The 125,554-nt window shown below is 44.0% G+C and overlaps 5 protein-coding genes across 6 annotated transcripts; 2 read left to right on the top strand and 3 right to left on the bottom strand.

Annotated features, from left to right (window-relative positions):
• Positions 1–15,514: 15,514 nt before the first annotated feature.
• Lrrn4 (leucine rich repeat neuronal 4) lies at positions 15,515–26,020 on the top strand. Its single transcript, XM_032902360.1, has 5 exons — positions 15,515–15,603; positions 16,565–17,245; positions 18,204–18,408; positions 23,410–23,547; positions 24,649–26,020. The coding sequence occupies exons 2-5, from the start codon at positions 16,585–16,587 to the stop codon at positions 25,850–25,852; spliced, it is 2,208 nt and encodes a 735-aa protein (XP_032758251.1). The 5' UTR covers positions 15,515–15,603; positions 16,565–16,584; the 3' UTR covers positions 25,853–26,020.
• Positions 26,021–27,460: 1,440 nt separating this feature from the next.
• On the bottom strand, positions 27,461–46,613 carry Crls1 (cardiolipin synthase 1). The gene is given in 8 exon segments (XM_032904276.1): positions 27,461–28,398; positions 30,143–30,234; positions 31,964–32,032; positions 33,000–33,085; positions 38,470–38,599; positions 43,267–43,404; positions 46,136–46,354; positions 46,356–46,613. Coding segments are annotated over 8 exon segments (909 nt in total). The 5' UTR covers positions 46,443–46,613; the 3' UTR covers positions 27,461–28,310.
• A 3,101-nt stretch (positions 46,614–49,714) lies between these two features.
• Mcm8 (minichromosome maintenance 8 homologous recombination repair factor) lies at positions 49,715–80,143 on the bottom strand. The gene is made up of 19 exons (XM_032904275.1): positions 79,973–80,143; positions 79,159–79,330; positions 78,552–78,635; positions 76,819–76,901; positions 76,185–76,334; positions 74,889–74,992; positions 72,895–73,093; positions 71,477–71,562; positions 69,383–69,534; positions 68,966–69,161; positions 66,652–66,682; positions 65,678–65,818; positions 60,003–60,144; positions 56,601–56,796; positions 55,977–56,196; positions 55,249–55,458; positions 54,062–54,138; positions 50,800–50,989; positions 49,715–50,129 (listed from the first exon to the last, which is right to left on the bottom strand). Exons 2-19 carry the CDS (start codon positions 79,304–79,306, stop codon positions 50,037–50,039), a joined length of 2,502 nt encoding a protein of 833 aa, XP_032760166.1. The 5' UTR covers positions 79,307–79,330; positions 79,973–80,143; the 3' UTR covers positions 49,715–50,036.
• A 134-nt stretch (positions 80,144–80,277) lies between these two features.
• On the top strand, positions 80,278–92,008 carry Trmt6 (tRNA methyltransferase 6). 2 transcript variants are annotated; one of them, XM_032904272.1, is made up of 11 exons: positions 80,278–80,524; positions 84,065–84,192; positions 85,130–85,239; positions 85,712–85,803; positions 85,931–86,014; positions 86,266–86,390; positions 87,047–87,396; positions 87,768–87,853; positions 88,990–89,092; positions 89,192–89,278; positions 90,531–92,008. In XM_032904272.1, the coding sequence occupies exons 1-11, from the start codon at positions 80,394–80,396 to the stop codon at positions 90,720–90,722; spliced, it is 1,488 nt and encodes a 495-aa protein (XP_032760163.1). In that variant the 5' UTR covers positions 80,278–80,393; the 3' UTR covers positions 90,723–92,008. The 2 variants fall into 2 exon arrangements, with proteins under 2 accessions (XP_032760163.1, XP_032760165.1); XM_032904274.1 differs by lacking the exons at positions 80,278–80,524; positions 84,065–84,192; positions 85,130–85,239 and having other exon boundaries at positions 85,750–85,803; positions 85,931–86,133.
• A 10,454-nt stretch (positions 92,009–102,462) lies between these two features.
• Positions 102,463–115,811, bottom strand: Chgb (chromogranin B). The gene is made up of 5 exons (XM_032904271.1): positions 115,505–115,811; positions 111,123–111,169; positions 110,614–110,707; positions 103,473–105,223; positions 102,463–102,789 (listed from the first exon to the last, which is right to left on the bottom strand). The coding sequence occupies exons 1-5, from the start codon at positions 115,572–115,574 to the stop codon at positions 102,712–102,714; spliced, it is 2,040 nt and encodes a 679-aa protein (XP_032760162.1). The 5' UTR covers positions 115,575–115,811; the 3' UTR covers positions 102,463–102,711.
• Between the last annotated feature and the right edge of the window lie 9,743 nt (positions 115,812–125,554).

Below are 125,554 nucleotides of genomic sequence, written 5' to 3'. Positions count from 1 at the left end.
TTTGTCCTCTTCCCGGTCCCTCTGTACAGTCTGCCTTCTGGTGATGAGACTCAAGACAGATCTCTGGATGTTAATCCGCCATCTTCTCAGATTGCCAGCTCTCTGAGTGAATGCAGCTTTGAAGACTTGATTCCCGTCTCTGCGCTTTGGCATCTGCAGGTGACAGGCAGCAGCGAGGGCAGTTGCTCTGATTTCAGTGTTCCCACATGACACAGCTAGCCACCTGACCCAGTGGCAAAGAGTGCATAATGCTCTTGCAGAGGATCCAAGTTCTGTCCCCAGCACCTACATCGGATAACTCACAGCTGCTTGGGACTCCAGCCCCAGGGTAACCCAAAGCCTCGCATCCGAGCTCGCACGTGCACACCCACATATAGAGACACCCACAAATACATAATTAAAAAATTAAAAGTAAATAAATATATTTTTAAAATACCACATGGCATAATACGTGTCAGAACCTACTAGACCTAACCACCAATCGTTTTCAACCTGTAGTGAGGCTACTGTAATTCAACCAAATCCATTTTTGCCCCTTGCAGTGCAAGAGATAGAATTCTGGGCTTTGCGTGTGGAGGCAAACTCTCATCGCTGAGCTGTATCCCCATCCTCAGCCTCCCTGACTGTTTTACTCCTGCTCTTTAACCCAAGCTGGCTTTAAATTCAAGATTCTTCCACCTTAGCCTCCTGAATATCTGAGTAACTAACGTGGGACACTGTGTCTGGTCTAAATCAATTTCCTTTAAAGCACACAACACACACACACACACACACACACACACACACACACACACACACACACATATTGCTACCAGAAATTTTCCCTGTTGAGTTGCTACTTGGGGAAATTTTCTCTTCTTCCACCTAATCCTCCCCGGTAGGCAATGCTAGACTACAGCTCAGGACACACGCCAACAAGCCACACACTTTCATCAGCTCTCCACCATGTACAGCTCGTACTCCCAAAGCCATCCCTTGGTCCCACAAGGTAGCTATGGTTCCAGATGTGTCATATGGCATTAACTTTCCTCAAGGGCATTAAAGTATTTGCTCTTTAGTCAAAGGAGTCACAGACTCAGCTAGAAGTCAGGGTTATTTTACTGATGAAAAGGAGGAGAATGGGTATCAGGAGACAAATGACCGCCTCTTCCACAGGCTGTGCGATGTGCCAGGAACAACGTGCATGAACAAGTGGAAGGCAGGGTTGGGGTTAGGATCAGGGTCAGGGTTAGAGGATTAAAAAGGTTAGAGTTGCGGTTAAGGTTAGGGGTTAGGGTTTGTGTGAGACGGTTAGGGGGTTAGGCTTAGGGTTAAGGTTAGAGGGTTAGTGTTAGAAGGTTAGGATTAGGGTTAAGGTTAGGGTTAAGGTAGAACAAAGACAGGAAACCAAGATGTTGAGGCTAGTTTATGATAGTAGAGTTAAGAGCACATCAGGGAAGTTTTCTCCTGGGGAATATTTTGACTCAACCTTTGCAGGTCAACAACAGATTCGCCAAGTAGAGAGAAGGGCAAGGAATTCAGTGAAGCTTGGCAGACATCATCCGTGGAGAAACCCTGGTGCTTCTCTTCTCCATCATGGTCTACAGACAGCAGAAACACAAGTGTGGTGACAGATAGTGGAGTGCAGGAAGACAGGCCACACTGGAAGCTTCAGGGACAATTTAAAGGCTGTTGTAATCTATGGATGGCCAGAGACCCAGCCAGAGGCAGTAGATGGGGTAGGAGAGCATTGGCAAGCCATCTCAGAGCCAAAAATAGTTTGCTGCTGTGGTCAAGACTATTTATATACGTGTGAAAATATTTTCCTTTATTTCTCCATAACAGAACTTGATTTTTGATGGGGTCAGTGTATCTAGCCCCACTTCTGGGTGCCTACTGTTCTACCCCAATCATGAGAATCCTATTTCCCAAGCTTTCATCGTCTTCTGTGGGTAAGGGTGGACATATGACCTAGTTCTGGCCAGCGGGGCCTGCGGTATGCTGTAGAGATTCCTGTGACCACCTGTCGTCCTGACGAAAAGGCAATGCCACTCGTTTAGACTTCGTTTTTCTAGTCCACCCTGTGCCTGAATGGGAACGCAATACTTGGAGGCACTGCAATCCTCTTGCAGCCAGAAGGCAACACAGACAAGAACGGGAGCACCCCAGGATAGCGCACCGCTCGCACAGAACACTGGCGTGCCGACATGGGCCAGCTGAAGGGCAAGTGATAGCCTATACCTGCTTGTACGCTGGTGGTACTTTTCATTTCTGTCCGTTTTGGCTGATAAGGGACAGAGGGTGTCTCTGGGTGTGTCACTAAGCATCAGTGCACGCACACCATTATTAAGTAGGTTTTCCAGAACCTACAGCTGAGCGTATCCCTCGTTGTCCCAACACTGAACAAATGAATTTGCACAATGAGGGAATGAATGGAGACCAGCTAGAATCTAGAATCTCTAGCTCAGCCTAGTATAGAGTCATGAAGTAGACATATACAGTAAGAAGGGCAGAGAGGGGAGTGTCAGGGGGCTCCAACATGTACCTGGGGAGAGACCAGCCGTGCTGAATATGTTCTGACTTTAATTTTTTCCAAATCCTATTTTTAATGATGGTTCTTAAATACTTTACCCTTCCTTGTAGCCCACCACCCACCAGAAGTAGTGGGAAAGAAAGGATACAGGGGAAATGGACCTGTTTAGAAAGATTCTTTGGAGCAACTCCAGTCTGTGTTGTCTGGAAATCGGCAGTTCAGTTCACAGGTCAGCAGGCGGCGGCAGCTTGATCCACTCGCAAACACCTCACAGATACACCAGCCGTCCAGCTCTGCAACAGCGGTGACGCGACCTAGCAGAGCAACTAGGCCTTAGCCTAGGCTTGAGTCAGCAGGAAGGACCAAGAGGAACTCCAGGAAAGTTCTCAGCTGTAAAGTGAAGATCAGTGAAGACAAGAGACCCACAAGCTTGTATAGCAAGCCAAGCTCTGTCTTTGTCACTCTGTGGAATCCTGTTTACACCCTCCAAACATCATGTGTCCTCCATGTGCCTTGCCTCAGCACTGCTCTTGCCTCAGCACAGCTCTTGTCGACATGTGTCTTACCTCAGTATGAGCATCCAATCAGCCCAAGCCCTTGGAAGCAGCAACAAACTACAGCGCACCACCAGAAGGTTTTTTTCTTAATTTTTTTAAAAAGATTTATTTATTTATTTATTTATTTATTTATTTATTTATTTATTTATTATAGGTTCACTGTAGCTGTCTTCAGACACACCAGAAGAGGGCATCAGATCTCATTACAGACGGTTGTGAGCCACCACGTGGTTGCTGGGATTTGAACTCGGGACCTCTGGAAGAGCAGTCAGTGCTCTTAATCACTGAGCCATCTCTCCACCAGAAGAGGTTGTTTTGTTTTGTTTTTGTTTGTTTGATTGATTTTTGGGTGTTTTTCTCTTTATGGCATCCCTACAAATACAGCCCAATGTAAGGTGGACCAATACATGTGTGTCGTTAGCAAAGAATCCTTCGTCACGTGTCCTTTCACATGCTTGCTTTAGCAGAACATCCTTCCTCCTGTGTCTGCTTCAGTGAAATGTTCCTTCACGACTCTGCCTTAGCCTTTCATACCCATGTCCACTTCAGCTAAGCACTCCTTCACATGTTTGTTCCAGCAAAACCCTACCCAACCGACTTTCCAAAGGACCCTTAAGTTTCTACTTCATATCCCCCTTTCTGTTTAAGAATTGTCTTTTTTTCAAACACTAACTATATATAAATGATTATAAGAATCATCACATTTTTAATAATTGGCTTATGTATAATACGGTCAAACAATAGTCTAACAAACAACCTTAAATTTCTATCAATATATAATGAACAAAACCCCCTAAATATCTGTCAGTACACAATAATTTAAACAAAACATTTATACTTTTATTAATACATAATAATTAAACAAAAACTTAAATGTCTATTAATATATAATAATTAAAGAAAAACATTAAACATCTATTAATATAGAATAATTAATATAATAATCAAAACCTTAAATTTTTATCAATAAACAATAATTAAGCAGAACAACCCAAAACCCTAGATAATGACAACTATAACATATATTTGTTATTTGATGAATTAGGGTGATTCTGCTTTGGGTCCCAAGGGGGAAAAGTGATTAGCCTGAAAAAAGCTAGCTGTAGCATTTATTACCCAGTCTCTGTATCGTCGTCTAGTCTATGTATTGTCCGTCTCTTTATCAATGACTTAGCCTAGCCCATTTGAGGTTGATTTGTGTGTGTGTGTGTGTGTGTGTGTGTGTGTGTTGTGTGTTATGTGTGTGTGTGTGTGTGTTGTGTGTGTGTGTGTGACATCCATGTCTCAAGTGATAAGGTTTTTCTTGGTTAGATCTGATTTTTAGAAGTTTTGTTGGTCCGATCTAATCTTTATAAGTTTTTTTGGTATCTATGTTTTTCATTTCCTGTTGATATATAAGCATAACCATGTACCCATCTTAAAACTATTATAGGTTTTCATTCTAATGTCAATACACCTTTATAGTATATTGGTTGACCTAGTTTCTCAGTTTCTCTGATAACCCAGTGTCTCTCAGCTGCTGTTGTTCCTTTTTTACCAACATTAAGAAAACTGAGAGCTAATAATGTATTATTTAGTCTTTCCCTGGGGGTTTTCATTTTCCTGTTTTGTTTAATAAGTATTTTAAAGGAACAATTGACCCTCTCTATAATTGTTTGTCTTGTGGGATTTATCAATAACAAGTAAAGAATTGTTTTATGTTATTGGATATATATGTGGGAGCATTGTCAGCTTTAATCTGTGTGGATATCTCCATAATTGCCATCATTTCTAATAAATGTGTAATTACACAATCAGCCTTTTAGGATTTGAAGCAGTTGTCCATTGAAATCCGGAGAATGTGTCAATGGTATGGTGTATATACCTTTGCTTCCCAAATTTTGTAAAATGGAAAACATCTCTCTGCCAGGTGTCATTCTTTTTGGTACTCCTAGGGTAACTACCAGCAGGTACATTAAACAACATTGCTAACCCCTCATAATCTGCTGTTTCCTCTGCATTAGAAACAATTACCCGTTATGCCTAAGCCACCTGTCACTTTAATTTTTTCAAATCTGACTTTTAATGACACTTTAACCTTCCTTGTAGCCCACCAGAGGTAGTGGGAAAGAAAAGATATAGGGGAATGGACCTGTTTAGAAAGCTTCTTTGGAGCATCTGTTGTCCGTGTTGTCTGGAAATCAGCAGTTCAGTTCACAAGCTAATAGCCAGCAGCAGCTCGATCTACTCACACACACCTTTCAGCTACACCAGCACTCCAGTTCGGTAGAGTCTGGTTAGTAACGGGCGACAGGACCTAGCAGAGACAGCTAGCCCTCAGCCTCGGCTCGAGACAGCAGGGGGGACCAACAGGAACACCAGAAGTTCTCAGCTGTGCTTCTCTCAGGGAAACAAGATCAGAGAAGGCTTGAGGCCCACAAGTGTTGCACAGCTAGCTGTACCAGCAAGCCACGCTCTGTCTCTTTCACTCCTATTGGTATCCTCCAGACATCACATGTCTTCCACATGCACACCTTGCCTCAGCACGGTTCTCACCTCGGCACATGCATCCAATCAGACCCTGTCCTTGGAAGCAGCAATAAAATGCAGCACGTCACCAGAAGGCTTTTGGTACATTTCTCTCCATAACCTCTCAACAAATGCAGCCCAACTACACAGTGTAAGGAGAACTAATACATGCGTGTCATTAGCAAAGAATCCTTCGTCACGTGTCCTTTCACGTGCTTGCTTCAACAGAACATCCCCTCTCCTGTGTCTGCTTCAGTGAAACGGTCCTTCATGTATTTGCTCCAGCAAAAACACCATCTGACAGACTTTCCAAAGAACCCTTAAGTTTCCACTTCAGATGTAACTCTATGAACCCTGCAACTTTTATACCGGTGTTGCCCAAAACATTCTTGTAATTCCCCCCTTGGAAGTCCCCAGCAAGATCTCAGCTACATTAGAATGTCCTCACCATCAGCAAAACTGCATTATCCCCACGATGGGAAATATCCAAGACTACGGTGAGATTATGATAAAGAATTTTTTAATTTTTTTCCCTTTTATTTATTTGCATTTCAAATGTTATCCCCTTTCCTGGTTTCCCCTCCAGAAACCCACTATCCCATTCCCCCTCCCCCTGCTTCTATAAGGGTGCTTCCCCACCCACTCACCCATTCCCTCCCACTTCCCCACCCTGACATTCCCCAACACTGGGGCATCAAGCCTTGAAGGGACCAAGGACTTCTCCTCCCATTGATGCCTGATGAGGTCATTCTCTGCTACATATGCAGCTGTTTCTCCTGAGAGGCTCTGCCAGAGCCTGACAAATACAGAGGCGGATGCTCGCAGCCAACCATTGAACTGAGAATGTGGTCCACAATGGAGGAGTTGGAGAAAGGACTGAAGGAGCTGAAGGGGTTTGCAACTCCATAAGAAGAACAACAATGTCAACCAACCAGACCCCCCCCCCAGAGCTCCCAGGGACTAAACCATCATCCCAAGAGTACACACGGATGGACCTATGATAAAGTAATTTTAGTGAGTGATTTTAAAAAACAAAACTCTGCCTGACGATGATGATGATGACTATGATGAAAATGAAGAGGACAGCAAAGGAAACTTAATGATGATGATGACCTGTGTGTGTGTGTGTGTGTGTGTGTGTGTCTGTATGTGTGTGTGTCTGTGTGTGTGTATGTGTGTGTGTGTGTGTGTGTGTGTGTGTGTGTGTGCCACATGCCAATCTAATGGAGTCATTCCTCAGTTGAGGTTCTCTAGTTTGTGACTAGATTGTGTCAAGTTAACAAAACTAACCAGCTTTGCCAGCAACTCCTGAATTATGGACTATTTCCTTAGAGAGTCCATAAAAATTTTCAGAAAACTGATAATCAGCAGTAAAGTTACAGGATTACTAATACATTAGTAGGAATTAGTAATCACATATTTCTAATTAATGTTATTTTCAATAATGGCCAAATGCCATTCCTTTTAAAGTCTGCTTTAAAGCAAGCAAACAAGCAAGCAAAACAAAACAAAAGACCCCTAGTGTCCCAGTCCTGAGGCTGTCATGGCTGCCTTCCTCTCAGCTCTCATCATTGACCCTGGCCAGTGTGTTCATTCGGGCGTTGTTGAGCTATGACATCATCCTGCCACTGGGTCTGTGACTTCCTTCTCTCCCATCTCAGTAAGAAGAGTACCCACCCCCAGCCCTCTGGGTGTCCCCTGGAGGCTTCTGAAGGGCGTCACTCCTGCAAATGCTCATCTCTTAAGTATGACTGATTTTCCCAGCTTCCCAGCCAGCCTGTGAATGCATTCTGCCTTGGGAGGGGTGACAATCCTGGCTATACATCATTTAACAGTGCTGCAATGAAGCGGTGGGATCTAGACCGTCTCCTACTATATCTGGGTGGCCTCAGTTGACCCGACCGTAGAACACAGCAGAAGCGACACTATGCAGCTTCCAGGCATAGGTAACGACATGTGTGCCATGTCTAACCGGCCGATCATTCTCCTTAGGAGCCCTTGCCAACTGAACTGTCCCAATAAAGCAGACCTTCTAGCCATCCTCAGAACAGTACCAGCCATTGAGTGAAATCATCCGCGTTCTCAAATCCAACCCAAACAAAGCTGACTCTTACCTACGACTTCATCCAATGCTACTGGAAGTTAACGAGCCACAAAGCCAAGCTCTGACAAATTCCTAACCAGAAAATCACGGGAAAGACTACAGGGACTTGGCTAAAGCCCCTAAGGCTTGGGTTCTGTTAGAACTATCCATAGGATCTTTCATTTCAAATGGTTCTAAAACTGTCTGTTGTCCCCTCTTCTTTTGAACCTAACAGCAAAACTTGCCCTGGGGCTGGGGAGTGGGCTCAGTGGTTTATTAAGGACACTGACTGTTCTTCTAAAGGACCTGGGTTTGAGTACAGCACTCACATTGTGGCTAACATCCATAGGTTACTCCAGTCCCAAAATAACCAACGCCTCTTCTGGCCTCTGAGGACACTAGGCACACATGTGGTGCATAGACATACATGTAGGCAAAATACATGTACACATACAATTTGGAAACTATTTAAAACTTGTCCCAGTGTTTTACCTCCCTGGCACTAGGAAGAAGCACTAAAAAAGCTAACACACATTGTCTCCTGTTTTTGGCCCACACCTCTCTTGCTTATGTCCACACAGCCCACCCCTCTTATTCAAATCACAAGTAGCTCTCCCTTGCCTGTTTGCTCAGAACCCGACTGGCTGTGCTTGTCTAGGGAAAACCATTCTCAATCTCCTGAGTCAAGTTTCCCTGAGTTTTCTCTAACCCTCCGCCTGTTCCTGCCCAGCTGCCTTGGCTTCCTCTGCTTCACCTCTCAATGCTGGTTTGACCTGCCCTTGTCTTCCTTGGTGTACACACATTCCTTGGATGAGTACAACCCATCAATTTCCCTTAGGGATCGTCTATGTGCAGATGCCTTCCAAAGGTTGCTACTCCCCAGCACTTGGGGGGAATTCCAGAGAAACACAGTCAATTCACTCCTCAGCATGTCCTCTGCAGGCAGAAGAGCCATCTCCAATTGAACATGACCCAGAACAGAGCCTACACCTAATCGGTTGCATTTGTAGATTCCTGTCTTGGTCCACCCAGCTCTCAGCCAAACACCTAGGAGTCACCTTGACATCTCTTTCCCTCTCATCACATAAATTAGTTTCCCATGGCAACTGTTAACAAATTACACAAATCTGGTTGCTTAAAATAACAAGCAATGCTATCCACTCATAAAAAGAGAATGAAATTTAATACATAATATAATGTGGGTGGGTCCTGAAAATATGTTTAATGAAATAACTCAGGAACAAAGGACAAATGTATTTGATTCCATTTACATGAAGTACTTTAAGTAGACAAATGAAGGGGGAAAAAATACAGTAGACGTTACCAGAAGCTAAGGAGGCAGGCTGAGGGAGCTGTCATTTAATGGGTACAGTTTGTTGGAATTGATGAAAGTCCTTTGGGTGTTTGTTTATGTCCGCTAAACACAATCTAGAGTTATTTGGGAAGAAGGAGTCTTAGTTGAGAAAATGCCTCCATAACACCTCCTAGTAGACCAGTAGGGCACTGTCTTGAGTAGCAATTGGTGTGAGTAGGCCCAGCTAACTGAGGGTGGTACCACTCCTAGGCTGGTGGTGCCATGTTCTCTTTGCTAAACAAGGTAACATTTACCCCCTCTGGAAACTAAATGAGCATCTTACAGGCTATTATTCATCCTACCATACTCATTTCTGACCTATTAATAGCTTATGTTACTTCTAATTACCAACCTCTTGAAGATTGAGTATTTGTCTTTGCCCTTCCTCTTGGGCCAGCAACAGCACTTTTGTCCGGGACATCTACAACTTGTCCTCAATGGAAAATAATTCAACTTCTGCTTTTTCCTTCAACCACCACAGCAACCTTTCACCTCCGGCACCTGATACATGTCCTGTCCGTCTCACTCACGTGATAGCGCCGCTGCCTACCTCCCTCCCCACTCACTAGCTGCTGCGTACAAAGACCTGCTTCTGTGACTCAGACACAGAAGGATCTTTCACACCAGCCCATGGAACACACTGCCTGCGACCCTGTACTTGACACAGCTCTTCCTCCTCCAGGGTCCAAAGAAACAATGCCTTCTGATGACCATTTCCACTCTCTTTCCTCATCCCTTCATAATGCTCACAGCAATTGGTAAGCACCGTTTATCTGCTTACTGTCAGGAGAGAAAGGACTATGTTGGCTCCAGATTTAGAACAGCCGCTGAGTACAGAATAGGCATTCCCTGACTTAAATGGATGAACCTAACACCATACCCAAAGCCCGTAATTGTCTAAATATCAGGTTCGGGATAAGTCATTTATGTCTCATACTTCTTATCCAAGTGTTCAGAACAGAGAGTTCCGAGAGACCCAGGCAGATGGTGCAGCCATCATCACAAATAGGTAGGAGATAGATAGATAGGTAGGTAGATAGATAGATAGATAGATAGATAGATAGATAGATAGATAGATACATACATACATACATACATACACACATACATACATACATACACACACACATACATACATACACCAACAGTTATGTGAAAGAGAAGACACCCACTTACCCACCCAAGGATCTCATAGCAACAGTTGAATATAATTCCTGGAAGTGACACATGCCACTTTCTATAATCATTGATGAAGCAAAGTTTGGAAACATGTCCTTACCCAACTATATGTGGGTTAGGAGGCACTGTCCTACCACACGGCCAGAAAAGGGGGAATATGAGATGCAAAACTGCACCTCATACCTATAGACTTCGGCACATACTGAATCCTCTACCTCAGAGGCTCTCCAGAGCTAACTACCTCTCTAATCATCACTTACTTTTTTTAAATTGATTTAGAGTCTCACTATGTAACCCTAGCTTGTCTGAAGCTCACTTTATAGGCCAGGCTGACATTGAATATTGAGACTCCCCTGTCTTTGTCTCTGAGTGCTAGGAGTGGAGGCATGAACCACTATGCACAGTTATCATTTACCCGAACTTCATATAAATGGGAACAATATGTACTCCGTGTGCCTGACTTCTGTCAAACGAAACAACCATGGAGACTCAGCTGTGGTTTTGGATGTGGCATTTTTTCTCTTTTGTGACAGTGCAGTAGCTCATTGTATGCCTACACGATATTTTATGAATTAATTTTCTTATTTAAAAATCTTCCGGGTTGTTTCCAGTTGCAGTTGTTGTTTTCAACATTCCTTCTCTTGAGTATAAGCTTGGGGTATTGGATGATAGGGTACATGTATGTTATCCTATGACATTCCTATGAACTGTTCTTTAGGATTCTTCTTGCTCCATATCCTTGGCAGTATTTGGCATTGGTTTTCTCTGGTCTTTGTTTTACCTCCCCCCCCCATTTTTGGCCATTGCGATGGTACATAGGAGTGTCTCATCATGGCATAAATGTGTATTTCCATGGTGTGTAACGATTTTCAGCACATACTTACCTGCCTACTGGACAATACACATGTCCTTATTGTGAGGAGCAGATGAAGTCCTGAGTGAATGTGTATTATTGACATGGGTACAGCCATGTCAAGGACCCCGATGTCTAAGACCCATTGATGGCAAAGCCTTCTCCTATCCAAGTGCAAATGTTGAGGAAAACTAACTGACCTTTAGCTGAAACCAGTGTGTGCAGAGACGACCAGCTGCAGCATCCTCATCAGGACACACAGCCCAGCCCAGCCCAGCTTTTCTGAATGTATGTCCCTCCTTCATTTCCTGTCACCCCAGTGAGGCCAATTCCTAAACCACGCAGGTTACTGCCCCTTCTTCAACAAAACACGGTTTAACATACACATTGTACATGTAAGTTGCTGTAGAAAAATGGTAAGAAATACTACCCAAGGTTCTTAAGATTACAAATCATTGTTAGGGTTGTGGGACTTGAGCATTTTTATTTTGTAAGGATTTTCCTAAACACATTAGAAATCTAAATACACTTAAACCTGATTGTTCATGTCCAAAACGTTCCAAATAAACATAGCTAATCAGAAATAGAAAGGCACAGAATAATTAACGTGCATCCAGCAAATATTAAACAAGTGCATTGTTAGTTTTCTGCTACTGTAAAACCAAGGTAGTCAACCACCTTACAAGGAGGAAAGAACACAGGTTCAGAGGTTTCAGTCTATAGTGGAGTGCCCATTATTTGGGGTCTATGCAAGGCAGTGCAATATGGCGGTAGAAGGTAGTGGGACAACCCTGCTCACTTCCTGCTGGGCAGGAAGGAAGGAAAGATGAGGAGCTGGATCTTAAGAGCTCCTTCAAGAGCACATTTCTGATAAGACAGCTTCCTACCAGTAATCTCTACCTCTTAAAGTTTCCAAATACCTCCCAGCAATGCCAGGGACAAGAAACCAAGAATTTGGGGAGCCTTTGAGGCCATTTCATGTCCAACACCCAACACATGTATCATGGAGGAGTTCTGCCAGATACAGGGATGAACAAAGAGTACACTGAAAACAGCTCCTGGCTCAGCTCCTTGTGATCTGGTAGTGCGCTCACACTGTGATGTGAGTGGTGTCTTCTGCTGGAGGCCAGGGTCCAAGTCTTATTCAGCTTTGGACTTCGTTTTAAACGTGAGCACCCAACACATACGCCAGCATGTGCACAGAGTTGCTAATGCAGCTGATCGACTAGACAAGTGCCATATGCACTGGGTAGGATTTACAGCCATTGTCCTCAGAAAGGTAAAGCAGCTCTAAGATGACAATCCACATCCCGTGTCCCTCTCTAAGGTTCTTTGCTCTCTGGTGCCCTCCGTAGCTGTGGAGAACTCCAGAATCAGTGTGTGAGCACAGCCTGTGCCAGCTTCATATCACCCCCTACATCTACAAGCAAAAGGAAGGGACAAATTTGTGCCTGGCCCCTCAGTTCAGTTTGAATCTTTTCAATGATGGATTTGGTTTTTTTAACATGGTGCACTCTTACATTCTAAACACCCCACAAGTCCCTATGTTACACATTCCACAGATACCTATGTGGAAGTCTTACTGATGCCAAGAGGTACAGCCCCGGTCTCAGCTGTCACCATCTTACTCCTTAAGACCCCTTCCTCACTGGCAGGTTGTTAGTGAGCTCTTGAAGCCTTTGTGCCGCGTACCACTCCAGAGAGCAGGCCCTTTTCGGAGACTTTACAACCTGGCACCACGTCCTCCCACAATCGCCCTCCCATTTCACCAGCTTATCTCAAGTGTCAGAGAAGAATGAAGCTTTACTCATCACATTCCAACTCCAGCAACTGGAGGGGAGCCTTTCCCAGAACCAGCTGGCATCTGCAAGGCCAGGCTGATGACGCCTTGGCTGGGCAGTCACCTGGCCAGCCCCTGTCACCCTACTGCAGGCTGCCAGCTATGAAAACACAGCCAGACAAGACCCCCTTGGAAGATCTCCGGGGCAACCAATATCTGGGGTATATATTCTGACAGTCCTTGGGGCAGGGCAGAATAGCACAGGTCAAAAGTCCTAGAGTTCTTACCAATGTTTAGCATTCAGGAAGCGAGTGACTTAATTCATGTAGGTCAGGCTCCCACTCCTCCACCAGGGCAGGAGAGACCCGGGCTATGAAGAAATGACCCGGAAGGAGATTTATGAGAGTGAGGTCAGCCTTTTCCTCGCTAGCTAGAAACTCACAACTATGTGACTTCAGGCAAACCGTGATCCTCTCTGGAACTCAGTTTTCTGTCTCCAAAATGGAGAGGGTGGGGACAGAACACATTTTTCAGAATACCCAGATGGCTCACCCATCATCTGCTCCAGAGCACGGTCAACCTTGGGGACTTGAGTTTCCTTATTGAGGGAGAGTAGGCAGTACCTTGAGAAGACTCAGTGAGAGAACGCACACGAACCTGGGACCTAGCAGCAGCAAGTACTTTAATTGTAAAGTGGGAGGAGATGATGGACAGCAGAAAATACTGTACAAATGCAAGGCTAACCCAATGCTTAAAAAATGAATCCTAAATGAACCCACACAGGGACTGACATCCGTTTCCCCAGCATAGGGGCCCAGTTGGATAGCACCAGGAATCTATCTGTTGAAGCAGCCCAGCAACCCAGAGGACCCTGCTTAGACAGCATATAGAATAGATGGGCCAGCTCTCGCTAGCACCCACACAGCAGGCAGCAAGCAACACAACAGGAAGCTGATTAATAGCATGCGAGCTCCAGGTGAGTACAAGGTGATGCTCTCAGGGCCAGGGGCTGTCCCTATCCACTCCCTGCTAGTACACAGAGGAGTGTCCCCAACATGGTTTCTTAAGGTCCTATTTTTTTTTAAAGATTTATTTACTTTATTTATATGAGTACACTGTAGCTATCTCAGACACACCAGAGGGAGCATCAGATCCCACTAGAGATGGTTGTGAGCCACTATGTAGTTACTGGGAATTGAATTAGGACCTCTGGAAGAGCAGTCAGTACTCTTAACTGAGTCATTTCTCCAGCCCCCTCAAGGTCCTATTTTATAGATCTTCCAGATCTATGAAGGTCTTTCCTCCTTGTGTCTATATGAACTGGGTATTTATATTTCAATGGGTTCTGGTCCTTCTTTCCTGTTGTCTCCAACTGAACTCAGCAAACCCCTGCTGGCTTCAGAGGAGGTAATGGCTTGACCAGGGTGGAGAGAGGGGCTTTGATATTGAGAGAAGTCTGAGGCTTCGATTCTTGGGTATGCAACTTTGTCCAAAGCATTAAGGATTTCATGGTTGGGCAACAGTAGCCAACCTCTGTTCCCCTCTCTGTCCCATCTTTCCCTGGACTTCTACAACTCCCTTCCACTCACCCCTCCCTCCCCATCAACCAGTGGTGTAGTGTTTCTACCACCAGGGCTAGGACTCAGACTAAGAAAACCCTGAGCACTGAGCAGACTTCTCTTAACCTAGCTCAAGCAAAGGCGGAATGCTTCTGAACAAGGCCTCAGCAGGCCCAGTCTGAAACACTTATCTTTGAGACATTGCATGAAGATGACTTCAAAGTAAGCCGCCAGGGACTAGTAATCTCCTCAGACCAGTGTGCAAGGTTCCTGGGACTTCTCAGAGATGTCCAGATAAGTGCTGACAGGAGGGAAAACAGGAGGCTCTGGTCACACCGGCTATAAACAAAGACCTGGGGCTAATAGCCCAGCCTGCTCTCAGTCTTCCCGGTGGGCCTGGAAGAAGAAGCAGGATAGGGCCCAGGAGCTCTGAGGGAGAAAAGCATTGTCTGCTCCAAACAGATGCTGCAGACAAAGCTGTGTCGCCATGTCCTCAAGGGGACCTGCAGGTTTTGATAATCGGGACCCATCCTCTCAGCCTCCGGACAGAAATGTCCTCTCTGCATTCCTGGTCTCGTTTTATTCTCACCACATTTCAGAAGCAAACACCGAGTCGTCACTGAACTGGGTCTCAGAGCAATCACTCTTCTTGGGGACTCTTGCATGGGTTTTGAGCTAGACCCAGCTGGAAGACTCCCCTGTAGGTGTGTGGTCACAAACTCTGCAAGCCTCCGGGAAACCACCCCTCCCTCAGGAAAGGCAGGCTCTTTCTCTCCCAGTTCATCACCTCCGCCCATCCCAGGATGATTGGAATCACCTAGAAGAGAGAATAGGATTCCCGTGAGGTGACCGTGCTCCCTTACTGGGCACCAGCCCCCGCTGCTGGCTTCTTTTCTCCAGCTTGGGAAAAGTTTAGTAAGGAAAGAAGAGGATGGCGAGGAGTGGGGGTGGGGCGAGGGCCGGGAATGCCAGGTCTAAGGAAAGAAAGGCCTGAGGCGGGAGAGAAGGAGAGGGATGAAAAACAACAAAAGTCTTGGTGGAGAAGGAGGGGCTTCAGGGCTGAAGTGTCTCAAGCTCCTCCTGGAGGGAGCTGGAGGAGGGGCAGCCGGGACCCAGGCTTCTTCCCTCTGACCTTCAGAGCTGACCCGGGAAGTCACTGGTTCCTGCAAAAGATTGAGGACCTAAGGGGGTGCTACATCCCAGTGGGACAGTTTCCAGGTAAGTAAGGCATACTACAGGATACTGTAGCGCCTGGCTCCAATTCCCAGCAACTTTCTCACCACTTTAACTCCCTCGGGAGGGGAGTCTTTCCCTTAATGGTGGCTTAATCGAGCCTTAATGGTGGCTCAGAGATTGGTGTTCAGCAAGGAGCAGGGCGAGAATCTAAAGTAACATGGACTCTCAGGCAGGACTTCATGCCCTGCTTAGAAGCCACTTTGCCATTCCCAAGTCAGTCCATAGCCAGCAGAGCTACTCTCCTCACTGTTGCAGAAGCACTGCTAACAGGGCTGGCCAATCCCTCCTACAGAGGACTGACACCCAGGCTGGCTTCTGTTAGAACCTATGGGGGACCAGGAAATGCTTGATTTGAGGATCCCAAGTCTTGTGAGTGTCTAGGGCTAAGGCAACCTAAGCGTCCTCTTAAGAAAGGGACCCCAGAACTTATTTTATGCAAACTAGGAAGTGGCAGGGCCCTTGTCTTATGAAAAAGTTAGCCAGGCGAGTGCTTCTAGGGCTTTTAATCTGGAGGTGTTCACGAAGTTGCTTAACCCGGGGTTGGGGAAGCGGGGGTTTACAGAAAAACAGAAAACAAACAACCTTCTCTCAAAAACTCATAAAAGGGGGACCCGGGAGCATGAGGGCGGGGGTCCTGGAAGAGTCAGATCAGGCATGGAAAAGATGAGGGAAGGGTCCTGCTAGAAAAGCAAAGAAAAGCAGGTGTGGTGGATCCTGCACCAGAGATGAGGAAAAAGCTAGTCTCCACCTGCTCGCTCACAGGCACGAGGTGGGGATGAGGGTGAGGGTGGGGGTGCCACACCACACACACACACACACACACACACACACACACACACACACACACACAAACACACACTCTCACACACACACACAGAGCAGGAACTTTGTGTTCCCCTGCCTTTTGTTCCGGGCTTTCTCTGAAATCGTGGACCCTCGGTAGTCTTTCCCTAGAGATTTAAGATGTGGTGGACGCTGATGCTGCAACTGCTGCAGCTCCTGCTTCAACTGCAAATGGTGCAGAGTCACAGCCTGGAGGGACTTTCCCAGGGCCAGATCCCTCTCTTCCGACTCACTCAGCTGGGAGTCTGGGACAGCCACGACCGCCGCCCCAACGACTCTTCCTGCGAGGGGCTCCCCGCCGCGGGAGCCACCACCCTGAACCTAGCGAACCGCAGCCTGGAGCGCCTGCCTAGCTGCCTGCCGCGCACGCTGCGCATCCTCGACGGTAGCCACAACCTGCTGCACGCTCTTAGCGAACCTGTGCTCCGCCGCCTACCCGAGCTGAGCGTGCTCACGCTGCACCACAACCGCATCTCCGTTCTGCACTGGGACGGCAGCACACCGGCCGGGCTGCTTGAGCTCGACCTCAGCCACAACCTGCTGGCCGAGCTGCCGCCCTGCGCCGGGCTTTCGAGGAGCAGCCTGAGCTCGCTGTCGCTAGCCGGGAACCCACTGCAGGCGCTGCAGCCACGGACCTTCGCATGCTTCCCAGAGCTGCAGTTTCTCAACCTCTCCTGCAGCAAGCTGGGCCACATCGCCCAGGAGGCGTTCGCGGGGGTGGACGGTGGGCCCCTGGCGGCGCTAGAGCTCTTGGACCTGAGTGGCACGAACCTGGAAAGAGGTGAATGCGGTGTAAGGGCTACACATGTATCTGTGGGGAGGTTGGAGGTTAGGGTTGCGTTCTTCCAGAGGTGGTCCCAGAAATTAGCCTCGTGTGCCCAAACTGCCCCACGATCACAGAACTGCTGACAGTCTCCGGATTACATATGAGGAAACTAAGGCACAGGATGGTGGTGTGACTTTTACCAAAGTCCCCAGATCCAAGCCGAAGCATTTCATAGGCAGCCACTGCGTTCTGGCTAGATGAACGCTATGAAATGGCGGGGTGAAGTTATCGTTTGAGGCCGATGACAGATAAACTTAGCCTCAAGCATGCTGATGGGAAATTCATTGATAGCCCCCTCCCCCATTGTTTCTATGGATGCTGGGTCCTTTCAACAGAATGTAGGAGGGCGGTGCCTTTGAGTCTAGAGCATGATTGTATTGTTCTTCAAAGGTACTTCATGTGTCTATAACTACTGTTCACCACACCCACAGCCGTGTGAGGAAAGGTAGCAGGGGGCTAGAGAGAACAAGGAAATATTCTTCATAATTAGGAGATTGCAAAATTGAGTTCCTGGAGCCTCTTCCAACCGTGTTCCCTCTTGTCCTTTCTTACATTCCTTGAAAGCTCTCCACTCTTGGGAGGCAACGGGGCTAAGTCTGGGTATTTTGTATGTGGAGTTTAACCAGAGGCTGTAACAGCAGCAGGCTTGGAGACAATATCATTGTTACATACTCACACCTGTTTGGCCGCGGGGTGTCCATTGCTTCTCTGTGGTCCGAACCAGCTTGGGCTGTAGGGAGGATTAGGTATAGCTGAGAACGAGCCTTTCCTGATGCTGTACCAGTGACCTCGCACAGCCACTTGTTTCTTTATTGCTAGTTCTGGTCCCCTGGGTCACTCCTTTCTTTATTGCTGGTTCTGGTCCCCTGGGGTTTTGTTCCTTGCTGTAATGGATAATTCCCTTTGACTTCAGTTGAGTCTGAGTGGATCAGAAACCTGCCAAAGCTCAAATCCCTCTACCTGAGAAAGATGCCCAGGCTGAAGACACTGGAGGGAGACATTTTCAAGATGACTCCCAACCTGAGGCTGCTGGATTGTCAAGAATCCCCAGCGCTTACTTCTGTCCACACGGAGATCTTTCAAGACACACCCAACCTGCAGGTCCTTCAGCTCCAGAAGTAAGTGATTTTGAGCCCATTAAACTATATATTGAATTTTATATGACACACTAGACCTTACTGTTTCTGCCCCTGCTCTTCCAAATCCTCTTGGGTTTGTGTTCTCCCTCGTCTTCCTCATGGTGACTTACGAAGGCCCCAGACAGTCTCCACAGCCTAATAACTAGCAATGAGGAGCCAAGGACTGCAGGCCTCCTCTCCACTGGAACCCCCTCCTTTCCCCAGATGATGCCTCTTCAGTCCATCCCAGGGTAAGAGTAAGGTTAGGAGGGAAGGAGAGGGGGTAGGAAGTTTTACCATGCGGTAGGATCTGGAGTTGGCCCTTTTATTCTAGTAGCAGCCTCTGGCCTGACTTCTCAGAGTAGTAGGATACTAAGGATGACCCCAGGCTACCTTCTGTGAGTGGGGCCTACATCTGGGACTTGTCATTAGACATAGAAGCATCCTCTTTTCTCCCTTGTGTTTTGGTATGGATGGGAATTAGAGGAACTTCCAAGCCACTGTCCAGTCTTGTCTCCCCACTTGGAGTTTATAGATGGGTAACTGGTCAATAAACCCCATCTCTCAGTCTTCCCTTGTCTTGAACAGTGTGTGGAGAAATTCTCTTTGGGATCTGAGTACCTCCGCCAGCCCGTTTACTCGATGCTCTCAGCCCTTATGGTTTCTGTTGAATTTAAGCCTAGAACAGCTCTGTTTGAACTATCCAGTTATTTAACAATCTGCTCTGGGTCACTGACCATTTGTAAAGATTGAAAGCGGGGGCGCTGAACCTTACCTCTGCCGTGAGGTGTTATGTCCCCTGACCCACTTGGGCCTAGTACTTTTCAGGGGTGGAAGGCCTGACTCCCAGAGTCCTGTGAGAGGGTCTCTCAGAGGCACTAAAGGGCTTACCATATTGTGGCTAAGGGTGGTGTCATGGCTAAAAATCCCAGAGAAGCCTAGGAGTGGGTCTTCTTAGCTCTCTTTTGCCCAATGCGGGTGCCAAAGATGGAACTCTGTTTCCTAAACAGTAACCACTTGCCCCTCATCCAGTAACCATCTACTGAGCACACATGGTAGGAGGGAAAATACTTTGTGGCTCTGACTCCTTTGAGCCTGACAAAAATACAAAGATTCAAAAGAAAAGGAATTAAACATTGGAAAATGATACAGAGCAAAACAGAAATGTAACAGTGGTGTTCTCTCTGGAGCTTTTCACATGGGAAAAGCAAATGGGAATCCTTGAGTCGGTTTCTGGTTAGTGGGTGTCTATAGAATTGGTAAAAGTGGGACTAGAGCAGAGGCTTAGAAAGGGGCAAGCATGAGGACCTGAGTTCCAGTCTCTGGGCACTGCAGGCATGGTGGTGCACATCTACGACACCATCAGATGGATGCCGAGACAGGTAGAGTCCTGGAATTTGCTGACCGGCCAGCCTTGGCTAAATGCCGAGCTTCCGGTGCAGTGCAGAGTCCCTGCTTCAAAAAATAAGGTGGAAGGTGATGAAGAGGAGAACATCCCGATGTCAACCTCTGACCTCCACAGGCACATGCATGGATACATATTCCCACATATACATTGGCATGTCTATCTCTCCCCCACCCCCGACCCCTGCCACACACACACTAATGATAATACTAACTGGTGGTGATGATGGTGGTGGTGGTGGTGGTGGTGAAAGTGGTGGCCATGACAGAAATGATAATATGGTTCTGACTCCCAAGAAGACCACAGTTTAGTATAAAAAGCAGATGTCTGCCAACTAGCACAAGCCATCAGAACCCCCAGCAGAGGTCCACACCCTGTGCTACATTATAAAGCAGGTGGTGGTAATGGGACATCAGGCTGAGTAAGAAAGATGTGTGAGAGCCATAGCTCTTTGCAGTCCATGTTGCCCGTGATGAGTTATAACTGGATGTGAAGGGCGGGGAATTAAAATCTAAGAGAGTCAAGGAGCTCAGGGGGTGTGAGGAGCCCAGGTCACAACTTCTGTTAGACTCCGGGGAAGGAACAGGAGAAAGCCCGGAGTGGATCTGCCATTGTTAGGTGTGAGAAACTGTAAATATGCCCAGATTTCTGTAGGCTTGGCCACCTCCTTGTGATTGAGACAGAAAGTAGGGGTTTGTTGCTCCTAATCCTGGACCCCAAGTGCCGAGCTATTGCGGGGTGGTAGACTGTGACAAGAAACTTGGTAAGGTTACGTGGGTTCAGAAACCCTGGCCCTCAGACTTGACAAGGTCCCTGTCACATGACCATGGCATCCCATGGAGAGGACTTTGACAATCAGTCATGTAAGGCCAGCACCCTGAAACCCCTCCACATGCAGATGAGGCATCCCTAACATCTCAGACAAAGCCAATAGAAAGCATCTGGTTTTAGATCCCAACCCATCCCAAAACATGCATAAGACCCTGTCAACAAGGAATAAAGGCTTGAGAGTTGTTTCACCAAGGACTGGCTGGGAGCATCTGTCATATAAGAGCTGTAACACTCTTGGGAAGAGAGTTTTCTCCTGAAGCTTTTGCTGCTGGGAGCTGCTGGAATCTCACTTCCTGAACTCAGCTCCTAGCCAGCTCCATGTAGTGCTCCGCCATGCCAGAGCAATGGTGGCTACAGAAGAGACCTGGCAGCTCGCCCCAATCCAACCTCTGACCCCCACCTCCTTGCTCACCCTACCCACCATGTAGCACCTCACTGCTCTACAGCCACAGTGGCTGCCTTAATCCAATTCCCCTCTCCCCTTCGGAAGGTCAACTCCTTGGTCACTCCCCCCAGGCCAGAGCCCCGCAAATCTCCACAGAGAGTGTTCGGTACACAGACCAGCATGTGATAGTCTAGGCTGATCTCCCAGGTAGTAAGAGGTGCATGGAAGATCCGACCCAGATCCCAAGTGACCAGGGATGACACCGCCCTCCATGGGTTGGTCCTTCCCCCATTGATCAGTGAGAAAATGCTTTACAGCTGATCTCGTGGAGGCATTTCCTCAACCGAGGCTCCTTCTCTCATAACTCTCTAGCTTGTGTCAAATTGACACACAAAACCAACCAATACAGTCTTAGAGCCCTACATCATCCGCCCCCTATAAGACTGCCCAGACCACAGGAACTACCAAGAATCATGTGAATGAAAAAAGGGCATTGTGTAGGTTTCCAAATTTAGGTGACATCCTCTACTTAACAAGGGCTAACTGCAACTTAGAAACTATTTCCTGGATGAGCCTTTTGCAGATGACTCTTACCTGTCAATTCTTTACTTGTTCCTTTTAAAATACATTTAAAGCCAGGTACAGTGGAATATGCCTTTAATCCCAGCAGATGCAGATATATCTTTGTGAGTTCAAGGTCAGCCTGGTCTATTACATAGCAACTTCAGGCCAGCCTGGGCTACATAGTAATACCCTGTCTCAAAATAGATAGATAGAAAGATAGATAGACAGACAGACAGACAGATATTGAGCTGTGTATTTTAGAGTTCCGAATGGCAGCTCATATCAGTCAGTGGAGAGGGCCATGGTTTCAGTTGTTCTTGATACACTCAAGAACGCTGCTGCCATCTGTGGTGTCCGTCTTTGCTCTTCACGTTGTGTCAGTGCCGTCTGTGAGGGCTAACAGTAAAGAGGCTGGGCCCCTGACGCCGACAGGGCTGCAGGGCACTTCGCTGTAGAGCCAGTGGGCAGAGTGGCTTCCTGTTGGCTCTCAGCTTTCTCACAGTTTCCTGTGAGTGAGCTGACATGCGGGACTCGTTCAGCTGTGTCTCCCTACAGTGCACGGGAAAGCCTTGACTGGTGTGGTGCAGCAGACGCCCGTGCCTAACTCACAGGAGGCAGTCAGGGAAGATGAGGGAGTAAGAGGTAGCCGTACACTAATCAAGGCGTTGTAAAAGTACTGGCACCGTGACGTCAACTATGGCCCAACTCCACTGCGTCTCATTTCTGTCTACATCACATTTGCCAATACCCTGCTGGCCTGAGTATGTCACCACGTTTCCAGGGGTCTAGAAATCCATGCTAGCTTTTGATGTGGAGAGGTGCCATCACACTGTGTGTGCTTACAGAGGAAAGAGGACCCAGGGCCATTTTTACAAACAGCCCACCATACCCAGCAATGGCAGACCCACTTCAGGCGCTCTCCTCTTTCTTCCATGGAGTCCAATGGAATCTTTGTCCTCGACCTATCTCTCCTCTCTGGCTCTCATGGCTTATCCAGTGGTGTTTTCACTAAGAGTTTTGGATTGAGGGTGTGCATAGCTCAGTGGTAATATATTTCCCTAGTATGTGTGGGGCTTTGGGTTCCATCTCCAGCACTGGTCTATAACAATAGTATCTACTATCTGCTTTTTGTATAGATATTTGTATTTACTCACGCATTCATCATCACAGACCCTGGATAGAAAGCACTTGGCATGGGGGTATTTTCTTTATACCATATGAAATAATGATGACAGAGTTTGGTTGGCAATATAGGAGGCCTAAGGTCATTTTGGGTTCTATTCAAAGTTCTATCGCTAACATAATTGTTTCTTCCATAATACATACATAATGCCTCTTAGAAACATTTTTTTCTTTTTTAAGATTTAATTATTTGGGAGCTAGAGAGATGGCTCAGTGGTTAAGAGCATTGACTGCCCTTCAGAGGTCCTAAGTTCAATTCCCAGCAGCCACATGGTGGTTCACAACCATCTGTAATGGGATCTAATGCCCTCTTCTCTCATGCAGGCATGCGTGCAAATATAGCACTCACATACATTAAATATGTAAATATATATTCTTTAAAGATTTAATTCTTTGTTTTTATGTCTGTGCACCACAGAATCCAGAAGATGTGAGATCCTCTGGAGCTGGAGTTACAGCTCCATGGTTGGTAGACACCATGTAGGTGCTGAGAACTGAGCCCAGGTCCTCTAGAAAAGCAGCCAGTACTCTCAACCACGGGGCCACCTCTTCAGCCCTCATGGGACCTAATTGTTCAAATTGAACCTTAAAAGCATGGCCTAACTGACCAGTGTACCTGTTTGTGTCATTTCAGTTGCAGCTTGAGCTCCTTTGGTCCTTGGACTGTGAATTCCTCCCAGGTCTTGTTGGTCAGCCTCTTTGGCAACCCTCTCATTTGCAGCTGTGGGCTGGCTTGGCTTCTCGTGGATGCAAGCAAAATTGTCTTGCACAGGTAACACCTTTACCAAGTAGATGGCTGTGAGGTGAGAGTCAACCTTCCAGAGCTGGGGCTGCCCCAGCTTCTGTCTCGTCCATCTGACCGTGTGAGCACTCACCCCATGTAGTCACGCTGGGGGGATGGAGGCCCTGCTTCTATTGCAGCTAGCCAGAAAGGGCAAAGAACACGGGAAAATGGACTTAGAAGTTTGTAAAAGGAACGGGCTGCCAGAGGGTGCTCACCATTTCCACTCATTCATTGGCCAACAGTTTACTAATTAAACTAACTGCAAAGGAGGCTGGGAAATGTAGTCTACAAGCCCTGTGGGCAAAGCAAGAACGGTTGTACAGTTTTCCATTTTACAGACAAGGGATGGAATCAAAACAAGTGAAGGACTTGATATATCAGCTCATGGAGCTGTTGGATGTGGGAGGAAGTAGTCATCTTCGTCCACATCTGTGCTCTTAACTACTAGGCCCTTTGACCACCCAAGAGAGGGCCTAGCTCTCTTGGCCATTCAGCCTAAGGCCAGTACTTACAGAGCTTTCTTCTGGCAGGAAACAAATTCTAATGGTATCTCTTGGCTCAGAAGAGCTTTTCTCTAAGACATACCAGGGGAACCATACCCAGCAGGCGAGGGAGACGGGTGCTAAGGATCTAGGGATGTCACCAATCGTGAGCACTCCTAGACCCCCCCCCCACCAGCTAATTGCTCCATTTTGGAATCAACCATCCTCAAAAGCCCAGCCGTTCCATTCACTACTTTGATTCCAGTGGCTATCACCAAATCCCTTAAAAGTTGGGCACACCATGATGTTAAAAACGATGTTGAGAGTACAGGCTACAGCCAGAAACTCTGGGGTCATTCTACTTCCCGCTGTAGATACGTCTGTGCTCTGCCATTTGCTTGCTATAGCATCTTGGGCAGTTAGCACCTCCTATTTCCTTCTCTGCCCAGAAGGGATGACAGGACTTCCTTCAAAAGTTTCCTGAGCCAATAAAATGGTGTTACTAGATGATGTCTGGTAGAGATGTGTTGGCAGAGGAGACGCCCCACATTGAGGATTAAAAAATCTTGAAATCCAAGTATCTCCTAATGATTGGTTTCCCTTACAGGGCAGCGGATACCACATGTGAGCCTGCTTTAGGATCCAAGGGCCCCTTCTCAGGACCTCTCCCCCTCTCCCACCTGACTAATGTGTGCAGGTCAGACCAAAACACCACCCTCCTGGCTTCAAACCCACCCCACGTCCATCACTCAGTTTCTGCACCACGGACACAGGAGCCTTCCATTGGACAGAGCAGGGCCCTGTCTGCTCAGCCCGAAGGACGCCAACAAAATATCACCAAAGTCCCCTCCCTCACCAGGGCTCCACCCACACAAGGATCAGGGACCTACAGAGATACTTCAGAGGAAACCGCCCAGTCTACCACTAACTCTGAGGTAGTTTACAGTCCCTCCAGGCCTCTGCCTGGCACGGCCAGTTCAGGGGCAGAGCAGACTGACACATATATCCTTGAGCCCAGTATCTCATCTGCCTCTACCCCATTGGTCAGCAAATACCTTGAACCCTTGCCTACTTCACCGAATCCCAGGAGCATATCTCAGATCAACCAGAGGACCCAAGCTAACCCCAAGGCTTTCCACACAGATCCTCCACAGGATGAGATTCCAGTTTTGCTCTTAGACGATGACAGCGAGGAGACGACGACTCAGGACCAGGTGGCAGCACCTCGCCAGGACGTCTCTTGCGATTACCACCCCTGCAGGCATCTGCAGACCCCATGTGCAGAGCTGCAGAGGCGCCTCAGATGCCGCTGCCCTGGTCTCAGTGGACAGGATACCATTCCAGACCCTCCCAAGCTGCAGGGGGTGTCGGAGATGACTGACACGTCAGTGCTCGTCCACTGGTGTGCCCCCAACTCAGTGGTGCTCTGGTATCAGATCCATTACTTGGCAGAAGGAGGGCCTGGGAACCAATCAGTAACGGACATCTATGCTACTGCCCGACAGTACCCCCTGTACCAGCTGTCACCAGGCACCACCTACCATGTGTGTGTACTGGCAGCCAACAGGGCCGGCCTGAGCCAGCTGCAGACCTCGGGCTGGAGTAGGTCATGTGCCACCTTCACAACCAAGCCCAGCTCCGTGGTCATCTTCTGGGGACTGTGCACTGCCAGTGGTCTGTTACTGGTTAGCACCCTGGTGCTGTCTGTGTGTCTCTGGAGGCAGCGCTGGAAGCCACACAGGCAGTTCCATGGCACGCACCTGGTGGCCTTCAAGAACCCAGCCAGGTCTGAAGAAGTAACTCAGTGGTAGTGACTTCCTGGCCTGTACAAGGCCTTGGGTTTATCAGCAGCGTTCGTTGGAGGCCTTGCGTTTATTTCCAGCAATCAGAGTAAACAAACCATCAGCCTTTGACCACCTGTGGAGGCTCCAGAACTTAAATTATCCCAGCGTGTCTCACTCAAAGCACATCTGCCTGCAGGAATGTTATGCTGCCTAAGGATAACATGAGTTCCACCACGTCTCAAGCCCACACGGAACTACACTGCTTCCTCCTCTTGAAGGAACAAGTGTCACTGTTGCATGTAGTTTTAAGAGACCATGCTTGCTCCTTGCCTAGTCTTCTTGCCAGTGCTCCGACTTAGCTCCCAGCTCCGAGATCACACTGCTGCTGGCTCCACTTCCACCCTGCCTGTTCCAAGGCCAGGGTGGCTACAGGGTGTGACAAAACACCGTGACCGAAGCAACTTAAGGGTTATTTACTTGTGGTTCCCGAGGGTAAGAAGCTGGCAGCAGGCAGGAACAGCAGTTGGGGCTAAAAGTTGACAGTTCAAATCTTGAATCACAAGCAAAAGCTTTTGGCAAACTGGGAATGGCATGTGACCTTGAAAGCTCAGAGCCGTTGGGGATTTAGCTCAGTGGCAGAGCGCTTGCCTAGGAAGCGCAAGGCCCTGGGTTCGGTCCCCAGCTCTGGAAAAAAAAAAAAAAAAAAAAAAAAAGAAAGCTCAGAGCCTGTCCCCAGTGACGCACTTTTTTCCTAAACCAAAAATTCAAAACACCTGAGACTGGGGACATTCTCATCCAAACCACCACTGTGGCTAAGCTGATGTTCTGGGATGCAAAGACAGGACCAGCAACAGTTGCACAATGCAATAAAGCCTATGTTTCTGTCTCTAACTTCTCTTTCAACAGTTCAACAAATGACTAAGGTCTTCCTGTATAGTTCCACATGTTGGGGAATGTTTTTATGCAGTGTATTGGAATGCTGATTTCTGTACCTGGAGATCATCTGGGTGCAGTCCAGACCCTAGTCATCATTACAAAGCATTTTCTGACTCAGTATTTTGTAAGACATTGTTCTCCTTTATGTCTGGTTAGAGCTGACCAGCCTATAGCTGGGGAGGAGAGTTAAGGCTAGACTTCTAATCCCAGTGAGGGGGTCCTGGGTGGAGAGTGTTGAGTGGCCATGAGGACACAGATGGGTAGGAGCAACCAGGGAGAGACTAGGAAGGCAGGTAATGGGGCACATGGCTGGGTACTAGGCAGCACAGCAGGGCTAGACTAAATCAGAACCCTACCTAGCTGTAGAGCAAGAAGCTCATCAATAAATATACCAGGTCTCCTTGTCATCATTTCAAAGCAAGGGCAGGCCCAGAAAAGCCCTGAACTTTTACATCCACATTATACTTAGGTCAAGCGAAGGAGAAAGGGAAACCAAGGGTTTCTAGTATGTGGAGGAGCCCCCTGGCTCCTGACCCTACCTGTACCCCACTACTCTAAACACAAGGGTAGAGCAGGTCCTTAAGGTCACGTGTCTGGAACCAGTAAGTTTTACAACGTAGGGGGAAGTGCTGCATCTAAGTGCACTTCATAGATGAGGAAACGTATGCAGTCACATAAACACACACCACAACAACCCACGGGAAGACGCAGATTTTTCCAGCTCTTTTATTTTCTTATCATGTTAACAATAGAAGATTCCCCAAAGTTAAAAAAAAAAACTTTGAAAAATAGAAACTTTCATACTATTTACATGACATATGAGTACAGGTTCCAGTATCATACAGACATCCCATGAGAAACAGTGAGAAGGCATGATGTAATTCTCTGCCTTTTAGATGCGATGCCTAATACTCGTGGTCTCCCTTCTGACTCCTGTGTTGTCTGCTATCCTGATACAGAAACTGTTTGGTAACTGAGAGGCTGGAAGACTATGGTGAACTTCAATGCCTTCTATTTTGTTTGCTCTTTTTTATTTTCAAAACTTACTGCATTTTAATGCTCTGTATGCCTTTACACTTCCCACAGCTAGGTCTACTCTCACTTTTCAAATGACCAAGCATTAGTCACACGAACTGTTATGTGTTTATAGATTTAAAATTTAAGCATAACAATATATAGCCATGCCGTGTGTGGTATGCATTTAATCTCGGGGATTCCCTCCTGCTTTCCTTTGTTTATATGTTACCAACTGTTTTTTTAAAAACATTAAAAAAAAAAAAAAACTAGAATAATCTCACCAATTAATCAAAAACCTAAGATTAAAAATTCTACATTATATTTTTATTTGTATTTAAAAATACACTGGAAATTCTGTATAGGCCCATGATCGAGCTTATTTTGGACGTACATTTCTTCGGTTTTGAAGACATGGTTTGTCTGACAAGACCTTTCGCAAGCTGAACACCAAGATCGGGAAAGTCCTGTAGCTTTCGCTGGCGCTGCTGCCGATGACGCGAGTCGCTCCCTTGCTGCTGGATCTGGGTGCCTGTCATTTGCCCTTTATCACCTGAACAGTTTTCCGACCATAGTGATAATAACTGTATGCGGACGCAGCTGTAGTGAATGCTGTACAACACCTTCAAAGGAGAGAAATGCACTGCTTCAGCCTTCCAATCCCAAAACACCACCAGCAGGAATCATGAAGTACACAAGTAAAAGTGAGCTAAGAAAATAGGACTCTGTGATGAAATTTAACTACAAAATCTAAAGTCACGGCTTCCTTCAAGACTGCATTTAAACTGGCAATGCCAAATAAAAGCCATCTAATTACGGAGGCCTAAAGACTAGTAGTACAGCAACTGTCCTAGGTGTTGATGTCCTCACTTTTCTCCCACAAAAACATACTCAGACAGACATGAATGGAGACAACTGTAAAAGACTGGAGAGATATGGCTCAAACTAGACAGCTCCTACTTAAGACTGCTTGGTGCCTACCTAAAGTCATGCAATACCCTGAAGTAAAAACAGGAGATCAGGCTATATCCGGATGCAGTTTGTTTTTGAGAAAAAGATCCTCCATTGATAACCCAAAATATAAAAGGGGGGGGGGACCCTTTATTTTATGTAAGAAAATAAAGTTTAGGCTATCATTTAAAAAAGTGTTTAGTATAATTCACTTTGATTAACCAATCAACTTTGTTTAGAGCTCTAAAGCAAGTTTTAATTATAATTAAACGTAATAAGTGTCAACATGGCAGCCTATTTAGAACACTTGAAAGTTTGAGTCTGACACATTTCAAGATATTTACACTGAGGAATTAGCACACTAAAACAAAATTCAAAGTGCTTGCACTGGGTGTCCTTCCTACTGCACCCCTCTATTAGGCTGGGTCTGCTGGGCATCCAGGTCACCTATCATTATGGCTCAGATGAAATTTCCTTCCCACAGTTACCCCTCTTCTTTCTCTTCCTCCAAAATTCTCACACATTAGCAATCCTTCTCATCCCTCTAAGTCGTGACTGCTAATTTCTGTGCCCCATGCCTTACAGTAAGACTAAGGCTGACAGTGCACGCTGGTTAGTTGTGTTGGTCACTATCTACTGTAAAAGGAAGCTGCTCTGAGGGGTGTTGGGAGCTGCACTGACGTATGGGTATACAGACAGGAACTACGTCCACTTAGCAGAAGGTTAGGTTCTCTCCTAGGGCCAATGGTTTGGGGGTCCTGTTAATGGAACCTGGTTTTAGGTCCGTTTTGTGGATAGGTTCTAAATGCAATCAGAAAGTGGTTGGTTATCCCCATAACATTTATGCCACTACTGCAAACATGGGTACATCTTCCACTTGCTATTCTAGCTCAGGGTTTACAGCTGGGTGATAACTTGCTTATGAGACACTATGGAATGCACACATATCACACTCCCTACTTGCAAGGCTCAGAGATTAACATGCAAGAAGCAGAGGAAAATGTTAAGAGTTAGAGGTAGTGGGCATTTGCCACAAACGGTATTTATTGGACATGACAAAGACTGCACACATGAAACTATACAGTAGCTGACTGTATGCATGCACAGACCAGCTAAAACCTCTGCTCGGATACTGCAGGGACTCATAAAGGTCAACTCCCTTCTGAGGAACTGTTAGCAGCTGATGGCTGCTGGGGCAGAAAAAACTTGCTTTAGGGCTATGACTCCTGAAGCTACCCATGCTCCAGTGTACAAAGTCAGGAAAAGGAGTGGAGGAGAGAACAGGAAGAGAGGGAAAGAAGGTGGCCACAGCTTGTCTACCTCATGTTCATTATACACTTCAAGAGCAAAGTCATTCTAGACATCACAATAAGCCACTGTACTAATATTCTCAGAGTAACTCTAAATTTAACTTACCATAGTATCTGAAGATAAATGCTGTCAGCATAATTGAAAACTGGAGCTGCCAGAGAAGCTGCCACCAAAATTAACTGGACTGCTGTATTGACCTTAAAAATAAAGGCATTATAGAGCAATGGTGTTAAATGGACCTGGTTATGCTTCTGAGACAAAGGTATTCTGGCATTATATGGACAACTGCATCAGCCACGCCAAGTTGGCATTCCCAGGTGAGAATAAGTGCCAGATCAGTCACTAACAGATCCACCTGCCCACATAGGTGCCCTTCATTTATTACAAGGGCAGCGACAACTATCAGAAAGTACCACCCCTTGAATCCCACAGCAATTCAATGATGCTATACAATTCTTTGCTCTTTTCCCTAGTTGTCCTCACGCAGTTCTGCAAACATGAAACAATGAAGTGGCCTCTCCTTGGGTGAAAAAACACAGTAAGCACTAGAGTAAAACCTAGAACCCAGACTTCCAAGACCACTTGACTTGCTGCCTGCGTACCCTGTGAAGTCAGAAAACTGAAATGTATTTATTGCCGTGAAATCTTCTAGGGAAGTAAGCACTGTTTATCCTCAACAGCACAAAACAGAACCAGAAACATCAGAAGACGACATTCTATAAAACAACCTGAGCATGAGGGAGTTAAGGAAGGTGTGCAGGGACACTCACTATTTATTCTGCAGTCACATGACAGTGACCATCACCACATTGTGACTTTAAAACAAATAATGGGTTTTCAGAACAAGTGCATACTGGTGCATCTGTCCCAGCACTTCAAGTGACTTTCTATGGAAGGCTACATTCGAATTGCTGCACTTGACACAAAGTCACAAGCAGCCAAAGCTCTTATAGTGCTAACATTCTGTGCCAGGGATCCTAACACAAAACAATGGTCATTCTGTCTCAAATAGACCTAATCTGTTACCCCTCTGCCAAAGAGTGTTAATGGGGGGATGGCTTCAGTGAGCTTATCAGGGCATTGGTACCTTTGCTATGCAAAGGTTGATGGACATTTAGGATCCTGAAAAAGACAATCTAGACTGTAAGTGAGTGGGATTGTCTATTCTCTTTTCATCTAACACTCTTTAAAAATAGAAAGAGTTGGGGCTAGATATGGCTCAGCAGGGTAAAGAGACAGGAAATCCCTAGGCTAAGGCAAGCTCAAGATTCAACTAGGAGACTTTGCCTCAATCAATAATTGTGGAAAAGGAGAGGAAGATTACAAACATCAGCCTACACACACACACACACACACACACACACACACACACACACAATACTATACAACACTCAAGCATCTGCAATTAAAATGAATAAATGGATAATAGGAAAAGCACAAGAAACTCTTCATAATTTTGCATCTCAATTAAAGAGTACTTACACCTCACTTTTAACCTACCCCATGATCTCATTCAAGGTATAATTCTTAAGACCATCAACAAAGATAAACTGCACATACTAACAAGATAAAAACATTCAGAAGAAAGACATGACCCATTTCCTAGCCCCTCTAATCAATGCATTTAAATTTATCTCATTCTCAAGTTGGTGAGATGGCTTAGCAATCAAAAGTGCTGTGGCCAAGCCTAACAACCTGAGTTCAATTCCCAGGACCCACAAGATGGGAGAGAGAACTGACCCCCACAAGATGGAAGAGAGAACTGACCTCCACAAGATGTCTCTGCTTTCCACCCAAGTGCACACTTACAAACAAACTTGTAAGAATGTTTTCATTCTAAGCTGCTCCTGCCTGGCTTACATTCATTTCATTATTATACAAGTTCACAAAGGACTGATCTCTTTAAAAGGCTGCTATGAGTCTTACCTTGCTGATGAATGTTGGTTTTAACCTAGCAGTGGCATAGCAAGGATTGAAGTACTTAGCTAGTGTTCGCTGGCAAAAGAAAAAAAAAAGTTAAAATTTATCCTTCAGGTTTCTAACAAAAGTTACTAGTGCTTACCCTATGCCCAGCCCCAGTGTACCTATCTTGCTTATTGGGTAAATTGAGCACTATTACTTTGTTACATTATAATGAGACTATTAAAAGTAAGATTCTTCAAAATGCAAGTGATACAAAATTGTACAGTCACTCCCACAGTTTGCTTCATCACAAAGTCACTAAAGAAACTTACGTTACTATCTTTTACAGGTTAAAAAGCAAAATAAATAAAAATATATCTCTATTTTCCCTTAGAACAAAAAAGGTAATGTTATACTTATGTGCTCAAATATTTACAGAGCCAGGGTTGGGGATTTAGCTCAGTGGTAGAGCGCTTGCCTAGGAAGCGCAAGGCCCTGGGTTCGGTCCCCAGCTCCGAAAAAAAGAACCAAAGGAAAAAAAAAATATTTACAGAGCCATGAACAGTATGTAAGCAAGCTATTCCATTCTTCTATGATTGATTTTAAAAGCCACTTCTAGACCATATACGGTGAATAAGTGAAGTATTAGACAGCTTGGAGACAGGAAACACCTTTAACAGTCTGCTGCGGCCTGGCTGGCTGCCCTGGGCTTCATACAACATCAACTGAAGAGCTGGACTTAAAATAGAAATTAGGCTTTTGTTGGTTTGTGTTTAATTAGGATCTCACTGTAGCCTTGTAGCCCCTAGAGTAGTCTCAGACTCACAGTGATCCACCTGCTTCTGCCTCTGGAGTGCTGAGATTAAGGGCATGTGTCAGCACACCCAGTGACAAATCCAGCTTTTAAAATGAACTAGTCATGCATTCAAATTGCAAGGTGATTTTTTTTCTAATTCCTGGTAAATAAATTAATAACTGCCATAAACAAGTATCCTAAAGTGAAACTGCATTCAATATTTATGTTAGAAGTCATGCTAAAGGAGTGTGTCCTGAACCTTACCGGTGTTGGCAGAGTTCGGTATCTGACATAAAACACAGCAGCGATCAACATTACATCTCTTGAAATTATCATGTAAGTGAGTGGGACTGAAAATCAAATATAAAATAGTTTTAATGAATTTAAAATTAGTAGTAGATATTATGACTTTAGTAAAGACTCATTCAGCCTCGCACTATTCGACGTTTCCCTTAAGTAAGATTTTATAGTAAATATTTACTGATGATTCGGGCCCCTACAGTGAAGCCCTTCCTTCCTGTAATCAGAATGAACTGCAGACTCTGGCTGTAACTCACCTACCTCTAGACTTTCACTCACAATGTGTTCTCGTGCATCTGTCTATAAACTGCAAGTCTGTATGTATGTAACAGTGTGAGCTACACCCAGCCTCCCCACACCCGACTCTTCTCAGCTTTGCGTTTCTGGGGAAAAGACCTCATGCTCACTAAAATCCAATGACAATAACAGTAAGGCAGTTGGCATGTCAGAGAAGCTGAAATATCCTGCAAGTTTCAGGATTTCTTATCTCTGAATTTTAGCCTATTCTCTAGAGTTTTATATACAGTTTCCTGAAATACACTCCAGCTGAGATAGCCCCTACCCAGACATCTGGTTCTTCCTTTTCCTGCCCAACCTGTCAATCAATCGTCTCATAGGCTGAGGCTCCCTTATCCAATGTGCTTGGACAAGAGACATTTCAGATTTCAGTTTCTTGAGTTCTGGAATATTTGCATATTGTCAGCTGGGCACCACTAATTCCCAAACGATCCAAAACCCGAAACTGTTTGTCATTGGGGATACTCAACTTCCCACCATGGTCCCAGAGCCATAGCCAACAGGAGGGTATTTTGGATGGGAGGTCAGAGAACATACTTACTTAAGAGCCTTCTGTACCATACAAAGTTACAACCACAATCCTCTATCTTTTTCAAAATAAATTTAATTGGAAAAATCAAAATTCAAATCACAGTTCACAAATATCCCTTTCATGGTATCTTCAAACAGCTCAGAGGTAATCAATCCAAGGCTGTGTTTAGGACCCTCTCCAGTCTGACATTCTATTGGCTCTGCACCCGCACCTGCACATCAAACTGAATTCGCCCTAGCTTCATCCTCTATTACAGTGCTGTTTCAAAGAGAAAATGTGCCAGGCCACTGTAAACCATGTAAACTATGATTTATAGATGCACTTTTTAAAAATCATTAAACAAACATTTCTACAGTAAGCACTGGCTGATACATTAACAACAATCACAATTTAAAATGCAGCCAACCTCTGCAAATCAAAATCTGTGACTGTGAGGAAGCTGTGCAGGGATGACGGTCTATGGAATGCAGACGTGGACAGTGAGGTTCTCTTGCAGTCAACCCAGCACTAGGACAGATATGACAGTGTCTTTTAGAGTCATTTTACTATCTGCAACCATCTGGTGAACAGTGTCCAAATAAAATACTCCATTTGTCATAAATACTCGATTTCAACTTGTGTTGTTACTAGCATGATTTAAAAAATAACAAGGCAAAATTAGAATTGTGGAAATGGTGGGGGTGGCGTTGAGTAAAACATGACACAAAGAAGGAAACTTCAGCCTAATCTCCCAGTAACTGACAAATGTACCAAAAGGGAGGAAATGTCAAGACATGAAAGATTTCGACAAGACTGAAAAGGACACTTACTGAGCTTACACAGAGCACTGCAACACAGTACTGCAGAATATCCACTCACTGAAGCACAGGTTTGTAAAGCCTGACTGCATACAGGCTGGAAGACTACAGTCACAGAGAATAGTCGCTGACGACACAGGTAAGCCTGAAATCATTAACAAAAGCCACCCACAGAGCTTTGTGCATGCTAGGGTTCTGATGCTCAGCCACATTCCCAACCTAAGAAACAATTATTAGCCAGAGAGACAAAACATGTCATGAAAGCAGGAAGATATTCTGCACGGACAATGACAAGAGCACTAACTAACACACGCAATAGGGGATGATGACACGGCAGCCGGAAATGCAGCCCAAACCAACGTCAGGAAAGCTAGACAGCCACCAGACCAGCCAGGGGCCCATCTATAAGGCTGTGCTGTCAATTCACACAGCCATGAGTACTGTCAAAACCTAAGAGGTGGCTCGTCAGAATGAAAGATATGGTACATGCAAATCAACTGTGACATTTTAAACTTCAATGTGGCCATTTTTTGTTAATTATATACTAGAATCACATTCTAAACTTTTTGAATTACATTTAAAAGTTTTATTTTGTGTGTAAGCCTGTGTGTTGGGGCCGTGCCACAGCAGCTGAACTGGTATATAAAAAAGGAAACAAGGAAAACCCAGAGAATGAAGGGGGTGGGGACAGCTGAAGAGGTAAACCCACGACTCCTCAAACCCATATTTGGTCATTAGAAGTCACAGAACTGGCAAATGTGGCAAAACCAGTCAAGAGAAAGAGAAGGACATAGGACTCAAGATGAAAATTAGGGCACTACTACATACCATATGTCTTATGGTAGCAACAAAAAGTCGCTACAAATAAACTTCTTATAATATAAATAATATAATATTTCTTAATAATATAAATAAAATGGGTAAGTACCTAGGAAAAAAGATTCGTAACTTGCAAAATATACACTGGATAAGTTATTAAACTAAATTACCCTGGAACAATTAAAGAAAAAATAATCACATTTCAAAACTCTCTTCAATGACTTCAACAAATTCTATCAAACATCAAAATAAAAAACTGTAATGTCACATGAACACCATCCAAGAATTGAAGAAAAAGTCATTAACCTGTTTGATGAAGTTATTAGAAACAGGGACCCAGAGGAACAGCTATCACCAAGAAAAATCTCAATACATTCTGGTAGTGGGAATGTAATCAGTATAGAAATTTGTGGGAGCTTCCTTACGAGAGAACAGAATGACCGCATAACCCAGCTATGTCACTCTTGACTACACATCAGAAGGACTCTAGTCAGCACACAGACATGCATGCTTACTGCTCCACTATTCACAAAACAGAACCAGCCTAGATGCTCATGAATGAACGAACAAAAACTTCTGACATTTACAGCAACATATTAGGCTAAAAATAGCCAAACTCAAAACATGGGTTTTTTCTCTTTCGTCAAACTTAAATTTAAGATTTTGCATGTCTGTGAGCATTTACAGTTTTCTGGGTCATAAAGCTAGAAAGGGGCTCCTTGAAAGAACAAGATCTTAAGCAAGGTGGGTCACAGAGCAGGTCATAGCATGCAGGTGTAACAAGAAGTAGAGGGGAGCTACCCTGAAAGTGAGAAGAGTTTACGGGAGGCAACAGGACAGAAATGACTGAGAACAATGTGTAATGAAGACGCCATGATGAAACCCATTACATTATAACTTAAAACATTAATTTAAAAACCAACAAACATTTTTTTAAGAAAAAAAATCTCAGGCCAGTATTTGGAGATTTAGCTCAGTGTCAGAACAAGTACAAGGCTGCTGGTGAGGCAAAAATCACAAATACCACCTCCCCACACACACACACACACACACACACAAAACAGGCCAGGCTAATCTCATGAATTCAATGAGAAATCTTAACAAAATACAATCCATCCAAATTCACCAGTATCTCCAGAATGCATCCTGACCAAGCTAGATTTCCACCAGGAAACACAGATTGTTTTAACCCTAAAAACAAAACAAACAACAACAACAAAACAGCCATGCATTTCACCTCATTAAAAGCAGCTCAAAGGATGTGTGTGGGGGATGCTAGACCAATAATATGCCAAGAAAGAGTTTGCAGTGTCCTATCATAATAGACACTTGGCAGACATTTCTAAGAAAAACTATTAAGCTTGAAAAAGAGGATCTCTATGACTTGATCCCTACAGAAATCACCCCACAAAGTGGCTGTGAGCCTTGTCTGAGCTGGGGTGAGTCAGCATGAGAAACATAGGGCAGTGAGGAAGTCAGACAGATAAAAGAAAGTCTTTAACTATGGACAGTGTATACTGGGCTGGAGACAAGGCAGAAGAATTGAACATAGTCAGAGGGAGAAAACTGCACTGGAGCCCGGCTAACATTAGGAAAGGGCCGATCATCAATATATTCACTGATACACAGCAGAGCTTAAAAGCTTCCACTGGTAAGAACATTAAAACTATCAAATACTTGAGAATAAATCTATCAAAAATGTATTACTGTCTTGGAGAAAATTATAAAACTATGAAAGACATCAAAGAAAGCCTAAATACAGTAGATACATGGCATTTGTGACCCAGAAGACACTTGTAAAAAATGTCAAAAGTTCCAAAGAGAGCTATAAATTCCATGTAACCAAATCAATCAAAACCCCAATAGGCTTTTCTTTACCATTGGGAAATAATTTTGGAAAAGGCCAGTTCTAATATCATAACACTGGAAATAGATAGGAATATCTAACCAATACGTCTGGAGCACTTAGACTGGAGCACTTAGAAAACCAAAGACTGAAAACAACGTCAAGCTGGGCGAGCATCAAACACTACACTGTCTACCACTCTTCAGTGATGGACACTGAGACCACGTGTAGAACCAGAATGTGACATCATTACGCTCTACCTACCAGACACCAACAATGGACAAAGAAGACCAGAATAAAACTCCATTACACTTCTACCAGACACCAGCAATGGACCAGCCTCTGTTCTCAAACCCCACTTCTAACTCTTGGGGTGGGGTGGGGGGGAGTATGAGGAAGAAAAACTGCTTGAGAAATACATACAGCCTAAGCACAAAACGAAGAACCAGAGAAGCATATACAATGCATGCTCAGGGCAAGAGACCATGAAGTTCAGAGTACTCAGATAATGCATTATGTAATCTGTATATGATTTGAAACTGCACAATAAGAATGCACATTTTTACAGACATCTTCATACTATCAGAGTACCCATCATGCATAAACTGTACTTAATAAAGATAACCATGGAGGCTGGAGAGATGGCTCAGTGGTTAAGAACACTGGCTGCTCTTCCAGAGGCCCTGAGTTTGATTTCAGGACCCACATGGCAGCTCACAACTGTCTCTAATTACTCTAGAAGAGGGGATCGGATACCCTCCTCTACCTTCCATAAGCACCAGACATCAAGTGGGCACAGACATACATGCAAAGCACTCACACATACCATATACACTAAATAAAAACTGAAAAAAAAGTCAATGACTTACAAAGATTTTAAATCACTTCCAAATATCTGGGCACTAAAACACAATGTAACTGTGAACTACTATCTCAATTAATTTTAAACAAAGTTATCCAGTGTAACAAGGACACAAATTCTATAATAGTGTGGCTGTGATAAGCAAAACAGTTTACTTAAAATCAAGGCAACAGTTTAAAGTTGAAAATATATTTTGGAAGAAAACCATTTGGAAGAAAAGACCTAAGCTCACTACCATTGCCCTTCCTTGTTATTTAAAGCACACAGGACAGTGTTCTTACCTGGAATAAGATCTGCATAGGTCAAGCTAATATATAAGATGCTGATAAGAACCTTATCAGCAAGTGGATCAAGAGCACTTCCCAAAGCTGATTTTTGATTGGCCCAGTTTCGAGCAATAAATCCATCCAACTGAAAATAGAAGTGTTTTTTAAACAAATGTCATAATTCAAACAGAATAGATAATTTGAAGCTTAAGAGATACCAGAAAAACAACTATACTTTCAGAAAATGTCAGTAAAATCTCATTTATTATCCCCAAACATTCTTACTCCTTTAGTTTTTAAAATGGCAATTGTCTATAATGAATTTCACATTCATATTATTGTTCTTTCTCCTTCATGGTGTCCTACTGGCTTCTCACTATTTTTACAATGTACTCATGTGGGATGAACCCAAACATAAATATAGAAATAAAGAACCCCCACAGAACTCACAGAAAGCAGACTGACAGAGAAGGACTAGAAGCCTACTCTTTTGAGCCAAAGTGGACACCTTTCAGGACTACTTAATTGTGACACTCAACCCTCACATCCCTATCCGTTTTATTGTAGTATCTGACTCTTGTGGGTTCTTTATTTCAACGTATGTGTGTGTCTCTAAGCCATCCATGTGTGTGCGGTGTCCACAGAGGCCACAGGAGACTGTCAGATCCTCTGCATGAGAGGAGGTACAGGCAGCTGGCAGCTGTCTGATGTGGTACTGAAATTCACTCTCGGGTCCGCTGAACTGGTTCAGGTCCTGCCAGAACCATCTCTCTTATCTAACTCATTGTATGATTACTTCTCAATTTTAAATTTTATTGTGTTCAAAGGATTAGGCTAGAGTTCAGTGACAAGTGTTGACTAGCTCTGGGTTTGATAACCTGCAAAACACACACACACAATTTTAGTACCACTATTAATTCAATGTTCTGATTATGATGTTTGTATTACCTATATTTGAGTGAAAAACTTAATCCTGTGTACCTACCCTAGTTAAAATGCTAATACTTAAATATCTTTTGCTGCTCTGTTTTGTTTTGTGTCTTAAGATAGGGTTTTTCTGTGTAGTCCTGCCAGTCCTGGAATATGTTCACCTGCCTCTGCCTCCCAAGTACTGTGATTAAAGGTGTGTTCCACCATTGCCTGGCTTTTTCCTCTTTTTCTTTCCTCCCTCCCTCCCTCCCTCCCTTCCTTCCTTCTTTTGAAACCAGATTTCACTACTACATACACCAGGGTGGCCTTTTTTTTTTTCCTTCTCTTTTTTTTTCCGGAGCTGGGGACCGAACCCAGGGCCTTGCACGTGATAGGCAAGCGCTCTAACCACTGAGCTAAATCCCCAACCCCCAGGGTGGCCTTTGAACTCCCAGAAATTCTGCTTCTGTCTTCCAAGAGATGGTATTAAAAACATCACCATCAAATTACTGGCAAATTGCTTTTTAAATTACTTATTTTGATTAAAAACAATAATTTAAAGCACCAATCACACTTGGTTGACAAGCTTTTTACCATAACAACTGAACCTCCGGCCTAATTTGATAAAGGGTCAGACTTTGGTCATTGGGGCCACAAAAAGAACCAAAACCAGGTATTGCCTAGTTACATGGCACAGACAGAAATGTCCTGGTTAGCCAAGGCTCTGATGTATGGTGCTCACATTAACTTCATACCTCAACAAAGGCTTGAAATTCCTACGAAAACGATAAAAACGGATTTGTTTGCCATTAGGCACGACACCCTTCAAAGACAGTATGTCCTCCTTGTTACGAGTATTGCACTGAGTTCAGGGAGACAGGAGTACAGGAGGAGTTCAGAAACTGGTCTAGGCCTGGGATGATCCCTAGCCTAGCATGGCAAAAGAAATCCCATCCGCAACAACACAAACAGAACAGCAGAGAGAACTAACTGGTTCAAGGCCTGGTTTTGCATTCCCTTCTTGCATTGACCTTGACCTGGCTTTCCTCCTGTTTAAAACAGATAATACCCATCTGCACAAGCCTTGCCTACCTTCAGCAAATAGTATGATTAATACTTCTTCAGTCTCTTAGCAAATTCTCAGATAGGCAGTTACTAACTACTCCAATTGCAATGAGAACAATCTATCAGCTTTCTTCCTCTTCCCTGCCCCCTTCCCCATCCCCTTGCCCTCCAGGTGCTTGTTTTGTTTTGTTTTTTTGAGACAGGTTCTCTTACTCTGCAGCCCAGAACACACTAATGTAGACTTCACTGGTTCAAAACTTGCAACTATCAGTCTGCCTTTGCTGTTGGGATCACAGGCCTGTAGCACCATGCTCAGCTATTAAGTGGATTAGACATACAATGTCTGCATGGGGGAGCTAAGGCCTTCGAGACCCGGCTTTCTGTAGCTTGTTCTCACAGCCCAATTTCCGCATTCTCTTCCATACTCACTGCTCCTCTAACTCTCATCGTTCCTCTGCAAACATGTACAACGACTTCACTGCACCTCACTCCTCCCACAACACCACTGCCATGCACTTCAAGCCTGTATGCAAATGGATAAACACTGCTCATGCAAAATACATAAATGGGCCGACCTCACAAATTCATAACCAGAAACCTGTGCACACTCAATTCCTGGCTATCCTACATCTACTGTCAGCATCTATCTTTTCTTATCATGCTTAGATAGTAGGTTACCCATGACCTAGGCCATTCCTACTAAACGCTCTCATTCTAGCCCGTGGCCATGTCTGTTCTCACCTAGAAGGAAACAGTAAAAGATAACCAGTTCTCCCCGATGTTGCACCTAATACACGGCCTTCTTTCTTTCCTTGGCCCTCCTTCTCTATTCCCCTACAGAGCAAACTTTCCTTAAAAGCAGGGCCAGTCATTACCACCTCTCATTTGCTTATTAGCTTAGGCCAATCTTCCTCATGCCTCTAGAAAATTCTCCTGCAGATCACCCATGTGCTATCAAGTGACCACAGCACAAGAGCAGCACTCTGGTCACCATCTCCGGGTCATCTCCTGCCCAAGCTTCCCTTTCCACTCTCTCCTAATACCCTGCTGTGCCAGGCTTCTGTCTCCTTCCTACTGCCCCCTCTCCCTTCCCTCTCCCTCACTGCGCTTTACCTCACTCAGACACTGCCAGCTCCCGATCGCATGTCCTCTGCCCTACATTACTGTCTCAGTTCCAACAACCAGCATTAGAAGCTCGGTGCTTTCCCCTAAACTGTCCTGTCTCCTGCCCCCATCCCCCAAAGTGTTCCATGTACCTTGGTACCCCTGTTCCACTCCCCCACCCGTCCTGTAGATCAACATATCAGCACTTAGCCCACTGGCCACACAGTCAGATCCTGCCATTCCCGTTTACAGCTGGTGAGTGCAGAAGAATCAAATTCTCCACAGAAAAAGCACGCAATATGGTGCCAGTTAATTCTGGTTTCCATACACATCATGTCATACTTGCTAATGGGGCTCTTCCTTCATTCAATGAGGCCATTTCATGTGGCAGTTGATTCCCTACCCGACAAAACCCTTACCGATTAACATAAAAAGTAAACCAAATATCTGAAAACAAGAAACAAAGAACTTTACAACCTAAAACATTTTTATCATTTAGAATTTTACAATTCTAGGACAGCCTTTCAGCCCACACCAATAATGAGTGGCTTGAGACCTTCAGGCTTCAGTGGGAAAGCAGGCACTCAAGAAGCAGGGAGAGTTGGTGAGAATGGGACAGATGGTGATAAAGGAAAACTAACATCTGTCAGGAAAGGACAAGAGCTCATGTGAAAGGCTGTACCTGGTGCACACTTGGAAATGCCATGAGACACTGCAAATGCTCACCTCGGTCCACTTTCAAAACCATCAGTTAATTCTACATTCATTGCTACTGCTACTAGGCCAAGTACTGTCTCTATGAACCACAAAAGGGAATCAAACATTTTAAAGTGCTATACAACTTTTGCTTTTGGAAAATGAATTTTCCCGTATCATTAAATAAATAAATACTGAGCAAAATGTTAAAAAAAAAAAGTAGGGTTGAAGACATATAAACTGTCCCCTACCCAGGTGCCCCTGTAAGAGAAGATACTGTTTCCTTTTCCACAGCTCACACTGCCCTGATCTAGAGAGCTGTTCTTCTCCACCTCTCCCACATGTATTCATAGGCTTGGGATTTTATAAATCATTTCAAATCGTTTGTGAAAAGGTAGATGATAATATAGCCATATATGATGGTAGTGGTCAGTCAGCAAAAGTAACAGAACCTTCTATCACAAATTATTTTCCTAGTTCTATTTTGATATCACACTCTCCAATGGACAAGAGTGGTATCAAAGAGCCCCTCTCCTCGTGCACATGAGAAGTAGAAGAAAGCATGTCCAGTGTCATCTCAAACCAAGGCCTTTGCTGCACAGCAGTCACAGGTGAGCAGCTGGAGGATGGCCTCCACACGAGCCTGCCCCAGCTTGCAGGGCAGTGGTCCCCTGGGACAGTAATGAGCACCCACTGTGTACCCCAAGCTACCTCTTTCACAGCGCACAAAGGCGTTCCAGCTCTGCTCTGTATTTACTCTACAGCAAGCGCTCAGCCTTGAACATTTCTTTTCTGAAGAAGTTAAACACCAAAGGTAAAGATTACCTCCTCCTAGAGCTCTCTCCGATCTTTATACTCTCCCTTAAATCCTATAAAAGCAGTCCCACACGAATGCTAAAGACAAGTCCTTACACAAGCACTCGATCACACTCATGCTGAGGACATCTGTCCAGAAGAAGCTAAGGCTAGGCTACAACGGGAGTTACAGGCAGTGTGGAGTTTGAAAGGGAGTAAAAAGCAAATATACTCAGTGCTTACCAAATCCGTTAGCCCAGCTAAAGCAAAAACACCCAGTGCAACATTAAAGTCTTCTTCAAGAATCAGATAGCCCAACACCGGGGCCAGGCCAATTCTTGTCATTGACAACAAATTTGGGATTGTCCATGGATTTTCATACTGAAAGACAAAGACAGCACAATTTGAATAAAATACTATAAATTCATACTTTTAAATATATACTTCAGTAACTCAAGAGTAAGATAAACTTTAATATTTGTAAGCACATACATAAGTATAGACATATACAGAGAAATTTTTAATATAAAAGAACATGCCGTATCCACCATATACACTAGCTTTTAATGACTTCATTAAAGCAGAAGAGCTGAAAGATCGTCTAAGTGGCCAAATAGACTAGAATTCTGTCAGGAAAAACCCCCACAAATGATCAATTCCAAGTACTCTCGTCAAAGCTGCTAAATCCAAGATAGAGATACATGGAAATGGAGAGTTCTATAAATCTGTCAAAAGCAGCTATGGAGATGTTCAGACACCTTCTCCTCCCTCAAGTAAAAACCTGAAGGTAATCACAGCTCCCATTTGGGGCTTTTGATTCCCTGAAACTTCATGTGGAGCAAAGCTGTTAGAAGCTGGCACTGCCAAAAGGGCTCCTTGGCACCTGCGCCGAAGGACAGCACTGCTTTGCCAAAGAGAAAAGTCATGAGTGCACTCCAACTTTCAAACTCTTCAGCCTAGCAAAGCTGAAATACTCTGCATGGCACAGAAATAAGAAAATGCCTTTCCCTGGAGCCAGAAATCTTTTCTCCCTTAGTCAAGACAGCTGATCCCACCACCCCGAATGCTGTCTTCAAAGAACCATTCTAACATCCCTTTAAATCGGCAAACCAATAACCAACTTGCCTAAACCTTAACCTTTTTGGGAAAAAAAAGGAACAGACTGGTAAGCTCATTGGGTGTAGGTTCTTGCTGCCCACTCTGACAACCTCAGTTCCCAAGAAAACACGTGGAGAGTGAGAAGACAATCCGGGGAAGCTGCTGGGATCACTATGTGTGTTTGGTAGCAAGTGTGTGTGCATGAACCAAAGGAAAAAGGTGGCAGTGCTCATTTCTCAAGATTACCTTCTAAAATCTCATGACCTGCCTACCTCGTAAGAAAAGGCATTTTATAATAACCCAACAGAAAGCTTATCGGTGTAGTGGGACAGTATGGTGAAGAATATCACTGAAAATTACAGAACGTCAAATTCTACAGGGACACTGGCCAAATCAGAAGCAATAGAACCGTCTACTCTGGAAATCTGTTCCAGTAGGACCACACAGTGGTTGTATGAAAACATGTTCACTTGCACGGGCTCAAAGGTTAGAATGTTACTGAAATTTAGAAGTATCAAGCTAGCGAGGCAGCTCTAGGAATTTGCCCTGACCTTTGTATGTATGAAGAAAAGAGCGAGGCTAATGATCACACTGTGGGTCAAAGTCAAATACCGATCCTGTAGCACAGTAACTCACAAAGGCTGGGAAGACAGAAAGGTAGCTAGCTCAGGGTTGTGCTAAAAAGCAAAATCCATCAGACTCTGGTGGCACACCCTTTTAATTTCGTGTTCAAGAGGCAGAAGCAGGCGGATTTCTGAGTTAGAGGCCAGCCTAGTCTACAGATCTGAGTTCCAGGACAGCCAGGGTTACACACAGAAACCCTGTCTCAAAACTAAAACAAGCAAAACGAGGAGCTCCAGTTGGTCTAACATACCCATGAGCAAGACTAAACCAAAAACTGCAAGCTGCCCCATCACTTCCTTGGTAAAGACAGCACACGCTATTGACCAGTGAGTGCGCCTGTGCCCCACAAAAAAATGTTCACCCTCCCGGGTGTAGTGGTGGTACAGATCTTTGATCTCAGCACTCGGGAGGCTGGGGCAGGTGGAGCTCGTGAGTTCGAGGCTAGCCGATCAAGTTCCAGGACAGCGGGGGCTGTTACACTGAGAAGAGCTGTCTCGGAAAAAAAACAAAAACAAAACCAAAAACCCACAAAAAGTTCATTAACATCTAGTCATTACATTTGTACATTTGTAAAAGTCGACAAAGCTTAATCTCAAATTACCCAACCAGATAACCTGTGGCATACTCGGCCAACTGTGCTGGGAAAGGCTTCAGCCAGGTTGAGGGCAACTTCAAAGCATCCAGCGTTCAAGCTCCAAGAGTTTTAAAGCTATTCCTGAAGTTGTAACCCCTACCGGGGTGTGGCCACCTCAGCCCATGCTGTGTAACTGATGAAAGCGGAGCAGTTACAGTGGCCCCTGAAGACCGAACAATTGAAGATGTAATAATTGCATGAGCTTGCTAACATGACATCAAAAGCTGTGCCACACTCATGCTCTGGTGTCACCTGACTGGGAAGTTATCTTATCAGGTAAATCCTGTTACGTCAAGAATAGTCTTAAGTTTTCTATAATACAAAGTTGAAAGATCTTTTCATTACAACCCAAGCCAAATAATTATCCTCCGTGCTACTGTATAAGATTACTGAAGGCCAAAGGATGATGTAAATCTGCACAAACGAACAGAAGGGTCGCTCTTAGGATTCCGCCGAACTTAACCAATACACTGAGGATTCACTTCAAAACATTAAAAACAGATGTTTAACTAGACGAGCGAGATTTGTTTTTACCAATGCAACGTGCAGACACACCTCCCAGCAACCGGTGTGGACAGAAGGGGATTACAGTGGGTTCTAACTTGGCCAGAAACTGTACCTGGCTGGGGCCCCTGAAGTTTACCGGAGATCGAACGCCCTGGCTGCTCGTAACTTCCCAGAACACGGGCTGAGTGTCGCGACAGAGCGCCGAGCCCGTCACCTGCGTCCGGGCGCTCCGCCGACCCTCGTACTTACCGAGCTGGTTGCGCTCGCCCGGACCCACCGGGCACTAGGGGCCTGCGCAGCGGCATCTCCTCCGGCTGCGGGCTCCGGGGCTGCCTTCCCGGCGCCGGAGCAGTGGGTCCGCGGGCTGGCGCCTGGCAGCCGCAAGGCGAACGCGGCCGGACGCAGCCGCCAGCGCTCCGCCAGGCAGCCCAGGCAGCAGGCCGCGGGTGGCAGCAGGGCCCTGCGGGAGCCGCCCCTGCCGAGCCCGCGCCCCCGGAGGCCGGACGGCCACGCGAAGGGGCCCCCACGCGCCGCGTGCCACGCGCCAAGCCAGCATGGCCTTGCAGCCTTTTCGGAGTCCAAGAATCGAGAACTCAGAAGCCCCTGGCACCAGCCGCCAGCTTCTCTATAGAAATCGAGCGGTTCCAAGGCCGTACGGATAGCTCCATACTAATTTCCACACACTGGCACTTTCCGCTTATACAGGTGGCCTGAACCGCCAAGGAAGGCCGTTTTCACGACGTTTTCACGACACCTAGCAGCTCGGCTCACTCGCGCCCCCGAGCGGCAACGGCAAGCACTTGCAGCTAAGGCCTGCGGGCTAAAAAGCTAGTGCAGTTCTTGTGCCTGCAGGCTAAAAATGACAAGGTAGGGAAAACCAGGAGGGGGTGCCACGTGGCCAAAGGAAGCCAGATTTGTCAGTCCCTGCCTAATGCCAAGTGGCCCGCTGGCGTGCGCGGCTTTGTATTACCACTGGAGGAGATTTAAAGCATTAGTTTTGCCATCAAAGTAGTAAGTATCTACTCTGCTTTTTGAGCACTAGATGCATATGAATAGGCCCGCATATGAATAGGTGACCTCCAAAGTAGCAAAGGGAACTGCCAATAATAGCAATCACTAATTGTTTACTTGGGAAACGTGCTTACTGTATACGTTATAGTACCATTATTTATCCTCTCGACAACTCTAGCATACGTTCTGTATTTGCCTTTACTTTTATAGAAACCCGTGTACAGAAGAAACTTGCTTATTCTAAGTCTGAACTAGTTACAAATCAGTTCACTGTTCGAACAATGAACCTGTTATTATAAATTACACATTACTGGTGCGTTGTCTTCCTAACCTTACAAATGTTCCTACCATTTGTTATAGCACTGGGCTTGAACCCAGCGCCTTCCTAGGTTGGGCCAGAACCATACCCATGGAAGAACACCGCATGGCAATGTAGAGTCTTGAAGTCTTTCCACTATTCTTCAGCCCAGTCTGTGATGGCATACAAAAACCTGAAAGTTGTTCATAAAGCCCAAACTACACTTGACGATTGTAGATTTAAGGAGCATTTCATCAGGTTCATCTTTGTTTTTGTTTTGTTTTTGAGAGGAGATCTTTGTGTGGCTCTGACTGTCCTGGACCTTGATTTGTAGAGCAAGTTGGGCTGCATTGGGAGATCTGCCTAACTGCCTCCCAAGTGCTGGGAGGTCCAACTGTCTTTAATTTCTTGTACACCAGTTCCTGGGAATCTGATGCCCTCTTCTGCCTTCCAGGCACAGAGAGGGAACCAGGCACACATGTGGCACACAGATACACATTCAGGCAAAACATTAAAAAATAAGGAAATTTTTAAAAATCCATATATATTAAAATTTTTGAGTGGTAACAAATGTTTTTAATCCCAGCACTTAGGAGGCCAAAGCAGGTGGATCTCTGTGAGTTTGAGTCCAGCCAGCCTGGTCTACAGAGAGTTCCAGGACAACCAAAGGCTGCCCAGAGAACCCTGTCTGCAAAAACAAAAAAATAAAATAAAATAAAAAATTTAAAAATCTATATATATTAAAAGAAAATGTAGAACACTTTTTTAAATTTTAAAATAACCATTCGAACTACTCATGTGTTTCTCAGACATAGGCAAACTTTGGATCATCCTGTGAGAAGTGGGAAGAAGGAAGAAAAAGCAAGCCAGAGGCCAGAGCCTTTATGGGGAGATGCTGGTGCGCTGAGCGGATGAGACACAGACGAGGTCTGAGCTGGAGAGTGTGTAACTCTTTGGAGTTAAAAACGCTGGCTCTGAGGAAAGGGAACAGCTTCAGCTGTCAGTTTGGCCCTGCGACAGCAGACACCACAGCAAACAGATACAGACTCTAAGGGAACACTCAGCTGGGGTGTGGCTCAGCTGGCAGAGCTCTTTTCTGGCATACAGGAAATCCTGCGTTCAGATCCCTACCACAAGGTGTGACAACACGTGCCTGTAACTCCAGAACTCCGGAGGCGGAGGGCTCGGCTATATGGGAAGTTAAGGCCAGCCTGGGATTGTTTCAATTTAAAAAAAGAAAAGAAAAAAGAGAAAAAGAAAAATCCAGGCAATGGCATGAAAGAAAGAGAAAAGGAAGAAAGGAAAATTCGGGCGGTGGTGGTGCACACCTTTAATCCCAGCACTTGGGAGGCAGAGGCAGACGGATCTCTGAGTTCCACAACAGCCAGAGCTACATAGAGGGAAACTGTCTCAAAAACAAAAACAAAGTCAGTTTCTGTTCATAATTAGGGTTAGATTCCCTTGTGTGTAGTCTTAGCCTTTAATACAGTGGTGTGATAGGCCCATCTTTCTCTCATCATGGACTGACGGGACAGACTGAATATCAGTTACACATTCGTAAAATAATTAGCATTTGTTTTATTTTGGTTACTCTGTGCACACTGCTTTTGTACATGTGTAAGTGTTGGGGGCAGAGGCTGATGCTGCGTGACTTCCCCAGTTCAGTCAGGCTGGCCAGTGAGCCTCAGGGAACTACCTTTCTCCTACCCCCACCCAGCATTACGTTACAAATGAAGCATCCTTAGCTTTTTATAAGAGAATCTGAGTTTAGATCCTCAGACTTCACCAAATGAGCCATCTCTCCAACTCGGCTTTTGGGTATTTTGTTTTTTAGCTTTTCACCTACCAGTTTCCTGGAAGTTAAGTGACTAATTTCCAATCCGTGGATCTTAAATGCTAAAGTGTTTGTTGGCTATATATACAAGGAATGCTTTGGCAAGAGGTCCAGTCCCATTTGAAGACTCACAAAAATATGTTGAATTCTGATTTCATGGAAACTCCCCAGCCTGTAATCCAGCGTTTCAAACCCATGCTTCTTCATGTGCTTTCTCTTTTGAACTCGCAGCAGGAGGAGGCCGGATGAAGAGTGCGTCTTGCAGCTGCTCTGGTGCAGGCGACATTCCTTCACCTTCTGCAGAGACTTCCAGGTACAGGAATGGCATCCATGAGGCGCAGAGGCAGGAACGCCTTAAACACCATGGCAGTAGGCTAGTTTTATTTTACAAACTACTCCTGGAAGGTTGTGTGCTCCCCCCGCCCCGCCCCCATCTGAGGAACCCAGGGCCTTGTGCTTGCTAGGCAAGTGCCCTTCCACTGAGCTAAATCCTCAACCCCGGGAAGGTTTTTTTTTTTTTTTTTTTGAAATCACCAGCATTCAAACAATTCTGCAAACAATACTTCTCAGAAAAGACTTCTAATTAAGTCAATAAGTTTCCACCACTTTCAAATAAGAAGCCAAGTCAGACCCACTGCCCATAACCATAAAGTTAAAAACAAATGAAGAATTTTTGTGACCTTAATTTGTGAGATTCAAAGTTTAATGTTTTAAATAAAACTTAAACACATACTAATTTATATATTATCTGAATGCCTGCTAGACATCTGATATACAAAACTAAAAGGCACTAATAAAAATATAAGCCAAAAGCATAAATAATGCTTATGTTATTTAGATAAAATAGTGGAAATAATTTACTCTTCGTATTCTTCTGGTAAATTATGGATATACCTTTTTTTCTGTTATGAGTTGTGTCATTTTTCAGAACTTTTATTTTCAGTTTTGTAATTAAGATGATTCTGAAATTTTTTGAACCACAGGAGGCCCTGACATAGGAAAGTCTTTCACATAGTTTGAAGTTGATAAATCTTTGGGCCTTTTTTCAGGAGATAACCCTGGTCATTCAGTGATCCAATGAAGTTTTCAAAGTCAGCAACCTAAAAGCAAACGTTAAGAGTCAGCACACTCAGTACATGCCAAGTATGACTTCCACATCAACCTCTGCAGAGACAGCTACCCAGCAAGCTTCTCGGGTAAGTAAACATAAAACAGCGTGTGCTTCCTGTAGCACACCATTAAATAAAGAACCCTTTGTCTTTACTAAGAGCCCAACCTCAGCTAAGACTAGCTTTGGACTAGCGTCTGAAAGTGCGTGATCTTACACCTCAACTACTTGCCACATTAACGTGCAGCTCTGTGGAACTCCATTAACATGCTGCTCCAAAGTAGGAGCAGCAGGGATCACGTCCATTCACCAAATGAGACACGAGCCATCACGATGAGCAGCCACAGGACGCTCCAGAATAGAGAGTCCAAGTACTGCTTTAAAAAAAAGTCCTCAACTGAAATGCCAAAACCTTTGGGAAGAGGTAACAAAATCTCAAAACTAAAATGCGATTTTGTTCTCAGGCTTGGATATGCTTGCCTTTATTCCTAGCGCTCAAGAGACAGAGGCAGACAGATCTCTGAGTTCAAGGCCAGCCTGGTATGCAGAGTTCCAGGACAGCCAGGGCTACACAGAGAAAATGGCTAGAAAAGCAAAACAAGCAGTTGTGTTGTATTAAGGAGAACCTTCTGACACTGACCTCAGTATTTAGGTCATCCTACCTGAATGTTTAGCTCTTTAGCTATCTGACGAAGTTGGTGAAATTGAAATATGTTGTTATACGTTCTTTCAGCAATGCTGTTGAGAGCAGAAATAAATCTTTTAGCTGTTGACCTGTTGCTCATTCCAGAGCCATGCTGGGATCGCTCAAAGTCCAGGTTTCCAAATTCATCTGAGTAAGTTCCTAGCATGCTTAAAGATGGAAAAGAAAGGATTAGCTGATTATCTCACGTGGCAGGGCTACAGAAATTTTTGGGCTGGGTTTCCAATTCATAACAGAAGTCTGGGAGTGGCTGTGAGACTTGGCTACTTTAAATCCATTATTATATAGATTGACATGAAAGTAGTTTGAACACAATTACTAATTTTTTTAAAAGAACAAAACCACAACCAAAAACTTTTGCCAGGAGTGGCAGTAAATGCCTGTAATCTCAGTACTCCGGAGGTAAAGCGTAAGAACTCCCTTGAGTTTAAGGATAGCCTGAAATATATCAACAAGTACCAGGCCAGTTAGGGATGTGGAGGGAAGGATCCTATTTCAGAACACCAAAACAAATTTGTAAATATGAAATGTAAACTGTAGAGTTGAAAAGCAGTGTTATAATTTAACCAAAAACATCGTTTCTGATTTATAAAACTAAAATTTCTGAACATAATATTTTGAAGTTTCCTAGGTAAGGGTGTGTTATTATTTCCTACCACAGCATCTGCAAAGAAAAGATGTTTAAAACACTAGGGGGGCTGGAGAAACAGCTCCATAGTTTAGATCACAGACTGCTCTTGCAGTGGACTGGGGTTTAGAAGCACCCACAACTCCATGGGATTTCATTCTCTATTCTGGCCTCTTGAGGGCACTGTGCAGGCAAAATGCCCACACCCATAAAGAAATCTTAAAAATAAACACTTTTTTTTCCTAATCTTTTTTTCGGAGCTGGGGACCGAACCCAGGGCCTTGTGCTTGCTAGGCAAGCACTCTACCAACCAAATCCCCAACCCCAAAAATAAACACTTCAACACCCATTACAGATGGGATTGCCTGCCCTGTAATCCAGCTCGACTGCTGATTCCCATCTGTACAATGGGACATAAGATCCCATGCGCAGCTTAGCAGGCAGTGTTTACTCAGGAACTATCAAATATGTACTGGTCACCCACTAGGACAGATCAGCACTGTCCTCAAGGAGTCCTCAGGATCTTGACAGTGACTAGCATTATGCTTAAGGAGTCCTTAGGTGCCAAGCAACCAGAGCTTCCAGGGACTAAGCCACTACCTAAAGACTATACATGGACTGACCCTGGACTCTGACCTCATAGGTAGCAATGAATATCCTAGTAAGAGCACCAGTGGAAGGGGAAGCCCTGGGTCCTGCTAAGACTGAACCCCAAGTGAACTAGACTGTCGGGGGGAGGGCGGCAATGGGGGGAGGGTGGGGAGGGGAACACCCATAAGGAAGGGGGGGAGGGAAGGGGATGGTTGCCCGGAAACCGGGAAAGGGAATAATACTCGAAATGTATATAAGAAATACTCAAGTTAATAAAAAAAAAAAGGAGTCCTTAGGGATGACCTTGATAGTCACGATCTGTTCCTTAGTAGATGAGAAACTCTAAAACAGAAATGTGCATAAAGTACGATGAAGACCAAATGTTACACTAATAACTGACACCTGGGAATTTAATCCACGCTACCTTGCTTCCACTTGAAAACCAAATTGTACACTATCTGGCAGACTTACCCGAAGTAGAAAAGCTCTCAGCAACCTAATCTCAGGAAGTAGCGCTATTCTTCTTCCTACAATATTTTCACGATTGTAAACGTTATTTAGTAAACAAACTATTTACTAAATAAAAACATTTACTTTCCAAAAATGTTAACTCTGCTAACTCAGATGAACTACGTTACGGTTTAGACTTTGCTTGCTCCGTCTTCTGCTTCCCAGTTGCAAACGTAATTTTATAGGTATAACACATTAACCATGGTTTCAATGAAGCAGAAGAGATAGGAACTGCAAAAGGGCAAACATTTTTGAGTAATGAAGGACATTTAATACCATGTGTCAGTCATGATTCTGGCCGTGGAAGACACTGGTAAAAGAGATGAGGTCCTCGTTCTCATAGACTGAGAAAGCATGGTAAGTCTAACAGATCTCAATGTGATGTTTAGCTGGCTCTCGATCTCTGAGAATGCCAGATAATCCAGGCACTTAGATCAAACCATTCTCTCCCCTTGTTGCTGACATACTGAATTAAAGAGAAAAGTCTCCTTCCACAGACTGCCTATGAAGTCAGGAAACAAGCAGCAGGTGTTGCTCAGGCCTTAGGGGCAGTGGTGTGCCCTTCTGCCCATAAGCAGAGGAAAGGAGCCACGGCCACAGAACCAGGGTGAGCACAAGCAAAGTGAGGTGAAGTCTCCCTACGGGGGAAGGGAGAAAATGATCATGAGCTCCACCCCCTACTGATCAGGACAGCAATAAGTGCCAGACCCTAAGACTTTTTTGTAACTTCTGACCAGACCTCGGTTTATGGCCTTGAGTCGGAGGAGGAGGACCTATGCAGTCTCACCTTCACAGGGTCAAATCTGGCAGACAGGAGTGCCCACTAACATGCACTGCACTAGCCCTGGAGAACACTATAATTGTGTGTACACATGCCCCAACACAAGTGTGAGATCGGAGAGCAGCTCTGTGCAGTTATTTCTCTCCTTCCACATTTACTTTGTTTCCAGGCATCAAGTCATCTGATTTGTATGCCAGGCACTGTTACTGCGCTGAGCCACCTTGTGACCCCCGTGGTAAAACCTGCCATGGCGGCCTCAAGTTGGACTGCAAAATCCTTGTTATTCAACTGTATAAAACTGTTATTCAGGAGCAGAGAGGAACTAGCAAAGCACCCTGATTCTGACATGAAGCAAACTCTTATCTATACATCTGCCTTTGAAGAAACAGGTATTACCTAACAAAAACACCAAACGGAAGGAAGAAAGGACAGAGAAAAGAGGAGATAGAGAGAAAGGAGAAGGGGAGGGGAGGAAGGGTAAAGGATTGGGAAGAGAGGTGAAAAAGAGAAGGGGAAAAAACAGATTCCTAAAAAAATTAAGCAAGGGGCAGCAAGATGACTGCGTAGGTAAAGGTGTTGCCAAGACTGTGAGTTCAATCCCTGGGATCCATGTAGAGGAAGGAAGAACTGACTTCCAGAAGTTGTCCTTGGATGTCCGCACGTGCAGATGCACTGCCCCCCACCACATAAAAACATTAGTGCTGATCTTACCTATGCTTCATAATTTCAATTATATCTTCAGCGTCTTCTTTAGTTGCTTCCTCTCTCAATTCTAACCTTGCTCGTGCCTGTGAAAGGAAACAACTATTGTACAATAAAAGACAAAGACTTCCACCATTTATGCAGAGGCTTGTACCAAAGCTTAATCAGCCATTGCATAAGGAGGTCTAGGTACTGAAGATGTTAAAATACACTGTATGCATGCAGGCAGTTCAAAGACTAAAAAGAGTTTTTAAAAAGTAGAAAAGTATACAAATGGCTTAAAATATAGCCAAAATTTACTTTCACCTACTAATATGTTTTGTGAGTGTTTATTTCAGGAGATTTTGTTATGAAAATGTGTTTTCTCTTGCCTTTTACTATCAGGAAATCAGTTTATATGAACTAAAATAACAGAGGCGTCAGCCATATTTTAGGATCAAAAGAACCTTAACATCCGACACAGCTAGCTCTAACTGCAGCAGTGCTCAGAGCACCCTGACAACAGTCCTGCTCTTAGAAGGGTTGCCCATGCCTACAGACCTGTCACATAAGCAAACGGTCAAGACACTCGGCAGAGTCCACATTCCCATATGCTCAAACTGGGAGCCCAGGATTCTAGGTAATCCAACCACTTTTCAGACACTTTAGAAATCTACAGTGCCATTTAAAAAAAATAAATAAACGCTGCTTGGAATAACTGGTCCTTTGCCTAGAAAGAAATCTGTAGCTTTACTATGTTAAAAAAGTGACTCAATTTTCTAAAAGAACTTTTTTTTTCTTTTTTTCCGGAGCTGGGGACCGAACCCAGGGCCTTGCGCTTGCTAGGCAAACGCTCTACCACTGAGCTAAATCCCCAACCCCCTAAAAGAAGTTTTTATTCACCCACTTTTGATGTCTCCTAGGATAATAGTGAAGAAAACTAATCAAAGGAGAAATCATAATGTAACACACACACACACACACACACACACACACACACACGCATACCCTCAGTCTCCCTTACAGGGCTGGAGACTGAACCTAGGGCCTGGCACAGGCTGAGCGAGCACTCAAGACCACTGAACGACACCACATCTTTTCTCTCCTTTTACTTTGAGATAGGTCCTGAACAACTGAGCTTATAGGTTTGTGTCGTTAGGCTGAGCTCCTCCCCTTTTCCTCTAGCCACAAAAGGCACGAATGCAAAAAACGCAGACCTCCGTCAGACGGATCAAAGATTCCAGCTGCCGAGTGGTGATGGGCGAGCTGCCCACGCGCTGGCTCTGCTTGCGCAGCTCCAGGTAGAAATCCTGAAGAGCCTGAGCAGCTTCTGTGGATAACCTTGGGTGGACATACTGCCGTGCATAGCCTATGTACTTCCTCAGCAGCTGATGTGGAATCGGATCTGTCTTTTCTCCAGGAGCCACCTAGGTTAGGATGAAAAAAAATGGCTGAAAATCCTAGCTTGTTTAGGTAAATAAAGCTTCTCCAAATAAACCAAGCACTACGGTTATAGCTCCAATCACCATAGCTAGATCAGTGGTTCTCAACCTCACTAATGCCATGACCCGCTAACACAGTTCCTCATGTTGTGGTGACCCTTTTCCCCATAAATTCTGCTGTTACTTCATAACCTTAATTTTGCTACTGCTGTGAGTTGTAATGTACGTATCTGAGATGCAGGCTCTCTTATGTGTGTCTCCCAAAGGGGTCGCGACCCACAGGTGAGGGAAGCGCTGCCTCAGAAGGTCCCAAAGCTGTAAATGTCCAGGCACGAGGACAAAGGAGAGTGCTAGTGGGTGGTGGTAGATGCTCAGGTCTAAATCCAGAGCGAGCCCTGTGCGAGATGAACACTATACCACTAAGACATACCTGCAGCCCCATCGCACACTGCATTTGCACATTTAAGCTAGAATGAAACAAAATATTGAGCAAACATGTATACCTTTAGTCTTTCTGATAACGGTTTCTCGGAAACCACTTCAAGTACAGAAGTATTTGAGTCTTGACTGAGCACACGAGAGACTGTGGCACTGCTAACCGCTCTCTGCTTCCCAGCTCTGATTGCGATCACATGTTCAGAAAGTAAGTGGTCGTGCTGTTCATTTGGTGTATCTAACAAGATAAAGACCAAATCGAACCTGGACAGCAGGGCACTCCCCATCCTAGGAAGCAGGGAAAGAAGCAGTATCTGCAATGAGCCTTACTGAGGCTTTAAACAATTTCTGGTTTTGATGATAAGCAATGCAATACACATTCACAAGCATGTCTATGGGGTTGTTGACTACACCGAGGGTTTCCTAAGCAAAGGGGCTAAACAGCATGTACACAATAATCCAAGGTGGTTTTCAACACGCTGATGTGTAGATTCTTTCCCACTCCCTTAACACTGACAACTGAACTAAAACCTTGGCCAGTTCCGTGTAGGCTATCAGGGCAACCTCACTGTCTTCAGGATTTAAGCACATTTCTGTACATTATTGGAGACCTCTGACTTCTATGCGCTATCTACTGATACTCAATTATCCTTTCCTTACTGACTCACAGATATACACTTGAAGAAACTTACTTTAAATTCTCAGAAACTGTCCTCGCTTTATTGTAGTGTCCTCCGACTGGATTTGCCGCAGCAATAATGGAGGTTCTTGCAGGGAGGCTGCAAACCACACCGGCCTTAGCAAGGCTAATGCTCTGCTGTTCCATGGCTTCTAACAAGGCTTGATGCTGATTCCCCATTTTATCAAATTCATCTATTCCACAAATGCCTACAAGCACAGTAGAAAAACAGACAAAACACCTTTCTCTGGTCAGCTTCCAAATTTGTAAGAAGTTCTTTCCATTTAATTTTAGAATTTAAAATTATCAAATGTCATTCATGACTGCCATATTTTACAGCAAATGATGCATCGGTCTCATTACTAAACTTTGTGCCATGACTTGTTCTCCACCCTCCATGGGTAGCACATGTGGCAGCCCCAAACATGAAGATATACAAGTCTTAAAAGGATCAAGAGAACCAGTTAGGTAAGAGACAAACATCTAAGAAATATACTCTCCAAACTAGGTAGGGGAAAAGACAGATGAACCTCTTGAGTTTGAGGCCAGCCTGGACTACAGAGAGTTCCAGGACAGTCAGCACTACACAGTGAAGCCCTGTCCTGGGGAGCGGGGTGTGTGTGTGTGTGTGTGTGTGTGTGTGTGTGTGTGTGTGTGAGTGCGCACACAGGACTGTGTAGCAGCTTTCTGAAACAATATAGTTAGAATAGGGGAATGAAAGGGCTCATGAAAAAGGTGCTCCTTGAACTGAGCCTTAGGCAGGCTGTGTGCAGCAGTTTGGGCAGAAGAGCACACAGAGCTCCACACTCAGAAGACTCAACATGGCCCAGTAACAGGAGGTACTGATGGCACATGTGGAACACGTAACAGCACCACTGTTGAAGGATTTTGAGTACCGGGGATGGGACTTCCAAAGCACAAGTCCCTGGGGATCCTCACCACTCTTGTAAGCTTTCTCCCACTTCTTCACACCAGTTAGGGGCTCTCTGGTTAACTCACCTGTATTCTATGGCCACCAAATCCTAACCAGCTAAGCACATAGGAGTGACTGCTCATTAGCTTGTCTACATTTCAAGATCTATACATCTATTTTGTGGTGCTGGCCTTGAACCTAAGGCACCTTAGAGTCAGGGCTCTCTCACGCCCTTGAGGTTAATCCTGGTGCTACTTCGAGGTTCCTACTTCATGGAGCCAGTGTGTTGTTTCCTTTGTTACCTCTGCAACTGTGCTTTTTTCTCTGTAGTCGCTGGAGTTACTGTGAGCCTCTCCTCTATATCTCTCCTCTCATTTGGCAGGGTCAGTTTTGTGTATTGATCAATTTTTGTTTGTGTTTTTAAAACAGTTTGTGTGTAGCCCTGGCGGTCCTGGAACTAGTTCTGCGGAGCAGGCCATGTGCTGCAGTAAAGGGTTACTGCTCCACCACCTGGAGATCATCGTACCTCACTCTAATCTCATGAAACTCACGTGCTCATCAACACTTCCTGGGTAATCTTCATTTCTTGTTGGATTTCTTGTTGTTTGCTTAGACAGGAAACTTCTACTGCACTTTTTTTTTTTAAGATTTAATTTTGTGTTTTACCTGTATGTATATTTATGAATGACGTGTGACCAGTGGGTACTGAGGCCAGAAGAGAGTCTCAGACCTCCTGGGCCTGTTAGAGATAGTTTACGTTGCCATGTGGGTGCTGGGAAGTGAACCTGAGTCATCTGAAAGACCAGCAAGTGTTCTCGGCTGCTAAGCCATCTCTCCAGCACCTGGCCCATGGATATAAAGCACAAACAACCACCACAATCCTCAACTCTGTTGCCTGTCTGAATACAAATGTAAGTCACAAAACTTAACACTTAAACTTTTTCTGATCATTTCATCAGATGCTAAAGGAAAATACTATTTTTTTTTCTTTTTTTCGGAGCTGGGGACCGAACCCAGGGCCTTGTGCTTGCTAGGCAAGCGCTCTACCACTGAGCTAAATCCCCAACTCCGAAAATACTATTCTTTAAAGTAATAATTATTTATTTTACTTTGTATGCATTGATGTTTTGCCTGCATGTATGTCTGAGGGGTGTTGGATCTCCTAGAACTGGAGTTGCATGGGCTGCCATGTGGATGCTGGGCATGAACCCAGGTCTTTTGGAAGAGTAGACAGTACTCTTTTTTTAATTTATTTATTATTTATTTATTTATTTATTTATTTATTTTTTATTTATTTATTTATTTTTGCAGCAAGTACTCTTAACTGCTGAGCCATCTCTCCAGCCTCTGAAAATACCATTTTTAAAAGCTTTATATTTTGTTTTTTCCTCACAATCTTTGTAAAGAGTCTAACAAGACCCTGTTTGCTTCTAGAACTCATTCTGTTGACCTTTCCTTTGTATCTCTCTCTTATACTTGTAAAATCCTTTTCTACTTGTCTAACAGTGTTGTTTAGCCTCATAATGTTTATTATTTAAATATATGTGAGACATGGCACTGACTTAACATTTCACATCTTAAATCCGACTTGTAATGAATAAAATCTGGCAGATTGACAGTTAGGTATCCGTTCAGCACTATTGCCTCTACCTGACATCTCAGCAGAAGCACTGCTGCTTCTGAGGAACACCAGATGAGTGTTTGCCTCAGGACGTATTTGCTGATTATTATTTGTACACCAGTATATTCTAGGCATGCAGAACAGCACCAAAAATTAAAATTTTTTAGCCCTTGTGAAGCTTACATTACATGTGTCCCACAAGAGGCAGACTATTGAAACATGGTGATACTTGCTATGAAAAGAAAGGTAGCCAAGGTAAGGAGAAGGTAAACTCATGGGGCAATCCTTCTAGAACAAAAGACAGCATCCATCTTCTTTCCTGCTTCAAGGTAACTAGAATTATTTTGAGCTAAGTCATAGTAATGCTCTCAATGAGCACTTACTGTACACATACAGGAGGCAGGAGGAACGAGAGTCCACAGGACAGTCCAATCCTCCTCCATCCAGACTTACATAAACTCCAAGCAAACAGTCACAAATGTAACAGGTTATGGAGCTGGAGTTGTGGAAACTATCCATATTTTTTCTGATTATTGGATTTTGACATATTTGCTACAAGATTCTGAAAATAAATAACACCAGTTTCAACTGTATAATAGAAATAAGATGATACTTAAAATGATGTATTTTCAATTATTATTTGATACTCATTGTCAATTCACTGGTTGAGACAGTTCTGTCGAGATGACTCTCAAACTATAAGTAAACTCATTGAAATAAAGAGACTGACCCAGAGGTGGTGACACATGCCTCTAATTCCAGCACTTAGCTGGCAGAGGCTGGAGGATGCTGCTGGGCAATCTGACCTTTAAAGCAAGACAACTGTTTCAAGAAGAAAAAGGTGGTAAGCCTCAGAATCTTTAGTCCCTTTGGTCTCTCACCTTGGTCACCAAGTACCAGGGCACCAGCTTCCAAAGCGAAGTCTCCTGAGGAACTGTCTTTTGAAAGAGTAACCGTCAGACCAGAGCTGGTGGCAGTATTTCCACAAACATACACACCACGTGGTGCCACGTTGCACGCTGCCTATTTAAAACAAAGGTTTAAAAAATCATTCAGAGGGCCGGAGAAGATGGCTTGGGGACAAAGCCTTTGCCATGCAGCATGATAACCTGAGTTTGGATCCCCAGCTCCCTTGTAAAAGCTGGGCACAGCAGTGTAACGTTCATAAGTTCATAATCCCAGCACTTCAGGAATGGAAACAAGCAGATGCCAAGGACTTGCTTGCCAGAGAGTCTACCCAAAACAATAAGCTCCAAAGTTTAGTGAGAGGCCCCCTCTCACAAAATAAGGTGCAGTCACAGAGGAAGAAACCTGACATTGTGACTTCTTCCATTCAGTCAGTCTCTCTCCCCCCTCTCTCTCTCTCTCTCTCTCTCTCTCACTCTCACACCACACCCACACCACACCACACCACCACACCACACACCACACCACACCACACCACACCACACCACACCACACCACACCACACCAGTAGAGAATCACTGACCATCATAGGCAATGGATCAATCCCTGAACCTACATCCCATTTCCTTGTTAAGTCTTTTTAGGTTTTGATGTGCATTTATGTGTGTATCACAAATGTGCTGATGCCCATAAAAAGCCAGAAGAGGCACTGGATCTCCTGGGGCTGGAATTAAAGTGACTCTGAGTCACCTGACATGGGTACTAGGAACCAAACTTGGGTCTTCCAGAAAAACAGCCAATACTCTTAATTGCTGGGCCACTTTAATTCCCCGAGACGGTCTCATGTAGCTGAGACTGTCCTCACACTCACTATGCGGTGCAGAGGCTGACCTTGAAGTGCTGGTTTTACTGAGGTGGAGTATACCACCACAGTAGTCATTCTGTGTGTGCCAGGCAAGCATTCTATCCGCTGTGCCATATACTCAGCTCTCTCTTAGTCTTTTTAGAGAATCCTAACAATGCTGATACTGAGGTGGTTTCCTAAGTAGTCAGAAGAAAGTAGGAATGTAAATGTTAAGTGGTTCTGTTAGTAGTGCTCTATTTCTTTAAAAATCTGGCCTCTAATGTTACAGCTCTTTGAAATTGTTTTTTGATTTTGTAAGTGAGTGTGCCTGCATGTGTGCCTGTGCAGTCAATGATGGCCTTCCTCTATCACTCTCCACTTTTGTTGTTGTTGGTGGTGGTGGTATTGGTGGGTGTGTGTGTGTGTGTGTGTGTGTGTGTGTGTGTGTGTGTGTGTGTGTGCGCGCGTGCATGTACAGTCGATGGCTGCCTTCCTCCATCACTCTCCACTTTACTGCTGTGAGCCGGTGCTGCGCACTGAACCAGAGGTTTGTCACTGTCAGCCAGGCTGGGATCAGTAAGCTGCTGAGGTTGACCCCAGCAGCACTGGGGATGCTGGCATGTGCAGCCATGCCCAGCTACTTACATGGGTGCTCTTAACCAGAGTCAATGCCCTAGCCTGACCAAGACTTTCAATGTTTAAAATAAAATTAACAATGTCCTTTCTTGGTATTAACATTTTCTCAGGACCAATAAATATATTCTGGAACCACTCACTTACCAAAAGTGAGTACACTAAAAAAAAAAAGTGCCAAAATAAAAATATTTTACACTATAAACAAAACATATAAATAAAATTCGAGGCTACAATCAGTTACTGTGAAAGTAAACGCAGGCTTCCACATGTATAACACTAATTCAAAAATCACACACACAATTCCACAAACCATAGAAGAAAGCTTCAATAACTCAGATCCCTGGATGCACCTTTTCCTGCATAACCATTTCCCCTTTAAAAATATTTATTTATTCAATCTGGCTAACCATTTCACCTTTACAAACATTTATTATTATTTCTTTTTTTAAATTGGATATTTTCTTTACTTATATTTCAAATGTTATCCCCTTTCCTGATTTCCCCTCTGGAAACCCCCTATCCCATCCCCCTCCCATTGCTTCTATGAGAGTGTTCCCCCACCCACCCACCAATTCCCTACCAACTCCCTCCCATCTTCCCACCCTAGCATTCCCCTGCATGGGGCATTCAGCCTTCACAGGGCCAAGGGCCTCTCCTCTCACTGATGTCCGATAGGGCCATCATACATACGTGGCTGGAGTCATGGGTCCCTCCAATGTGTACTCTTTGGTTGGTGGTTTAGTTCCTGGGAGTTCTGGGGGGTCTGATTGGTTGATATTGTTTTCTTCCTATGGGGTTGAAAACCACTCCAGTTCCTTTTTTTAACTCCTCCACTGGGGGCCCCATTTTCAGTCCAATGGTTGGTTGAGAGCATCTGACTCAGTATTTCTCAGGCTCTGGCGGAGCCTCTCAGGAGACAGATATATCAGGCTCCAGTCAGCATGCACTTCTTGGCACCCACAATATTGTCTGGGTTTGGTGGCTGTATGTATATGGGATGGATCCCCAGGGAGGGTTGTCTCTGGAGGACCTTTCCCTTAGTCTCTGCTCCACACTTTGTCTCTGTATTTCCTCCTGTGAGTATTTTGTTCTCCCTTCTAAGAAGGACTGAAGCATCACTCTTGGTCTTCCAACTTATTGAGCTTCATGAGGTCTGTGGATTGTATCTTGGGTATTCTGAGCTCTTGGGCTAATATCCACTTATCAGTGAGTTCATAACATGTATGTGTGCTCTTTTGTGATTGGGTTACCTCACTCAGGATGATATGTTCTAGTTACATCCATTTGCCCAAGAATTTCATGAAGTCGTTTTTAATAGCTGAGTAGTACTCCATTATGTAAATGTACCACAATTTCTGTATCCATTCCTCTGTTGAAGGACATCTGGGTTCTTTCCAGCTTCTGGCTATTATAAATAAGGCTGCTATGAACATAGTGGAGCATGTGTCTTTGTTATATGTTGGAGCATCTTTTGGGTACATGCCCAGGAGTGGTATAACTGGGTCCTCAGGTAGTACTATGTCCAATTTTCTGAGGAACTGCCAGACTGATTTCCACAGTGGTTGTACCAGCTTGCAATCCCACCAACAATGAAGGAGTGTTCATTCTCCACATCCTCACCAGCATCTGTTGTCACCTGAGTTTTTGATCTTAGCCATTCTGACCGGTGTAAGGTGGAATCTCAAGAGTTGTTTTGATTTACATTTTCCTGATGACTAAGGATGTTGAACATTTCTTTAGGTGTTTCTTGGCCATTTAATATTCTTCAATTGAGAATTCTTTGTTTAGCTCTGTCCCCCATTTAATAGGGTTATTTGATTCTCTGGAGTCTAACTTCTTGAGCTCTTTGTATATATGGATATTAGCCTTCTATCGGATATAGGATTGATAAAGATCTTTTCCGAATCTGTTGGTTGCTGTTTTGTCCTATTGACAATGTCCTTTGCTTTACAGAAGCTTTGCAATTTTTTCAAGTCCCATTTGTTGATTCTTGATCTTAGAGCATAAGCCATTGGTGTTTTGTTCAGGAAAATTTCCCCTATACCTATGTATTGGAGGCTCTTCCCCACCTTGTCTTCTATTAGATTCAGCATAGGGAATTTGATGTGCAGGTCCTTAATCCACTTGAACTTGAGCTTTATACCGGGTGATAAGAATGGATTGACTTGCATTCTTCTACATATTGACCGCCAGTTAAACCAGCACCATAAGTTGAAAATGCTATCTTTTTTCCACTGGATGGTTTTAGCTCCTTTGTCAAAGATCAAGTGACCATAGGTGTGTGGGTTCATTTCTGGGTCTTCAATTCTATTCCTTTGATCTACCTGCCTGCCTCTGTACCAATACCATACAGTTTTTATCACTATTGCTCTGTAATACTGCTTGAGGTTAGAGATGATGAATCCCCCAGAAGTTCTTTTATTGTTGAGAACAGTTTTCGCTATCCTGAACTTTTGTTATTCCAAATGAATTTGCAAATTGCTCTAACTCTGTGAAGAATTGAGTTGGAATGCTGATGGGGACTGCATTGAATCTGTAGACTGCTTTTGGCAAAATGGCCATTTTTACTATGTTAATCCTGCCAATCCATGAGGATGGGAGGTCTTTCCATCTTCTGAGATCTTTTTCGATTTCATTCTTCAGAAACTTAAAGTTCTTGTCATACAAATCTTTCACTTGCTTGGTTAGAGTCACACCGAGGTATTTTATATTGTTTGTGACTATTGTGAAGGGTGTTGTTTCCCTAATTTCCTTCTCAGCCTGTTTATCCTTTGAGGAGAGGAAGGCTACTGATTTATTTGAGTTAATTTTATACCCAGTCACTTTGCTGAAGTTGTTTATCAGCTGTAGGAGTTCTCTGGTGGAATTCTTGAGGTCACTTAAGTATACTCTGATATCATCTGCAAATAGTGATATTTTGACTTCTTCCTTTCCAATTTGTATCCCCTTGACCTCTTTTTATTGTCTAATGCTCGGGCTATTCATTTATTTCTATGTCGATGAGTATTTTGCCTGCATTTATTAAGTGCAGCACATGTGTGTAGTGCCCATGGAGGCCAGAGGAGGGCATTAAATCCACCAAAACTAGAAACACAGATAGTTGTGATCTGCTATGTAGATGCTGGAACCTGATCCAAGTTCTCTTAACCAATGAGCCATCCCTTCAGCTCTGCTTTCAGATTTATTATAAACTTTGTTTCACTTACAACTAGGCTACCCTGCCTCAGCTATCAGGCTGTTCCAAGGGCTCGGAACAGAGTAAAGAGACCCAAACAGGATGCAATATTAATTAAAATGACTGGTTTAATACTTAGCCAAGGGGTCTAAAGAAGACACATGGTTAGGAAGAATGGCAGGCTGCCAATGCAATGGGAAGATCGCAGCCATCCTGTCTAAATATCAGGACCACCTTCAGGGAACTTCAAATATACAAGTATAGCTCCAGGCTGCCTATACCATGGTCAAATAGTTTCAAACATAACTGTGAGACACAGCCAGAGTGCTCAACTGCTGGATGACTGACTTCAACTCACCAAAGCACCAGGGAGTCCTTTGTAAGGGGGAGGAGCATCCTTCCGGAGGATACTGCAGCAGCCTACTAGTTTTCACTCTGAAAAAACCTCGAGCTTTCCAACAAACAGGCCATTGTGAACCTAAGAGGGGAACAGCAGCAGGCTCTGACCAGCAGAGACTGGTGGCTAAAAACTGACTGGTCAGAGAAGCTGCATTGGTTTGGATTCAGAGACACAGTGGAGATGTATACAGATGGCTCCCCTACCTTTCACCAGAATATTCTGAAGAGTAGTAAGAAGCTTATCTACTTATATGGACAGAATGCATAATCCACCTTTACTTCCTTCACTATCTGGTCATTGTAGTCACAGCACAATAGACTAGCACTATTAGGTGTAATAATGGTGTTGTCAGAAAAACAGCGTTTCATCATAGTTAATACCTCCACAGACCAAGATGCCTATGTAGTCTATGTGGCAGGAGGCCAGCTTGAAGTGAAAATAAGGCCAGATACATTGTATTACTCATGTGAACACCAGTACCTCAATACCCCTAGACAAAGTAGATCCTCTACAACCCAAACATGTCATGCTTTGAGAAACATCACCTGCTGATTATGTAAACAAAAAGCAAAGTGCCAAATAACTGATTTTCTACCTGCAGCATCTGACTCTTCCCCAAGCCTGGATCTCCAACAATCAGGACGTGTGGGTCTCCTCGAATGGGAATCCTGTTTTTGTCATCTGCGTACTTCTGGCTACCGCCAAATAGCGCTAACATCAGTCCTGCTTTAACAAGCTCAAGAGTGGAAAGAGAGAACAGAAAGAGAAATGTAAAGATGACTAGCAGGAGACACTCCTCATGACTACAGCACTAGTTTATCTGGAGACTATCCCCTCTGCAGTGCTGATGGAGCCCAAGGCTTAGTGCCTGATTAGTCAGGTGCTCAGCCCTAAGCTACACCACCAGCCAGGATATTTTTACCATAACTTTACTGTTTGATTATGAAGTTTAGAAGCAAAGCTAAGCATGTCTGCAATCCCAACACTTGAGATAGAGACACAGGAAGAGTACGAGGTTCAATGCTATCTGGGGCAACAAAAGAAAACCTGTTCTTAAAAAGAAAAAAAGCATGTCTAGAAACAACCTGCTATAACACAAATAGTAAGGCTGGAAGTATTTAAATCAAAAGGATCTTAGAAATTGCTAAGAACAACTTTGTAAGACAACAATCTACTCCCAAGTGACAAAGCCAAACACCTGTTGGTGCTGACTTGGTGTCTCGTCACTTTGAAAAGTGTCCCTTCCCATAACTGTCGACAGGTTCAGGGATGTTATTTGCCTTCTACATTAACTTACAGATCAGTGCTTCTCAACCTCCCTAATACTGTGATCCTTTAATCCACTTCCTCATGTTGTGGTGACCCCACCAAAAAATGATTTCAGTGTACAGTACTTCACAACCGTAATTTTGCTACTGTTATGAATTGCAACCCACAGGTTGAAAACTGCTGTTATAGAATGCTGATTCATATTAAAATATTAATGACTGGTAAGAGAATCTTACTACTTTAAAGTATTAATATTGACAACGATGTACTTTTTGAATGAAACTGAAGTAATATACTTACTTCATGACCAAAAATGACAGGACAAAGTGAGCTGAAAAACAGAATACAACTTTAAATTATAACTTAAATTGCATAGGTCCATTGGAAGAACTACTTTACAATTTGCTTAATTTCCTTTATTTAGTATCAAAGGGGAGGCAAATTTTTATCTCCTCAACCCCATAATTTTATTTTTATAGTAAATCCTTTAAAATCTTATTTATTCTATAAAGGGAAGAATGCTTTAAAATCCATGCTTCAAGAGAGTGCTTTCAAACCATCTTAAAGTAACTCAATATACAGCTGATCTGACAGAACTAACACTTAAAATGCACCATCATCAGGTCTTCTGCATTCTTAGTTATTTGTTTTATTTGAACAGACATCTTGAGAGCTGTACAGTAAAGTCCCTGAAAGAGAACACTAATACATGAGCTCACCACAAACATTGTTATTTGAAGGTGGTATACGATTTCATTCCACTTCAGTTCAATTCAAGAGTCACATTAAGAATGTGAATAAATCTACAAGGGCTGGAGAGACAGCTCGGCCTTGAAATCAAAAGGATCTCAGACTCCTAGCACCCATGTAAAAAGCCAGGGAGAGTGGTAAACTGGAATTCTAGCACTGGAAGGTGAAGACAGAAGGAGACCTGGGGCTCATGGCCTGGCCCAGTCAACCTCTACACTCCAGGTTCACTGAGACAGGCCCAAAACATAAGATGCTAACCAACAGAATCACAAGGAACATACTTGGTTGTCAACATAATGCATGCACACATTTTCATGTACACGTGTGTGTACACACAAATTTGATTTATGAATACATACATTTTGTAAACAAGGGACAAATAAAAAATGGATAGGGTAGAAACAAGGAGTAAACTATGAATCTTTCTCCCTTTTTAATAAATATAAACAGAGACTGGTGCCCCTTGGAACTCATCTTAACGATGTTCTAGGCTAATGGCCAGTCACACCCTGCCAATCACCTCAAAGTCTATCACAGACTCTTTCATGGCTACAAAAGCATTGTCAGTAGACAAAACAGGAGTGCTGGGCTAATCCTCCAATCTAGGCCCAGGAGGCAGCTAATGGTAACCACCTGCTCATTAGAGCACTGCAGCCTGCTATCCCTTCTCTGTAATACTCCTGCCTTCCTGCTATTTCTAAGCTCTTCTCCCAAATAAAAGGCACTGAACCAATTCACTGCATCTAAACAAATCTAAACTGAAACATGTCATATAACATGTCTAAACTTGTCATATATTGGTAATTCTAATACTTCTCTGTTTTCTCATCTAGTATTGGTCAATGAACTTTTTTAAAGGTCCAGGATATAAATAATTTCAGCCTTGTAGACTATATAGACTCAGGCTTAAGTAATCAACTTGTAGTGTAGAGGGCAGCTACTAACAACAGGCAAACGAATCAGGTGGGGGTGTTTCACCAAACATTAAAAAAAAAGTCTGCCTCATTTGCCAATCTTCTAGATAAAGTGAAGGACCCTGAAAAACTACTTTGGATGATGAAATCACAAACAAGAAGACAGAAGGGAGAAAGGCAAACTGGTGACCAGGGCCAAAGGGCTGCTAGAGGTAACTTCACTTATAAGCGGTAAGAAGGACGAGGTGTCATGGCTGCTCCTTGGGCACCCGTTCAGACAACAGACAATTCCTATGTAGCTTACATATGCTTACCCGATCACAGTACTAGCTATCACAGAGTAAGTCGGGATGGCTATTTGGGGGGAAGTCTGAAGAGTTTAAGGACAAGAATGCAAGTAACTCAAAGGCCTTGGAAAAAGGGAGCATGGCAAGACCAACTTCCCCACAAAACACATTCCAAGTCTTCTTTCTTCACCGCTGCAGGTGTGTTAAATTCAGTCTCGTGATTTTCCCCATTATTTCAAAATTACCCCCAAACTGTCAGGATGCCAAAGCATACTATATTATGACAAACTTGTCTTCTTTCACACCAGGTACCGCTTTTTTCTGAAAAGGCGTCAGTATAAATACCCGTTGCCACGTGTATGGTTTTGTTGCTGCTACTCACTGTCACTACAGTGAAAGTGACTGAAGGTGGTTCTGTCCCTCAAAGCTTACTCAGACACCAAATGTCATATAACAGCATTTTGTATGATTTTATGTTATGAAGTACTCTTCATTTTTTTTTAACCATTCATAAACATAAACCTTTACAGGTCCTAAAACAAGACAGCAAGCTAGATTTGGCTTACAGACTCGTTAGCCAACCATTCTGTCTAGATTTTTTGACCAGTACCAGGGCAAGCTGACAAGCATATCCCTAGGAAGCTCCCAAGGACTAATGCATACTTGACAATGAGCTTGAGCAGGTTCTCTTCAGCCTGGATCTCTTGGATGGCATACAGGTCTTTAAGGGAGAACTCCATCAGTGTTCCATGCTTGCAACCATCCTCTGTAGTCTGGGCTTTCTGTCCTTTGCTGTTGCTAACAGAGTTTGCTTCAATGTACAAAAGGAACATGCACTTATCATTCTTAGATCGAGAACCTGTAAATTCAAAAGATTAAGTATTGTTTTCATTTCACGTACAACAATTGACTAGGAATGGAAATTCAAGCTTGAGCCACCAAATACTTTATCATACATAAGGAACAGGGCATTCCCTAAATTATTTGAGATGCGGAAGTATCTTATTCAAAGAAAAAAGCTAACACATCACTGTTGAGAGATAGCAGTTGAGAAAGGGCATGAGAAGAGTTACAGCATACCTTCTTCACTATTTGAAACTTTGACAATTCCAGTAACAGTCACTGTATCTCCTGGGACACAGCTATCTACAAGATCATGAACAAGTTCACATTCTATGGTTCGAGGGATCCGACCAGCTTCTCTCTGTGCATCAGACATCAGCTCCTGGATTCTAAGGCATACCAAAGTTTTCAGTTAGAATATATCTTACATACAGTTGTTTCTTCAACTCAGGATCTGTATAATGCTGTTCTAGATGAAGGCAGGCGGGTTTGTAAGGAATTCAATGAAATATAAAAAAATCACATTAGCAGTTTCCAATTCAGGATGGCAGAATAAATGTGTGTATTCATTTACCCAGCACTCCTCAAAAACTAACGAATAGGACTCACTCTTTCTAAAAACAAATAGTGGCAAGAAAAGCAAAATAAAGTCCAGAGCGGGCAGACAAAACTCACAAGCAATTTCTTTAATTACTCAGATAAATACATATCTTACACAGAGAAAAAAGCTAACACACTACTGTTGAGAGACAGCCATTGAGAAAGGGCATAGAGAAGTAGCAACCCAGGTTCTCAGCGGAGTCTCAAGAGGCTCTCAAAAAATGGGGGTGGGGGGTGGGGGTGGGTGGAGGGTGTGTTAGGGAAGGATGGGGATGGCTGGAAGCAATGGACAGTACAGAAATAAGTGTTTAGAATTTCTTTGGCGTGGACAGTCCAGTAGGGAAAGAATAAAATTTACCAATGGGCAGTAAGAGCACTGTCCTATAGAAATGGACAAATCCCTTCTGAGAGAAGAGCTAAAATATCCATGAGGCTATTTCAACTCCAGAATAGAGCTGCCTCATTCCAGCCTTTGAGAAGCCCAAACCAATTCAAGAACAATCAGAATAACCAAAACTCGCCATCTACTCAGGAAGGCCTGAGGAGGGGAACTTCCAACTCACGGAGAGCAGCAGAGATGATCCCACCTCTCCAAACAACTCACCCCATTTTTGAAATGGCAATTTTGAAAAGGCTAAGGAAGAGTTGGGGCAAGGTCACATAGACATACATTGTTACAAAATCACTATCTCAATACCGTAACCACGAAGCAGGCATCTGTAGAAATGACATAACAAAAAGCCACTCTAATTTAGAAAGCATGCAGAAAAATGAAAGTATGGCAAACAAAAGGCAACGGATAATCTAGGGGCTGCATCTGACAGGAAGGCTAAGGAGAATCGTGGACAGTATACAGGACAGCTAAAGACAACTCCGGACAGAAAGTGTCGTGGGCCATGAGGATAACAGTACTCTTTCAACACTCCATAACTGCACAAATGAAGAGATTATAAGGTGGGGCAGAAGCGTCCAGCACCATAAAAGGAATGAGCGACAGAATAAATCAGACCTCCCACTAAGACTAAGAGCAGGGAAAATGACACAAACCTGACTCGAGAGCTGTAAAAGTTTTTTTTTCTTTTTTAAAAGGGATGGTTTATGGACATAGACATATTATCAAGAAAACCTAGAATTACTGGATGAAAAAATCTAAATGATAAGGCTGGAAGCCTCAATGGTTAAAAGCACTCACTGTTCTACTAGAGGACCCAAGTTTGCTTCCCGGAACTGGTGAACTGCCTGTAACACAGCTCCAGGCTGATGTGCTTCTTCTGCCCTTAGATGCCCCTCTTCTGACCTCCATGGGCACTCACACTGACTGCATACATTCACATAGACATCTATACATAAATAAATCTTCTTTAAAAAATACAAAAATAATACCTGACCTTTAAAACAAATAAGTCAAACAAGCCAATAAATGGTGTAACACGCTGGACAGAAAACGAGAGCCTGTCATCAAACAGTCCACTTCTAAGTGGTCCTTTATCTAAAACCTCAATACTACCAGTGCATCATGGGATGGGCACTGAATGACATCATTTAGATAGAAAACGAACACTTCTCAGCAGCAACAAGAGGGGATAGCTGCACTCTTTCTAGAATCCAGTAACCAATCAACCTCAAAGAGGCAATTACCGTTTGAAAGCACAGACTCATCAGTAATCACTGCCATCACAGATTTACTCAGCAGAATGAGAGCCTCTCTCTTATTTCAGTCCGAGTGCTTACTTGATCAACTGCCAGTCCATTGTGACGGTGAGAGGAGAGCTGCGCAATGGCGTAAATGACCTCCCTCGACAAGCAGGCACAGGACACTGCAACAGAAGACATTTACGTTCAGCTTCTGGCAAGCCATGATCATATGTTAAGAAAACTCAGTTATAACCTCTCCCACTTCTTGCTACACTCTTTGGCTGTCATTCTTGGGCCTGTTGTAGCTGACCCCTCTCATCCTCTGTATTTCCCTTGCTATGAGTAGCCAAAGATCCCCGCTTACCTCCGTATCATGCACTCATTGCTTCCTCTGTCCCAAGCAGTCTCCCAGTTCTTGGCTCCTTGACTGTACCACCTCCTTCCAGACATAGGCTTTGACCCAAGCTTCTACTTCTGAAAAGCCTTTCCCTAAGGATCTTCATTAACCCTCAGCTCCCCTCTAGCTCCCTGTGGTGTTATAAATAGGAAGATCCCCACGGATTCCTGTGTTTGAGTGCTTGGCCAGGGAGAGAGGCACTACTAGGAGGTATAGCCTTGTTGGAGGAAGAATGTCATTGTGGAGGCGGGCTTTGAGGTCTCTTACGCTCAAGATATGCCCAGTGTGGCTCGGGTTTCCTTCTGCTGCATACAGATCAAGACGTAGAATTCTTAGCAGCTTCTCTAGCACCGTGTCTGCCTGGATGCCGTGTTTCTCACCATGATGATAATGGACTAAACCTCTCAAACTGTAAGCTACTCCCAACTAAATGTTTTCATTTAAAAGAGTTGCCATGGTTGTGGTGTCTCTTCACAGCAACAAACCTTAACTAAGATACACATACACGCCCCTTCACTGTTTGTGTGGTATAGTCACTTGACAAGTACTTCTCACCTCTCACCATGTATGTTCAAGTTTTCCTATGTCAGTTTGGTTTTTTTGTGTGTTTTGGTTTTTTTGTTTGTTTGTTTGTTTGTTTTTGGTGTTTGAACATCAAGATGCATTTATAAGCTTAATGTACTGTTATCATATATGCAACAGTCTAACTCCCTATCAGGAGCAGGAGTCAGTTGACAGATAGCATTCTGCCTACCAACTGATCTCTTTCCACAACAGCTGTCAATAGCCATGAATAGACTAGAAACTCTGAACTTTGATAATGTGTATGAAAAGCCAAAACCAACCATGAGAAAGGTGGGACACCTCACTCTACCAGATCCATTTTGTAATGGTAACTCCACAGAGACACAGAGGAAGAATGACCCGGGTGAGGGTTCTTCCAGCCTTCTATACCAGGCAATCATGAGACATAATGAAGTCTGGTGGTGTTGAGTTCATGTGTATGGCCGTTTGCTCTGCTACAGCTCTGTTCAAAAGCACTGGTAAATTTTCTGTAAGCTGATGCGCCTTCTCGGTAAAGAAGACAAAAGATATGGTCAATTAAAGAACATATCACCTTTGTTGGAAGATTGTATTTTCCATCCGGAAGAGGAAAGCTCTGAATCTCTCCACATGCAGCACACTGAAAAGCCATTTTGGTGCACAGAGGCTTTATGTTACTGACTCGAACCACCGTCCCTCTTATAGAGATGTACTTCCCATAGCAAGTTGCTCGGATGTTCTTGAGGTGTGTTAAGGGCTCATAGTTGTATACTCTAAAAATAAAACAAGAATGTGTCTCTCCATAAGCCTACAATGTACAGAGAATCATATTTTCACAAGTTCCTTGTAGGCGCAGCTACGGAATTCATCCCTCTGTATATCAGAAACCTCACAAGTTAAATTTTATTAAAAATGAAAAATGCTAACTCCCATATATTGCTGTCTAGGGGAAAGGTGAGAGAACTTCTCTTTAAAGAAAAGGAAGACTGGTGGTGCTCACCTGTAATCACATGGGAGTAAGAGGCGGGCAGTTTTCTGAGGTTGAGGCCAGGTTGGTCTACAGAGCAAGTTCCAGGACAGCCAGGCCTACAGAGAAGCTCGTCTCAAAAACCAAAAATAAAAAAAATATTCCAAAAGGAAAATGCTACGGGTTTCCAATTTTTGAACTCAGAAATCCACCTATCTGTGCTTTCTGGAACTAATGGTGTGCACTGTCACAAAATATCTTCTAAAATGTTGGTAGAGAAAAATGAAACTCTGAAGTTTAAAGTGTTTTAAAAAACTGAATATACTACAAAGATAAACTGGAGAATACTTATTCTCTGTGTCAATGTAAATCTAAGAATTTAACAAAGCACACCCCACGAATTATTACATCTACACAGTAGCTTTGACAAGTTCAAATCTTCACAAAAGTTTTCAGGTCAGGAAATCAGCTTGAGTAGAAAAACGTTAATTGTATGAATCCCAGGCAGGCTGATTTGATTATGGTATCAAATCAGCAAGGAACTCTGGCTTCCTTGTATATATAAACTGACATCCTCATATATATAATCCGGCTTTGCTTTTTTTTGGTGGTGGTGGTTTTGGCATTTACTGTCTTGTGGGTGTACCACAGCAGACACGTGGCGGTCAGAAGACAACTCCACCATATGGGTTCTGGAGACTGAGCCCAGGTCATCAGGCTCGATGGCAGCACCTCCAACCATGGACTGTCTCAGTAACCCGAGATTCTTGTCCTTAAACACTTCCCACTCCTCTAAATAATGCGAGCAAGAACGAACACAGTGAATATAGTTCACGAGGGAAGCGACACAATGACCAAAAGATACTTGGAAAGATTTTGATGTCATTCGACATCAAAGAAAAGCAAATTAAAACTGCTTTGAGATTTCATCTCAGTCTGAACGATTATCTGTCAGGATTCCTTATACATTGCTGAAGGATTGTGAACTGGTAATCAATACGGAGATCCCAATTATCAAATGACTCAGCTATAGCACTACTGAGGATACCTGACGGATTCTGAGTGCGTACACCAGAAACTCGTACACTTACATTTATTGCACACTATTCACAACAGCCAAGGTAAGGAACTAGCCTAGATATCTCTAACAGGTAAGGTACATAGTGGAATCTTAACAAACTGTAAACGAGAATAAAATTATGACACATGAAAATGGATAGAGTTGGAGATCATTTCATTAAGCAAAATATGTGAGACAGAAATACACACACTGCATGCTTGCTCACTGATATGAAATTCAGACACACAGAGGACAGGAACTTAGAAAGTCTTGAGAGTTGCAGACAAGTCTCAAGGAAGATAAAAGAAAAAACAAGAGAGGGTAATAGTCTCTGTGCTATGAAAAGAGATGTGGGGATTGTCTAAGGGGAGGAAGGGGTCCTCCCAAATGCTGAGAGGGAAGAAAGAAAAGCCAGTGTGGGATTTGAGGAAAATTAAAACAAAGTAACATTTTATATACATATATAAATTTCACAATGAAGTCCATTTGTTTGCACAATAATCAAAAGGTTATTGAGAAAACTTAGTATCGCATTTCTCACCTCGCATAAATATGTGGCACATTTACCATGGTTTCTCCACCATTAGACAATCCCTCTTGAGCTTGTAATTCAGCTGCATGCCTTTCAAGGTCCTTAGTTAATACCTTAGTTGAAAATTGAAAAATATTCTTTAAGCAAAATTCTTATAGAACCCAAAGTTTATGAACAGCCCAGAAACAAATAAATAGTACCCTGATAGTCATTTAAAAGGCTAATCTTTGATTATGACTATTTATTTTGCAGTAGACTGTTTTACTTGGGATTTTCTGTACCAGAAACTTCAGCATCCCCACTTACTTACTACTTTTGTCCCAAATAAACTTAGCATTAAAAAACCTTACAGTAGGGGCTGGGGAGACAACTAAGCAGTTAAGAATACTTGCTGTTCTTGTAAAGGACCAAGGTTCAGTTCCCAGCATGGTGACCAAAAACCATGCATAAGTCCAGTTCTAGAGGAACTAATGACCCTTTCTAGTCACACACGGTATATACATACATATGAACAAAACACTCATACACATAAAATAATAGCCCCCTAAGTCATTACACACAGGATTCCACTAGAAAAATTCTGTAGGGCATATCTTAGCCTAAGCCCGGGCAAGAAGGATGGAAAGGAATTGTGCACGTTAGATAAAGAGATGATGTGGTTGTCTGACTAGAGAAATAATAGCCTGGATGAATCTGGAGACAAGAAGCAAGAGTGTCGGTGCAGGGCTCCAGCAGTACACATGACTGTGTTATGATCTGCTGGCCGCACTCAGATATCCTAACTTCCCCACTGTGCCCAGATTCTAATATCCCCTTAAGACCTATCATAAGCCCCATCTTCCTCTGCAGCAGCCAAGGTGCCTGCCCTAGGATCTGCTTCCCTTTACCTTGAAGCACTTATGTGGGTGCTTTCACAAGCTGTGTCGTTTATCCCTGAGAACAACTGACGAAGCACAGAACATACTGTCACTTCCAGTTTACATATGGGACTCTGGGGGAAATAAGTGATTTTCCCAATGCCAAAGAAACTATCTCTCTCAAAAGTCCTTTTGCTCCAAGTTCCTAACTCCATGCCTGTTTTATATTTTCTATGAAATCAGATACTTCCTCAAAGAGGAAGTATGACTTCTCTATCTTTAATGAAATGAAACTAATTGGGGTAAATTGTACATAGACTGAGCTTGCTACCTCTTAAGGGGAAAATGCAACCTTAAACTCTAACCGTCATCTGTTAGCAAAGGCTAAGTACCTTTCAAGAAGTACAAACAGTATGATATCTCCTTTCAACACTTTGGCCAAATTTACCTGATGTATTGCCAGTCCCATACACGCCAGTGTTTTCTCAGGGGCATCTCTTAGTGCACTTTCTATATCTGGTATCAAGTTAGTTATTTCATCGTCTTTTGTCAGTTCTTTAAAATCCACCAAGATGCTTCCCTTTCTTTCTATTTCATCCTATAAAAGATTAAAATTAATACATAACAACTGCTTTCTTGAGTCAACTATCATTAGTATTACTTCAGAAAATATGCACTAGTCACACAGTAATAACTGTCTTATTACATAGCTGTAATGTTATGAATATCTTTACACACAGTTAACCAACTTCTGACGTTGGTATCTATAACCCTTCCCCAACTGCACTGCTCGTGCTCACTAGCTCCTCACGCATCCTGCCCAGTTAGCTGTCACATACAGGCAGACTGCCACAGTCATTATAGAAAGCACTTACCTGGGCTGGAGAGATGGCTCAGCGGTTAAGAGCACCGACTGCTCTTCCAGAGGTCCTGAGTTCAATTCCCAGCAACCACATGGTGGCTCACAACCATCTGTAATGGGATCTGATGCCCTCTTCTGGTGTGTCTGAAGACAGCTACAGTGTACTTATATATAATAAATGAATAAAATCTTAAAAAAAAAAAAAAAAGAAAGCACTTACCTTATCATATAAGTCGATATGCCTTGTGAAAAATTTCTCAAATGCTTGGATCTTCTCAGTAAGAGGAGAGTTATTACTGTAAACTAACCCAACAAACTGAGCATTAGCACCAAGAATCATGGATGGAACTATTTTATTTTCTGAGACAGAGCCCTAGAGACCCCATTAATTTTTCCTCCTTACTTATTTCATAGTGTGCTTGCATTTGGAGAAATACCGGTAAGAATACTTGAGATTCTTAAAAAAAAAAAAAACAAACCAAAAAACAAACAACCTAGTGTCTGAACAACCTAAAGATATATAAAAGTCCAAATATCTGAGAAACCTTCTGAGTCTCAGACTCCTCAAAGGGTATAGCGATTGAAGTATCTTATTCAAGTGCAAGGAATGTGAAGCCACGTTCACGAACGGAGCTAAAGACAATCACTGTCTCTGTAAAGTAGAGTCTACCAGGGCATTTACTTCGAAGATCTGCAGACAGGCCAAAGCTTAACTGCGATTTTAAAATTATAATGCTACTTTTTAATACTTTTACAAAGTTGTATAGTATCTTTAAATTTCTCTCTCATAGAAACCCTCTAATGAAATGCAGCTGGGTCAATTTTAAGCAAGGTATCCCTTGAATTCCACCTTTAGTAATCTAAAAAAATCACTCTACAGTGGTCTGAGCTAGCTACTAAAGGGGATGATGAAAATGTTGGTGGCTAATGTATCCCAAAGGAACAAAGGATCTTCTATGAAACACAGCTATCAAATTAATAGTGAGTGAAAAGAATTAATTCACAGAATGAACACTGAAAGTCTATCACAAGACAGGACCCTTGACTACAAGCACTGCAGTATACTGGAGAGAAACCCACAGCTACAAATAAAAGCAAGAACAAAACCACACCTCATAAGAGATATGATAAACATGTAGAGACCATAAGACAACATCTCCATACTTTACAAACATCAAGAGCCTTTTAATTCTTGGTAAGAAGCCTATTACTCTATTTCCTGCTGTCTGAATGCTGTCTTTGTCCAAGTTCGTAGGTTCAGTCAATTGGAGACACTGGAAGGTCTGGAAGGTGGCAAGAAACTACCCTTATTTTCATTCTTTTTTAATTTAATTTTAAGTGTGTATGGAGAGAGAGGTGTGGGGGGAGGCCATGCATACAGAGGTCAAAACCAGTTTCACAGTGAGCTTCCTTTTGGAAGCAAGCTCAGGCTCTCCAGAACAGCAAGCATGCTTAACTTCTGAGCCATTCCTCCAGCCCCTTGTTCTGCAGCATCTCTGCTACTGCACAGAACAGCTATAGTTCTAGCCTCCAGAACATCTGATCCATCCTCAGTTACTAGGGTCAACCAGCTTCATTCATCCATGGTCTCACCACAAAGTAGGATGCCTTCAGAGCGATAAAACACAGCTTTGGAAGGCACCCAGCAATGAAATGACACTGTTGCTGGGCCTCCACCTTTGAGGTCCCAACCTCTGATAACTTTGGCATTTATGATTTGTTCTCCCTCAGTCACAGGAATCAGATTGCTCTATTACGTCATCCATATAAATGTGTCTAATTCCTTGTATAACATTCATCAGTTCCTGTTTTCCTGATACATTATATAGTACCAACATCCAAACAAATGTTTGGAAGAGCGAAAGGCATGTAGCAGAAAGTCAAGAGAACCAAGGGAACATGAATTGTAGTATCCAAAGAGGAATAGACAACTCGTGGTTCTTTAACTCTTACCTTCAGAGAAGTAAAGCTTCCAGCCCTTATACGGTATAAACTGATCCAACGTTGACTGTTGAAGTAAAGGTTGTGAGGCTTGTTCTGAGGAAGTAAACTACGATGTTAGTAAAAGACAAAGCATCATTCTGTCTTCCCGACAACTAGTTTCTCCTTTTACAAGAGTCTATTAATAGACTCTAAGTTAGATGTTTCAACAAGAATTATAAATATTAACTTTCAAACTTTAAGTTTGAGTTAAACTGTCCTGCTGTCTACTAGGCATGATTAGTAGTAGGGGTGTGTGTGTGTGTGTGTGTGTGTGTGTGTGTGTATGTATATGTGTGTGTGTATATATATATATATATATATATATATATTTTTTTTTTTTTTTTTACATTGTGTTGCCTGTGCCCACTTGTGGGACCAAACATGCCATAGTGCCTATGTGGAAGGAAGAGGGCAGCTTGTGGAGTCAGTTCTCCCCTTCCATCATATGGGTTCTAGGGACCTAACTGAGGGTCCTCAGGCTTCATTCACAGCAGGCCCCCTTACCTACTCAGCCATCTACGGCTCTTGAGTAGTTTCTTTCCTGACAGAAAACAAATTGATCCCTGACTGCATTTACCAGAAGCATGATTTCCTGCAGCTTTACTCAGGTCAGCTCTGTGTTCTCTGTCTCTCCACCTTCCTGAGAAGTTCCCACCACCTCTTCCTCTTTTCCAGTTTTGGAATCGTCCTCGTCCAAAACCTCTGCCTCTGTATGCACCACTCATGTCTTCTGAGAGTCAACAGCACTCCTAAGAAATGTATTAACAGTGTAAAGAGAGGGAAATTACTGTACTGTGCTTAAGACTAGCACATAAGTCTGCAAAGTTCCATGTACAGTATAAACCATATGTGTTGTGCTCTTAATTCTTTTAAATGCCATCGCAACTAAGGTACACCACAGACGTTTATTCAGCACCAGTTTTCAATGAACCACCAAGAGAGTAATCAAGGTAACTTGAACCTGTTTGCAGTACGAGTTACTAGGGAAACATCATAGCTCAATCTTCGTTGTATTATTTTCTGTGGCAAGCTGTCCTAAAACTGTTCTAAAGAAAATAATTCCACTTAGAAATTCCTATCCCATAGTTACAAACTACTGATATTCATACACTGGTGCAATTCGTTAGGAGAGCCTGTTCTAACCTTACGATGATTCAATTAATAAAAAGGTCCGCAAGTATGCAAGCTAATAAAAATTAAGGTTGCTTGCAATAGCACTGAGATACGTCTTCAGGATGAGACATTCTATCGCAACACTACGTTCCACATCGATCCAATAGGATAACATACTGAGAACGGAGGCACTTCCAACAACTACATAGGGAAGCAGCCTGAGAAAAGCCACCCGCAATCCCTGACTTCATTCTCGCCGCGTTTTTCTCGCGTCCTACTTTCAGGAGTCCCCGAGTCTCCCAGCCAGCCACAGAGCCATAGGCGGTACGCAGTCCCACGCAGGGTTACGCAAACATTCGGTCTTCGGAGTCGCCCGAGGCGAGCGCAGGGCGGCGAAGGCCGGGCACAACACCACAAGGTAAACTCCGACCTCCCTCAAAGTTCTTTTTTAGCGCGCCTACGACGCGCTTCTGTTTAAGGAAGCCACGCGCCTGGGAGGCGGGACAAAGTGTAGCCAATCAAAGAGTCAGATAGACGGAAGTCGCCAGGCTCCCGGAAGCCGTCCCGAGGTCGGAACCGGAAAGCGGAAGCGGCGTGCAGCACGTGGAGGCGGTTCCGGAGGAGGCGCAGGTCCCTCCTGGTTGTGCCGGGCTCCTAGCGGCTGGAGCAAGAACGGAGGTTGAAGACTGCCTGGCGTCCATGGAGTTGTCAGCAGCGGAGCAGCCGAGCCCACAGCCCCCGCATCTCAGGGACCACTGCATCCATGATGGCGACTTCGTGGTACTGAAACGAGAAGATGTGTTCAAAGCAGTGCAAGTCCAGCGGAGAAAGTGAGTCTGGTTGCTGGCCTTGGGCAGCGCGCACCACCACCCAGCTAATCACTCCCTCCGGTGTCCCATTCTTGGCTCTTTGAATCCCGCTCCCCAGCCTTTATTGCTACCACTCAGGTCTTCCTATCACAGAGGCCTTCCCGCTGGGATCCTTTCGCATCCTTGATTGACTACGGGATCTCCTTTGCACCGTTCTCATCCTACGGCACTCACTTCTACTTTTCATTCCCCAACTTTCTACCCTCTGCACCAGATTCTCTTCCCAAGAATTCCATTCTTGATACTCCCACCTTGGAGGGTGCTTTCCCGAAGGTTCTTGGGAGTCCTCACTATTCTTTCAGAACTTATCCAACCTTTCACATTCAGATCTCTTCATTATGTCTGACTCCTCCCAGCTCCCCATTTTCCCCATAAATTCAACTTCCTCCGTAAGAGAGAAAGGAAATGAGAGAGAAAGATTTCTTACACCTAGTCTGGCTTGCAGGTAGGCAATCTTCTGTCTACTGTAAGAAAAGAAAACTTTCTACAGTGTGCACGGCCACCGGGAGCCCAGAGTACATATCTGTGCTTGCTGATGGTCAGCTGAAGCAAACACTCTGCCTCCCAAGTCACCGGTGAGATTACAGGTCTGCGACACAACCCCCAGCTTGCTTCATGTCCTGATACAGCTATTTGAATGTCCTTCTTATAACGTGCTTTATTAGATGATCCTTTTTATTACCAATGAGACATATTTTGTTATTTGGTTTGTTTGACTGCACAGAGAAATCCTGATTCACAAAAAACAAAAAAACTAATATTGTTTTAAATTGTGTGCATGCATGCATAAGTACATGAATTCCGGTGCCCTCAGAGGCCAAATGCTTTGAATTTCCTGGAATTAGAGTTAAAACCAATTGGGGAACATACGACGTGGGTGCTGGGAACCAAAGTCAGATCCTCTGGAAGAGCAGTAAGTGCTCTCAAGTGCTGAATCATTTCTCCAGCTCCCTAAAAAGTACTCTTTAGAAGTTATTTGGAAGCTCTTTTTACTACTCCTGTTCTTAGGAAAGCCATGATAGTCATTTTTGTTTTATTTCGAAATGACCTGCTGTACCCAGCTGCATCCCAAGCCAGACTCTCTATCACCAAAGCAATTGTGGCTCTCTACAACTCTTACTCCCTCCCAGGAAACAGGCAGCCCATTATTTAACAGATTGCCTCCCACAGTTTCCTGCCTGAGCTGGGCAGTCAGTTTGAGTGCATCCCCCCTACACACACACACACACACACACACACACACACCTCTGCACATAAGATAGGCTGGCAGAGGCATAGGTCAACCCAGCTTCAGTGTCTCATTAGCACCAGCACACTTAAGGGAAGAGGATAGGGGGTACAAATAGTTGTTAGTTACTGGGAAATCCAGCAAAGAGTAAGAATTGGGAGGCAGGAGCATCTCCAGAGGACGTGAAACTTCATTCCTGTGGTTCAAGTGACATTTGGTGAATGAGGGGAGATGCTTCAGAGGGTAAAGCTCTTACTCACGTAAGCATGAGGTGTGGTAGTATATATCTGTAATCCCAGCATTTCCACAGCAAGATGGAGGTAGACACAGGAAACTCTAGAAGTTAGAGGCCGCTAGCCTGACATGCAACAGCGAACAACAGAGACCTTGTCTCAAAGAAAGATGGAGGTCAAGAACCAGTACCTGAATTCATCCTACTTCCATATGCACACTGAGGTATCCAAATACACGTACACGTCCATCACACACACACAGGATAAAAGTAGTTGTGATTTTTTTTAAGGGATATGATATACAAAGATACGGCGGGATATAGAACTAAAAGGGAAAGATGAGAAGAAGAGAAGAGTGAGGCGGGGCACGGAGAACTCACCAGGACAGGACAGGACAGGTCCTAGAATTCTGTACATGTAGGCTGGGTTCTGAAGCTTCCCTAGGTACAAAGCTTTGTGTCACCATGCTGTGTAGTATAGAAAATACCTGCAGACCTGTATGAATTCTGTAGCTTTAGCTCCTCACAGAAACATGTATACAGCTGTCATTGTGTGTTATGTGACATACTTTTTCTCCAGAGTCGCTACACACACATACGTTCACCTCAAAAATGGAACCTACAGCAGACCAAAGTAATGACGGCAGCACTGTGCAGTTTGGTGAACCAATGAGGTTTTCATTGGAGTTACTAACAGAAGTATGGTACGGGGCTATTTATAGGTAGCTGCATCACTAGAAAGCCCATTCAACATGGGTAACTACTCCCAGAAACCTACAACCCCGAAACTGTCTAGTAGCTCCTGAGCTGAACTTCTCTCAGCAGCCTGACTGATCACTGTCATTTCTACACACACACACACACACACACACACACACACACACACACACACACAGCAACTGTTTATTCATTTTTATTTTCGTTAGATAGGGGACCCTCAAGAATCTTCTAGGTTTTTGTTCTCTGTGACCCTTTGCTTGTCCCCTGAGGCTGGTGAGTGTCTTCTTCCTTGCTAGAGGAAATATTTCAATTTGAAGGGAATGTTGTAATTCAGAGTAGCATCCTACAACACTAAGGCCAATCTGGCCTGCAGTTTGGCATCTTTCCACCTCTGCCTCATGCATGTTGGGAGTAGTGTGAACCCCACACCAGGTAACTGACTCTTGACCAGTATGTTTCCCTGGGCCTCAGAGCTCTGTCCTGGGTGCCTGAGGTTTGCTGTGAGAATGAAAGGGTGCACATTACTGACATCCGTTGTTAGGCTGCAGGTGCTAGCTTGCTTTCTGTGAAAGGAAAGGGTTTCTGTCCTGTGCTTCTTCAAAGTGGCTATAAGGGACAGATCTCAGATAGGAAACCTAATACCCAGCCCTTGCCAGCACTTCCTTTTTTTTTTTTTTTTTTTTTTTTGGTTCTTTTTTTTTTTCGGAGCTGGGGGACCGAACCCAGGACCTTAGCTTCCTAGGCAAGCGCTCTACCACTGAGCTAAATCCCCAACCCCATACCCCCAGCACTTCCTTAGTCCTATGTCCATTTCCAATGTGTAGATTGCCAGTAATGTTTACTCTAACACAGGCTGTTTGGATTTGCTCTTTCCTGATAAAATAGCCAATTGGACAGAGACCAGGGAGTTTTAAAAATTGTTGTCATCTCAGTGATTATTTTGTTGGGGATTTTGTAGTGGGAGTTGCATGGGCATCGTGATTCATACTTATGGCCTGGGCATCTTGTCAATCATACCTGTGTTGGGATCTGAGAATCTGTGAATTTAAGCATCCTGAGTAACAGTGTAAAATGCAGTCAGACCTGTGTCCCACAAAAGGCTTGTCTTTTTTCTTCTAAAAGTCAGTGCTTTCCTAGCTTCTTTCTTGGTATTTATATCTGTCCCCAACCTGCTTCTCTGGTTAATTTGTCAGTTTGTACTTACAGAAGTAATGCTGTTAACTGTTTATCATGAGAGCTTTTGAAATAAACTAAAATTAGAACACTTTTTGTAGCAGGACTGCAAAAGAAATCAATTGATTGGTTGCCTTTTCTTCCTCAGAAAAGTAACTTTTGAAAAACAGTGGTTCTACCTGGATAATGCCATTGGCCATAGTTACGGGTCAACGTTTGAAGTGAGCAGTGGAGGAAGCCTTCAGCTCAGGAAGAAGCTGGAAGAGCCCACGTCAGGTATACCACTGGAATGGATGAGGTGCTCTCTAGTTAGCTTGGCAGACTTCCGTTTAATTTGGATACCTCCAGGAAACTTAGCTAAAATTAGGGGTGGTCCTAAGAAGCTAAGGCCCGACCTGAGGGGCTGATGGGCTGGGTAGGAACTCAGGGAGAGAAGATTACAGTGCAGGCGTGTAAGTACATGAGGCACCAGTTCATCTGCAGCACTCCAAAAACTGGACAGGTCCCTGAAGTACTCGAGAGATGATGCAGGGGACTCAGAATTCAGGTTAATTATGTATCGACTTTGAGGCCAGCCTGTACTATATGAGACCTTATCTCAAAAAGAATCTTTCATGATGCTAGAGAGCCATAAGTACTGTTGTTCTTTTAGAAGATCCAGGTTCAGTTCTGAACACCCACAGGGTGGCTCACAACCATCTATAACTTTGGTTCCAGGGATCTGATGCCTTTTCTGAGGTCAGGCACCAGGCATGCATCTGGTACACATACATGCGTACAGGCAAAACACTCAAACAAATGAAAGTAAATATTCCATTTTTTTTCTTTTCGAGAAAGGATCTCTACATAGCCCTGAACTCCCAGTGTATACCAAGCTGACCTCTAACTCACAGAGATCCTACTGTTGAGATTAAAAGTCTGTGCTACTGTGTCTAGCTCTTTAAAGGAAATTTTTTTTTTCAAGGAAACATTGCAAAGTAATTTCAAATCAAGGCAAGCAAGATGGTTCAGTGAGTAAAGGGACCTGTTACCAATCTGACAACCTGAGTTCATTTTGATCCCTGAGACGTGGTGGAAGAGAAGAACCATGTCCTCTGACCTTACATGTACCAAGCCATGTACGAGCCCTTAAACATACACAAATGCATTTAAACTGTAATCTTTAATAATAATTTTATACCAAAAATTATCATAGAGCAATTTCTTTCCTTAGAGACCAAAGAAGCGGGCACTGATAATCGAAATATAGTTGATGATGGAAAGTCCCAGAAACTTACTCAAGATGATATAAAGGCTCTGAAAGACAAGGGCATTAAAGGAGAGGTAAAAACGGATTCTTTCCCTTCGTTTGTGTGTAACAAATTCGTCTATAATGTCGATGTTGAGGTAAAATAAAATGTCAGTTCAAATGTGTGTGCTGTCGAACACACTGAATTTTGTTTCTTGGAACAAGAATAATAGCCTGAGTGGCCACACTAAGTACTAGTGGAAGAGAAGCAAACAGCTCCTGATTGTTTGATTTTCTGATCTTCATATGCAGTTTCCCTTTCTTGGCAGTCTCTTCCCTGAGCTTGGTTTAAAGAATGTTCGTGAGCAAGGCCCTGGGTTTCATGCACAACAGCAGGGGGCAGTCTGAATGGAGGTGTAATATCTTTGTTCTAAATCCTAAGTAGAGAGTAGAAATGCAGAGTTGATCACTCGGACTTCTGTGGAAGAGGGACTGAGATCAGACCTTTGGCTGAATGCTGGGGTAAGAAGTAAGCTCCAGGAAATCTGCTTGCCCCTTTTCTTCCAGGAAATAGTTCAGCAGCTAATTGAAAATAGTACAACATTTCGAGACAAGACAGAATTTGCTCAAGATAAATATATTAAAAAGAAGAAGAAAAAGTAAGTCACGTTGCTTGAAACGGTTGAAAATTGTACTTATTTTCTATTTACTAAGTAAATATTACTAAAAGTGAGATGTTTTAAAGCTCTTTGTTTCATATTGCTATTCTGCTCTTAATTCCCCTAGATATGAAGCCATCATTACTATTTTGAAGCCATCTACCCGTATTCTTTCAATTATGTATTATGCAAGAGAACCTGGAAAAATTAAGTACGCTTTGTTTCCTTTCAAAATATAATTGGGGGAAATATGTCTTTAAGAGAGTCATGATTTTAAGTAAAATGAAAAGCTTGCTCACCTGCATAAAGTGTCCTCCTTCCTCATAAATTGTAAGTCCTTTTACTGTCGCCTCAGGCAAACATAATCTTATCAACATAATTCTTACAAAACAACTCGAAAAGCTGTTAATAATGTCAGGCTTCTCTTAGCTAAAAGTGAGCAAATCTTCCTTTTTTTCTTAGCCACATGAGATATGATACACTAGCCCAGATGTTGACGTTGGGAAATATCCGTGCTGGCAATAAAATGATTGTCATGGAAACGTGTTCAGGCTTGGTGCTAGGTGCCATGATGGAACGAATGGGAGGTAAGACGACATTTTCAAATGCAGTAAGCTACCTCGATGTTAGGATAGAAGTCCAAGAATTGGAAGTTAGAGAACCAGATTAAGTTTCTTTAAGAATAAGGAAGTGACCTCAATAGATAACCTCTATGGCTCCTGTCCCAGAACTTTCCTGTGTGGTCCGTTTCTCCACACTGAGGCTGTGTTGGTGTTCCGTGATGTTGGCCTTTTTCTGGTTAGGTATCTCTGGGGAAGATTCTGGTACTACAGTTGGCTAATGGTTTTAGTTAACCACTGTGTTGTCAGGAACTAAGGGGATGAATGGGGAGGCTTCTCAGGAGGAATTCTCTCTTGGAATTCACAGGCTGATAAGAGCTCCCATCCACCCTATCTGGGGATAAACAAGGAAAAAGCAAATAGGCCCAAATCATGTGACCTCCAAACAAGATCACTGGGTCTTCCATGGTGTCCAGAGGAGATAAGCTTCTTTAAGACTCTGCTCTGGAAATATATTCTCTCTGTAGGGAATGGGATATCCTTCAACCTCAGTGACCACCCTCCCACCATGGGCTTTAGTGTTCTCCACCCTTTAGACATGGGAGAAGAATCATATGAGGACTTAAGCTTCAAAGTCTAGATTCCCTCCACGGTACAGATGTTTGTTTGTTTTGTCTGTTCAGGCTTTGGCTCCATTATTCAGCTGTACCCTGGAGATGGACCTGTTCGGGCAGCAACAGCTTGTTTTGGATTTCCCAAATCTTTCCTCAGTGGTCTTCATGAATTTCCCCTCAACAAAGTAAAAAGTCTCCTCAATGGAACATTTTCTGCTGAAATGCTATCCTCAGAGCCTAAAGACAGCACTCCAGTTAAAGAAAGTAATGGTGAGCTTGAGAAAGAGATTGCTGAGCAAGCGGATAAGGACAGCATTGCAGACGGCCCAGAGAGCAACGCAGAACAGAGTCCAGTGGACATTGTTGCTGGGGACCCAGAGAGTAAGGAGCCTAAAGAAAAAGGAAGCAGAAGAGATTATGTAAGCATGTCGAGAGTCATTATTCTTATAATGCTTCAGAGCCTCAAGAGTTTTAAGTTGTGAGCTCTGGGTTGACTTTGAGACCTTAGGTTCCCAGATGCTAACTTTCAGAAACACTTGGGGAAATGGGTGTGTTTGTACATGGCCGTGCGACTTAGAGCTCTGGGTGACTCTAGTGGCTGCTTCAGCAGTGTTCCAGTAGCATGAGGGTTGCCATTTGAGAACAAGCTTCCTCGTGTATCCTCACCTTCCATATAGACCAGCCCCTCCTGTTGTCTGCTGAACACCACTGCTCCGCTCTGATAGATCAGGGCATTTTTGTAAATCTGGTTCAGTGCCATCAGTACATTGGTTTCTTGCTGTTGTTAAAGATTCAGGAAAAACAGAGGAGACAAGAAGAGCAGAGGAAAAGACATATGGAGGCTGCTGCTCTGCTGGGAGAAAGAAATGCAGATGGGTATGTTGCTAAAAGGCTGCAGGGCGACTGTTGGTGCAGCTGCGGTCTGCTCTGAATGCAGCAGCACTTCCCACTGTCTGCCCTGAGCCTTGTGGGATGAGAACACCCGGAGCTGTTCAACCCATTTTGGGGAGGGGGGGTGGGGGAGGGGTTGTTCTGTTTTAAGAAAGGTTGAATCTTGGCAAGAAAGATGGTTTAGCGTTTTAGAGCACACACTGCTCTTGCAAAGGATCAGTGTTATGCTCCCAGCACCCTGCCCAGTGACTCATAACCACCTGAAATTCCAGTTTTGGGGAGAGCCAACACCTGTGGCCTCCTTAGAAACCTGCACACTCTTCCTACACATCCCTACATGCAGGCATACACATTCATAACTTTAAAAGATAGTTAATACATCAACGCTTTTATTTTAAGACTAGTAAAAGTAAGCATTTGGTTGGTTTTAAAGAAAGTCCAGGCCTGGCAGAGAGAGGAGTTGAAGAAATCTCAGCCTTCGGTAATGACTGTCAGATAGGACTGTATCGTCCTGCTAGGTGCAGGGGTCAGGAGGGCCATTAAAATGGCTACAACACTGGCCAACAAAGAGCTAATGAAAACCTCTGTCAGAGGCTAGAGAGGTAACTGAGTGGTTAAAAGTGCTTGGTGCTTTTACAGAGAAGTGCTGTTTACCCAGATCACAGCTCGCAACTGTCTATGACTCTAGTTTCAGGGGATCTCACAGACAGACAGACAGACAGACACACACACACAGATGATGATGATGGTGATGATGATGATGATGCTTCCAGATGATCTAAAAAAAAAAGTAGAAGAATATCCTACATAGAGTTGTCAGGCAGCACAAACAGTTATAACCCTGTTTTTTTTAGAAATAAATAGCTCATGATTTCATTCTGCTTTGAATTTCTAGAATGTTGTGTAGTGCCCTGTACTCACACTGGCCTACTACTCACTGTGTGGTTTTGGCCGACCTGGAACTCAAGGCAATCCTCCTGTCTGAGCCTGAGTATTGCTAGGGTTTTAGCTATGTACAACAATGCCTAAATCACATGATTTAAAATGTGATCATTTTATATACATTTAAAACCCATGTTCCTCTCAGAGGGTATAGAATGATTTCTCTGTTTTCCTTGCAGTTTGATTGTGGCCAGTCGTTTCCACCCCACACCCCTGCTGCTGTCTTTGCTGGACTTCGTAGCCCCGTCAAGGCCGTTTGTGGTCTATTGTCAGTATAAAGAGGTAATGCTGAGGTGAAGTGGGCAGAGCTCGTCCATGTAGATTTTGGTCTTCGTACTGTAGCTTAGGGTCTATCTAACAAGACTCTGTGTCTGCCCTTAGCCTTTGTTGGAATGCTACACAAAACTTCGGGAGAGGGGAGGAGTCATTAACCTGAGACTGTCTGAAACCTGGCTCAGAAATTACCAGGTAAGCATTCTCACTGCCAGACCCTGGAGTTGGTCTGGGGCTGCTGGCTTCTTGCAGCAGTGCCGTGCGTTGTTAATAGAGCCACTGTTTTACCGTGTGTTGTTAATAGAGCCACTGTTTTACTGTGGCAGTGGTGGAAGTGTCCGGCTGTCACTCAGAAAAAATAGCCTAGCTACCTGGCCTCCTGGCCCGCTTTTCATATCAGAGTGCACGTTCTGTAAATCTAGTCCTGAGGTATTTAAAATGCAAATAACTAGTTGTACTAGCCTCAAGACCTTGCCTTCTGTACAGGTGGCCACTGAAAAGGAAGTGACCCTGTCCTCTGCTGTCACATCATCCTAGCCAGTTTAAGGATTTACTGGTGGGGTGTGTGCTATTCCAAAACACACAGACAGAGGTGCATTCACGCCCATTCTCTCCTCACCTCCCCTCCCTCTGGCAGGGTTAGATATCAGAGCCCAGATCCCAGGTATGCTGGGCTAGTACTCTGCCACTAAGCCACCTCCTCAGATCTGTGCCAGTTCATTGGAGCAAAGGGGCCTTTAAAATAGAGAGGAAATGGGATTAGCTAGGTGCATGCTGGCAAAAGAGAACAGCCTACAGCAGTACTTGGAGAAATTCTCGTGAGTGCAGACCGCTCCACTGTCAGCTCCTGCTCAGTTTGATTGCCCTCCATGTGATCCCTGCAGCAGTTCCCGACGTCATAGCAACTGGAGAGGCTTTGCTGCCTGAGTGCTTCACTGCCTTCCTTTGAGATCGGAGGGGTCGCTTCTGGGTTACCTCATGCCCCACCCTGCTGCTCGAAGTCTCTTCCTACCACAGTAGTCCAACATAGCACGACCTTTTTATGTGGCAAAGGTGACAAGAGAGAAGAGCCCTTGCTGGGATTAACAGAGCAAGGAAGTAGCTATCTAGTGTTGCTTCTCTGTATACCCCAACCCATTGTTGGCCATTTAAGCTTCCTGAAATCAGAAGGAAGACATCAGTGCATAGGCCAGAGTGCTACAGAAACCATTCACACTCCCCTCTCGCACAAACTAGCATTCAGTGAAACGGAGCTTCATATGTTTTATTTAAAATGAATAAATCCCCTTGTTCTTTCTGTATCCAATGAAGAAGTGATCTTCTCAAAACTTAGTCATTTTAAGTCATGAAAGAGATTTGTCGTTTAAATTCTGATTTTTTTCTTAGGTTGTTGACATAGTTTGCTAGAATGCAGAAATACATTGTCTGTTTTTTCTGTCTTGGTTAGGTTCTGCCAGATCGGAGTCATCCCAAATTGTTGATGAGTGGAGGTGGAGGGTACCTTCTGTCAGGCTTCACTGTTGTCTCGGACAGCCATCGAGTAGGCCCCAGTCTCAAGTCCTGTGCGAGCGCTTTAGACTCACCCAAGACTGAGGAGCCAGCAGCCAAGAAACAGAAATGCATGGAATCTGCCTCTTAGCTCTTAGGAGATCAGTGTTTGCTCCAAGGCCTTCTGCTGCTGGTAATTAAACTTTAAGTGTCACCACTAAACTTTTTCCCTGTCCTAAGAGTATGTGTGCACCTGTTCCTGGGAAGACATAAGCCTTTTGTTTGCCTCTGATGCAGGAGGATTAGTCAGGGCTGCAACTCTGATGGGCAGTAATGGATTGATACAGCAGTTGTGTATCACAGCAGACTCAGTACTTAAAGTATCTGCAAATACCTTGGAAATGTCAACACCGTGAAAATGTGGATGTGTAAGTCTTTGTTTATATTGTAAGCAAAGATGAATACCGTGGACTAGCTAAAACATGGTAAACAACGAAAGGGAATTTCCTCTCATCCCTTTCTTCCACCTGAGCAGTACGGATGTGTGAGCCTATGAGATTTACAGTACCAAAAATGTCTACCCTGTGCCCTGCAATGGAAGAAGCTTTTATAGACACTAGATTTTGTTATTTTAATAGTTGAGGCCTGAGGAAGATCCAGGTATTTCTTTTCCTGCCTCTCCCCTTTTCGGTGCATAGAAAGGTTTGGTGGGTGCTCCTTTGCTGTGAAAGCTTCTCCTTTGTTCTGGAGGAAGTGATTAAAATGTCTGTGCTCTATTAAACAATTGATTGTCCCTCTCCAGACACAGACACAGAAACGTGTGTCAGTATTGGTATATATGGTATATATACATATACACAGATGTATCTGTGTGTCAGCATGGCTGGAATGTGCTGTCTGTGGTGGACAGGGGGAGTGCATACACGTTTATTCGAGCTGTGGTAAAGACTTGTGCAGGACAGAGCAGATCTCGGTGTGTTGCTGTCATTCCTTGTCAAGTGTATTTCAAGTGCCTTCTGGGGTTTCTCGCCCTGGTCTGTAAACATCTGCTGGTGTGAGGTGGGTGTCTGGGGATGAGGTGGGTGTCTGGGGATTTCGCGCCCTGGTCTGGCATAAGGTAGGTGTCCTTTATCTCCTCTGAGGGAAGTATGGTCGGATGCCTTTACCATCTCCATTGTAAGAAATAGGAAATGTGTAGAGTTATGAAGACTTGTCCCCTTGAGAGTCTCAAGTCTTGTTCACTAGGACATGCACAGTGTTTCTGTCACCATAGAATCCTGGCCAGCGTGGAGCATCTTGAAAGAAAAAAAAAAATTGCTCTCCTAATAGCTTGTGCTGTTTGGATAAGGCTGCAGTAAAAACTTTGGTTTTTAATTCCTTTTTCTCTAAACAATTGCTTTTAAAGAATAAAATTTTCCTCCTCTGAGCCATAAGTCATTAATGATATGATGCTGTATTTATTACATGAGCTGATGGGGACACATCTCTGGTAGAGAGCACACTGGAGTGCACATGCCAGTCACACTGAGGAAGAATGTAAGATTGGACAGATGAGACTGTCCAGTAGGGCTGGCCACTGTTAATGATCTCCACTGGTGTCCAGGACTCCTTCCAGTCTCTGAATCACTTAGTCTGCCCTCCAGGGTTGGGGTCTAAGGTCTGAGCTACTGGCAGAACACTAGCAAATCACTCAAAAAAGAAAAGAGAGAGGAGGGGATTGGAGGGAGTGAGCTGGGGTTGAGTCATAGGGTGAACGCATGAAAATAGGAGGGAGTTTGCGTGTTATTGAAAGTATTGGTTGTGAGAACTGCAACAACGCAAATGCTAGAGGCGCCATCCTAAACATCTAAGGTCTGCAGCGTTCGGGCCCTTCACTGGATGCATGGTGTGCAGTGCCAGGAAGGAGAGTGGACCTAACATCTGGATAATACTCACTTTTACTTAAAGGAAATAAAAGATGGCATGGGCCAGCCGAATGGCTTAATGGGTGAAGGTGCTTGCTGCCTAAGCCTGTGATTTGAGTTCTCCAGAACCCAGATTGAGTGGAAGGACAAAACCACTCCACAAAGCCATCCTTTGAGCACACATTGTGGCCCCTGTGTGCTCACACCCACACATCATACACAAGTTAGTTTTTCTTAAATTACAAATTTTACTTGGACTCAACTATGAGCACAGGTCAGATTGTAAGCCTGGACAGCTACTTAACAAGGAACAAACTTAGCTGTCCTGTTAGCATTTATAAGGAACCCACAGCTTTTCGAGCCTTTGACTGTGTTTCATTGGAATAAATATTTTAACCAAATCTGAGGTTTTCAAGTGGGGGTTTTATAGAGCTACACCAGCTCCAGAGTTCACAGCTCAATGTTCTCATCTGTGTACTTCAAGCAGTTTCCAAACATTATATTGTGTGTGTATCTAGTGTGTCGGTGATGGCACATACATGTCCTGGCGTACATGTAAAGGTTAAAGGACAGCTCCCAAGAGAGTTCTTCCTCTGTGTGGAGCAGGTCTTATGCAGCAAGTAATCACAGTAAGTACTAGGGTGATGGCTCAGTGGATAAAATGATTGCACCAATGGATGACACTTGAAGTTCCAGAACTAATGTAACGCCAAACACAGTAATCCCAGTGTTCCAGTAGTAAAGTGGGAGTCAGAGACAGGAATCCTTCAGAAGCTCAACTATCCTGGAGTACACAGTGGCAAACAACCTAGAGATCCTGTCTCAAAAGTGAAGGAGCAGCATCTGAAGTGGTCCTCTGACTGTCATGTACATGTTGGCCATAGCACACGCACACCCACATTCACATCATACACACAGCAACGACTTTTGAAAATCACCGTTACATTGCTGTGATAAAATACCACCCCCAAAGCAAGCTGTGGAGGAAGGGGTTTCTTCAGCTTAGCTTCCACAGTGCTAATCATTGAAGTAAGTCAGGACAGGAGCTCTGAACACAAAAACCTGGAGGCAGGAGCTGATGGAGAGGCCATAGACGGGTACTGCTTACTGCTTTGTGTCTCATGGCTTGGTCAGCTCGCTTATAGAACCCAGGACCAGCACCCATAATGGACTGGGCTCTTCCCCCACCAATCGCTAATTAAGAAAGTGCCCTACAGGCTTGTATGCATTCATCTGTGTACTTGTCCTAAGTCACCTGGTTTATTATAGATTACTGTGGTGCAGCCAGTCATTGAATGGTCATCTTTGAATAAACTCAGAATTAATAGACATGCAGTCACATTGTCTAGGTCTCCAATATATCTCCTGATCCTTCGACTCTGGAAAGGCTATCTGTTGGTGGTGGTGTAATTTGTTTCTTTGGTGTATTGATTACTAATACTGCTGAGACAAAATACCTTAACCCTTAAGGGTTTGTTTTGGCTTGTAGTTTAAGGGACAGGCAAATATGGCACGAAGACAGTAGACACGAGCGTGAGGTTACTGGTCCAGCCGCTACTAAAGAAGGCAGCAGCAAATGCTGTCGCTTTCTTTTTACCAAAAGGATCCAGCCCTGGGGATGTTGCCACCCATATTTAGGGTGGGTCTTCCTACCTCTAGATAACCTCTCACAGCAGACTCACCCAGAGGCTTGTCTCTAGTTATTGTAGATCCCCTGTTGTTGACAGTGTCCATACCAAGTCTACCTGCCGCACCTGAATTTTAGCACTTTTTGTTTGGTAGGAATTTTCTGTTGTGAGTGCTTTGCCATTGTTTGCTTGCTTGCTCGATTGTTTGCTTTCATGGGGGGTTGTTTGTTTTTTGATACAGATCTCACTATGTTGCTCCAGTTGGCCTGGAACTTACTATGTAGACCAGGCTGGCCTTGAACTCATAGAGATCTACCTGCCTCTGACTTCCAAGTCCTGAATTAAAGGAGAGCACTACTATGCTCAGCAAACAGAGTGCTTTCTACAATGTGTGTGTGTGTGTGTGTGTGTGTGTGTGTGTGTGTGTGTGTGTGTGTGTGTGTGTGTGTGTACTGGGCACATATAATCAGAGGATAGTTCTAGGAAGTTGGTTCTCTCATGTTACCTACTGGGATCTTGGGATCAAACTCAGATTATCATCTCTGTTTGCTGAGCCATCTCACTGGGCCTCCAACTTGTCACTTTTAAGCTACAACCTTGTCCCCATGGGCTCTTGGCCATCTCATAATATAAAACTACATTCGGTTCAACTTCAAAAGTCTTTCACATTTCCAGAACTTTAATTTTACATTACTTATTGCATGTGTGTGTGCATGTTTCTGTACAGGCGTCAGTGTTGCTGTCCATGTGAATGTAGAGGACAGTTTGCAGGAGTCGGTTCTCTCCTTCCACCATGCAAATTGTGAGAATTGAACTCAGGTCATCAGGCTTGAGAACAAGAACCTTTACCTACTGAACCTTCTTTCTAGCTCTCCAACACTGTTTCAAAGTCCACATCTCAACTGAGACTAAACTATGAGCTCCTATGAAACTAGTGCATATGCCTTCAACCCCAGCACTCCAAGTCAAAGGCAGGCAAATCTGAGTTCTGGTCTATATTGTGAGTTTCAGGTTCAGGTTAGCCTGTCTCCAAAAAAGGGAAGGAGGGAGGGAGGGAGGGGGAGGGAGGAGGAGGAGGGAGGAAGGAAAGAAAGAAAGAAAGAAAGAAAGAAAGAAAGAAAGAAAGAAAGAAAGAAAGAAAGAAAGAAAGAAAGAAAAGCAATTTGGAGAAGTGGCTCAGTGGTTAAGAGCACTGATTGCTCTTCCAGAGGTCCTGAGTTCAATTCCCTGCAACCACATGGTGGCTCACAGCCATCTGTAATAGGATCGGATACCCTCTTCTGGTGTCTGAAGACACTACAATATACTCATATAAACAAAATAAATCTTTTTTTTTTTTAAAGAATAAAATCTCTAAAACAAGATTCATATTTTTAATACAATGACACAGAGTAAAATATCCCTATTACAAAAGAGACCACACTGAGCAAACACCAATTCTAGGCTACAAAGGACTTAGGTACACACGCACACACACACACACACACACACACACACACACACACTCTGCCTGGAGCACACACAGTCTCTCGAGCCAACTCTACTCCGTGTATACAGCTTTGCTCCCCAAATGTCACACAATGTCCCATGGTTCTGGCATCTTTATCATCCTAGAGACGCCACTAAATCTTGGGTTTGATCGTCACAGTTTCACACAGCGCCCTCTTCTCTCTCTGCTGGTGCTCTAACTGCCATACATTACCTGGCCTCAGCAGCTCTCTAAAACAGGAGAAAGACATCGTGATCTCTTCAGTCTCACATCTTTGTTCCTGCAAAACCAGTTCCATGGGTAATGTTGCCCATTCTGCTGTCAACGTGGGATGGAGCCTGGCTGCATGGTGACAGGCACAGCAACCTGAGTAGCTAACCCTGGGAAGATGCTCTTCCAGGAAGTCGCTGTTCTGGAGCAGAGAATCCCCTCAGCATCCTAGGTTCAGGCTCTCTCCTTTCATATAAATTTACATTTTCAAAATATGGAGCTTCCAGGAGGTGGGGTCTTGCCCTCATGGCAGCATCCAATTGCCCCAGTATCAAAGAGATTCCTCTTTACCAGGTAGGTTCACTTTTTTAAGTACTTGCCTTGGGTGCAGCTGTGAACTTGTTCCAGCTGTTTTCCTTGACAAATTGGGCATATTTTGTATCTTTCTGCTCCACCCCTTGTTCTTTTTCACTGTAGAGCCAGAAAATAGTAGTAACTAATAACAACGTCACGACAAGAATAACCTGTCTTGGAACATCTTCCATCAAAGAAGTCAACTCATTTTGTTTTAATTCAGTCTTATGCAAATTCTCAGGATACAACCAGGTCCTGTGCCAGAATATTACACAGATGGCCTCTAGCCCAATTCCTGGTTTCCCTGTTCCCCTCTGAAATCCCATAAGCTAAACCTCCACTTTCCATGTTTCTTGCCATAGTCTTGAATCCCATTCTCCCACTAGAATGCTTCATTCAGCTCCGCTGAGAAATTTGCACTGATTAAGAAGAGGCCAGCATCTTCTGGGAATGTTTCCTTAGGTCAGCACATGGAAGCTGTGGTCCATCAAGGGTCAAGTCTGCACCTTATGCTGACAGTCAAACTTGGTAAGGTGTAGAAGCCAGCCAGGTGGTGCTGGTTTTGAAGGCCTGCAGGGGTCATGGAGACAAAAGCTTGGCACTGTATGGCAAGGCACAAGTGGCAGGAGAGGCCACTGGTGAAAGTGCAGTCAGAGTCCTAGGACTGAAGTGGTCATGAGAGAAGTTGCAGCTTGGCACCCTGTGATGTAGCCAGAGTCCTTGAAGAGAGCCCAGAAGAGGGTATTGGTAAAGGTGCAGCCAGTTGCAAAGACCCCAGCATTTTGGAGATGCCAGCACCATGGGACAACCACTAAGGACCGCAGCCTGGACCTAAGAGACAAGTTGTGTGTGCTAACAACGGCAGAACTGGAGAAATGGAACCAAGAAGATTGTTAGTGAATTCCAGGTGTCCAACACTGAGCTCTTTACACTATTGGAGTTTGGATTTGCTTAGATTTGGTTGTGACTGCCCTGACTGTCCTCTCTTAAAATAGGGAAAAGCCCTAACTGTCCTCCCTTAAATATTTAACGTTTTTGTTTTACAAGAGTCCACGGTTAAAGAGAGACTTTAGAGTTCTAAAGAGACGTCAGAGTTTTAGAGAGCCTTTGGATGTTTTAGGAGACTGAACTTTTAAGGCATTTGAATTTTAAATGCTCTGGGTCTTTCCAATGTTGGAATGTTTTATATTGCAATGTTGATATTAACAGGGGATGTTGGAGAGTCCCTGGATGGTAAACTAGAAGCTGTAAACTGAAATAAACCCTTCCCTCCCCACGTTGCTTTTGGTGATGGTGTTTTATCATAATAGAAACCCTAACTAAGGCAGAGGGTAAAGTGGTTTCTGAGTCCTTTTCTCTCCCCCGTGAGTGACACAAGTAAGACATGCTTATATATAATATGAAAGCCCACAAGTCTAATGTGGACCACCCCTTGCTTTTCATATGGTGATATGATGCACATTAGCATACCTGGTCCTCAGTTAGTGATACTAGTCGGGAAGGGTCGGGAAGTGTAGCCTTGCTGGAGGAAGTGTGTCACTGGGGGTGGCTTTGAGGTTTAAAAGCCTTCAGGCATCCCCAGCTTGCCCTCACTGTTTGCTGTTTGTGGTTTTAGCTCCACTCTCCCACGCTCCCTCACTGTGATGGTGATAGGCTTTTGTACCAAACCACAAACCCAAATAACCTTACCTTCTGTCCTAGTTAGCGTTATCATTGCTGTGACAAAACACCATGATCAAAAAGCAAATTAGGGAGAAGGTTTATTCCACGTGCACTTCCACACTGCTGTACATCCCTGGAGGAAGTCAGGACAAGAACTCAAATCAGGGCACAATCCTGGAGGCAGGAGACCATGGAGGAATGCTGCCTACTGGCTTGCTCGCCTGGCTTGCTCAGCCTGATTTCTTATAGAACCCAAGGCCACTCACTAGCCCAGAGATGGTACCACCGCAATGCACTGGGCTCTCCCCATTGATCACTAATGAGAAAATGCCTTACAGCCAGATCTTATGGAGGCATTTCCTCAACTGAGGCTTCTTCCTCTCTAGTAACTATAGCTTGTGTCAAGTTGAGACACAAAACTAGCCAGTACACCTTCTATAAGTTACCTTGACCATGGTGTTTTTTCATAGCAATAAAAAAGTAACTAATGCAGCCTGCAAGCTAAAAATGGCTCTTATGTTTATAAATGGTTAGAAGGAGAAGGTAAAACACACACACACACACACACACCTAATTACCCCCCAAAAAGAACCTATGACAAACAAAAGTAACAATAATGTCATTGGTGACAGTATTTTTTTAAGCTCTCTTGTAACCTATAGGACCACTGTCATATACATGGTCTGTGTTGATAACAATATTGTTAAGCACCTAAGAGCTGTATATGTTCATGGTAGAAACAAATAATCTTGAAAGAGCATGTGAATGGGACCTAACTGGGAAATGCAGTTAAGTTTAGGTGAGGTCCTTAGGGCAAACTCACACCCACAGTTGGATACAGGTATTGGCTAGTAAGGCTATCACCCAGGACACCACCATGTAACGCCTCTTCTTCTAAGCCTTGTGGAACATGTCTGTAATTCAGGTATTCTGGAAGCTATGGCAGGAGGATAGTGAATTTAAAGCCAGTCTTGGGGGCTGGAGAGGTGGCTCAGAAGTTAAGAGCACTGACTGCTCTTCTAGAGGTCTTGAGTTCAAATCCCAGCAACCACATGGTCGCTCACAACCATCTGTAATGGATCCCATGCACCCTTCTGGTGTGTCTGAAGGCAGCTGCAGTGTACTCACATAAATAAAAATAAATAAATCTTGGGGGGAAAAAACAGTCTGAGCTACACAGTAAGACTATTTCAAAAAGGGGCAGACAGGCTCAGCAGTTAAAAACACACACTGTCCTTCCAGAGGATCCAAGTTCAATTCCAGCATCCATTTAGTGCTGCTCATGACCACCTGTAACGCCAGCTCCACCTCTTCAGCCTCCTGAGGCACCTGCATTTATGTATGCTCATATATACAAACATGCTCAAAGACACAGATATACATAATGAAAAATAAAATAAGTGTTCCTTTAAAGGAAAGAGAAAGAGAGACAGACAGACAGAATATGGTCACATCATAGTCGGCCAAAGGAAGGAATGCTGTCCCTGAGCCAGCTTTTTTCTTTGGTCACAATTTATCTCATGTGAGTCCCTATCCCCAGCCTGTCAGGGACCATGCCACTTAAATTAAGGATAGGTTTATTTTTCCCTCTCAGCTAATCCTCTGAAAACATTAACAGATTGCCCAGAGATATGCCAGAAACTCCTAGTGTGGTGGTTTGAATATGCTTGGTCCAGGGAGTGGCACTGTTAGGAGGTGTGGCCTTTTTGGAAGAAGTGCATCAGTATGGGGTTGGGCCTAGAGACCTTCCTACTGCCTTGAAGATAGTCGTCTGCTCCTGGTTCCTATGGACGAAGATGTAGAACTCTCAGCTCCTTTAGCACCCTGCCTGCCTGGATGCTGCCATGCTCCCCCCTTGATGATAATGGACTGAACCTCTGAACCTATAAGCCATCCCCAAAGAGTTGCCTTGACCATGGTGTCTTTTCACAGCAATGAAACCTTCACCCAGTCATATCAAAACCAGTCAGTAGACAACAAGGACCAAGCAGCTCAGCCTGTGTGGTCAGCATCTCCCAGGGACTTACACTGGGATGTATAAGGCATGTCTGATCTATAACAAATTACTTTTAATAGCATGAGCCTTGACCGTGGATCGTTTCTTAGGTTACGAGCCACTAGAAGCAGATTCTAGCATTAGAATGTGAGGATGTATAGTTATATGGGACTACGTCCACACTTACCAGTAAAGCACTTACTAAAGTGGGAAAGGCAGCCAACAAAGGGTGCATTATCGAGCACTGAATGCTGGGACATTCCGGAAGGCAGTATAGAATGTGCCACAGAATGACATACTCAGAGGAGGTGAGAGCTGACCTGTCTTATTATGCTTTGAATTGTTTGCATGGAAAAAGATACACTGATGTCTGAACCCCCCAGGACCTCCAAGTGGGATGTTATTTGGATAGAGGGTTATTGTGGATGCAATTGGTTAAGATGAGGTCATACTGGAGTCAGAGAGACCTTCAGTACATGATGACTGCTGTCCTTCACGTCAATAGTGCTGTGTTGGGAGATAGAAAGTTGCAAGGAAAGGGTGACATGTGGAGGAAGAGCAGCAGTTTGGTGTGATCCTGTCATTACCCACTGTTACCTATACCACAACCAAGAATTGTCAGGGGCCACCAGAGCTAAAAAGGCAGGAAGGAGCCTACTCTGCAGACACTCTGCAGAAGCCTGACCCTGCCAACACTGTGATTTAGGACTCATGACTTGCAGGACAGCGGGGAAAGAAAGGTGGCCTTCAGTACTCATGAGGAGTGTGCATGTTCCATTAGCCCTTTCATGCAGCTAGTCCTGATCCCACATCCAGGAAGCAAGACCCCAGAAAAGAGACAGGAAGAGGCCCTCTAGAAACGTGAGCCTGTGTTTAGAACCATTTGCACAGCACCAGCTGACTTGGTCCCCGTGCAATAAAATTTCGGTTTGCTCAGTGTTAATTTGGAAAGAATCTGGATAAATTAGTACATCATTTCTCAACTTAGCAAAGCAGGAGATCCTCTGGCCTTCCTGTGTTAATAAAGATCACCTATGACCCTCAGACATTTTTACCACCTTCCAGAAAACAGATTTATACCTGAACAGAAAGCAGTAAAAATAACCCGTTGGAAGCTGCTACTGGTCAGAAACGAGATGATCGGTAATTGAGGAAGAAGGGGATTGTCTGATTGTCTTGAACAAGAAGCTGCCAGGTGGTAATAGCAGCGGGTGACATTACCTACACCATTGATTTCCAGGTGGCACAGTACTGTTTCACACAAACGTGTCAGAAATAGCCTTGTGAGAAGGATACCTTTATTTTATGGAACCCGAAAACTAGAACTCGCCATAAGCTGCACAGCTGCTCAGACAGCAGAGGCAGATCTCTGTCTGCAGAAAGGTAGAGGTCAAGTATGCGCCGAGGGAGGTACCAGGGATGCTGTCCCAGATGTTCATCTTCCCAGTCCAGGGAGCTCTTCATCATCAGGGCTTTCCTTTCAGCCTGTCCCTTGACAGTCTGCCCCCAGAGTTCTCCAGCGTGTAAGAATCTAATTAGTCCTATTTCTCTTGAGATGGCTTTGGCTGGCCTTGATCTCTGAGGCTATTCTCTGGCCTCGGCCTCACAAGTAGCTGCCCATAGCTCGTAAGGAGATTTGGCTGCATTTCTGTTATGTACTGTCCCCCTCAATGCCCTTTAGTCCTTTTCTGCCCTGGATATGGAACCCAGAGCTTTGTATGTGCTAGACGAGCCCTCTATAGTGAGTCGTTTACTTTTTAACATTCTTTGCAGAATTTTAAAAGTAATGTTCTGGGCTGATGAAATAAGCTCCATGGTAAGACACTGGCTCACGAAGCCAGTCGACCTGATTTTTAACCCCAGAAAACCAACTCATGAAGATTGTCCTCTGAACCCCTCAACACACAATGAATAAATAAAATGTAAGTGATGCATTTTTTTTTTAAAATGGCTTCTTCAAGCCTATATGGTCTCTATTAGCCATGTTTTATTCTCAGTTGTAGGATGATGTCACAGGTGAGGCAGGCACAAGATAGAAGGAGACCTGTCACTGGATGAGAAGGAAGGATGGGCGGGAGAGAAGTCTGAAGGAAGAGGAGGAGACTGGGACAGAAAGGTAGAGACAGGAGGGAGAGAGGGAGAAGCCATGGCAGGACAATATGGCAGGTGACGTTAAGATTCTGCTCTGTGTATTTACAGGTTGTTATTAATGTTCCTAAGGGATGGATGGTACCGGGCTTTGTATGTTTAAGTGGGCAATTATATCTTATCAATTGGGTCAAAGATTATTGTGTTGTGTGTCCTTTTATGCGACGGTTTGAGTGTAGGAAAGTGTGCGGCGGCAGGAGACACTGGGCCGTGTGGAGTTGGGATGTGATTCTGCCAAGATATCTAGCAGACATCTTGGGGCACCGTGGTGCGGACCTAGTGGGGTAAAAGACAACAATACTTCTTTTATTTTTATATTTTTACAACAACACTCAATCTCTTTCTGTATATCCTGCAGTATTTTACTTCAGAAACCTTGCCTTTTTTCTATTAAAGACCAACACATTCTAAGTCTATCTTTGAGAATATACTTAGGAGAATGGATTTCAAAACTGTACTCTTCCTAACTAACTCAAAGAAAGCTAAGAACCAAGAAGGGCTTTGTTTCAGGTAAATCTTTTATTGTTTGTGTTTCAAAGACAGTAACACGGTCATTGTCACAGACATGTGGAACATCTATTTTGCAGGAAGAATATGCTACAAGTCACGCTAGTCGCATAGCATTAGCATTCTGGCAAAGATTAGTGATATTTCCAACTGCATCAAACATTTAATAAATAGTAAATTCTGCTTTCTGCCTTTGGGTGAATCAATGGTGTCTTTCAGCGAATGGCTCGTCTCTCCAGCTGTCAGCCCCGCTGACTGAACTTTTCTGCTATCTTCTGCAGTTCCAGATCCATGGCCGCCAAGTTCTCCAGTTCCTTTTTCTGGGAAACAGAAAAGTGGAGCACTGATGTCAAATCATACTACTCCAGCTCAGGGAGCTCAAAGGAGAAAGGGGAAGCTTAGGTACAGTAGAGGCTGCCCGAGTCAGCCAACGTCAGGGGTCTTCAAAGTGGACTCTCATAACGAGTGGATTGGGTAACCCAAGCATTTGCCTAGGAATAGGAGTCCCTAGGTCCCATATAAAACTGGGACTGAGAAACTGGGGGTCAGAAATCCGTGGGACTCTGATGTACTCTCAAGCTTGAGTGGCACCACCTGACATGATCAAATTAGGTCAAGGCGCTGTTTGGGAGGTGAGCATGCGCACTGGAACCACCTGGCAGCGAAGGTGCAAGGAGGTATACTACACACCCAGGCAGCACCGGTGCTCAAGCACTGAGGTATACTACACACCCAGGCAGCACCGGCCTTCATCTGACAGAAACTCTGGAGATAGATCCCAGATACAGTAGTTTTCCAAGTTCTCTAAATACTATAAAAGAAAGAGGAGGGCAGCACCCTGGCTGGATGGTGACTGGAAATCAACCCTGTTCTGTGACTGGGGCACTCACATTCTCACAGTGAAATTTCCCATCCATCTCTCCCCATTATCAGACATGTTGACGCTAATAACATCAACCTTGATCAACATAGTGTAATTCTAAGCAAAAGCCTCAAACCATACCTCTTCCTCGGTCAGAACTCTCTGGTCAGCCCTGTCCTTTTCATCTTCTGCCTCCTGGTGAGGCCCCATCTGCTCCTCTGAATCGTAGAAGTCGGGAAATTCGGCTGCCTTCTTCCTGTAGTGAAGGAGCTGGTCCAGCTCAGCCACTCCGTCGTCATATTGCCTTTTCAAGTTCAAGTGAGGGGCCCTGGCAAAGCTTCTCTTCTCATATCCCCAATTCACATCCTCCGAGGAGGGCCTTTTCTCCCACCAGTCATAGTTGTACTCTGGGAAGAAATTCTTCTCAGTCATTGTCACCCCATTTCCGTCTTCGCTGTCATCATCAAGGAAACTGTCATCTGGGTTGCCTTTTTTCTCAAAGTCGCTATTCTTCCACTGGAGAGGGTCAAAGTACGGGTTGAACAGCGCCCCTAACCTCTTCCTCTTTTCAGTGGTGGGGTAGGGCGCGTATTGTCTGTCTGGAAAGCTCACTTCCTCCCTGCTTTCTTCCGGTTCTAGCTGCTCTTCCTGCTGCCACCATCTTCCTTGGTCCCCTTCCTCGTCATAGTTGAGGTAGTTTTTCTCCTGTTCCTGCCATTTGCTTTGTGGATACCTTTTTGCCGTATCTACTGGGCTTTCATGAACAGGGTCATGCCCTTCATCCAGGAGCCTTTTTTCTTGTCTGCTGTCAAGAGCAGGATAGGCTCCTGGCTCCCGCCCCCTGCCTCTGTGTTGTCGTCCCTTTGCCCCCTCGTAGCTCCTCTCTTCCTCAGTTTCTTCACTGTGTCTGTTTGCTGTGCTTTCCAGTTCAGAGTTGGGGTGGTTTCTCTTGTACTCCTTTTCCTGGCTCTCTTCAGTCCGAGGGCTTGGGGCTCTGACCTCTTCACTTCCTCTGCCCCGGTACTGCAGTCCCTGGGGAGCCTGGAAGGCCGGATAGCTTCTCAATTCTTCCCCATAGTCAGGTTCTTCCTCTGAAGCGCGGTAGTGAGCTAGGTGGTGGCCCCTTTTTTCCCCTAAACTGGCTGTGGCCACATTTGCATCCTTGGACTCCCCAGCAGCATGTTTCCTTTCCTCAGACAGAGGATGACGCCCTTCGTAAGAGGGCTTGTTGGACTGGCTTCTCCAGTGGTGGTGCCTGGGCCTGCGTTTGGTTACTTCTGAGGTTGCGCCTTCCTCGCCTTCCTCGGATTCTTCCTCGCTCTGGTCCTGGTCGGGAAGCTCCTGTGGTTTCTCCTGCCTCCTCGCCTCCTCTCCACTCTCCTGGCTGCTCTGCTCCCTGCTGTGTGTCTTCTCCGGATCCGCGAAGTGGGCCTCTGCTCTGGCCGCTGACTCCTCTTTTTTCTTAGCTGGAGCCTCGCTTCTTTTGTTGGAGAAGGTGTTGTGTTTCTCCCCAGATTCTTCAGTGTGTTTCTTCTCCTCACCAGCATCTCCCCTATGCTCTCCCTTTGGATAAATCTTGCCTTCTTCCTCCTCCTCCTCTTTTCCGCCCCTCTCCTCCGAATGGCGTATCTTTGCTTCTTTGAAAACTTGTTGGTTGGAGGGCTGGAGGCTCTCCTGGTCATCTACTCCCTCTCGGCTGTGTCCTCCTCCTCCTGTCCACTCCTCATTGTCTACCTTCGTCTGACCTGGAGAGTCTTCTACTGGAGCCCCTGTTTCCTCCCTACTGGAGGCCCAGCGGCCTACTGAGGCATCAGATGGGTCTCTTAGCAACCGTACTTCAAACTTCGAGTTCTCATTTTCACCTTTCTCTTCACCTTTGACCTCTTTTCCACCTATAATGAAAATATGGGAGTAAGTACAACTGCAAAAATGCTTGAGGGTCAAGTAGCAGCCTCAGTGGTCGCCACAGATCCCGAGGATCCTGGGAAAGAGGTACGCAGTAGAGGATGTGTGCAGTTCTTTGAAAAGTTGATGCTATGGAAACTCTTGTGCTGTGTTTGAATCTAATGAACTCTCTACATGTTTAAACGTTTTAATAATACCTACCCGGCATCTCTATTTGTAACTGTCAATGGTAAAACTGAAACCCATATACAACTTTAGGAAAGACTGGTATTTAGAACCGGAAGAACTCTTACAATTCATCCGGTTCCGCCTACTTGTTTTGCAGGTATAAAAGACGTGGAGACTCAGAGTGATATAATTCAGGACTATTCTTTCCACATTTGAGTAAGGTGGAAAGGTTAGCATTGCACAAATGGATAGTTCTAACTGTAATTTAACTTTAAAAAAATAAGTAGCCAAAATAGGGAATATTAAGATTTAAAGGAGGATTCAAAATTTATTATCTATCAGACTTTGTTAGCCAGTCAATTGTGTGGACCCTATCCATCAGGAAATGACAGCTATGGGCTATGCATTTCATCCTACAGTGGACTGTGAACTTCACAGTGGTCCCACATCATTGTATCAGGTAGTGATGGCAGAGCCCCTACTGTAAGTACACTTAATGAGGATTGTACAGTGAGATAGCCCACTGATGCCCTTCTCAGTATCTCTAAATAATGCATGGCTACACCTTCTGATAAGAATGGAAAAGGTCTCTCTCTCTCTTTGCCAGGCTTGCCCAATCCACATGCTCCTCGTTGCTGAGAGTAAGTTTAAGTACGCTGGGCTGCCTCTGTTTCCTGAGTCAGCAGATGATGACATCAGTGGCACTTGCTGCTCTCTTCTGTCCTTTCCCAATGTCAATAAGTGCTACATCCTCCCCAAGACACCCTATGAAAAGGATGTGGAGATCACACTGTCTTTGTTGTTAGTTGGAAGGGCTTAGGTTCAGATAGAGACCAGAAGCCAAGGCCACAGAGCCCTACGGGCCAACATCAACACCACCCACTGTGAGAGCCACCAGTTCTTTGTGGCTATGGAGCATTTGAGATGTGGCTTGAGCAAACTGAGACCTGATAGACACACCAGCTACCAAAGACTTCATACAAAAAAGAGAGAGAGAATTATTAAAATAACATTTGTGATAGATTGGGTAATATTAAATATATCGAGTGATAAAATACATTAGATAAAATGAGATATACTACTGATGTTAATTTCATTTGCATTTTTTCACTTTTTAAATATGTCCACTGGAAAATTTGAAATTATATTTGTAGTTCATACTATTTTCCTCTCGAACAGCACGGATGGCTCTATCTGTTTTTAGACGGAAGTTTATTATACGTTAATAGGTGGGAGCTTAAGAGAAAGCAAGCACAGCAGGAACAGAGCTTCTGAGTCATTTTGAACTGATGTCTACAAAGGACAAGATTTCTCTAGTTTATAAAATATTCAGGAAACCACAGCTTGACTTGATAATAATGTTCCCATGTCTACAAGGCTGCCGGAATGTCTTTGGACTTCCATATACGGCCATTTGAGTACCCGCTCGTCTGTCACAGTCCCTGCAGCATGGAAGAGACCATGATGATACCAGGAGGATTCTGAGTTCTATGGCAGCTTGGGCTGCAAGGTGAATGTAAGACTGAGTGACAAACCAAGACCTCGCCCCCCACAAAAAAAAAAAAACAAAACCAAAAAAAACCCCATGGTATTACATGAGGTGCTGGGGCAGGGCTATTTAGTCGAGGACAAGTAAGCAAGAAGGCCTTGGATGGTACCCTTGACTCTCTGTGCCCCTTTGCAAACTCCTGTGGGGAAATACTAATAGATGCTGTGATGGTTTGGGGAGGGAAGGCCTTGGAAGGTTCTGGGCCCTGAGTGGATCCCTCATAATGAGAGCAAGGTCCTAATAAGAGGACACATGAGAGCCACAGCCTCCCTTCACATAGGAGGGCACAGCGAGAAGATGGCCAGACAGCCAAGACGCGGGACCTTACCTTACCTTGACTGTGTACAGTAGCCACCACAGCTCTGAGAAGTTAATGTATATTGTTTAAGCCTGTGCGACTATGGTGTCGTCTGTAGCGCTCGCAGCGGATTCAGCCAGGCAGATGCTGATGTCATCCTCAGAGTTTGCAGAAGGACAGCAGAGGCCACATGCCCCTCTGATTTAAGGTGTGAGGTGTCTTAAGTGTGAAGAACAGAAGTGTTTTTATATTTTCCGTGTTAAATGTGTCCTGCCTACAGCAGCTTGTGTCTGGAGCTGAGCGCTTCCTCCTAAATTTAGCTCTAAGCCCAGCAGGTGAGACTGGGGAGGGCTGACTGGCCTTTGAAGTCAATCTGTAACCCCAACGTGTGACACTCATTCTTGCTGCCGGGTTAAATGGGGAGCATATCTCATCCATCCTGTTGGGCAGAGTTAACCAGATCAACCTTGGCCAACCCTGGCCAGGAAAATCTTGTTCCTGGTAAGAAACTGGACTTCTCTAAGCACCTTTAAACACCTCCCCCAAAAAGAAACACTCAAACCAAAACCAAACCAAACAAACAAAAACCAAAACCTACAGTTCATCCCCTTCCCCCAAATCCCTATTTGCTTACTGGGTATAGGAGAGTGGGAGATGAGGCTTGGGGTAGAACACAGGCCTCCATTCAGCCAGGCCTGCAAGTCTGCCTACCAGGTTAGGAGAAAGAAGACTAGGGCCAGGAAAGGGAAAACTACAACAGTACAGGAATGGTGTGGCCCAGAACTGACCTACTGACCTATGCTTCAGAAGTAATATCTAATTATCAGATGTCACTTTGAACCATCAAAATTTTAAGCAGGATGTGGCAGTGCATACCTTTAATCCCAGTACTTGGGAGACACAGGCAGGTGGATCTCTGTGAGTTCAAAGCCAACCTCCTGTTTACATAGTGAATTCTAGGCTGGCCAGACCTACATAGTAAGATATAGTGAGATCATGTCTCAAAAATAAATATATAAGTAAATAAATGGAAAGAAAAAGATAGATAGATAGATAGATAGATAGATAGATAGATAGATAGATAGATAGATGGATAATTGACTTGATATTTAACTGGGTGGTAAAATCTTTATATAGCTTTAGAGACATGCTTAAAAGCTGGACTTGTTCCTTACCACCACCAAACAAAAACAAATAAAAATTCAAAGTCTTAACTTCCCTTGGAATTTTGCAAGGTCTGAATACCAAAATCTGGTGAGAGAGTGTGTAGTTCTTCCCCCAGAGGATGAGAGTCAAGGAGCACAAGCTCGTAAGAAAGCCTCCCCCACTGTACCCCAAGGCTGCTATGCTGCTGCTGCCGCTGTTGGCGCCACTGCCACTGAGACTAGGTCCATATTACTGCACTGCTGACCCTGAGAATGGGCCCACACTATGCTGCTTCCCTTAGTCTTGCTTGCTCCTTCATAGCTTCAAGTCTAGCCCGAATGGGGCTTGAAACTGCAACCCTGAAGGAACACTTCTGTCTGTCTTCCAGGCCACTTCTGTCTCTATGTAGTGTCCTTGTTAGAGATCTGAGCCCATTACTTTGATCTCTGGAGCAGGATCAACAGCCAGATCCCAGGGAACCATTGGCAAGCTGGAATTACCTGAGGGCTGAGCACCTGATTTTGGAGAGGAGCGGAGTAAGGAATTCGGTAACTTTCCTCTGAGGAATCATGGTTACCTTATATGACTAGTGACCTTATACGACAGCGTAGGATGATGTCATCACACAGGTGCGGGCAGGTACAAGATAGAACGAGACCTGTCATTGGACAAGAAGGAAGGATGGGCAGGAGAAGAGTTTTAGAGAGAGAAGACTGGAGGAAGCAGGAGGAAACCATGGAGAGAACATGGAGGTTGACTTTAAGATTCCTCTCTAGACACTTACAGGTTGTTATGAATGTTCTTAAGGGATGGATGTGTACAGGGCTGTGTATGTTTAGGTGGGCAATTATATCTTATCAATTGGATCAGAGGTTAATGTGTTGTGTGTTTTTGTTTTTTTGTTTTTTTTTTTTTGTTTTTTTTGGTTCTTTTTTTCAGAGCTGGGGACCGAACCCAGGGCCTTGCGCTTCCTAGGCAAGCGCTGTACCACTGAGCTAAATCCCCAACCCCGTGTTGTGTGTTACATTCATTTGGCATTTAAGCAAGGGTTTGGGCACTAGAGACACTGGGTAGAATTGGTTGCTGCCAGGCTCAGAGAGAAGCCTTTGGCAATGTGGTATGGGATAGAGCAAAGCGGGTGAGAGGCTTTGCTGACTGAGATGAAGATGTCTACCAGACATCTTGGGGCACTGCAGTGCCAGACCTAGTGAGGGTAACAGACAGTATTTTTTATAATTTTACAGCAGCATGACAGGCTCTTCCCTTTTGTCTCCATCTGGTAAATGAAGACAGGGAAAAGGTGACAGCAAAATGGGTTGGCCAAAAGTAGTATCGTTTGCTTCCTGGGATGAATTAGAAGCCCCTACCTATTCACGCCAAAGATAAATTGAGAGAGACGGAAGCATCCTATCTGGAATAGGATAAGGAAGCATCCATTCACTGTCTAATTGGGCTCATCATGTCCTAGACCACCCCCATACCTGCCACAATTCTGAGGTAGATTGAGTTAACCCAGGTCACTCTCCAACTGTCCATGGTTTATGCATGAACCCCATGTGTCACAACCACAAGAGAGTTTGCCTTGTAATGGGAGATCTGAAAGGTGAAAAGAAAGCCCCCCCTGTACCAAGCTTACCTAAGAACTGCAGTGGTAGTGCTCACAAGAGAGGATTTGTTTGAATTGGCTTACTTTCCTAAATGACAAGGACCATAAAATTTTAAAAACTGATAACAGCAGATACTGCTTACGCCACTGTTTAAACTTTGCTTCCCACAGCTCTTCACGCAGAGAAAATACTCTGCTCACCTCAGAGCAGTTATTCAACCTTGCTCTCCTCTCGCCTCCCAACACGTCCTCAGTCTCCTCCTTATCTACCCTCAAGCAAGCACCCCTACACCTCTCCCCATCCAAATGAAGACTGGTTTAGTTTTTAAAATATATATATGAAATCAAGGAATGGATGGCCCAAAGACCAACAGTCGATCTCAATTCCCTTTTCTGAAAAAATAAGCCTAGAGAAAAAAGGGATTTTTCCCACCAACAGACAGCTATGAAGGGACCGGAAATCATATCACTGTCTCCCTAGGTACCAGACCAGTCAATCAACACTGTCTGTCAAATTATATCACAAGGATGCATTTGCAGGTGAGGTGGAGGCGGAAGGAAAAGGATTCACTGTAGGCACGAAGATCTTTCTGAAGTATGGGGCACTTACTCTTCCTCAGGACTTGCCGGCACTCAGGGGTGATGGTTGGAGCACTGGACTTGGATAGGGCGTTTGAGAGGACTTCAATAATGCAGCGAGTCACCTATGAGAAAACGTAAAAGCAGTTGGTGTCACTGAAACACAGCTTGACCAGGGCCTCCTGTCACTAGAGGCTTGAACATGTGACTAGAACTGATGCAAGATGCTCAGGGCAGGGACACAGACTTACAAGACCATGAGGAAGCCTCCCAGGGCACTAAACGACAGAATGAAAGAAGGCATTGGGTGGTGATAACCGAAAGAAGGGAAATAAAGACCTAGTTCTAAGCAGGTTAGAAGGAAATTGCCTCTGTCCTCAGGAAGACTAAATCTCCCTAGGATGGATGTGTATGTTTACTACAGGAGGGTCATCATTTGTCCCAGTCTCTAAGGGACATGAGGGAGGGAGCTGTCAAAAGGAGTGAGACGGTCTAGGGTGTACATGCAAGTCAAGACTCAAGACCAACATTTCAACTTACCATTTCTTCATTGTGATCCCTGTTATCCACTGGAGCTGAGCTGACAGCTTTGAAGAAGAAAACGGAAAATGTCTTAAGTTGGGTTTTGTTGTTTTTGTTTTTGTTTTAGGAGGTTGAAAGAACCATATTTACCAAATCACCCTGCTTTTCTTGAGAGGGATGCAGACTGAATACTTAGCAGAACCCGTGGTTGGGATGACATCAATGATCATCATTTACTAGTTGCTTTTACACATGTGTGCACATGCATATACATGTGTGTATACATAAAATACACTGCTATTTCCCCAAGAAGTGCCTTGAACATATTTGGAAACAAATGCTGTCTTATAGCCGATAGAAATCGAATCCAGACCACAAATGAGGAACCTTCTTAGGTTTTGGCAATTTACCAAGTATTGTGCTGGCTGCACAGTTGTCCTGTAGTTGTGAAAAGTGTGCTAAGCTGTGCACTCACTCTGCACAGTTTTCTACATTCTGTGCAATAGTAATTTTTTAAATTGAAGTAGATCGGGTGCCATCTGCAACCCTTTCCCTCTGTCTACACCGAGTGGCTACAGATCTGAGGCTCTCTCTACTACTCCTGTTCCCAAGAAGATCTCCTCCCTTACACAAAGACACAGTTATTAAGGGTCAGGCATGTTGGTGCACACCTTTAATCACAGCAGAGGCAGGAGTGTGAGTGAGTGAATTCAAGGCCAGCTTGGTTTCCCTGATTTCCAGGACTGCATAGAGAGACCCTATCTCAAAAACAAACAAAAGACCACCACCACCAACAAACAACAAACAAAAAATCCCCAAAACACAAAAATAACAACAACAGCAACAAAACCCTCAACAATTACAACCACCCAAACCATGGATATTAGATCATTACTCACACAAGACCTTTGCTTAAATGATCTGCATTCAAGGTTATAGTTTTCTGCATTGTATACAATTGTATAAACACCACTAGAAGTGTCAACTTCTCCAGCACATTGTTAAAGTTAGGATATCCAAACTGGCCTTTAAAAACCAGTGTAGGACAGTATGTTTCAAAGGAAAAATTAATGCTCAAGATTTTATGAGATTCAGCCCCCCTTAAGTCAGCGTTTGTCGTGTCTTTGCTGTTCAGGAACCAGCCTGGGTGATGAGCATTGGCCTGTGCCGTGTCTTCCTTCTCCCAATGAGTGCTGCTTTTGCTATTTCACCTTTCACTTTCCCTTTGTTTAATCCTTTCTGCTAGAGAAGCTCAAAGCCTCTACAAACATTCCCATCTCCACAAACAATCATTAGGCTGGAAAAAACTTAAGGAGAAGCGATTTCCTTGGTCCCCAGAACAGAAGACCTAGCTGGGGCAAAAGCAAAATTCTCGGGCATCAGGCACTAAAGCTACTTAAATGCAGTTTATTTATAACCAGCGCCCTGACCTTTCTTCCACACCAAGCCTGTTCAAACACCTACTCACCACACCTAATCCATTGCCGAGCAACCTAGAGGAAAAATACACGAGACTTGGACTATGTCTTAGGGGTCAAGTACTTCCCTAGTATATGTAAGTCTTAAGTTTTACTACTTGAACCAAATAAAGGGGGAGGCAGAGGGAACGTTTCTCATTTGCTTACTTTACTAAACATCTACCTCAGTTGTTTCCAGGGTCTCACTGTTATCCAGCTTTATTATAAGGTCACTTACAAATGTTTGAAAAGTGTTTAATAAACTGTGAAGAGAGACTCTGGTTCTTCCTCAAATGCAGGTCAGACAAAACCCGACTGGCCAACTTTTGCATTCAGGGTTCTTGTGCCTGGCTTTGGAGGTTCTGTTGTTTTTTTCCTTTTCTTTGGTGCTGCAGACTGAGCCCAGGCAAGCGATCCCTCCCTGAACTAAGTAAGCTGCAGCCTAGGGCTAGTCGTTCATGTTCCACTGACTGCTCTTTTGAGAACATGCTCACTTTGGTGCTTCTCTTTTCTCACCTCAAATCTGTGAAATTCTCTGGAAAGAAAAACTATGGAAGAATTACTCCCCTAATAACTGAGAAATCACCCTTTCCAGGTTCAACTTTCCAGACCTTCTGTAGCAATGCAGATCCACATATATAGTTCTGTCTGTTGTCCCCCCACCCCAATATCAAGTGGATAGTTTAACTACCTACATTGCCAAACTATTAACCCTTGTCAGAGTTGATGGGCAAGAGATGTCTCATTGTCCTAGACAATTAGCAATTTACAACTTACTAGTATAGAACATCCCTGTTTTCCCAAGGGAGACCCCTCAGACTCTTCTTAATAGAAAGGAACTAGGGTTTGCTTGTGGGGGTGCATTGTGTACCTTGGTGAGACTGACAAGTGGCATGCATTTCTTCCAATAGAATCTGTGAGAGCAAAGAAATAACTAAAGATATATTGGGTACCCTAAACTGGTTTAACTTATTTCTGTAGCAAATAACAAATATATGTAATGTTTATGGAAAAGTAAAATAATGAAATGATAAAAAAAATTATCAAATAACAAATCTGAGAATGACTTCTGAAGCATCAACACCCATAAGCTTGTTTGACTCGTGTGGAAATTACAACTGCAAGATAGGTTAAGCATGTTCTCCAGCTAATAAACCATGGGCACCCCCAAATTCCACCAAACTTGTAAGTCAAACAGGATCTGCATAGTAAAAAGAATGCATCTTTCTTGTAATGTGATACAGATATTCTGCTCTTGGCTTATTCATATTAATTTTTAAGGTGCACAGTACTTACCACAAACGGTTATGGATGTCCTTTCAAAAAGCTCTAAGTGGTAGAAAATGAACTAGATGATTTCTTGGGGTCTCAACCGTGATTTTGCTAAATAACAAACTGCTGGAAGTCTCTCATTGCCAGATATGGGGAGGAGGAAATGGGGAGATGATTGCTAGAATACATGGCATGTTTCCGGGTGATGAGCATGTCCTAAAATTTGGTAGTGGATATGGTTGTAACCTGTGGGTAGCTGATACAACTGAGAGTGACATTTTGAAGCAGTGGGCTGCATCGTGTGTGAGTAATAGCCTAAAACATAAGAATATCATATCTCCATTTTTGTTACTATTAAATATGATCTTTTATTAGAATATTCCTCCATAAGAGGTATGAAATGTTTAACCACCACCAAAATGTTTAATTAACCAGTTAAACAATAGACAAAAATGTTACTGTTTTGTAATCTAGAACGCAGTGCATAGTATCATCATTGTGTCCTGTTCAGCAATACCTTTCTGAAATACTTGAAAAATTCTAAGTTGCTCAGTTTGTTTTCTTTTATCAAATTAAGAATATGTATTGGTTGTTCATAAATGATATTTTAAAATTGAGGACATTGCGAATGCAGTAAATTACCATTGCCTTTTGTTTTGTCAAATATTGGATGAGAGATTCCGGTCAATCAAAGGCATATATATATATTATTCACAGAGAGAGAGAGAAAGAGAGAGAGAGAGAGAGAGAGATGATATCTCAATTCTACTTAGAAACCTTAGTCTCAGAACAAAACACTCTTCTGAGGCCATTCAAAGAGACAAAGAGCTGCTTGCTTAATTTACTGTTGTACTTACTTTTCAGTATCCCAACACAAACACACTCTTTAAGCCATCGGAGATCATTTCATTGAGTGAATTTAGAGTAGTTTATTTGATTTTTTTTTTTTTTTTGGAGCTGGGGACCGAACCTAATACTCAGCACCACAGCCTTCCACACACAACCGTCAAATATTAACTCCTTCTGTTTTCATCCTTTGAAATTGACTGAAACATTTATTTTACTACTCCAGAGATACTTTCATGGGAATTACACAGTCTTGTTATTTTTAATTCTAGAGCTAGCACAGCTTCCATTCATAAATCAAAAAAACAAAACAAAATAAAACAAAACAAAAAACCGACTGGCTTAAACGTGAATTGCCTATCTTAAGAAACATAAATACAAAGTGTAACCCTGGAAACAGACACACGAAGACCTGCACACACATATATGACATGCTGAGGAGGAAAATGCCTTTCCATGCACATGGATCTAGTTCTAACTCAGAGCCTTTATAATAATAAAAGAAACTCTGCAGGGGCTAACTGCATGCATTCCCACCCTGCTGTGGTCAAGGGGCTGTCAAAAGTCACAGGGAAAATCAAACTGCAAAGCCCCTCTCTAGCCCTGTAGAGAACCTGACACCTCTGCAGAGAACACAGAATGCGGTTTCGCTTCCGAGGGCCGCACAAGCCCTGCGGGAAAGCAGGAAAAAGCTGGACAGCTCTTGCATCTCCAACTCAAAGCCAGGCGAGGCAAGGGAATCAGGGAAAAAGTGAGGCAAGATAGAGGGTGAAACCCGGTGCTTGCAGCACCGGGAGCTGTCCGAGGTGCTGAAAGCCCACTCACCAGCCAGAGCTGCTGCGCCCAGGAGGCCGAGGAGCATGGCCCGCTGCATGGTGCCGCTCGCCAGCTGCATGTAGGAGGAGCTCGGCGGGTGCGGGCTCCGCAGAGCAGCTGTGGCGCGGTGGGCGCAGGCTTGGCTCTTATGAAGGGCAGGCGGGGTGCAGAGCCCGGGGGCGAGCGGCGGGCGGGGGCGCCCCTCGCTCAGCCCTGACGTCACGGAGCAGCCCCGAGGCGGCGCCAGCGGGCGGAACCTCAGCCAGTGCGCGTGGCCTTGCGCAGGGTCCCAGCAGGCACAGGCAGGGATGTGGGGACGCCAGGTGCTGTGGATCTCAGGCAAGGGGGGGCAAGGGTCCAGTTCATGCTGCCGCGCCTGCGCTCCAGCAACTCCGCCACATCTCCGAGCCTGCAGATGCCAGTTTGAGGCTGCGGGATACTTGTGCGTAAATGATAGGGTCAGCTTAATTTTTCTTCTGCCAAGCTGAGGAAGATCCTTGCTTGGAATAAATACACAGGCGGTTCTTAGACCTTTACAAGAGAGTAATGGCTCTAAACCTAAGTGTGCAGCCAGGAATGTGTAACCTGATCTTGGTTCAGATGTATGGCTCTGTCTTCTGTTTATGGAACCTCCTACTCTACATACTTATTCAGATGGGCTTAAAAAATCAGACAGGCCAAAAAGGATGCACTGCAAAATTATCTTTCTTTTAACCTCAATTTCCAAGTTCAGTTTTCTCCATAACCACTTTCTGTGGCTTAGGCCCAATTTAGTTTGGAGCATATACAACTGGTGCTATTCCTCTTCCTCTCCCCATCCCTCCTCCTCCTTCTCCTTCCATCTGCATCTCCTCATCCCTCCCCCTCCCTCCCCCCTCCCCCCTCCCTCCCTCCCTCTCCCCTCTTTCTTTCTTGTTTACCAGTTCTTCTGATAGACATTTATTTAGGCCGTCACTCTCTGACCTTTAGTTCCTCCTTTACAGCAAGGGCATAGCGTTGGGCTTAAAAACCTGTTCATCTTTGTTTGCTTTTAAATAGAAATAGAAACACATTTTAAATTATGTGTGCAACGGAGATCATAAGATCTTCCAGATTATTATTATTATTATTTTTTTGGTTCTTTTTTTCGGAGCTGGGGACCGAACCCAGGGCCTTGCGCTTCCTAGGTAAGCGCTCTACCACTGAGCTAAATCCCCAGCCCCCCAGATTATTTTTGACATGGATCCTGTTAGCCTAATAAGGAATTGGGGAAAAGCATCAGGCCAGCGTTCTGCCCAGAAGAGACACAATCTGCTCTGATAATGGATTTTGAGGACCAGTGAAACGTGACGTGAGATCTTTTTGGTCAGGTGATGAAGTTTCCAGTTCTTTTTCCTGAAAAGAGTGAGGCTCAAATTCTCTCTGCACATGCTGGGTACATAGATGTATGTGTCTTCCTGGGACATTACTTACCCAAACTGCAGTCTCAGAATATACGTTTTTACATTTTTATTTGTTTTTTCTGCATTGCTGGAGAGAACACAGAGCCACGGGCATGCCAGGAAAGCACTTTACCGCCCTCTAGATCATCAACCCCAGTCTCAAAAATGATGGTTCTGAGACAACTGATAAGATTTGAAAAGGCATATAGATTACACCCCTCTCCGGGAACAGCACACAGAGACATGCATGCAGGCAAAACACCCCATCCACATAAAAGTAAGTAATTCTTCTCAAATTTCTAAAAGAAGAAAGTAGAATATGAAAATGAAAAAAGTCCATTGGCAGAGAAGGACTGGAAACTCTTGCCCGCCTGGGCTACATATAGCAAGCAGAGAATATGTGAGAAAAGACACGGTTTACACTAGAGAGGTCGGTGCTTTGTAAACGACCTGCGAAGAGTCTTGTGGTCCAGTACTTTTTGGCCAGTTGCTTTCCTTAGTCCACTACCCTATTCCCATTTTCAGGAGTGACTCTTTTACAGACCTACTTAATTATGTATTAATTGAGATAGGGTCTCACTGTGTAGACCAGGCTGGCCTGGAGAAATCCACCTGCCTCTGCCTCCCAAGTCCTAGTTCTGCTTTTAGCCGTGCGTCACCCTTCATTGGGTCACCCCATGTTTGTTCCCCCAACCCCCACCACTATAATCTGTGCCTATAACTGTGTTGGCAGGTCTTTGCTGATTTTGGGGAGAGTTCCTGGGAGGTCAAAACTGTCACTCTTTTTAGAAATGCATTTTGAGGTTTCTAGTCTCAAGATTTGTGGCAAAGTATAAGGAAAAGAGAAAAAGGGAATCACTTTCATATCTTAAAAAATTTTAAATTATATATCTATATCATCTATATCTATATTAACAGGATTTCACTGTGTAGCCCTAGGTGTCCCAGAACACTCTCTCTCTCTCTCTCTCTCTCTCTCTCTCTCTCTCTCTCTCTCTCTCTCTCTCTGTAGACCAGGCTAACTTCAAATTCACAGAGATCCTTCTGCCTTTGCCTCCTGAGTGCTGGGATCAAATCAAAGGTGTGGGCCATCACTGCCACCTGGCTTGACTTTTTTTTTAATCTAAAGACAGGGTTTTGTGGTGTAGCCCTGACTAGCTTGAGACTATGTAAACCAGGGTAACCTAAAACCCACAGAGATCCTCCTGCCTCTGCCTCCTGAGTACTGGTGTTAAAGATGTGCACCACTCTGCCTGGCTAAGTAAAGAAAAAAAATATATGTATAAACATTTGGGCAGTTATGATGAACTGTATACTAAAATAGCACACAATTTTTGTATTTTTCTGAAATCTGAAGTTCTTTCAAAGCAAACAAAAATGAATGTTTGAGGTCTAAAAGAAAACAGTGAACACTGGAAGTAGGAGACCGCTTGGTGTGATGGCTCACCATAAGTTGAGGCCAGCCTGGACTGCATAGTGAATTCCAGGCTAGCCTAGGCTAAAAAGAAAACAGCATGAGGGAAGGGGAGGGTACAGTCTATGAGCGGTTCTCCCTCTAGTGTCAACATTACACAGGGTTAATACTACTCTTTAAAAATCCCAAGTATTGGTAATTATTTAAAGCTACTCACTCCTTGAAGTATTTGCACACTGGTTTCCCAATATTTTTCTTCTCTCCTTTTCCCTAGAAAACCATGGGATTAAACAATGTTAAAATCATCTTTTGGCTTCTCAGGTTGGCCTTGGGCTAAGTTGGTTGCTCATTAAGACAACCTTGGTGACCTCAGTGAAAGCTGTTTTCTTTCTTGCCAGTTAGTTGAGGGCAAAGATGCAGCCTTGGCCAGGAGCATTGTTCACATTCACTCTTAGAGTTCTCTGTGCTGGGGTGGAGGATGCTGAGAGTGGACTGCCAAGATATACATTGTTGTTTCAGAAGAAAAAGGGATGAGCACTGTGAAGGTTTTTACATGGTCAACCCAGGGAGTGCTACTATTAGGTGTGGCCTTTTTGGAGTGGGTGTGTCACTGTGGGTATGGGCTTTAAGACCCTTATCCTGGCTGCCTGGAAGCCAGTCTTCTGCTAGCAGCCTTCGGATGAAGATGTAGAGCTCTCAGCTCCTCCTGCACTATGTCTACCTATATGCTGCCATGTTTCTGCCTTGAGGATAATGAACTGACCCTCTGAACCTGTAAGCCAGCCCCAATTAAATGTCCTTATAAGAGTTGCCTTGGTCATGGTGTCTATTCACAGCAGTAAAACCCTAAGACAAACACTAAAGGGAACCATGACTTAGACTTTGAGGGAGGGGTATAAACACAGCTTTTAATGACACCGTGGCCCAACTATCCTGGGAATTCTGTTTTGAGATGGACCTTTCCTAACCCCTATACTTTTACCTTGAAAAATAAACCAGAGTTTGTATGTGTGTGGAAGTGTCTCTAGAGACTACCAGGCCCTGATGCTCCATTTCAGGTCTGTTTGCTCACTAACCCAGGACTCACCCTCTCTGTACTGCATGATTTTAATGAGTCTTGTTATCTAATGGCAAAGGCCATCTCACATTTCTCTTTACGCTGTCGGACATTCTCAGTCCTTTGTACTCCCATACAATGTTTTCAATCCATTGTCAATTTTCACTTAAAAAACCCTGCTGGGAGTTTAACAGGAATGACATCATACCTATATATTGATATAGGAACAGCTGGCGTCTTGACAATATGGGAAAGGCTTAGCAGATAATATTCTGGATATAATCTTATCTCAGATAGCACAATAATATACCAGGGGAAGAAGTCGTGGGAAACAGTATTTCCCAGGAATTCTCTCAAAGAACTAAGGAGGAACAAACACAGTTCCAGGGGCCAAGATTTAAGAAAAAGCATGATTTTACCCATGGCTTCTGAAAGGACTAGTCTTGGAAATGAAACCAACAAAGGGAGTTTGATACTGAAAATAATACATGGGGATTAGCAATACAGAGAGAAAACCCAGAGGTTGGCAACTGCAGGTAGCTGCTACCTCCCTGGGGATGGAAGGATATATCCACCCTCCAGCCCAGAAACAGAGGCCACTAAAGAAGGCATGACATGGGCCCTGGGAAAGGCTTCTGGGCAGCAGCTGACAAGAGAAGCTGTCACTGCCAGAGATGTAATGACTTCCTTTCAAGGAGGGGGAAGGGAAGAAATACTTAGTCTTTTCTTCTTTTCAAGGCTAGTGCCTCTTAGCAACCGAAGCTACCTGGAAACCAGGGGAACCCAGTCTCCCCAGCAAGACAGATCAATCAGAGAGAAAACTGGACAGCAAACAGACAAATAGCAACTACATCAAACCACCTTGGAGTCTGGGCACTAAGTTTGGGGTTTTGTTTCCCGATTCACTAATTCAATTCATAATCCAGCCCATATGACCTACTGACTGTGTGTCAAACACTGTGGCTTTGGTAAACACTGCTCAACCCCAGTGTTAGTGGAACAAGGCTGAGGATTGAGAGTGGACAGCCTGGCCTGCTGGTGGATGGTGCATCCATGGAAACTGTTGCCTTGCAGGTGCAATTCCCTGTGTTGGTGGCCACCAGATGACCACCGTTTATCTCTTGTGACTTTGACATCACCATCACCATCACCACCCTCTACCCCTGGCTTAGAATCCCAACCATGTCGGCAAGTAACATTTTCTGGCTGAGTTTGATCCTAGAATACTTACTGTATCCCGTTTTTCTGTCAGGTCAGATTACTGATGCATTTTTCAAATAACTAAGTAATAGCAAGCCAATTCCAGTCTCAAGAAGTAAGTGTTTTTACTTTTTAAAAAATCCACCAAACTGTGGATCATGCAACACCATATAACTTTCATGCCGATATATATTTATAAAATGAACATTTCCCCAGAAAAGCCAGGAAGTTAAAGCCATACATTGTACAGCACACAGTAGGGAGTGTTCCACAGCTGAACTTTGCACATGATGAGATATATCAGACAATTCACTTATTCTTTAATGCAGTTGAGAAAAAGCAAGACAGGAACAGCAGGCATGGGGACGGGGGGGGGAGCTGATGAGGTGACGCAGTGGGTGAAGCCCTTTGCCACGAACCTGACAGCCTGCATCTAAACTCCAGGACCCACTTGGTGGAAAGAGAAAACAGACTCCCACTAATACTATCTGTGAGACTGTTTTCTGCCTTGCTGTGCACCTATCTGCTTTATATAACATGTGAGCATTTTTCAACCCTGTGTTGCACGCACAGCATGTTGCTAAACTTACACTGAGGAAACAGCACCCATTCCTATCTCATGTTCTGTCAGCTGTCCCCTTTTTGTCATTAGGCAATGTACTGGGCCTCTCATTAACCATGAACCACTCAACAGACTTATTTTAATCCAAATTTCCGCATACAGATGTGTAATATCTCCGAAGCTTTAAGTCAAAGAAAACTGAAGGGTTCCTTCACTTGGCCACACTTACCTGGTCTTTCTGCTAGAATTTCTAGGGGGAAAATGTACTAAAGTTAAGAAAAATGAGTTTGGGGTTCTTCCTGGCCACAAAGCAGAAGGGAGCCAGCAGTAACTGTAGTTCTGTTTATTCTGCAGAACAGGACAAGAAATGGCAAGATTGAAGGTTAGGCTACACAGTGAGTTCAAGTGCAGCTTGGGTAATTTTAAATGAGACCTTGACTCAAACTGAAAAGTAAACAAAGATCTGGGGTATAATTCAATGGTTGAGCACTTTCCTAGTATGTATCAGGCCCTAAATTCAATCCCCAATCAGATTAAAGAGAAATCTGACAGGGTTTCTAATAGGAAAACATGTTTGTGGCTCATACTCCTCTAACACTCTAATACTCTAATATTCGTCTACTGCTGAGCAGTGGAAGGCTAAGGTCTTTGTTCTGTTCTCTTGAGGGAATCTGTCCATCTCTGTATCACCTTCTCTGTGTCCCTAGTGCCTGGGTACCACAACCTCTTTACTCCATTCCTATGAAGAAGCACTGGATATAGCAGTCTTCCTAAGGAGTTTTGATATTCCGCATTCTAAAACCACCATTTAAATATGTGGCATTTCCAGTACTTAACAGAATGGATGGCCATAACTCTAAGTCATGTCCCTTGTAGGCTAATTAGGGTCATTAGGGACAATGCTCCAGCAGTCCTGCCCTGATGGTTTTGGAGTCTTCTTTTTCCTCTGCCCACTGAATTCTCCTGCCTAGTCTCTGCTCTCTTCCCGAAGAGCCATGAAATCTAAGTTGGCTCTGCCCTGTGAGCACGAGATTTGATGATTTTGCGATGTGAGATGGCTCCCTCCTTCTGGTGCTGAAATTGAAATTATTTTTGGAGACTGTAAAGCACAGCAAATCTAGGCAGCTCTCCCATATCAAAACTGCATTCTGTAGATTTAATGTCCAGGGAAAACTTCACATGGGAGAAATTTAGTTTTATACACCTATGAATATTTTATTTCCCAATAATTCATAATGGCCCTTAAGGAGTCATTATTGTTAAGTAAATGTGCCTAACCTAAGTTCTCTAATGGTATAATTGCCCATGTTTTTGTCCTGGGTAACAAATATGCTGATGTAATTTTTACTAAAGGATCACCACCCCATCTTCCTTTCCTTTCTTTAACCTTTCCACATAATGCTTAAAAGCAATAACAATTTTATATTGCATTATAAACATGATGCCACCTAGAACAGCACATCACCAATGCACATGGTCATCTCAACACAATCTATTTGACCTTTAGAAGGCATACTATCTTATGAACATGAAAAATATTAGAATATCTACCGAATTTGGCCTTTCCTGTCTTCACTCCATTCCAGAAGCACAGAGGAAGCAAAATTCACAGAATTCATAGGACAAAGGAATCTTTGTGGAATAGGAAGAGTTGAGTGGTGACCCAGCCCTAGATCTAAGTGGGAGTATCAGGATTTTTCAGACTCAAGTCTGTTCTAACACATGCCAACTTCAGCCCAGAGGCAGGAAAAAAACAAGTAAAGAATTTCAAAGCACCTGTCCTGGTCATCTGAGAGAAGGGAACTTTAACTGAGAAAACTGTCTCCACAGGACAGGCTGTAAACAAGCCTGAGGTAATTTTCTTAGTTAGTGATTGATGAGAGAAGACCCAGCCCATTATTGTAAAAGTATCTTTTATTCCTCCAATGTAATTGTCCTCTTGGTCTGCTAACCTAGGCCTAGTCCCAGAAGCTTCTAGTCTCTGTTTAATCTTATCTAGACTTAGATTGTTTTCAGTCTCTGAGATTACTGTTGAATACACTGACCTCCTCTAGCTCTTTATGAACTCTGCCTGGCTGGTCAACTCAGCTCTTCTGGCTGAAAACTTCTCTCCATGTTGACTGTTTCAAACTGGCTTCTTTCGGCTTCTGATTGAATTGCTTTGTTTGCCTCATTCTATGGCAATATCTTCTAGGCTTCTGGCTCCTCGTTTTCTGGATCATTCTGTCTTCACCTGTGTCTAGCCTGCTCTCTCTCTATAACTTGTCTCTGTACAACTGTCCCAGCAAAACTGCCCCCTCTCCTTTTTTTCTCTCTTCGATGTTCTCTCTTACCTAGCCTCTTTTTTCTCTGTCTTCTCAGTGAGAGTTGCGCATATCCTTTTCTATCAAATCTTTTTCTGATTCATCACTTTGCCTCTCAATTAGACATCACTTTCAAACATGGGTGCTTCCTTATACCTACTAACTTTACATTCATTGTTTGGAATTAGAGGTGTGTACTAAGGGCTGGTCTGTTTTCTAGCTAAAGGGATTAAAGGTATGTGCTAAGAGTATGTCTGTGTTCCAGCCAGAGTAACCATGTTGCTGTATTAAAATCCCTCTACACATTGTAGGTAGTGCCACTTGTGGCCTGATGGTCCTTGGTTTTCTAAGAAAGCAGTCAGAGCAAGCCATGGGGAGCAAGCCAGTAAGCAGCCTCTATCTCTCCATGACCTTGGTATCAGCTCCTGCCTCCAGGTTCCTGTCCTGTTTGAGTTCCTGTCTGACTTCCTTCAATAATAAATAAAGATGAGAAGCATAAGCCAAATAAATCCTTTCCTCCTCAAGTTGCTTTGGCCATGGTGTTTCATGCTGTAGCAATGGTAATGTTAGACTTTCAGGAAGTTCTTTGATTTCCTGAAACAGAGAGGCAATACTCTTCAAAAATTTGACCAAGAGTTTGCTTGAAATTCACTGACCATAATATGCTGCAAGTGTTCTGTCTGTGGGAATAAGTAAGAAGCAAGGATACACCTGATTGTATGCCTTCTGCATGAGGTGAACCACACCATGCCGTTTTGGGATTTTTCATCTTCTTGCTTTGAGGAAAAAAAGAATGTCATACAAGGGTCAGAACAGTTGCCAAACTAATGAGTCATTCGTTACCCTAAATTCCTCATTTTCATACCCCCTTCACATTTCTCTTGATTCTTTTCAGTTAAAGTAAGACACCAAGACAAGTTTGAGGGATGAGTAAGAGGTAACTCAAGAAACTATGCCCTGCTTCTTTATTATACTGTTCTAATAGATGCCTATGAATGAATTTACATCATCTATCAGTCTTCAAGAGTCTTAACACCACACACGTACCAAATATAAAAACAAAAAAGACACTTTGCACAAAGTGTGCTATTATAAAGTGCCAGTAAGCGCTGGTAGGCACCAAAGTTAAATCGTTATGCCCAGATCTCGGGGTCCCCACAGACCACCAAAGACCACCAGGAGTCCATCTCGTATGCAAAAGCAGAGTCTTTATTCAAGCTTGAGATCAGACTTCTACCTCTCCATCACAGTGGATGGGTGTGGAAGGTGCTGAACAGGTGCCAGTCTTATCTTTTATGCAGTTTAAGCTGGGTAAGGGGCTTCCTAACTTGGCAGTTACATGATTGATTAGGTTTTTAGAAAGCATAGATTACATGAAGTTTTAGCTAACATCATAAACTTTGCTATAATTTGAATCATTTGCCCTGGACATGACATTGGGCATTTCCTTTTATCAAGGGTGCAGTGGCTGTTATTTGGGAAGTGTCTTGGTTCCTGGCACAAGCTATGGTTTTTCCAGTTACCAAGTTCAAACTGAGGGTGGGCTGGCCATAAGATGGAGTTTGAACACAAAATAGAATTAGTTGGGTCCCTCAACAATCCTGGAGCCATTCAAAACAACCTACTCCTGAAGAAGTGCAAGGCAGAGGATGTCCATGAGTATAACAGTGCAGGAGCCAGTGAAGGACATGCTTTAATGAATCTTTATGAGGTCCCTCACTTATAACCAGTGAGCCAGGACCACTCAGTGGGCTAACTTTTCTGTAGGTCCCCCTACAGACGGTAACTTTCATGATTATGTGCTTAAGGTACAGGGAGCTGCTGAGAAGGACATCTCTGTGAGTCCTTTAGAATAGGTAGTGGGCTGGGAAGCCTTTTAGAACTCCTGAGAGAATGGTATTTTTATCTTTGTACCCTGACACCTTCTGGTTTGATCTCAAGGATCAGTCTCTGGACAGGTAGTTTACATCTCATCGGGGCTAAGGAGTTGTCATTTTGTTGTATCACTTAGCTGCCTTTGCAGTTCTTATCTATTCACCAGGCACTTAAAGGCTCAGTTATGCCTGAGTCTCAAGGCCCCCCACAGCCTCCATTGGAAGAGA

Source organism: Rattus rattus, chromosome 5 (assembly GCF_011064425.1).
Source record: "Rattus rattus isolate New Zealand chromosome 5, Rrattus_CSIRO_v1, whole genome shotgun sequence".
NCBI lineage: Eukaryota > Metazoa > Chordata > Mammalia > Rodentia > Muridae > Rattus > Rattus rattus.
This window is presented reverse-complemented; position numbering and strand designations above follow the sequence as displayed.

What these genes read in the sequence shown, in the direction of transcription:
- Trmt6 (XM_032904272.1), top strand. Translation starts at nt 80,394, where the DNA reads ATGGAGTTGTCAGCAGCGGAGCAGCCGAGCCCACAGCCCCCGCATCTC. An exon ending in CATGATGGAACGAATGGGAG is followed by an intron (nt 86,391 to 87,046) that starts GTAAGACGACAT and finishes TTGTCTGTTCAG; the next exon opens with GCTTTGGCTCCATTATTCAG. An exon ending in TCTATTGTCAGTATAAAGAG is followed by an intron (nt 89,093 to 89,191) that starts GTAATGCTGAGG and finishes GTCTGCCCTTAG; the next exon opens with CCTTTGTTGGAATGCTACAC.
- Mcm8 (XM_032904275.1), bottom strand. Translation starts at nt 79,306, where the DNA reads ATGAGTGGTGCATACAGAGGCAGAGGTTTTGGACGAGGACGATTCCAA. An exon ending in TGCAGGAAATCATGCTTCTG is followed by an intron (nt 78,636 to 79,158) that starts GTAAATGCAGTC and finishes TTACTTCCTCAG; the next exon opens with AACAAGCCTCACAACCTTTA. An exon ending in CCTGGTACTTGGTGACCAAG is followed by an intron (nt 56,797 to 60,002) that starts GTGAGAGACCAA and finishes CTGTGCTTGTAG; the next exon opens with GCATTTGTGGAATAGATGAA.
- Lrrn4 (XM_032902360.1), top strand. Translation starts at nt 16,585, where the DNA reads ATGTGGTGGACGCTGATGCTGCAACTGCTGCAGCTCCTGCTTCAACTG. An exon ending in TGGCACGAACCTGGAAAGAG is followed by an intron (nt 17,246 to 18,203) that starts GTGAATGCGGTG and finishes CTTTGACTTCAG; the next exon opens with TTGAGTCTGAGTGGATCAGA. An exon ending in AGCAAAATTGTCTTGCACAG is followed by an intron (nt 23,548 to 24,648) that starts GTAACACCTTTA and finishes TTTCCCTTACAG; the next exon opens with GGCAGCGGATACCACATGTG.
- Chgb (XM_032904271.1), bottom strand. Translation starts at nt 115,574, where the DNA reads ATGCAGCTGGCGAGCGGCACCATGCAGCGGGCCATGCTCCTCGGCCTC. An exon ending in GGGATCACAATGAAGAAATG is followed by an intron (nt 110,708 to 111,122) that starts GTAAGTTGAAAT and finishes GTTTTCTCATAG; the next exon opens with GTGACTCGCTGCATTATTGA. An exon ending in GAGTTCTGACCGAGGAAGAG is followed by an intron (nt 102,790 to 103,472) that starts GTATGGTTTGAG and finishes TCTGTTTCCCAG; the next exon opens with AAAAAGGAACTGGAGAACTT.